This window comes from Acomys russatus, chromosome 5 (assembly GCF_903995435.1).
Source record: "Acomys russatus chromosome 5, mAcoRus1.1, whole genome shotgun sequence".
NCBI lineage: Eukaryota > Metazoa > Chordata > Mammalia > Rodentia > Muridae > Acomys > Acomys russatus.
Genome location: NC_067141.1, coordinates 24,784,182 through 24,920,634, shown reverse-complemented (window position 1 = coordinate 24,920,634; position 136,453 = coordinate 24,784,182). Strand labels below are relative to the sequence as shown.

General features: G+C 51.4%; 2 protein-coding genes across 5 annotated transcripts; both read left to right on the top strand.

Moving 5' to 3' along the window:
- Positions 1–14,864: 14,864 nt before the first annotated feature.
- Ano1 (anoctamin 1) lies at positions 14,865–109,908 on the top strand. Of its 4 annotated transcripts, XM_051145747.1 has the most exons (27): positions 14,865–15,010; positions 23,833–24,165; positions 36,448–36,546; positions 38,835–38,986; positions 40,353–40,407; positions 44,000–44,051; positions 45,787–45,852; positions 46,362–46,417; positions 49,682–49,723; positions 55,302–55,366; positions 56,730–56,864; positions 60,138–60,298; positions 72,592–72,674; positions 75,079–75,090; positions 75,636–75,707; positions 78,667–78,744; positions 79,651–79,725; positions 82,860–83,061; positions 83,223–83,334; positions 83,797–83,854; positions 88,504–88,604; positions 89,332–89,477; positions 93,938–94,090; positions 100,057–100,109; positions 101,602–101,786; positions 106,250–106,355; positions 108,905–109,908. In XM_051145747.1, exons 1-27 carry the CDS (start codon positions 14,903–14,905, stop codon positions 109,169–109,171), a joined length of 3,027 nt encoding a protein of 1,008 aa, XP_051001704.1. In that variant the 5' UTR covers positions 14,865–14,902; the 3' UTR covers positions 109,172–109,908. The 4 variants fall into 4 exon arrangements, with proteins under 4 accessions (XP_051001704.1, XP_051001706.1, XP_051001707.1 ...); XM_051145749.1 differs by lacking the exon at positions 45,787–45,852; XM_051145750.1 differs by lacking the exon at positions 78,667–78,744.
- A 6,973-nt stretch (positions 109,909–116,881) lies between these two features.
- Fadd (Fas associated via death domain) lies at positions 116,882–119,305 on the top strand. Its single transcript, XM_051145746.1, has 2 exons — positions 116,882–117,233; positions 118,905–119,305. Exons 1-2 carry the CDS (start codon positions 116,948–116,950, stop codon positions 119,246–119,248), a joined length of 630 nt encoding a protein of 209 aa, XP_051001703.1. The 5' UTR covers positions 116,882–116,947; the 3' UTR covers positions 119,249–119,305.
- Positions 119,306–136,453: the final 17,148 nt, after the last annotated feature.

Here is a 136,453-nt window from a genome sequence, read left to right as displayed (position 1 = left end):
AGACAGATAGACATCCCGCCTTGCTGGTTTCCTCAACTTGCCTCCTGTTGGCCTGATGTGGCTTTCAATGCTAGCATTCTCTCCTGAGCCATCTTTCTGGTCAGTGGCTTCTCCCTGTCTGTCCAGTTTGCCTTCCGCTCTGTCTCTCCCAACCTTACTTTTGGCTTAAGAAGTTGCATTTGGTTCTGTTTGTTGAGTCCAGTCTATTACGGGGTGGACAATGCCCACACTCCACACTGGGCTCTACACTTGGTCTCTTTTGATTGTTCTTACAATTGTTCGTCTTGATTCTTTTACTATTTGGTGTGGTTTTTCTGACATTTTAGTGATTGTCTGACTTTGAGACAGGTTCTCACTGTTCAGCCCTGGCTGGAATGGAACTTGCTGTGTAGACCAGGCTGACCTCGAACTCATAGAGATCCTCTGCCTCTGGAATGCTGGGGAGATTAAAAGGCATTCACCGTCATGTCAGGTGTGTTGTTTTTATTTATTTTTTAATTGTATCTCATCACATAAAGAAAGGATGGAGAAGCATGGAGTGATGCTGGGCCCGACACTATGTCTGCGTTAAATGTATAAGCAGTATAGGATGAGGCTTCCTTCCTGGGCCCAGTGCCCAGCGGCCTTGCAGCCAGAGTGATTTTTTTTGCTGCCTTAAAGATAAGCTCAAATTCATGTTAATGGAGCTCTTAGCAGGGGGTTGGGACCCTGTGCTGGGAAGGGAGCCATGTGTCCAGTCCTCTGGGTGTCCCCATCAGTGATAAGGGGACGCTGGGTCCTAAGGAAGACGGTGCTCTTCAGAATAAGGTCTTGGCCCCCACCCACCCACGTCTTCACAGCCTTTGTTCAGGAGAAATACAGCCTGGCTGTGCCTGCCACTCTGTCTTTGTCCTTTTTGGTTATTTTCCTATGGTCTTGTCCCAGTCCCCATCAGCACCAGGTGACACAAGAGGGTTCTCACTCTCAGAACTGCATGCGCTGTCTTCTCTGAACCCTGCACTCTTCTTCATAACTTTTCCTTCCCTTCTTTGATTCTTTTTTATTTTCCTGTTTTGATCTGACGTGATCTCTCAGTGCTCTGGGAGTAAGCAGGGGCGGGCTCAGGGATCCTCCCACGGCATTCCCTGCAGCAGCACAGCACACTCTGGCTGTTTTGTGTTCAAAGCTGAGCCTGGCTGCAGGGAGTCTCTGGCCTTCCCCAGCAGGGGTGAACTTACCCTTCCCTGCCCTTCAGCTCAACCTAGGGCTCATTGAAGAGTCCAGTTCGAAGTATCCAGGTCTGTCTGTGGGAGGGGGTCTGGAGGACTTTGCCCCTGGGCCATGGGCCAGCACCCTGCCTCTGCACAGCACGTACCAGGAAGAGTCTGGTACTCACTCCCCCACTCTCCTTCTGCTGGTTCCCTAGGGACCAGATTCTTATCTGAAAAGCTGCCTTCTCAGGGCCCCCAGCCACTGCTGGTGGAGCTCAGCCTTAACTTTTCTCTTCCTCATCTCTCTCAGATTAAGGCGAACATTAAGATGGCTCCTCAGTCAGGCAGGTGTTACACCCCCCACCCCACCTCCCCACCCCGCTCCGGCATGGCTGCCTCCAGGGTCAGGGCAGTGGGCAGGGAAGGGCTGGGGTAGGCTAGGGCAGACCAGCAAGACAGAAAGGACTTCTTTGTTCCTATTCTCCAAACTTCTTCCTTCTTCCCTTTCCCTTTACCGTGGGAATTTCTTCCTTTTCATTACTTCCTCCATCCCAAGATATCTGTGGACCTGATGTGGCAACATAGTTGAGGAAAAGAAAAGTCATTTACACTTGAGTATAAATTACATCAAGACTGCCCATTCTCAGAACATTCATTATTTAAGTCTCAGTGGAGGAATGAAAAACTCTGGGCTACATTACAGATGTTCCAGGGCATAACAGGAAGAGATGGAGGAGGCTGATCTTGGGAAGGAACTTCCAGAGCCCTGGCAGTCGTGCATACAAGCTGCCCCAAGTCCTGGCTTGGCTTGCTCACAGTTCATGTTCCAGCACAAGGATTTTGAAAACACATGGCTGAGACTAATTTGGAACGGCCATGTGGAGGGAGCTGGGCTGGACAAGGTAAAGGAGCATTCTAGGAGACCACACTAAATCCTCCCATTGCTCTTTTTCTTCCTCCTGAGGGAGGAATTCATGCAGCCCCAAGCGTTTGTGGAGAGTTTGTGTGAAACAGGCAGAGCTGTCTCTTGACTCTGTGAAGCCATGAGGAGGTAGGAAGTGCTGTCTGACCCCCCCCCCCCCGCCGTCATCACAGAGGGGCCCCTGCACAAGGGTGGCCTTTCCCAGGCCAAGCACTGTCCTTTCTCCATTCTGTCTCAACGCCGACCCTGCCCCATCCTTGACTGCTGTCTGTCTACACCTCCTGAGGCCCTCTGCAGTGCAAGACCCCTCTGAAGCCTCCTCACACCCAGGACTGAGCCAGCCACTTCTAGCCAGCCGACTTTCCTCTCCAGCCTCACTCACCCTCACTAGTCTATTGGCCAGTGTCTCCATCACATACTGCCCCCAGCCTCTAGCCTCCACCTGATGTGGCATCTGCAGGGGGTAGCTCATCCCACTGACTCCTGGATTAAATCTCTAAAACCCCATGTCCTTGTCTTAAAACAAAACAAGACAAAAACAAAAACAAAAAACAAAAACAAAAAAAAACCTAGGAGCTACTCCAGGATCTGCTACAGGAGGATGGCAAGTCATGACTTAGCCCAGGGAACTTAGTGAGACCTCATCTCAGAATAAAAAATAAAAAGATGTCTCGGGCACAGCTCAGTGGTAAAGCCTGTGCCTAGTATGTGCAGGACCTTGGATCCCATGCCTGGTACCACACACAGAGGAAAGGAGAAAGGGGAGTGAGAGATTAGAAACATGAACAGGTAAAGGAAGGTGGATGTTAACAGTTTGGCCAAACCAGGGAGAGCAACACTCTCCTTTCTCTTTGCCATCGATCGCGCAGCAGGGTGCAGTTCTATAGAAGCAAATGGTGCAAAGCCGGGGATAAACATGTGCTGATCTACCTGGGAGGCATGCTGTCACACCGTGTGGCAGCTCGTAGACACTAAGTTCCCCTTTGGCTAGCACCAGAGATTCCAAAGGATGTTTTTTTAAAAATATGTTTTATTAATTTATTCATATTAGATCTAAATTGTTATCCCATCCCTTGTATCCTCCCATTCCTCCCTCCCTCCCACTTTCTCCCTACTCCCCTCCCCTATGACTGTGACTGAGGGGGACCTCCTCGCCCCATGTATATGCTCATAGGGTATCAAGTCTCTTCTTGGTAGCCTGTTATCCTTCCTCTGAGTGCCACCAGGCCTCCCCATCCAGGGGACGTGGTCAAATATGGGGGACCAGTGTTCGTGTGAAAGTCAGTCCCCACTCTCCACTCAACTGTGAAGAACATCCTGTCCATTGGCTAGAGCTGGGTAGGGGTTTGAAGTTTACTGCATGTATTGTCCTTGGCTGGTGCCATAGTTTGAGCAGGACCCCTGGGCCCAGGATGTTTTCTTTTCTTGGGTCCACTGTTTGGGGCTCACTGTTTGGAGTCCACTGTTTTGAGGCCCTTGTTTCAATTGGAGATCACTGCTGAGCAGTCCCTTGTCAGCGACCCACATCATGTCCCCTCGCATTTGCCATCTCTGTCCTGGGTTCCACGGTGGCCACCACTGGCTACTGTTCCTTCCTGTGCCTTCTGGGGTTGTTTATTTGGTCTGATCCCCGGCAGTGTTGGGTTGGACACCCTAGTCCCGGCTCTGTGCCTTACACAGAAGAGTAGCACAAACACCAGATGTCCACTGTGTGGGGCCTGCGCAGATCCTAGCCCAGATGACCGGGTGGCAGTTGCGGCTACCCAGCAATGCAGCCATGTTGAATCAACCTCAGCTCTCAGACTCACAGTGTGAGGACCTCACCTCCTCACTGCTATCCTACTGCCCCCGGGGAGCTAAAATCAAGGGTCCCAGAACCCACATACCCTGTCCAAAGTTATCCTGCAGCAATTTGAGACTGGGAAGGAGGAGGTTGTACCCAGCTCTGGAACATTCCACACCCACAGACAGAGCCTTGTGGTTGCACTTAATGGTCCCCTGGCCCTTTCTATAAACACTTGCTGAGCACCTACTGTGTTCATGACAGCTCACATTTGGTTTCCTCTCCCTCCTTCCTTGGTAACTCCTCTGGGACTTCCCACATACTGACACACATGGAGCTCCACGCATGCACAGGTGCAGAATCCTGGCTCAGCCACTGTACCTGTGGTATGCCGGGTACTGTGCCACTCCCAGGTGGCTCAAAAAATCCCAGAGGCCACTCAGCACAGCCTTTTAATGACAGCTGGCAGGGAGCACCAGGCTGGCCAGCCAGCCCAGCCAGATGGGGTCACCATGCCTCAGGCCCAGATGCTGCCAGCCAGACTGCTGTTGCAGCCATCCCAGACAGGCACAGCCCACTTGCCCTGTGCAGTAAAAACACACAGCCAGAGAACAGGGTTGCTGGTATCAGGGGAAACTCTGGGCACCGTGGCAGGGAGGGGGCTGCCGACATAGGTGGGCTGTGGCTATTCCCAGGCCCTCTCACTTTCACTCTCCACCAAAAGAAAGCTCTGCCTCTAATCTCTGACAGACCTTGTTTGGCCACTGCTGGCCAAAGCTGCTGGTAACCCCAGCTGCCACCCAGTCATCTGGGCATATGCAATTGTGTGTGCATATATTTGCATGTGAGAGCATGCATGCATACTCCTGAACATGAAAGGCACAGGTCAACCTTGGCTGTCATTTCTCAAGAGCCACCCCTCCCTTGTTTTTTCATGCCAGTCTCTCACAGAGACCCAGTCCTAGGCTGGCTGGCCAGCAAGCCCAGGGATCCCCCTGTCTCCACCTCCTGTGATTACAAGATCAAATCACCATGCCTACTTTTTTATGTGGTGCTGGGAATCAAACTCAGCTCCTGCCTTTACCAGCTGAGCCATCTCCCCCAGTCCTACAGACAGTCTTTGAGCTCATGCAAAAAACAGCCTACCCTTGTTTCTCCATACCCACTGTACCATGAGCCTATGAAGAACCCTTGACAGCGAGTCAGCGTGGGAAACTGCCGTTTCCACCTTGCAGGCTGTGTGACTCGCTCTTAGGTGCTGTCTGTCTGCTCTGCACCGAGGTCAGTGCTGCAGGGCAAGGGTGATGTGTGGCTAGCTCACTGTGGGTCCTGGAATCTTGGAAGGTTGCTTAGCGACAGCTGGCAAATGTTTGCTCACCTGGTCCCCACTGCCTTGGCCCTGACAATCCCCACAACTCTGACCCTAGTCCCCATCACTCTACTGCCCGTGTCCACACTGTCTGTTCTGGTCCATGCCTCCCTAGTCCACACACTGTCTGTTCTGGTCCACACTGCTCTGGTCTCCATCCTTCTACCTGCCCTGTACTTGCCTCCTGTAGGTCTTGCCCCACAAAGCATGAGTGTCTGAATATCCATTTTCCTGATTCCCAATGGCCCTTTAAGGCTCCACTGAGAAGCCCTGTGCAAGCTCCCAGAACCATGGTGACCTTTCCTTCTCTTCCCTGCGCACTGCCCAGCCTGTCCCTCAGTCTTGCAGCTGCCTGGGCTCCTGTGGGCTCCCTGTAAACTTCTCTTTTCCTCTATTCACAATGGCTGCATACAGTAAGGCTTTAATAGGTGCACTGACTACCCCCTCAGAGGACTCCACTTCTTCCTTCAGAAAGGGCAGGCCACTCTCTCCGGAGCTGGGCTGGCTGACCGCGGCCTGGCTATGGCAGCTGCCACCAGCAGCCTCCATGGCTCTCTGGAAATGTCAAGACAACAAGCTGTCCTGCCTTGGGGAGAATTCCACTGGCTTGGAGCTGTTGCGTGGCCTGTGGACAGATGGCAATCCGCAGCTGGGCTCTGAGCAGGAAGCACCGGGACTTGTGTTTTCCTCCATCCTTGCTTGGTTTACTTTAAGACAGGGTCTCCGTCAGTTGCCCAGGCTAGCCTCTAACTTACTGGGAAGCACAGGCAGGCCTAGTGCTCTCTGTTCTCAGCCTCAGCACTTGAGGCTGAGGTCACAGGTCTGTGCAGCATGCCTGGCCATCTTCCCACAGACATTTTACACGGCGTAAGGCCAGACCCAGCTGGAACCTGCGTGTAAGTTCCAGGGAAGAAGATAAAGGGCCTTGCTTCCCTCAACCTGAGAGGACACCGGCAGCCTGGCAATATGTTTTGAGCTTGAAAAGGGGACCAGGAGGGCTCCATGTGACACAGTGGGGCCGAAGCCTCAGACATGAGGTTAGTGGGGAGTTATATGGCTTCCCAGGTCCGTTTATAAAGCAGATGGGATTTTGACTTCTAGCCTTGAGACCCCTGAGTGAGTCTATGAAAGAGAGAGTGCATAAGTGAATGAACAGATGAACAGTGTCTGAGTCAGCCCCTCAGCCACGGATTATTTTGGTTAAGGCACAATGAGTGTCAGTTGTCCATGGAATGAACACCTCCGTCCCAGAGGTCTGTGACACCTTTCTGTGGGCTTCACCCTGACTCCCACCACAATTGAGTGACCTGATGAGACCTTGTAGTCCATGCTACAGCAGCCCCCACCCAAATATGGAAGGGAAACAGGTGGTGCTGTGTGCACTGGAGCCACCTGGAGGCTCCTACATCCTATGTGGGCCTTGAACTTTTGCCACAAGCCCTGTGGCAACTGGGCCGATGGGTAGGCTTTGCAACAAAAGAGCTCTCCGTCCACAGATGTCAGGGACACTCCTGCAGCCTTTAGGCAAAGGCTGCTTTCTCTAAATTCGAGTGGCCTACATAAAGATCTGATTAGCTAATGAGAGGTCCCCAAACATGCGCCTACAGGCCACACAACAGGGCAGTTCTGAATCAGACGCCCTCTCCCTGATGAGCCAACAACCTCGGTCAAGTTCACAGCAGAAACCTTAGAAAACCCAGGACCACACAGAACAGACTAGAAAACCACACACCTAGTCTCCCTTGAGCACTCAGGAAAGGCTAGCAGCTGAGGTGGTTTCTGCCCATATGTGCCTGGCAGCCTGAGAAACTTGGCTTTTCTTAAACCAAGTTTTTAAAACTGAGAGTGTAAGACAGCCATCTCATTTCCAATACATAGGAAAACAGAAAACAAAACAACAACAACAGAAAAACAACAACAAACCCATTCTGTTAATGAGCACTCGTCAATGACAGGTTGAAATTTATTTCTTTATTTCTTTAAATCTAATGGTCTACATGAACTGTGTTGTTCCTTTGATCTGGTTATTTTTACTCCACTAATGTGACTGTCAGAGTATCTGAAAACTGAACGGGACTCGTCGTGATTCTGTTAGGCAGCGCAGGCCCAGCAGCTAACTCTTCCCATGTTCCAGAAAGTTCTGTCAGAGAATGAAATCCTAGCTGGGTGTGGTGGTGGCGCACACCTTTAATCCCAGTACTTGGGAGGCAGAGACAGATGGATCTCTGTGAGTTTGAGGCCAGCCTGGTCTACAAAGCAAGTCCAGGACAGACAGGGCTGTCTGGAAAAACAAAGAAAGAGAGGAGGGGGGAGGGGGAAGGGAGCTCCTTGGTGCTTAGTGGTTCTGATACCCTGGCATTGGGTGAGTGGGAAGGGCTCATGGCCTTGTTCATTTGTCCCTCCATCCCTGCAGTCTCCTTGGATTGCCCTGGACACCTCCTCGGGGAGGGTAAGGACGGTGTCAGCGGAAGGGTAGGGCATGCTGGAGAGCGTTTGTTCTTTTGATCTGCGGAGGAAGCCTGGAATCCATCAGTGAGGGTAACCTGGCTGGAGTCTGGGGCACCTGTGTTCGTCCTGAGGAGGGTGGTGTAGTGCACCCCAGCAGGGCTACTGGTGTCATTGTGTCCCCACGATAGAGATCAGCCTGATTCCCACCTTATCTGTCATGGAGAGAGGGTGATTCTAGCCCCGAAACTTTTGTGGCCCCAGGAGGGGCAGGGGCGTGGATCTATCCCCAGACAGGGTAAGGCCAGAGTCAGAGTTAGACCATGAGTTAATATTTGTAAAGAGCTTAGCTTAGGGCCAGCTCGAATAAGACAGCTTGTTAAATAAATAAGCACAAATGGAGAAATTGCACAGGGTGCCAAACACTAGAGCGCAGAATGCCTGTGGCTGGGAGAAGGAGCCTCCTGGGGCAGCAGCCAGTCCAGGCGCCTGGGATGAGAGAACCAGGGCTGGTGGAACTGAGCTGAGTCAGTGTCCCCAGCCCCACAAGAAAGGCTTCCGGGAGGAGGCGACAGGAGGCTGGAGTCCTGTCCTGGCCTAGCCTGGGCATGTTTTCAAAGGTTTTTTTTTTTTCTTTCTGGTGAGTTCTCAGGGATCAGAATGAGCCAGACACAAAGAAGAGGAGGGCCCTTCTCCTAGAACTGGCCCCACCCACGCACCCCCATCGACTCTGTAGGAACCACACAATCCCCTCACACTGAGCACCCCGCTTTGGCTGTGTTCCAGGGCTGGCAGTTCCTAGTAGCAGCAGCTGGGCAGCTCTGCTGGACGCTGATGTAATGGGAGGGAAGGAAATGATTGACATCCCATCTCCCGCTAGCTCAGGACCGACTCCCAGCAACCGCCTCCTCCAGCTCTTACACACCCAAGTCGCCTTTAGTAGACCATGTCATCTACTTTGTTTGTATCTGTTTGGTCCTTCATGAGATACCTCCAGCCCTGACTCATGAGTGGCTCACTTTCCCCTTGTTCCTGTCCCTACCCTACTGCTGTGAGTCACCAACAGTTCTTAAGACCCACCTCCCCCTTTTCTCTCTTTCTTTCTTTTGTCTATTTATTTGTTTATTTAGTACAGTGGTTCTCAACCTGTGGATCAAGACCCCTTTGGAAGTTGAAAGACCCTTCCACAGGGGACATGCACATCAGATCTGCATGTCAGATTTTTTTACATTACTATTCATAATAGTAGCAAAATGATAGTCATAAAGTAGCAATGAAAATAATTTTCTGGTTGGAGGTCACCACAACATACATGAGGAACTGTATTAAAGGGTTTCTGCATTAGGAAGGTTGAGAACCACTGATTCAGTGTGAGTGTGTATGAGTGTGTGTGTGAGTGTGTGTGTGTGTGTCTGTGTGCACGCACGCACGTGCATGTACATGTGATGTGTGGAGGCCAGAGGACGACTTCTTCCATCATGTGGGTCTCTGGGATTGAACTTAGATCAGGGGGCCTGGCTGCAAGTGAATTTACCTGCCTAGTCATCTGCAGGTCCAGAGAATTTCCTTTGGTAAACAGAATTGTAAGGTAGATTTCTTTTTTTTCTTTTCTTTCTTTCTTTCTTTCTTTCTTTCTTTCTTTCTTTCGGTGCAGAGGTCTAGGTTTAAGGATGTGGGCTAGAGAGATTGCTCAGTAGTTACCTCTCCCTGCTCTTATAGAAGACCTGAGTAGGCAGCTCACGGCCTCTGGATGCAGATTGATCCAATGCCCTTTTCTGGACGCAATGGACATGTGCACTCATGTGCACACACTTACACCTAGACACCCACAAACATATAATTAAAAATAAAATAAGTCTTCAGATTAAGCATGAAAAGGAAGCTTAAACTCAAGGCCACACACATGCTGCTGAGTTTTTGTTGTTCTGAAACAGATTCTCATGTAGCCCAGGCTGCCCTCCAATTCCCTGTACATAACCTTGAACCCCTGATCCTCTGCCTCAACCTCCTGAGTGTTGAGATGACAGCATGTACCATGGTGTCTATCTGTCTATCTGTCTGCCTGCCTCCCTCCCTCCCTTCTTTTCTTCTTTCCTTCCTTCCTGTCTGTCTTTCTGTCTTTTAATGCAGTTCTGGGTTCTGGAACTCAGGACTTTGCTCATGCTAGGTAAACACTCTATAACGCAGCCATATTCCCTGCATTTAGGCGCCTCTTACTCTACAGGGCAGAGCTGCTGTCTGCCCATCCTCCAAAACCTGCACATGTGCATACATAGGATTCTTGACAGGGGGTCAGTAGACCCTGCTGGAAACCAGCTTTACTCTCCTGCCTGACCTTTAAGCCAAGTGCATTGGCTATTAGGCCAGTAACATGTGACCAGCCCAGCAAGAGTGATTTCAGAATGCTGGCCAGCCTGAGGGCACCTCGGGGGTGTCTGACAAGGTCTTGAGACAGTTCTCAGTTGTCACAGAGGAGCCAGCAGGAGAAGGTGCTACTAGTTTCTAAGGTTAGAGGTGACTAAGGACATAAGATGGCCCTGGGGCCAAAGAATGTCATGGGATCTTTTGGTTACCTTTCTATCCTTGCTACCAAAATACCTGAGGACAATTTAAAGGGACAGATTATTTACTTGGGCTAACCACGTTAGAGGTGGTCATCTTGCCCAGCAGGGAGTTTGAGCAGAAGAGCTCACATCAGAGCAGACAGGAAGCAAAGAAAGAGTCTGTGAGGGGCTAAGCAAGGTCCAGCCCCAAGGACACCGCCCCCCATGACCTACTTCTTCCATCTAGGTCCCGCCTCCTACCGATCACCATCTCCACGTCACACCATCAGATTATGAACCCATCAAGCCATGATTATTGGGTCTAAATCTTCAGGATCCAACCATGTCTGGAAATGTTTTTGTGTAACTTTTCCTGGGGAGATGTGAGCAGATGACCATCTACCCTAGATAGAACACTGGCAACAGACCAAAGAAACCACTCTACCAAAGTCTAGCTCAGTGGACCAGTGAGCTTATTGGGGTTACATGGAGGACTGTATGTAAGGAGGTACTTAAATAGCAGCATGGTGGCTGCATCACTGGAAAAAAAAAAAACCATCCCAGCATGAATGACAGCTCAGGAAAGCAGCATCCCTGGAGCTCCCTGCATGACTTGCATGTAAATACCTAGGTCAGTGGTGAAGGCTACTCTCCCAGCCACTGTTCCGCTTCTATAACTCTGGACAGGAGCCCCACGAGGCATGTAAGTTTTAGGATCTTCCTAAGTCTTGTGAGTTTCCTTTACTTTCTGAGTCTTAAGGAGCTTCTGAAGAAGGAATGTTTCAGTTGAGGAAACATAGCTGTATTAGAACCAGCTCACAGAGACATCCAAAAGTACATTCTACCAATCTTCCAGGTGATGATCTACTGCAATTGATCATCCCTACACACCCATGTAGGAAGAGACCTCTGCTGGAAAAGCCCTTGACCCAGGCCTCACTGTGGTCAAAAGCAGACACTTAAGCATGGTGAGCCCGGAGTCTTTGCGACCAGACGTTGCCTTTCTCTGGTACAGAAGCCCTCTTGGTGTCGGACTTTGTAAACCACTCATTTGCTCCTCCTTCTGAGCTGCAGGTGGCTATGTGCTCAGACCTGAGGTGCAGGGCAGCGCAGAGGGCAAGAGGCTCTTTCCGTGTGGGCAAAGCCAAAGAGGCCAAGACAAAGGCCATGGGAAAGAGCTCCCTCCAAGCCTTGCACAAGGCAAGTCCTCTCCTCCCTCCTATCACTTCCTGCTCACCCCCCCCCCCCCGCCACACACACACACACACCCAGGACTAAGGAATGTCAGCAAAGACACAGGTGTCTGTTGGTTCCTGGCATCAAACACCATTCAAGGGTGATTCGAGAAGGCAAGATGTGCATCGAGGGCCGGAAGTTCCCATCATAAAGAGCACCCTGTGGCCAGCCAGGAAGGCCATGATAACTAATTAATGAGGGGGTGAGTTTGATGACAGAAGCTGGCCCCTGGGGTATGATGTGATGAAACAGCTGCGGTTTGCAATGGACAAGACCACTCTGAGGGGTGACAGTCCTTAACAGCGTGGACACTGGGACAAGCAGGCAGTGATCTATAAAAGTGACTCACACCGCCCCCCAAAGGCTCCCAGAGCCTGGCTTGACTTGAGAAGCAGTGTCCTCTTTCTCCTAGAAATAGGTCTGGAAGCCTTTGGTTTATTTTTGTGGGGAGTTGTTGGTGTTGGTGTTGGTGGTGGTGGTGGTGGTGGTCTTTAAGATTTCAAGACCCAAGAACTCTGGCCCTGGGCTGTGGGAGACCTGGAAAGAGCATGTGTACTGTCGGAGCCCCTTGTCTCGTTGCTCCCATAAAACACATTCTGAGGGAGGAAGTGTTTATCTGGTTCAGTCTGAGGCAGGTCTGTTGTGGAGGGAAGCCAAGGTGTTAGGGACATGTGAATGGCCATGTTATATCCACAGTCAGGGGGAGAGAGAGAGAGAGAGAGAGAGAGAGAGAGAGAGAGAGAGAGAGAGAGAGAGAGAGAGAGAGAGAGAGAGGAGAGAGAGAGAGAGAGAGAGAGAGGAGAGGAGAGAGAGAGAGAGAGAGAGAGAAACACTAGGGTTCTGCTCGCTTTCTCCTTTTATTCATTTTGAGGCCCCAGCCCATGGGATGGTGTCACCCACGTTTAAAGCCAGTTTTCCCATCTCAATGAACACAACCTAATCTCCCCCATAGGCATGCTCAGTGGTTTATCTTCTGGGTGATTCTAGAACTATCAAATTGACATCCAGCATCAAGCCATCACAGGAATCTTTCCAGCCCATCCATCCCCAACCTCTCTCTTGTGTAGAGGCCACTCCACATCCCCTTTACCCTTGCTGGGCCATCCCTGAACTGTGCACTCAGAAGCCTTGGAGGTGGGGTAACCAGAGGAAACAGGGCGTGGACAAGGAGAAAGTGGAGTCTTCTAAGCAAGCACGAGTCAGCCTCCAGCTGAGGCAGGCACAGAACCAGGATAAACCCTGAAGGAACCTCAGCTCAGCTTCCTCCACCGTTGTAGGGTTTTACCTGAGGAGAAGCCACCATGTCTAGAGATGGTTCCCAAGCTGGCAGCTTCCAGGGCCTTCGAGAACAAGGCCAGGAGGGCCACTCCTGCCCTAGAACCCCCTCAGCGTTAGAGGAACATTGCCACTTCCCAAACACATGGGTACACCAGAACTTCTGGTACTGCCGAGCTATACACAGTCATACATGCACATACACACATGCACACACACGTACTCACACATGCACATACACACGTGCATATACATATGTGCACATTTTATTCTCAACAGAGCGTTAAAGTTCCACCCAGTAAATCACACACACCAAGCATTCTACAACTGGGTTACTTCCCTGGCCCTGACCAATTATATTTTTTCTCTTAAAAAAAAAAAAAAAAAGTATATCTTGTTGGTTTCCCTGACACCTGAACATAAATTTAGGAGTAGGGTGTGCTCTAGTTACACAATGCCAGTTGTTTATCGACAGTATGAAGTTACATAATCCTGTGTGTGACTGTAGGTCTTTCCAGCCCAGTCTCCCCCTCACTCCACCCCCACAGTGGAGGCCTGCAGGGAAGGGGAGCTATTTGCAACTGGGACTTGGTCAGCTTAAGGCATTTCTTAAATCCCACTTTAAAGCCACTTGGCACCTATGGGAGTGGCTAGTTCAAGGGCCCAGTAGCTTTTTCAAAACCTCTCCAAGTTCAAAGACTTAGACCTAAATGGGGTCATGTGATTGTCAGAGAAGGGCAGTCAAGGCAGTCATAGGATGGCAGCCACCATAGCTAAGCACACAGCGAGGAAAGGTCTTGGTGGCCACGAGGAGAGCAGTCTATGGCCCCTGGCTTGGAAATGCGGAGCTGCAGCGGGGACACCACCTGTCTCTCCCACCCATTCTGCCTCCCTAGATACCACCTGGGAGTCACCAGAGGCTGTGCTGATGTTGGTGACTTTTTGGGTTACTTCTGAGAGCCCTGGATGTTCCCACAAATCTGCAGAACAAGCTAGTGGGAGTGTCCACTGTGGGAAGCTGGTAGCCCGCTAAAAGTGCTGAGTGGAAGAAGTACTGTGGATAAGGTTCAGACAGGGTCTGGGGACAGTGAGCTACCAGAGCCTGGATGCTTGCAGGCTGGAGAGCCTGGAAGGCTGTCCTAGGGGCCAAGGTCTCCGATGCTCACCAGGGAGGTAGAGGGAAGAGAAGGCATCCTACAGCTCAATCAAGACCGCAGCTGCCCTTGGAGCCTCCCTCTTCTTCCTCCTCCTGCCTCCTTCCCCCTCCTACGCCCCCCCCCCCTCCTCCTCCTCCTCCCTCCTCCTCCTCCCCTCCTCCTCCTCCTCCGGAAGGGAGACTTAAAGACACCTACTGTGTGCAGGAACCCTGCTAGGTCCTAGGGTGAGAAAGCTCAAAGTACCAATTTACAGCCACTCTGTGGCAGTTGCAGCCTGCCTTGGAGGGTCAAGTCAGGGTGCTCTGTAGCCTCCTTAAGTCCTCCGAAAAACAAAACAAAACTAAACAAACAAAATCCCACAGGGCAGCATTTTCCTCGGGTACACAGGGATTCATTAGCTGACACCCACTCTCTCCCCTGTGGAAGAGATTGTCTAAAATTTCACAGGTGGGGGCTGCAGTACTTTGGAGACTATGGTGGGGGAGGAGTCTACATAGGGCCTAGCACTTGGGGAGGCTCAGGGCAAGAGAGGTCCCAGGTGAGGGCGGTGTGGTTGATCTGTCACTTCCTTGGAGTAGAGACAGCAAAGTTAGCTCCCGGGCCTTTTATTTAAGGTGTGGTCTGGGACACTTTCCCTCCGAGTAAGAATCCTTTCCACTCACAAAATTTAAAAAAAAAAAAAAATTCTAAAGGGGCTCTGACCCCGGATAAAAATAAAACTCGGAATCCTTTCTTCCTGTGTTTAAATTTCTACGGAAAATCTGACCCGCGTGGCCGCCGCCCCTGCGCTTATATCTTTAAGGCGGAGCCGGCGCGCGGCCAAGTTCACGGCGCGCGGGCGCCCTCGGGACGGGCCAGGTGGCGGCAGCGCCCGGGAGGTCGCGAGGGAGGAGGGAGCGGCCACGTCCCGTCCGCGCCAGGCCAGCACCGCCTCTCCGTTGCAGACACCACCGAGGCCGTGGATGGGGAGCGCGCGGCCACCATGAGGGTCCCCGAGAAGTACTCGACGCTCCCGGCTGAGGACCGCAGCGTCCACATCGTGAACATCTGCGCCATCGAGGACCTGGGCTACCTGCCGTCCGAGGGCACGGTGAGTTCGGGTGCGGTCAGGGGAGACCTCTCGACACTTAGCAAGGCAGTGGGGACTCCCACCCACGCACGTGCGGCCCGGGGACGAGCTGGTGCCCGTGGCCAAGTGCGCGCGACCAGCTGTACTCCGCGCGTCCTCCTACCCGCGGAATGCAGCGCTTGGGGTCCCCAGAGTGTTCCTGGGGTCGCCACAGAGCCCGACCCAGGGTTTGCAGTGTCCCTGGGTACCCCAATGCTCGCCCGGATCCCCTAGAGTGTTCCAGGGGTCTCTTCAGCGCATTGCCAGGGCTCTTCAGAGTGTCCTGAGGTGTCTAGAGTGTCCTCCAAGTCTCTCCACCACCGGACCCAGGGTTTGCAGAGTGCCCCTAAGGCTTCCAAAGTGTCCCTGAGGTCTTCGAAGCACACTCTCTGGGGTTCCCAGAGCCCAGCCTGGGCTTTGCAGTGGCCCCAAAAATGTCCCTTGAGGTCTTTGCTGCTCCTGGGGTCTCAAGAGTGTCCTGGGGTCCCTGCAGAAACCGGCCCGTGGTTCCCAGTGTCTTGAGCATACAGCTCAGCTCGGATGGGACCCTATTTTCCAGGCCCTTGGTCAGAGACGCCCCAAGAGCAGCAGGGTGGGTGGGAGTCAAGGATAGGGGCCAGGTGGCCACTAGGGTGAATGAGACTACTGCCTACCGCCACCCCACCGGGTGGGGCTTGAGTCCTGAGACTTCACCTGCAAGAAATGCAGTTGCCCTCAGGGCACAAGCCCAGGGCAGCTGGTGGGTGCTACCAAGATGCTACCAAGATTGTCTATCCTGAGTTGGTCCTTTGTCCCCTCCTAGCGCCCTAGGCATGGGCAGGGTGGAGTCAGTCACCTGGTTGGAGAACCCAGTCCAGAGGTCCTCTCCACCAAAGTATTGTCCCTGGAGCCAGATCCAGCAGGTCATAGGGATCCCTGGTGGCATGATGTGTGTGTGTGTGTGTGTGTGTGTGTGTGTGTGTGTGTGTGTGTGTGTGTGTGTGTGTGTGTCGGGGGATCCACCCCTGATGAGTTTGGTTTAATGAACAAAGTTTCCCAGGGCTCTGGTTGGGGCGGGGCACTCCCAGCAGAGACCAAAGACCAAAAACCAAAGAGCTTCTTTCTCTTCCTGCCTCCCGCACCCCCACCCCCAAGGTCCCTTCCTAGGCTGGAGGGAGCCTAGCTGTCCAATGCCTGGGGCTCTTGCCTGAGGCTGAAGGAGAGGAGAGCCCAGCTTGAGGGATTGCCCTGGCCTGTCCTAGCCTGGGGCTGGAAGCCAGAGTGCTCCTGGTGGATACACCCACAGAGGCCTGATGGGAGCTCTGGCTCAGCAGTACAGTCTCAGGCTGTGGAACAGACTTGGCAGTGCTGGGGTCTCAGCTGAGGGGCAGGTAGGCCTCTACAGGATGGTACCCAGAGTCCTGGGGAGCCTGGACCAGGAGCAGTTGTTGATGGACAGGTACCTTCAGGATGAGAAACATCCTTGGGAACTCAGGGGGCACATTTGAAGAGCTGTGGGCTGGCCCTTCCTGAGCCTTACTGACCCCTGCTGGCCCCTGGGCACCCAGAGAGAGCTAGAGACAGGGAGAGCTCCTCCCTTCCGGAGCTTAAGGCCTTCTGATGGAATGCTCCCCTGTTACCCGTGACAGGAACAAAGGACAGTTACACAAAGTTGGCCAACTGTGTGTCTTAGCTTGTTTAACTCAAAACAAGGGGTGTGTGGTGTGTGTGGTGGGGTGGGGGTGGGGTGCAGTTAATACAAATTAGGAAATCGAGGCCCAGAGAGACAGATGGCTCCCTCCAAGTCATCCATCAGTGGAAAGACAGCCAAAGGAGACCACAGCAAACCTGCCTATAAATGGACACGGGGTGGGGGTGGGTGATTCGGGTAGCATCACCGTGTGGGACCCAGAGGTGGGGACATGAGGACTCAGGTTGGAGGCACTGGAGAACAGTAGTTGCCAAGGTAATAAAGAGGTGTTATTGTAGAGGTGGCACCCATGGGAGGGGACTTGAATATGAACAAACAGAGTCTGAACAAATGGCCCTGGGCACCGGCATTCCCATCCAGAGGCCTGTTATGTGTCCACACCTAGCAGCTACCAGTGTCCCCTCAAACCAAAGAGGTCACTGAGGTCTTCATCTCATTCAAAGTCTTCACAGTCCAGAAATGGGGGGGGGGCGGGGGGTTGGCGAGCCCTGAAGAGGTTGGTGGCCCTGACTTTGCACACAACTTTTTCCTAGATGCTTTATACAGTTTTGCAGGCTGGGAGGGCTGTGGCTCTGGGTGCACGGGCAGGAGAGACGGGTCATACTCAGGGACCATGGCTGCAACTGTAGCTCTGAAACCTGAGGTTCTGAGCATCGTCACACACTCCCGCCACCACTGTTAGTCATCGCAGAGTCACCCAGAGGAAGCCCAGTGCTCTCGAAAGCCAGAGGGTGTGGACTGCACCTCCCTTCTCTAGAGGAGCAGCCTTAGGGGAGGGGGGGGGGGAACAACCCTCTGCCCAGACTGCAGGTCCCAGGCTGTCCTCCTTGCCTCATCCATTTCTAGGGAAAGAGGGCAGGTCACCCCATTGGTCCAGTCACAGAGGATCATCCAGGAAGCCAGAGGCTAGGTGAACTGGGCCTAGTTTTGTTAAGTTTTCTCTGTGCAGATCTTTGAGTGCTTTTGCCTCTAACTCAGTTTCTCCATGGCCAGGGATACTCATACCCAGAAATACCTGCTGTGTGGGTTCCAGCCCACCTGCTGGGACAAGGGCAATAGGCTCCTTATCAGCCAGCCGTTGGAGACTTCTGTTTGTAAATTGCTGAGCAAACCCAGTGATCGGACACGGATAGCTTGTGCTTATGAGTCAGGCAAAAGAAAAAAAACGTCTGGAATAAAACTGAAGTTTTACATTGATGTTCCCTGGAGCTGGGCATGGTGGCATAAGGTTTTAATCCAAGAGCCAGAGAATCTGAGGCAGGAGATTTGCTGAGAGTTTGAGGCCAGCCAGGGCTACAGAGTGAAACCCTATCTCAAAATCGACGAGAACACCCCAGTGTTCTCACCAGTCCGCAACCCAAGTCTCCAAACTGGAAACAAATTCTTAGGTCTCTAATTTCATCTTTCCCATTTTTAAAGAAATTCTGAGATTTTTTAGGTTCCTTCAAAAGCATTGGTATTTTGTCACAGGCTGTTTGAATTCAGCCTGCGCTCCAGGAAGCAGAGGTGGACGGACAAACTTGGTCTCAGCACGCTTAGGGTGTGAACATGGGGCCCTGCCACTGCCTCCCGCTCTGTCCAGCATCTTGGAGGCAGCTGGCACCCCTTTTCCCTGTTTGTGGTACTGGGACAGGAACTGCTGTCCATCTTTCTCTACAGACTCCCCTGAGGAAGCTCTTTCTGGGAACACTCCCCCCAAATACACAGGAGACGGCCCCATCACATTCAAGCCCTGCAAACCGTCCCTCCCATTCTCCATGACCACAGCACATAACGGTACCTAGATACAAGCTTCTGTGGTCCATCTGTACATGAAAACACACACACACACTCATCCCACAACCACCCATTAAAAGACCACTGAGAAGCCCCTTACCTTCCGCCCAGGTGCCCCCTTTCTTAACCATAGACAGTGAGAACATTTGGAAGTGACACATGAAGTCCCACTTGCATCCTTTCTGCTGCAGTTTACATAGTGGCCTTTTTGTCCTCTTTTGTCCAGGGGAGGGGATATTCAGAGTCACCTGGTGCCTCTACAGCTTCTGTGGGACTTACCATGTCATGTCTTCCTCTCTGGCCCCAGGCCCACCTCAGAACAGTCCTGCAGACCCTGGGGGTCCCAGGCTGGTGAAAAAAAAGAGTGAGCAGGGAGCCTGCATTGCCTGTCTAGAAGTTGCTTCCCACTAACACTGCACAAAGACGGCTTTCCCCCACTTCAGAAAGCAGTGCCACCTCTCTCTTTTGGTCCCCTCTGACATTAAGGTTCTATTTCCCTGCCCCACCTCTGTGTGTGTGTAAGTGCACGCATGTGTGTGGGGTGTGTATGACGCGTGTATGTGGATATGTGGTGTGTGTGCATACATGCAAGAGTGCATGAGCATGTGAGTGCATATGTGTGTATATATGGTTGTGTAGCATGTATATGGTGTGTGGTGTGTTTGTGTGTGCTGCATGTGTGTATATGTGTATGTGTGTGTGTGTTGTATATGTGTATGTGTGTGTATGGCCTGTGTGTGGTGTATGTGGTATGTGTGAGTGTATGTACATGTGTATGGTGTGTGTATGTATGTGTGGTGTATATGTGTGTGTGTGTGGTATGTATCTATATGTGTGTATGTGTGTATGATGTGTGTATGTGCACATGCACTCACATACTGTGGAGTCCAGAGGCTGGCATTGGCTGTCTTCCTCTCTCATCCTCCACTTTACTTTTTGAGAGTCTCTCTTTGAGCCTGGAACTGGCCAGCTCCACTAGAGTGGCTGGCCAGGGAGCCCCTCTCTGCCTCCTCAGTACTGTGGTTGTGTGCATGCTGCACCCAGACATTTACATGAGTGCTGGGGAGCCCAACCTAAGTCCTCATTCCTGTGCCAAGAGTTTTAGGGACACCCACCCCCTTCTACTTTGTGTTCCTTCATGCACTGAGCTCCCAGTAAGAGTGAGCATCCTGGTTGCACACAGTCTGCTGGGGCCAGTGGTAGATGCCTTATGCTGAGGACACTGAATCCTTCCAACAACACTGCCAGTGAAGTCCTGTGAGATGAGGGAGGCCTTAGTGACATGTGCCTCAGGGAGCTGGAGCCGTGTTCCAGAGGCCACCCATCAAACCACACGGCTGAGCAGCTGGACTCTGAGCACAGGCAAGATGAAGCCCATTTGGCCCCCTGTGCCTTCCCCTAGGACTGACAGACCCCTTTGGGGAGGCCTAATAGGGCCATGCAGACAGGTGGTGATCACTCATGTTGAATCCGACCCCTGCCTCATCTTGCAGTCCTTGGTAGCTCACAGAAAGCTCTGACTGCCCTTTTCTCTAAGTCTTTACTGTCTGTCTTTTCAATGGTAGCTGTTGTTCTGGCTCTGGGTGCAGGTATGTTAGGGCCATCCTGGTCTAGCCTCAGGGCCCACGCTGAGGAGAGTTAGGGCATCTTGGAGGTGGTCCACAGGAGACCAGCATGACACCTTGGATCCTAGACAAAGAAGCCCGAAAAGGCTAATGAAAATTGAAGAGAGGGACAGAGAGAAGAGGAGAGGGAAGACAGTGTGCATGGCAAGGGAAAAGGCAGGTGGGAGGGGAAGGATGGAGGTTCAAAAGGTCCCAGAGGCAGGAATTACCAGGACCCCTGCCCAGCCTGCTAGGATCCCAAGACTGTCTTTGGAAGTGATGTTGATACCTCCCAGACTCTGGGGTGCCAGCAAAAGTGTCCTCAGCTCCCACTCCCAGTATATGCCTGTCTTGGCTCAGCATGGCCACAGTGCCCAGCCTGGCTCAGCTTCCCCTTTAAGGCTCCTCTAGCAGCCAGTACCCTGTGACTTTGCACTTCTCTCCCCTTCCTGGGCTTCTGAGAAGGGCCTGCACTTAGCCCCCTGGGATGGAGCCAGGGTGACAGGCATGCCCCCCAGGCACCTGGCCCAGCATGTTCTGAGCCTGCTTCTACTGAGCCAGAACCCTAGTCAACCTGGCTAATCCTCCTGGCAGGAGGCGGCCCTACTGGCCTTCCAGTGTTCCCAGGCTTGGACCCGGCCTGGCCAGCTTCAGGGCCTGCAAGAAGACACTGCTGTTTCCAGACCTCCTAGGCAAGCTTCAGCTTACCAAACTGCCTGCCTGGTGGCTCAGGACCTTCATGGCAGGATGGAGGCACATTCCTGCTTGTGTCCCTCAGTCCTGAGTCAGAGCTGGGATCCTAGGGTAGTGAGTTGGGATTTGGTATTCAGGGCATGGAGCTAGACACCTGCGGCCTACCCGCTCTCCCATGTGTCACTCTCAATTTCTTCCAGGCTGAGTGGACCTAGCAGCAGTGCTCCCTCCATGTGTGGGACATTTGACAACAAGGTGTTGCATTCTCAGAAAGAGTGTCACTATTTCTGTGAAGGGCAGAAGTGCCTTGGGTATATGGACAGGATCCAAGGTTAGGCCCAGCCCCATGCCTGCCCCTGACATGGGGCCTCTGTCCCTCTACACAGACATACTTCCCTTGGTGGCTGAGGACAGATGTTCAGATTCCCATAATTTTAGCTCTTTACTGGACCAGAGTGTCATGGCCCTGATCTGGGGCTGTGGCTCAGTAGCTAAGGAATACATGAAGCCCTGAGTACTAGGCCCTGCTCTGCATAAGCAGCATCAGGAAGGCAGAGGCAGGAAAATCTGAAGTTTAAGGCCATCCCTGGCTACACAACAAGTTCCAGGCCAGCCTGGGGCTACAGGAAACCTTGCCTCAAAAGGAACAAACCAAAAACAAACAAACAAACAAACAAACAAACAAAAACAATCAACAACAGCAACAAAACACAACCACCCTTAGCCCTCCTGAGGCCACACAGATATGGGTGTGTCCCTGGCCTATAGGCACCCAGATGGTGTCACTCACAGAGAACAGGAAAGAAACCCTTTAGGAGCACTTTGGGTGGAACATCCACACTGTCCAGGGCCCCGTGGAGGTCACCAGGATGGAGAAAGTAGGCGGAACCTTTCTAGTCTCCCGCAGCTATGGGTGCTGGGGGCACCATAGGCCATGCTATCTCAGGGATGTGGTCCTGGGGTAAGGACGCTGAGATGAAAGGTCAGCTCAAGAGGCCTTCTTCCCCTCCCTCCATTGCTCTGGACTAGACACAGCTTCACTCTGCATCCCCACTCCCTTGTCCCCCTTCACAGCCTCTTGTCCCTCAGAGGAGGATGTTGCCCTGCTGTACCTGTGGAAATACATGGTCCTTCAGAGTCATGAAGTAGCTGGGACATCCTGAGGTTCTGGGTGGCCACACTAGGGAAGGTGGGCAGCTTCCTGGCTGCTGGTGTGTCAGGGTCAAAGTTAGAGCAAGGTCAGGACCCTGGGTATCGGTGGAGCCTGAGCCTCTGGCATGGGGAGGGCGGGATAGGGTAGGTTAGGGGGACAAGAGACACTATAGAGGGACAGAGGGGATATGGAGGAAGTGGAAGATCCTGTGACTGGGCCTGTCATAGCAGGTGACAGGCGAAAGGAGAATCCTGCAGGCTAATACTGGGGTGCTATGCAGGGGAAACTGAGGCCAGAGCTGCAGCTGGTGTGGAAGAGAGGGTTGGATCCCCATGCAGCTTAGGCATCCTGGCTGTGGTGCAAAGGGGCATGTAGATAGCTGTAGTTGCTGGCCGTTGTATTGGGCCTCACATGCCACCCGGGAGGACCTAGCTGGTGATGTCTTCCTCACCACTCTGCTTAAGACCAAGAGCTGGCACAGGGGGGAAGGGTGGCGTCTCTGTGTGGCTGCTAAACTCTGAGAAAGAAACTACCGGAAGCAGGTGTCCAGCTAGGTTGAAGCCAGCTATGGGGACAGCTGGCAGTTCTAGGCTGCTCCTCAGCCTGTGTCCTGGAATGGGTCATACCTAGGTCTCAGTCCTCACTCCTCCATGCCGGAGCCCAACACGGGCATTGGGTCTCTGGAGGATCCAGGCTGAGTAAACAATGGACTCACACATGTGAGCTCTGAACATTCAGCTACCTGGGTGGCCCTGAAGCCATCACCGTGCTGCCTGGATGCTGGCTGCCAGAGGGTGACATTGTGCCCGCAGATACTAAATTCAGTTCTGCCCTGCCTCAGGCCCTCCCCTACCTACGCTCCTTCCTAGGGCTTTCACTTTGTGGCTTTTACAGCAGATTTTTGCCAGGGGTCAGACTGGCCCTTCCCATCCTAATGTCAGGAGGCCCCTCTTGGTGACCAGGCATGGCTTGGCATCCTCAAGGGAGACAAAGGCCTCCTGGAGCATGGGCCCCAAGAAGGCCATTCCATCTTCTACATATTTCAGCTGACTGGCCTGGGTCTGGCTGACAGTGGCCATCTGTAGGGGTAGCTGTCCCGTCTATGGCACAGGAATGGTTCCAGACTGCTCAGATACTGAAACCCATAGATGCTCAAGTCTCATATAATGGCACAGTGGGGCTGGGAGTGGCTTGCCACACAAGCATGGGTACCCAAGCTTGGATTCTCAGCACCTACATTTAAAAGCTGGACATGATGGCATACCTATAATCCCGGCACGGGGAGGTCTAGGGATGCTGGGCTCACTGGCCAACCAGCCTAATGGGAGAGCTCCAGGTTCAGTGAGAGACCCTGTCTCGCAAAACAAGGAAGATGGGCTGGAGAGATGGCTCAGTAGTTAGAGCCCTGTGGGTTCTGTTCCCAGCATTCACGTGAAGGATCACAACCATCTGTAGCCCCAGTTTTAGGGGATCTAGTGCCCTCTTCTGGCCTCCATGGGCACTGCACACTCACGGTACACACATACACCTGCAGGCAAACACTCATACACACAAAAATAAATATTGAAAAAAAGAGATGACGCCAAGGAAGACTCTTGCTGTCAACGTACAGCATCTGCACATGCGTGCAAGTCCAGGAATGTATGTGCACACACGAAAAGGGAAAATAATGTGCTGGGGGCTTTGCATAGACCCTGTGCACTAAAGTGGTGGCTTTCGTGAGGAGGAAGTGCAGTATCCGTGCCTGCAGCAAGTGGGGCTATGAAGCCCAGTGTGTTTGTTGAGTGACTGAGTGAATGGATGAGTACGGTACCCAGCTTGGAGCATGTTACCAGAAGACCCCTCAAGAGCCACTCCACACTGATCTCGTCTCTTTGTTGCCTCACAGCTGCTAAACTCTCTGTCCGTGGACCCTGATGCCGAATGCAAGTACGGCCTATACTTCAGGGACGGGAAGCGCAAGGTGGACTACATCTTGGTGTACCATCACAAGAGAGCCTCAGGTAGCAAGACTCTGGCCAGGAGGGGACTCCACAATGACATGGTCCTGGGGGCTCGCAGTGTCAGGCAGGACCAGCCCCTTCCTGGGAAGGGGAGCCCCGTGGATGTGGGTTCACCCGAAGCCCCCATGGATTACCATGAAGATGACAAGCGCTTCCGACGGGAGGAGTACGAGGGCAACCTGTTGGAGGCAGGCCTGGAGCTGGAGCGTGACGAGGATGTGAGTGTGGCTTCATGTTGGCTGGGGACACCAGGGGCATATGGGCTGGACAGGACTGTTTTCAGGAGGCAGTGGGGGCAGGTCACCTTTAGCTCTGCTCTTGCGGCCATTTCTAGTGGGCTAGAAATGGCTTCTAAACAGCTCTGGGAAGTCCCAAGCCAGCCTCCTCCTCCTCCAGCAACCAAATCTGCCTGGGGCAGAGTTGGCCAGTGACTGTGACCTTGAGGTCAGAGCATTTCCTGCCTCTGACCAGCTAGTGCCCAGCATGGGAAGAGCTGCTGGGTCAGAGAGGCAGGCTGTGGAGCTGTTCTGGGGGGGTTTCTCCAGGGTGTTGTCAGCTTTTACTGAGCCTCGGTTTCTCAACTCATAAAGAGGAGATTGGATTAGTCTGTAGGTTCTTGGGGTCCCCACTCTGAAACACACATCTCTATAGCACCATGTTCAGGAAGTCCAGAAGTTTCGCTAAGAGAAGTTTCTGGAAAGAACAAAGGATCCACTGTCTCTTAGGCCTGCCGGCTGTGGAGACAGAAGAGAATGCTTCAAATCATTGCAGCTTTCAACCATTCAGCCAATTGCTATGTGCTTCCTGGTTGCTATCTTACCCTCTCACTAGGCGTGGGTGGGGGGGGGGGGAAGGCCCCTGATCTGCAAGTGAATGGACAAGTGTAATCTCAGTACTCGGGAGACGGGCAGGAGGAGGATTGAGAGTTCAAAGCCAGCCTAGGCTATATAGCAAGAAACTATAGAAAAGAGAGAGTGTTCGTTGCTAAGGAGCTTGCCTCGCAAGCACAAGGACGTGAATTTGGTCCCCAGAAGCCATGTAAAAAACCAGGCACAGTGGACACACTTGTAATCCTAGACTTGGGGATGGACACTACCTGAGAAATGACAGCTGAATTTGTCCTGTGACCTACACACACACACACACACACACACACACACACACACACACTCACGCGCGCACGTGCACACATGCACCTGCACACACCCACTGAGGATACTGTCCAGTGTGACCCAGTCTCGGGGTGCTGTCCATCTCTCTGCATGTTTCCTGTGGCAATTCCTCAGGTGCATGGGGAAGCTGAGGGATCCGGCAAGGACTCGGGTGGGGGCTGCTCGACTCTAAGGCTGGCCGTACTGATCCCTCTCACTTCTGTCACTTGGAGCAGGGCTGTGTCTGGCTTTCTCCTTCTCCACTCGGACCACCCCGAGGCTTTAGCAAGAAGCTTGCTGTGCAGCTTGTTTTAGTCCTGGAGAAAGGAGAGGGTCTCTCAAAGGCCTCGGGCCTCCAGCCAGCTGCGGCATCCAGTGCGTGTGCTGACCTCCGCAGCCGTATCTCTCATGTGTTCCTCTCTATATCTGTGAGCTTCTTCCCTGGAACAGCCTGAAACTCCCAGGTGTGGGCCTTCAGAAGTGGGGTGACTCAGAGTGACCTGTCAGACCTCAAACTCTGACCTAGCCTTTCTGAACTGAAGGCCTTAGTCTCCCCATCTGGAAGATGGAGATAGCAGCAGCCTTCCTGCAGTGCTGGGCATGGAACACATCGTTGGTGGCCGGGTTCCCTGCTATGTCCAAGCCGGGCATGAGAGTGCACACCTGAGCCTCAACACCCGAGAGAGGCTGAGATGGAAGAGGATGGTGAAGCTAAGGGTAGCTTGGGGTTAAAAAAAATACAAAAACAAAAAAAACAAAAAACAAACAAACAAAAAAATACAAAAACAAAAAAACAAAAAGTAAGGAGGGGAAAGAGAGAGAGGGAAACTGGGAGGGAGGGAAGGAGGAGGGAAGGAAGAGGTATAAGTATGTGATGGCTTCTCTCTTTGCAGTGAAAATCAAACAAGGGTTTTGGTGAGCGTTGTCAAAACAGAACTAGTTTTGTCCCCAAATGACCCCAATTTTCATAGACAGTTTGGGTCTAGAGTGGAATAAGGCTTTGCAACAGTTGGTTTGGTCCTTTTAAAAAACAAAATATGAGGCACTGAGCAGATGTCTCAGATGGTTGGGAGCACTGGCTGCTCTTGCAGAGGACCCAGGTTCAGTTCCCAGCACCCACATGGCCGCTCACAACCATCTATATCTCCAGTTCCAGGGGATCTGACATCCTCTTCTGGCCTCCACAGGTACTGCACACACGAAGTGCACAGACATACATCCAAGCAAAGCTACACATTAAATTTAGAAAATAAAAAATAAAAGTGAAAAATAAAATCTTGGACCGGGGTGGAGCTCAGCTTTAGAGAACTTGCTTGGTATGCCTGAGAGCTGAACCCAGTCCCTGTGTAAAAAGAAAAGGGGAGGGTGGATATGACCGTAATGGGCACAAGTAGAGGAGACAGTCCAAGTTTTCTGGTGTGTGTGTGTGTGTGTGTGTGTGTGTGTGTGTGTACATGCATGTGTATGTGCATTGTGTGTATGTGTGTGCACAGGTATGCATATGGGTGTGTGCGTAAGTGGGTGTATAGGTGTGTGCATTTGTGTGTGCATGGGTGGGTGTGCATGAGTGTGTGCATAGGTGGGTGTGCATGAGTGTGTGCATAGGTGTGTATCTGGATGTGTGCATGAGTGTGTGCATGTAAGTGTGTGTGTATGGGTATGTGCATGGGCTGGGTGTGCATGAGCGGGTGTGCATAGGTGTATGTGTGAGTGTGTGCATGTGGGTGGGTGTGTATGCATGAGTGGGTGTTCCTAAGTGTGTGCATGGGTGTGTGTATGTGTGGTGTTTGAGGAGGAGCCTTTTTGTTGTTCTCCACGGTCCCGCATAGCACAGGCTTTCTTGTGTCTCTCTGCTACTGTCTTGCTGTAAGAATGCCTGGATTCCAGATGCATGACACTGTGCCCACCTTTACATGGGTTCCGGGGACTTGAACTCAGGCCCTCATATAGCAAGGGCTTTATGCACTGAGCTGTCTCCCAGCTCCCAAACCGCCCCCTCCCACCTATTTTTGAGAACAGGGTTTCCTCTCTGAACCTGGGCTTGCCATTTCAGCTAGGCTGGCAAGCCAGCAAAGCCCCAGGCCCACAGACCCACCTATGCCAGGGGTTACAGGTACAGGCCATCACACCCGGTTTCTGTGAACTGAGCCTGAGTCCTTCCAGGTTCCAGTTTGAGCTTCCTAGGCAACGACAGTGAGCGGTCTCCCTGCTGAGCCTTGAAGTCATCCCCTGGTCTCGCCAGCCTGCTAAAAGCAGCAAGACCACAGGGCTGGCAGGGCCACAGTTGGCGCCTGATGTTCACTGTCCCCTCCCCCACCCCACCCCAGGGCAGAGCAGAAGCTGGGCCTGGATGGGCTGTTTGGGCACATGGCAAGTAGAGGTGTGAGTGGGCTCTGCCTGCTGAGATTAGCAGGCACGGCCAGCCCAGCAAGGTCAGGCTTGTTTGGGGGTGAAGAACTAATGAGCCATTCCTGGGATGTGCTCAGATTACAGGGAGCAGCAGCAGGGCTGGCAGATTTTGAAGTAAGAAAGCCTCAAGCAGGATCCCCAATTGCACTCTTTGTCAATTGGAGGCAAACTTTCAAGTGTGTCTCCTGTGAGTAGAACATTCCCAGATCCTAGTGGGCACCACCATGCTCTGTGCCCCCTCGTACGCTATACTATTACTTGCACCATCGAAGCTGGTCTCCTAACCTGAGCTCACTGGCGTCTGACCTTTAGCCGCATCTCCGGCCTCGCCTGGGCTGACGGTAACTCTCAAGTCCTGGGAACTAAAACTGTCTGTCCATATGATGCTGCTACTGAACGTGCCTGGGACCCTAAATCTCCACCAGCTGAGGGAACCCCGTTTCCAAGGCTGGATGGGGAGATGAATAATGGCCTTGAAGGAGATGAGGTGTCCTGTGCAGTGACACCAGCCTCTTGAGCTGTCACTGGCCATGAGGCAACATTGCAGAGCTCTTCAGGCCAGCTTCCTACAGGCAGCTGATGAGCGGGTGTATGCTACGCTGCCTGCGGTGTTATCAAAGATGGGGTTGTAGTCTGTGCACCCCCAAAATGACCAATGTGGCCACATTAGATGACTTTCTCTTTCTCTCTGAGTGTGTGTGTTGTGGGGGGGGGCGTGTCTCACTCTAGCTCTGGCTGTTCTAGAACTGGCTATGTATAGCAAGATGGCTTCCAACTCCCAGAGAGCCTCCTGCCTCTGCCTCCTCATGCTGGGATAAAGGACATAAGGCTAGGATCCTGCTGTTTCAGATTGGCTTCTTGAGTATGGCTGGTAGAATTTGACCAGGACCCAGAGGCCTTGGAGCCTCATGCAGACCAGAGCCCCCAAAATGCTTGCTTTCTCACTGAGGCCAACCTACTATCCCAAGGTACTAGGAGTGGCATGTGGCCTGTGACACTGCTAGCGGACAGGGAGCAGCAGCTCTTAACCACCAGGTGACAAGTGAGCACAGATGGGTGGGTGACTTAAGACAGCACAAGATTGCATCTCTTGCATTCTGGAAGCCACAGGTCGGAGGTCAAGACATGGGCAGAGCTGTACTCCGGCCTCTTCTGTTGTAGCTCATATGTCCCGTCCTTGTCTTCCTGTCTGTTTGGGGGCCCACCCTATCTCATTTTGGCTTTATCTCAGCCTGCTTACATCTGCAAAGACCCTCTTTCCAAATAAGGGCACACCCCAAGTGGCATTGGAGCAGCTGCTGAGGGGACAGAGCCCTTAGAATCACCTTATGAATGAAGCGCCACCCTGATGTGGGGAAAGCAGGGGGGTGAGTGGACCAGCAGAGGCTTTGGTGCCTGTGGTAGAGAAGCAGAGCTCACACTCTGCCTTGGCCTCACCTGCCTCCCCATGGGGCCAAAATGTACCCCGTGCATCCACAGGTTTATGCAAACACAGGCTCCAACTCAGTAGTCCTGGGGTCCTAGACTGCTTGAGCGGTAAATGGGGGTACTAGTCTCCCTGGATGCATCCCCAGAAAAATGGCTCCCAACATCCAGGAATGCACTGTGTTTACTGCTCTCTTCCCCAAAGGTGGCCCCAGGATGACTGCAGAACCCATAGAATGACAGCCCACCCCCCACCCAGAGAAATTCAAGATGCTTCATAGAGAGAGCCTGGGTGGGAGGGAGGGCACAATGCTTTGCCCCACAGGCGTCTTTCGCCTCCTGCTGCCTTTGAGGAGTCAGGGACCCCTGGGTGAACTGTGTGGTGGAGAACAGCCAGAGCCTTGTCTTGAGGTGGAGGTCTTAAGGACCCTTCCTGTTCCTCTCTGTGTCAATATCTTGCTTTCTCTCACCTCTTCTCTCTTTCTGCTTTTCTTTTTGTCTTCTCTCTCTCTCTCTCTCTCTCTCTCTCTCTCTCTCTCTCTCTCTCTCTCTCTCTCTCTCTCTGTTTCTTCCTAGCTCCCTCTTAGTCTACTTCTTCTCTCCCTCTTCCTCTTCCCCCACTTCCCTCTCCTTAGTCCTCCTTCTTCCTCTCCCCCCTCTCTGTCTCTTTCTGTCTCTCTGTCTCTGTGTGTCTCTCTCTCCCTCTCTCTCTCTCTCTCTGTGTCTCTCTCTGTGTGTGTCTCTGTCTGTCTGTCTGTCTGTCTGTCTGTCTCTCTCTCTCTCTCTCTCTCTCTCTCTCTCTCTCTCTCTCTCTCACACACACACACACACACACACACACACACACACACACACACTCCACCTCTCTCTCTCCCTGTGGGATCAGCTTCCAGAGTTCCCATTAAAGAGACAAGAGAAATTTGTGACCGATGTGTTTTCCTCCAAGAAAATCCATTAGCATTTTTGAAGCGGAGCCTTAAAGCCTGCTGGGTGTTATTTATGTCTTTGGGGTCATTGCTAAGAACACCACAGGCTTAAGCCCTGGCTGTGTCTACCGGGGGTGGCTGGGGCCCTCACTGCCCTGACGCTGTACTTGACCCTGGCTTTGGCAGATTCCCCTAAGTCTATGGACACAGAACCCCACCAAGGCTTGTTTGATCTCATGCCACTGCACTCAAGCCAAGCTGGGGGACACAGAGCCTCGGGGAGCAGGGTGGGGTGGGGTGGGGTGGACACAGCCTCTGAACTGTGGGATGGAGTTAGAACTAGCCATTTCTTGGATCAAGCCATTTCTAGGCCTCAGTTTGCCCATCTATTAAGTGGGAGTGATAGTGAATTTGCTCATGAGTGTGAGTGGGGCTAGGAGAGGAATTCTGGGCCTGGCACACAGTAAGACAGGCAACAGCAGCCTGACCCTGTCACCATCTGGCAGACTCAGAACTGTCCATGAAGAGAAGGGTTGAGAAAGGGTCTCTTTGCCTGTAGACATCCTCTCCTGCCCTCTGACAGGTGACTGGGGAATTTGGAGAGCAGGGTGGCCATGGTCCCACGGTGTGGCAGGGGCAGGAACATCCCTTTTCTGCCATCTCCGGTGGTTTCAGATGGATCTGGAGCTCAGCACTGTCGGGGAACGGTGCAGGCTTGCAGCCCTGGGCTCCTTCATGAAATGAGACTGCTGGCCCTGAACTTAAGGAGTCTCGTGTCTCCTCCTGTCCCTTCCAAACCAGGAAACGAGAAACCAGTTCCTGGGACTCATAGGCCTGGAAGCAAGCTGCCCCCCACCCCACCCCTGTGGGCTTCCTGGCAAAGTGTGAGAGGACAGGTCAGTCCAACTCATTTCTGATCCTAACCTGAGCCCCACGGTGTAGCACTGTCTAGAAAGCCAACCAAGACCCCTGGCTTTGAGTTGTTCACCCTAATATGTGCATCACTTCCCCACGGTTTCCCCCAAAGGAGAACTGGCCTCTTGTATGCTGCGATGCTGAGGTCCAGGCTGAATAGAGTCCTAACTCCCAATTCTACTTCCACATGTCCCTCTCTTTGGTCCCTGAAGGCCTGTGCCCCCTGGGGCTACTCTGAATCTCAAAGCAACATGGACTGTTGTTCCTCTAGCCTGCTCTGTTATGTAGAAACATGCTTCTTTGGCTATAAGTGTGTGTGTGTGTGTGTGTGTGTGTGTGTATGTGTGTGTGTGTGTGTATTCATGTGTGTGCATAGCTTCAGGTATGTTTGCATGCATGCATATGAAGGCCAGAAGACAACTTTAACTGTCATTCCTCATGTGCTGTTCCTCTTGCTCTTTGATGCAGGGTCTCCCATTGGCTAGTTGATTAAGTTAGACCAGCTGGTCAACCCGCAGGGATCCTACTGCCCCTGCCTCCCCACTGATGGGATTATTAACGGTCAAGCTACCATGCTTCATGATATGGGTTCCAAGGATCAAACCCAGGTTCCCCAACTTGCCTGTTTGCACTTTCCTGAGTCTCCCCGGCCCTTCCCACCCCACCCTGGCCTGGGCAGGTGGCTTCAAGTGAACCCTGTCCCACTGCGGCTGCCATCTGAGGCCCTCTCTGTGGCCAGACCTGTGAAGGTCTGCCAGGAGCTCTGCCAGCAGCGGTTAGTTGGAAAGCTTGAGGTAGGCCACAGCCCATCAGCACCCCATGGGAGTAAGCAAATGTCTCCAAGCCATCTGGGATACCCCCGGCCCTCACCTGTCCTCTAATCCTGTTTTCTTTGGGAGCTCGATTTGCCAACACTATGTCAAGATTGTAGTTCTCAGTACGCGTCTTTTTACTTTCTAGAAGTTCTGTTTGGTTCTTTCCCAAGTTGGCTATGTCACTTTTTAATAGTTTCCTGTCCTTCGTAGGCCTTCCTGTCTTGAAGTTTATGTCTTTAATTGAGGTGAGCAGGGCTGACCTGCCTGTCATCCATCTAATGAGAGCTCACACTCTCTGGCCAAGAGTACTGGCTTCTGTCTCTGTCACTTGTCGGTTCTCCCTGGCCATGTCCGTGGGTTGTTTAAACCCAATGGGCTCATCTGTCTTTGGGCTCCTCAAGGACCTGTTGAAACCCTGTAGCATTCCCAGAGCTTGAACTGACAGCCTCCAAGGCCACAGTCCCAGGCGAAGCCATCACACCTTCACGGGTCTTTTTATTCTTTCTTCTGTTTTGTTTTGTTTTGTTTTTTCGAGACAGGGTTTCTCTGTGTAGCCTTGGCTGTCCTGGGCTCACTTTGTAGACCAGGCTGGCCTCGAACTCAGAGGGATCCACCTGCCTCTGCCTCCCAAGTGCTGGGATTACAGGCATGCGCCGCCACTGCCCAGCGGTGGACATCAACTTTCCTTCTCCATGCTCCTCAGGGTAACTCAGAGTAGCAGGCATGCTCGCGGGAGGTGGGGGGTTGTTCGGTGGTATCTGCCCATTCCCGGGGTGTAAATACTTCTGCACTCTCAAGCTCTCCAGCAGCTACCAACCTACTACTGAGTGGTCAGAGGAAGGCAACCATTCCTTTGTGGGGCCCATGAAAGGGGATCTAGTCCTCATGGGAGAGTCTCTAGCCTGTTTCTTCCCACCTCTCTGTGTCTGCATTTGCTGTTGTGTCATGACTTGCAACTCCCTGGCCTGGTCCCAGCTGTGCAGGATCTTAAAGGCAGTGCACTGATTTTTTTTTCCTCTCTCATTCTAGCCAGCATTTTTTTTCCTACCCCATGGGGGGTTGCCCCAGGGAGATCGCTCCACCTTCAGTGGCAGCAGAGGTGTGACTTGATCTACCCACTGATTTCTCTGCCATCCAGCAGGCCTCAGGCCCAGGACTGGGGAGAAACACATGCAGGGCCCATCCCTGCCATATTATTGGCAAACGGCGACTAAGTCTGGTCCACCCACTGAGACCCACGAATCCATGGCTCTCCAGTGCCCAAGGCTTGAATCTGAGGGTAGAGCCAAGAGGGCATTCCGCTAAGGGTAGATCGGCACTCCTGATCCCATACCTGCCCTTGCCACGGACTCCAGGTCTCCCTCACACTGTGAGCACGCCAGTTAGTGGGCAACGCTTCCCCACCCAGGCTCTACACTAGTGACAACATATCCCAGCCCCGAGGGCCATGCCTCGCCCTCTGGGAGCTGTGTGGGTGGAAGAGCGCTATGAGTGTGACAAGTGAACACCAGGTTGAGTTCCCATGCCACACCTGCTGCTCCCACATCTGGATCCAGTGTCTACAGGCCCTGCCAGCCCCTCCTCACCTATAATGGATACACTGAGGCAGGCCAGGAGGTCTGAGAGAAAGTGGGACCAGGGCCAGATGCTGAGGCTGACCCCATGTGGTACACAGTAGGTACTTACTAAAGACTGGCTCCTCCCTTTTCCTCTCTCACTCACTCACTCATGGAATAAATTCTCTGTGCCTTGTGCCGTCAGCCGGCTTAGGGGTGCACCGAAGCAGAGCCAGCTGTCTCAAGCTCGCATCTGTGTTGGCAGCCACTGACAGTGGGGAAAGGCAGGTGGGATTCAGGGCAGGTGGGAATCAGGGCATCTGGCTGGTTGTAGGTGTTGGTCTCCATTACCTTGTCTGACTGGAAAGGATGAGGTGGTGACTTGGTGCCCTTAGCCATACAAACTCTTCAAGGGACCTCCATATCTTTGTCTCCCTGCCCCCTTTCCTTTCCTTCTTCTTCTTCTTTCTTAAAAAAAATATTTATTTATTTATTTATTTTGAGATGGACTGTCATGGTTAGCTTTGACCTTGCTATGTAGTTGAAACTGGCTTTGAACTCCTCGACCTCCTGCCTTGCTGGGGTTAAAGACTTGTGCCACCTGCCTGGTCAAAGGTCTAGTTCAGTTTTCTTTTGTTTTGTTTTTTGTTTTTCTTTGTTCATTTATTTTTGAGGCAGTCTCACACTGCAGCCCCGGTTGGCCTGGAAGTTACTATGTAGCGCAGGCTGGCATCATGAGACATTCCTTGAACTCACAGGACTCCTTCTGCACCAGTCTCTCAAGTGCTAGGATGACAGGAATGAGCCACCACACCTGGCTTCTTCTGTAAAGAAGGTTCTAGAACCAATTCTAGTGACTTCAGAGTCCTTTCATCTGGAGATCAGGAAAGAAGCCTGTAACTCCTCTGCTGCACTCTAAATGGAACTAAAGTGGCATCAGGTTACATTAGGACATAACCCTAACCCATGTGGATAGGGGCTTCTCGGGGTCCTGTCCCTCCACAGATCCCTGTGGCCTAGCTATGTTGTACATTCCTTGCCTTATGCCTCTGAGTTTGTGGTTTCAAATGTCACAGCTGAGGGCTTAGGAGGAGGGATAGAACTTGGTCCTTTGAAGCCTTTGGCTGTAGCTGAAGGGACCTGGCCATGCCCCAGGCTCCTCCTACTGTGGGCGTGGTGTGGTCAGGCTGGGTACCACGGTTTTTTTTTTTAAAAACATCTTAGTGTGTTTTTGCTAAACGGGTCCCACGACCCCATTCACCAGCCAGATGTTTCCTTGGGAGAGACCCGAGCACTCACGTCAACAGGGCCCACTTTCCCAGGGATGCTGGGACTACAAAGAATATTTTGGGTCTTTGCGTGCAGGCGAACACTACACAGAGATGAATCTTGGTCTGTAGTGGAAAAACTAGCCTCCACCGCACGTGGTCACAGCTGGCCTCTACCACTTGTGGGCCATGACAGACAACTTCCCTGACTCAGGGGTGTCCCATGACATTAGCACGTGAGTCACCAGGGCTGGGGATTCTGTGATGGGAATGGCCAAAACAGGCATGGCCTCCCCTGCCTCAGAACCAGGCTGAAGCTGTACTTAGCTCCTTCACTGCCTTGAATTGACTTTGCCTGCAGGCCCAAGGCTGAGGCTTGATTGCTAAGATAGGGCACCTGCTGATGTGAATGCTCAGGTCTCTCTCAAGGAAACCTCTGTCTTCAAACCAGACTTCATATCACCTGCTTTATATGTGAGGGAGCAGGTTGTGGAGAGGTCTATTGGCCATAGACCGTTCAGGCTGAGCAGGATTCTGAGTCTGGCCTCCTAAGCGCATCCCCGCAGGCAGGAGGACCGGGGCTTTCCATCTTAAGACTCTGGGTGCCTTCTCTATCCTGGGATGAGATGTGCCTCCTCATGGAGGAAGACCAAGACTGTGGCCAAAGCCCTCCATCCCCTGGCTCTGGCCTGAACTAGAGCGTGTTTGTTTGGGACAGAGTCTCAAGGAGCCCAGGCTGGCCTGGCATTCCCCGTGAGGCTAAGGATGACTTTGAACTTCTGATCTCCTGCCTCCACCTCTAGAGTGTTGAGATTACAGACCTACAGCACTCCACCCAGTTTATCAGGTACTGGAGCTTGAACCCAGGGCCTCACACGTGCCAGGCAAGCACTCCAAATTTGCCACATCTCCATCGTGATGTGCCTTTTTCTGCCAGGTGGGAGCTCTACCCGGCTATGCCAGCTCCCAGAGGCACCGACTTTGTGCCTTTAGCTCTGGGCATGCGTGTTTACTTCCTCCCTTAAGATGATTGGTTAATCTGGTTGTTTCGTTGAAACTCACTATGTAGCCCAGGATAACAGATGAGCCTCAGACACAATCCTGTTTTGGCATCCCAGATGGTTTTTTCCTATAGGTCATCCTCAGATGACACTGGCCCTTTTGCTTTTGCAGCCCAGTAGCCTGGCACACACCTGTGGGCTGGGCCACCCGCTCCACCTGTGGTCCTGAGAAGGGCAGGCTCTGTATCCCATGGCAGAGCTCCTTCAGGTCTCAAAACTGAAGACCCTGTAGACCCTCAGGCATAGTGCCAGGCTTCCATAAGAGGTCTTGTGAAAGATCTGGGCAATGTCCTAGATCTTTGTGTGACTGTGTAGACACCTGTCCCTTGATAAAGGACCTTTTCCAAGGGACACATGTCTACAGAGAACTGGAGGCCAGGTGTGGCACTTCTGCCTTTGGGAATGCACAGCTTGGGTTTGAATTGGGTGGACCCTGCTAGCCAAGAGATGGCAGATAAAGGGGACTTCTCCACAAGTGTACATGTCCCTCCCTTCCGTAAGGAGATAGGCAGCCATGCTCTTTCTCTCCCAGCTGGTGGTAGCAATCAGTTCTTAGGAAGCCACGAACTTGGCTGCCAGTTAATAGCCTTGGTTCCTTCCTGTCACTCAACAGAGAAACATGGCTTGTGGTGACAAAATAGCCTTGCAAAGGCTTATGGGTTTATTTGGCCAGCAATTCCAGGTTACAGTTCATCATTCCAGGCTTGGGGTGAGGGTAGGGCTCTCACTTAACCACTGAAAAACTTCCCAAGTGTTTTATACCCTCAAGATCCCTCTCGGCTATGACCTGGGGACCCCTGGGTTCTTGCATAAAGTGTGATATGTAAGGAAGGTCCCTACCCATGTTGGGTACTGGTGTGGGGCTGGTGCCAGGCAAAGGCAGCCACACTTCCTCAGTCACGGCTGGTTACCAAGGTGGAAAGGGGTTCCAGCTGCCAAGCACTCTTGACCAATGGCCCCCTCTTTCTCTCTAGACCAAAATCCACGGTGTCGGATTCGTGAAGATCCACGCGCCCTGGCATGTGCTCTGCAGGGAGGCTGAGTTTTTGAAGCTGAAGATGCCCACGAAAAAGGTGGGTGGGAAGGTTTATGTCACAAAACACTGCTCTTTGCATGCAGACACCCGGAAACAGAAGCATCACTGCAATCCCCTAATCACATGGACAAGGCATGAGGGACAGAGGACACAAGGGGACAGTTCCTATCCACTGTGAAGCATTGACGCTGCCCGGGTGGTCTTTAGAGACTCTAGGCCAGGGCTAGACAGACACCTTAGCAGTTACACTGCTCAGATCTCAGGGTCTCAGGACTGCCTGTAAAATCAGCTCCAGGGCATTCAGCGCCCTCTTCTGGTCTTTTCAGGTACCTGTACACAAATGTGCACGCACACACACACACACACACACACACACACACACACAGAGAGAGAGAGAGAGAGAGAGAGAGAGAGAGAGAGAGAGGGAGGAGAGAGAGGAGAATGGGAGAGAGAGAGAGAGAGAGAAGGGGGAGACATACACACAAAATCTTTTCTTTCATGTTTTTTTTTTCAAGACTCTAGGTAAGAGATATATAGGAGATGGGAAAATAGAAGGATCCAGAGGATCTTAGAAACCTACAAAAGAACATCGTAACGGGTGGATCAGGGCCTAGGGGTCTCTGCTCAAACTATTGCACTAACCAAGGACAATACAAGTAGTAAACACTGAACCCCCTACTCTGATCTAGCCAATGGACAGGGCATCCTCCACAGTTATGTGGAGAGCAGGGACTAACTCTGACATGAGCGCCGGTACCCTATATTTGACAACCTCCCCTTTGTTGGGGAGCCCTGGTGGCACTCAAAGAAAGATTAGGCAGACTACCAAGATGAGACTTGTTAGCCTGCGACCATAAAGTGGGGGAGGAGATCCCCCTCGTACATGGACCTAAGAGAGGATAATAGGGTCGAGGTGGGAGGGTAGGAAGAATGGAAGGATACAAGTGATGGGAGAACAATTGAGTTGTAATCTGAATAAATTAATAAAAATAAATAAATAAAAGACAGGGTTTCTTTCCCTGGCTGTCCTGAATCTTGCTTTGTAGACAAGGCTGCTCTTAAACTCAGAGGTCCACCTGCCTCTGCCTCTGCCTCTGCCTCTGCCTCTGCCTCTGCCTCTGCCTTCCAAGTGCTGGGACAAAAGCTACGAAAATATTTTTAAAAAAGAAAGAGATGGAGCTGGAGAGATAGCTCAGGGGTTAAGAGTACTGACTGCTCTTCCAGAGGTCCTGAGTTCAATTCCCAGCAACCACATGGTGGCTCACATCCATCTATAATGTGATCTGATGTCCTCTTCTGGCCTGCAGTTGTACAAACAGGCAGAGCACTGTATACAGGATAAATAAATAAATAGATAACTCTTTAAAAAATTTTAAACTGACAAATTTTTTAAAAAATAGAAAGAAAGAAAGAGACCTAAGACCACACCCAGTCAGGACACCAAGAGAAGGGCAGGGCAGAAAAGCTGCCTGCTCTGCTTCAGAAAGTTGACCTGAACAAATATAGCTTAGCTTGAGGCCCTGCTTCTTTGATGCTTGTGGGGTCTCGGATAATTTATCAGATTCAATTTAATTACATTTTCTAGCTTGCTGGGATTTTTCCTTTTAATCTCTGAAAACTTTATGGCTGAAGAGCAGCCTGCCAGGGAAGCTGGGCTGAGAGTTCGTCTTTAGTGTGTGGGTGGAAGGGAGAGCTAGAAATGTGGCTTCTCAGATCCACTGAAGCCGCTTGGATTACAGCACTGGAAACAGAAGAGACGTTTGGGGCAAATGTTTTCTAGAATGTGTTATAATTGAGCTCTTGGCCCACCTCTCCTAAAATGCTGAGCTCTTTGGGTAAGCTCGAAACAGCAGATAGGGGGGCACACTGGCTACCCAGGTGCTCTATACTCAGGAAGGACTGACTGTGTTTTTCTGACCATCTGAGAATATACATTCTGCCTTAGTCAGTCACTTTACACAGTGCCCTGAAAAAAAGAAAAAGGATTTATTTGCCTCACAGTTTATGGAGCTACAGCCATAGTGGTGTGGACGGCATGGCGGCAGGATGGTAAGACAGCTGGTCACGTTGCGTACATACTCAGGAAGCAGAGAGATGGACGATGCTGGTGCTCAGCTCGCTTTTTTATTCTGTCTGGGACACCAGCCCACAGATGCTGCCATCCACAGGCGTCTTCCGCCTCAGTTAACCCAATCTAGGAACTTCCTCATAGACACGCCCAGGGGTTCGTTTCCATGGTGATTCTAAATCCCATCGAGGCGACAATCGATAGTAACCAACCGTCACAGTAGCGCGGCTCACGTCTCCACCTGGTCTTGCCCACAGGTGTACCACATCAGTGAGACCCGAGGCCTCCTGAAAACCATCAACTCAGTGCTACAGAAGATCACAGACCCTATCCAGCCCAAGGTGGCTGAGCACAGACCACAGACCACAAAGAGGCTCTCCTACCCCTTCTCCCGGGAGAAGCAGCACCTGTGAGTGAGAAACCCATCCTCCCATCCCCATGTTCTAATAAGTACCATGTAATTGGTGAGCCCAAGAGAGGCTGAGGAAGCAACTTCTAAGGGCCCTTAGTGACAAAGCAAAGAGGGATTGCGGAGTCTCGCCCAGCTTGCTAAAAGTGCTTAGGGAAAATTACCTGGGCCCTGGCTAGAGCTAAGGTCTAGGCCACCCAGCCCTAGCTGAGTACTCTGAGCACTGGTTCCTTGTCATGAAATCTCAGCAGCCCCAAGTGGAGCAGCTGGTGAGGCAGCAATCGAGTGAGCAAGAAGCCTCCCCTCAAGGGAGTTCCAAGGCTCTGGGGATCTGCAGCCAGCAGCGGTGTTGCCTGGCAGTGCCGAGCCTGTCCTGGACCCTTCTATCCTCCCCGTTCCCAGGGGGACAATGGGACATAGCCACCTGGCTCTGCAGCAGCAGTTGCAAGGCCTCCAAAGGCCTGGCCTTGCTGGCAGAAGTGGGAGAAAAGATGTGGGTACCAAGAACTCAGGTAGTTTGGATGGCAAGGCCCAGGGGCAGGAGGCTTTGGGGTGCTTTGGCCTCAGGGATGGGGGTGGGGCAAGGAGCATGCCCCCACACAGAGGCCTCTGCTCTGCAAAGATAGTGGTAAATGAGAGGACGCCATGTGCTGCTCTGACTACACTGACCAGTCTTGGGAGGACTGAACATGCTACCCAGAGACCTCTGCCAATCCAGGGGCATGAGAGGGCCACACCCATTATCCAGACCCAGCTCACTTCCACCCTCTGCTTCTCCACTAAGCAGCCCAGAGGATGGTGACTTTAGAGCTATTCCTATGCCCCAGAAACCTCAGCAAGCTGTGTGGTCCAGGACTCCCAAATGCAGACCATTTCCAGGGAGAGCATCCTCAAAGCTGAAAACATCACGTGGAGGGATGACACCGTCCTTGTCAGTGAAATAGGGCCTTGAAAGACTGCCTTCCAGGGATGTCATCAAAACAAGGCTTGGCCGAGCATGGTCACATGTGCCTGTCATTCCAGTACTAAGGAGGTGGAGGCAGGAGGATGAGGCATTCAAGGCTATCCTCAGTTTATACAGCTAGCGATCATGGGCTGCATAAGACATTGTCTCAAGCAAAACAAAACAAAAATTCAGAGCTGGAGGGTACTCTCAGTTCCCTTCCTAGCAATGGGAGATGTCAGAGCCTCCCACGCAAGGCTGATGAGATCTGCTAACTCTATACCCAGGGACAGGGGGACTTGTGCCTGCTGTGAGGATAGTTAGGCCCCTAGTGGTCACTATTATTGGAGAGAGGACAAGTCCTGCAGGCTTGGCGCCCCCTCAGGCCTACAGCAGTCACCTTATCTCTTTCTGTTTCTGCAGATTCGACCTGACTGACAGGGACTCCTTTTTCGACAGCAAAACCCGGAGCACAATAGTGAGTAGGCGTCCTGGAATTGCCTCATCAGAGGGTGCCCCCGGGGACCCCGGTGATCATTTCATTTCTCTGAAACTCCTCGGGGTGGAAGCGGCTCTAATTGCCTGTGACAAAAATAATTAGACTAATGAATCAGGAGGGCAGTGGGTGGCCCAGGGGAGGGAGGCCCTGGCTGCTCAGCTTGGAGGAGGAGCGTGAGAAAGAGCTAAACTGCAGGAAGCTTGGGGGGGTGGGGGGGAGGGGACCTCCAGGCACAGCTCCAGCTAGGCCTGCAGAGCCCCCTTGTCACTCTGAAGATGTCAGAGCAGGCCAGGCAACCCAGCCCAAGAACATGTATTAGGGATAACATCCCAAGGCGTTTGCCAGTGCAGCCAGCCGAGGTTGCAAACTGAGTATGCAGGCCACCCTGCCCTACTCAGGGCACTGGCCTAGTGTTTATCCTTCAGCTGCCAATTTGACCGCCAGCCAAGCTGGGACTGTGCATGGCACAGGACCCAATTTCTATCTAAACAAGAAATTTGCCCAGTGGTTAAGGCCTCCTCTGTTCTCTTCTCCTGCCTAGAGCATCCAGCCTGGCTGGGTCACACAGGAAGGGCAGAGGGGGAGCCTGCCAGTTTGCCTGGCACAGGGAACTCTTCTTGCAGCCACCACCCTGCAGGAGGGTGACACGGTCCTGTTGGTGAGAAAGACACAGACCCAGAGATGCTTGCCTCTCTTGCCTCTCCCCTTACCTGTGCCTGCAGGAGAGTTCCCAAACCTGTGTCAGAACAAGACTGATTCTGGTTTGTCCCCAATCAGGGCAGGTGGCATTCCCCCATCAAAGCAGTCCCACAGGCACAGTGTGGTCCTGTTATCATTGGTGTTGTTAACTTAATTGTTCACGTGTCTATTAACTTACTCAGTGTGGGTGGTGAGGCACATGTACCACAGTGTATATGTAGAGGTCAGGGAACAACCCAAGGGAATTGTTTCTCTCCTTCTGGAGGTTAATTCAGATTGGCAAATTTGGCCAGCCCACTATTGGTTAATTTTTACAATTAGACTTCATGATAGCAGGCAACAAGGAACTTGAGCTAAGACACAGACTCTGGTGGAATTGGGACTGATGTGTTTGAGGGGCAGCTATACCCCCCACCCTTGGCCTCCAAAAGGAGCTAGGGCTGGCATGTCTAAGAGACATGCCTCTTGGGTGACTGCCTCTTGGGAGAACCCCTACAGTATGACCCACACGGTCTCTTCCATGTCACTGTAAGAGCTGTGTGTCCTTCCTTCAGTATGTGCAAACCTTGGCTTTACACACTTTCCAGGGTGTCAGATGCCTCCAGAAGAACACATTTTGGCTGTGGAGAGGTGATGAGCAGAAGGGGCTGTGAGCATGTCTGATACCTCTTCCTGGAGATTAGCTGTTGAGGCTATTCAGTCTGAGGTTCCCCCGAGTGAACGTGAATGTTCCTGTTTCCAGAGAGAGAGAGAGAGAGAGAGAGAGAGAGAGCCGTTGCACTGGGGACAGCAGATATAGAGAGCCACGACTCAGTTTGCCACTAGAGGAAGGAAGGCGGAGCACCGCCTCCAAGAGTCCCTGGAGGCTTGTGTGTAGACCACATCTGCGCTCCAAAGGCATCTGCTGGTTCACAGATCTGTGCATGGCCAGTCAGGGCTCATGGTTTAGACCCAGGTGTGACAGTCTCTCCCTCCACTCTGGCCACTTCTCTCCTGGCGTTGGGGTGGCTCCATGTACACATTATTTGGAGTCAGAGACCAGCAGGTTCCAAGACACAAGGGCCCATTGTGCTCACTGGGTTCTTAGGCAGTGGGCCTGTAGGCAGTGGGCAGCCATAAAAGGTTGCTGGGCAAGGTTATTTTTATGTAACCAGCTATTTTCACTCCCACAGGTTGACTGTGGGGAGTAGGCAAAAGGAGTGTGTGTGTGTATGTGTGTGTGTGTGTGTGTGTGTGTGTGTGTGTGTGTGTGTGTGTGGTCACACAGTGCAGATGGATGGACATGGGTCGTGTGGTGGTAGAAGTGGATGGATGTGGGGGTCACATGGTAGAGGTGGATGGATGTGGGGGTCACATGGTAGAGAAGAATGGATATAGGGTCGCATGATGGAGGTGGATGGATGTGGCGTCCCTTGTCGGCGATGGATGGATGTGAGGGAAGGTGCATGCATCTGAGAGTCACATGGTGGTGGACGTGGTTGGATGCGGGGTCCCTTGTTGGTGATGAATGGATGTTGGGTCCCTTGGTAGTGCTGGCTAGATGTGGGGTCACATGGTGGAGGCGGGTCATGGTGGTTGTCATGACTGCCTGAGTGGAAACGGGGAGGAGGTGGTCGTGGAATAAGCAGAAAGTCAGGACAAGTTAACAGATGTGGAGGGTTCTGGAGAGCAGGGATTTACTGAGCACCTGCAGTATGCTCTCTCCTGGAGGGAGGGGAGATGTGTTGAGAGCATTGGTTGCAGGGCAGATGGCTCAGGGAAAGTGGGATGACAATACAGGAAGGAGACAGACCTGTGAATGTGACCCTTGAGCCATTTAGAATTGCAGAGACAGGTGCGTCTTATAGAGGCTGTGGCAGCAGGGGTGGGGTGGGGTGGGGTGGGGGGGGGGCGGGGGAGAGTCAGAGCAAGAGAGAAGCAGCAAGAGGCTGGGGCAGCCAACAGAGGAGACCAGGATGTAATGGCAGAGTGAGATGATGGAGGCCTAGTAGATTATGGGCAGAGCTAGGGTCTGTGGCTCAGTTGGGAGAGTACTCACCTAGGTCACAGGAGGCCCCAGGTTTGATCCCCAGAGCAACATAAACCAGGTTTAATGGCACATACCTGCAATCCCGGTGCTTAAGAAGTGACAGCAGGAGGATCAGAAGTTTAAAGTTAACCTTGACAATATGCTTGGGGCCAGCCTGGGCTATGTGAGCCCATGTCTCAAAAATAAAACTAATTAGATCATGGCTGTTTATTCCAGGCCCATTTTTTTCCCAAAGGGTTAAACTGAGGCACGGGGGCGGAAGGGAACAGTGTGCAATTTGTACAAGATCTCCTAACTTAGCCCCAGGCAAACAAGACTCCTCAGCCAGGGGTCCTGAGGCCACCAAGCAAAATATCTCATTAGTCAGAGAGGTGGAGAGGGATAGGATCCCTTCGTGGGGCTTCTTTCCTGGTGCCCAGTGTGGTAGGAGCCTCGAGATCCGTTCCCCACCCCCTTTGTCCTCCTCCTCCAGTCTTCTAAGCCACACAGAGATGCATTTAGGAGGACTCTCCACTCCTGCTCTTGTCTCCACAAAAGGGGCGGCGAGCAGCTGCAGGGCACCAGGACAACTATTATGTCCCTCTCCACCTCCATCCCCTTGGTTCCTATGGAGGTGGCTGGCACCTCGTGAGGCCAGCAGGATCAGTCATGCTCCAGGCAGTGAAGGATGAGGGGTTCTCTGTGACAGCACCCCCCCCCCGGCCCACTACTGTACTTACCCACGGGAATCACCTGCTGGTGTCTCAAGCCCAGGACCCTCCTGGTACCTTGTGACTATAAAGCCTTTGCCTGGCAGAGCAGCAGAGTAATGGCTCCCCTTCTCTGTCCTTCCCTCTGCACTAGGTGTATGAAATCCTGAAGAGAACAACTTGCACAAAGGCCAAGTACAGCATGGGTAAGGACACTGGGGACTCGAGGTCAGCGACAGTTTCTCGGTGGCCATCTTGCCTCCGGGGGCCCTCTCAGTGGGAGGTGGGGGCCTGGCTTGGGGCTTCCTCAAAGAGATTTGATTTAAGCCTGTCTTGGTTCAGAACAGAGGGCCGGGGAAACCGGCAGAAAAGCCGTGTGACAGCCCTGTTCCTAGTGGATTTATAGCCAGGTGTTTTACACACAGAAGTGTTGTTCCCTTGGCTGAAGGTATTTGTGGGTATAAGATCAGGGTCCTTCAGACAGACCCTAAACCATGGAAAAGAAACAGACAAGGGGTCACAACCCCTCTTTGACTATAAGTTCATCAGGAAGGAATGACAGGGGTGTCCCTTGGGGACCACAGCCCAGTTCTGGACCATTGGAAATGACAGTCCAAGGAGAAGAGTGGCCAAACCTTTGTGTGATCTGGCTGGGACTGGTTGCTGCAGGGAAGGTTCTGCGGGACTCAGAGACTACGTGTGGCCTCACTAGTGTGGCCCACAGGGGGCCATGGATGGGGACCCTTTGAAATGCCGAAGCCCATATTGGGAGTTGGGGTCCCAGCCAGGAACCCCGGAGTTCTGTCCCCACTGGCCTGGTCCCTTCAGACAGTGGGGCCTCCAGAACGTACATGTCTTACACTCCTGGTGAGTGGAGGAGGAAGCAAACTCAGGGGCTCGCTCAGGTCACCACTGCCCGAGCACAGCTGCGACAAGACCGCCAGAAGTCGCAAGGGTCCATGACTCAAATCTGGGCGCTATTGGGTCCCACCCCTAAAAAGGAATGTGGCTTCCCTGAAGGTCGGCAGAGGCATGGCTAGACTGGAGCTCACCCCTATTCTAGCTTGACCTTGGGGTAGAGGGGCCTGGGTTGCTTCCTACCCGTTATTTCTGCTTCTCTAGCCCCTTGCCCCTGGGTGGAAGAGAGAGATCAGGGTGCCTTTGAAATCCCACTTCGTGTTGGCACCTGGCCGGGGAGCTCTGCTCTCCTACTGAGTCACTTACCCTCCACTGAGTGGTGAAGGGCTCCTGCGGGACCTATGTCTCCCAGGGCCTGCCATCAGGTACTTGTGTCCTAGAGTAAAGAAACAAATAACCAGAATGCAGATTCATAGCAGGGGGCTGAGTTGTTAGGAGCTGTGGTCAGAGGAAGCCTCTCAGCTGAGGGCAGAGGCTTGAAGAAAGGGGTTCGTGAGCCCAAGTGAGGGCCCTGTGGAGAGTCCATACTTGTTGCACCCTAGTTAAGGGTGAGGAGGCCATAGGCCAGGATCCAGCCCCACATGTATTCCTGATATGAGGTGAACTTTCCACTTGAGAGTGTGGCCTCAGCCATGTGTCCCAGCCACCTCTGGTTTTGATCTCTAAGTATCCCTCAGGGCCTCTGGCTATTCCAGGTCACATCCAGGGAGGTGGGCCTTATTTAGATTAGTTTTCAAATGTTACCCAGAGAATCAGCCTGCAGGCTGCTGAGAAAAGTTGACCCAGAAGAGGTCAGCCCGGCATCTATTCTCTTTCCCCTCTTCGGGAGCAGGCTTCAGAGCCAGGCACAACATCTGTGCCGGTCGACAGGTTGTAGATTTGTATTTCTCCTATGCCAGTGTGGGCTCTGGGCCCAGCCATCTTCCTTCTGCCGCCTTGCCACCACCAGCTCTGTCTCCCCCCAAAATGTAGCTTTGGCCCTTCCAGGCCCTTCTGTGTAACTAATAGCCAATGTGTAAACAGGGCAAGGAGAGGGAAGAAGGAAGGACTCTGCCCTTCTAAGTAAACGGCGGAAGTGTGGGAAATACGGTAAGAGCGGGGGCCTCTTCTTCCACTTCTCCCATCAACTTACAAGCTAATTCCAAATTGTATGTGTGTCTCCTGACACCATCAATTTCCCATCAGTTCATCTTCTCATGATCAGCTTCTCTGACCACTTGGAGGCCGCCTTTCTTTCCATCTGCAGGCTCTCCCTCAGGCCGGTGGGGGTAGCTGGCGAATCCGAGGTTTGGGGGTGACTGAACTACTCCTGCCTCCTTCCTCAGGGACAGAACTTCCTCTTGGGGTGTGCTCTGCGTCTTCTTAACCCTGCCAATCAAGCATGTTGAAATCATCTCTAGTGGATAGCTAACTCGCCCTGCTGCATTCTGCCCGGGGAAGAACCCCAAGATGGTGACCGGGCTCTGAGTAGCCCGGTGCGTCTGGCTTCGAGCAGCATCCCTGTGAGCAGGAATGCCCTGTGATGGTTCTGACTTCCAGATGCGATGCTGGGCAGCAGGCCTGCTGGTCCTTAACTTCTCTCTACCTCTGTTTTTAAGGCATCACCAGCCTTCTGGCCAATGGCGTATACTCGGCCGCATACCCTCTGCACGATGTAAGTAACCTTTACACGTAGTTAATTTCTGAGTCACTTGACCCCGCCCCCACCCCCAAATCTTCAAGGGCCACCCCCTTTGGGAGCTACAATTATCCTGTGGTTACAGCTTCCTGCTTGGCCTCCTCTGTTCCCCCCTCCAGTAGAAGCTGGAAAAATCACACACAGAGACTTCTTGGCTGGTAGAACAATCCCATGAAGACAGGGGCGGCTGTGGGAGACGCCAGGGCCAGGCTGGCTTCCTCCACACCTTGCAGCCAGCTGATCCACAGGGTGTTTGCCCTGGCTCCGGCTCTGCACCCCCAGGCTCTGGCAGTCACCAGGGTTCTGTATACAGCGAATGGCCGGCTTCCTGGGCTGAGTATTCAAGTCCAGCTGGCCTCTCCTTGACAAATTTAGCTTTTGCTGTGGCAGGGGTGAAGAGAGAGAACCAGAGCAGAATTGTCTCCTTATTGTCTTTATGGAAACAGAGATCAGGCTGTGGGGCCTAAGCGTCAGACAGAGACCCCCGGGAACCTGCCAATGGGAACTATATATAGCATAGACCAGGAAACCAGAGCAGGAGGGACAGAGGACAGGGCTGGGGGTCAGCAGATGCAGAGCCCATGCTGGTGTCTGGCTTCCACTGGCCTTGAGCAGCCTGCTCAGACACTTGATGTCCTGGTAGAACTCATGCCTGTCTGATGGCGGGGCAGATGTGGTATCAGAGCAAGTACAGGCAAGAAGCCTCTTTCAGAAGGAGGCAGGATTGCTGAAAAAGCACAAGGGGGACGTTGGGAGAGAGGCCATGGAGGCTTAGCTGTCACCTCCTCTTCCTTTCCCACCCCCAACTGGAACCTTTGCCAGCTGTACAGCCAGGGATTTGGGGTCGGTTGGCCCAGCTTCCCTACTTCGTGCCTTCGCAAATGCTGTTCCACTTGCCTACCAGAGATGCTGTTTCCTGCCTCTTCTCTTCAGCTGTTTCTTTCTTCCTTTGCTGTCCTGACAATGTCGCTTATCCCATAGGGAGATGTCTGTCTGGCCACTGTGTGTGTGGGATAGTGGTGGTAATGGGACTCTGGCTCTCTGACCTCTCTTCCTCAGGGGATATGTTGTCTTGTAAACGTTTCTAGGGTAGGATCCTGACCCCTCAGGTTCTGACAGCACTCCTAGTCAGCCCCTGTTCCACTGTTGACCCCCTTCTCTGTAGAATGCCACTGGGCTCCAGGATATAGCCTTGCCCAGAGCAGGCAGCCCAGAGCTGGAACCCAAAAAGCTGAAGTGCCTGGTGTGCTTTAAGCTGGCCCTTTAAATCTTAAAGGGAAAGGATTGGGAAAGTCTCTGAGAACCTACTAGATTCCAAGCACTGCATACAATAGAAGCTTTATCTTTAATCTGATGCAGACCCAATCCCAGAGGGGTTTAGTAATTTATGTGAAGTCACAGAATCCCTGTGAGGAAGTGGGGACAGAGACCACTCATGCTTGGCACCTCGCTGTGTATCTCCAATGGTACCATATGTCTTCCTTCACCAAAGGTCTTTGCTAAGCAAGCCTGCATGAAAGCCTGTGTGGTGGCCGCACTTCCCACGTTAAACATGGGGAAACAGAGGCTTGGGGGATCTCAGGCAATTTGCCCAGGAACACACAGCCCGGAAGCAGAGCTCAGAACCTGTGGACAATAAGGATCTTCCCACCCACAAACTCTGCACACAGCCAAGAGCACCCTCCCATTAAGTACCAAATCTCACACTGAATCAGCTAGGGAAGCCAGGAGGCTGAGGCAGGGGGATGGTGAGTTTGAGGCTAATCTGAGCCACACACTAAGACCTCATTGTCAAGTCTAGGGAAAATAGCTCACTCTGAAGGGAGCCAGGTATGCCCCGCGTCCTTAAACAGAGGGCACAGATGAGGATCGTTCAGACTGGACCAGCTCGGTGGCTGTGCTTACTGTACTCTGCTGGATGCTTGTTTGCATTGTCTGCATTCATCTTTGAAGTTGTCCTCCATCCATGCTTCTGTCTTCTGTCTTCTTCCTGGCTTGGAGCACCCTCACTCTCTTCCTATCCCTGTGGACTGCTCATTCTTTTACCTTGTCCTTAGGCAGATGCGGGGCACTGTGGCCAGCTGCATAGCCATGGCAGATGTAGGGCACCGTGGCCAGCTGGGTAGCCATGGCAGATGTGGGGCACCGTGGCCAGCTGGGTAGCCATGGCAGATGTGGGGCACTGTGGCTAACTGGTTAGCCAGCATTTGTCCTGTGTGCTGACCAAGAGTCACCTGTTCTGAGTGAGACCCTATGGAGATCTCCAATAATTAAAGGTATCACTTGCACAGAAAGGCTGGTGACATTTATATTGGCTGCTTGGTGGCTTCCTAGCTTCCTTCCGGGTTGGCATCTGCCTGCCTTCAGGTCACGCCACGAGCAAGCCTCTGGTATGACTGAGTCCATAGCAGAACCATGAGACTCATTCATGAAAACACCCAAAGGATCTGATCTGAGCTTGGGTGGGAGAGGCGCCCAGGAGTCCAGAAGGAAACTGGCCCTACTGCCCTAAGATGGATGCCAGCAATGGGCCACTTGCTTAGGGGCATGGATGGGTCTTCTCCCATCTGGTAGGGGGTGGCAGAAGCTGAGAATGTTGCTGACCAATGGAGGGGAGCCCTAGACTGATTCTAAGAGGCCAGAGCTGTATCTTCTGCCTAATGATTAGCAGAAGCAGGTAACTGGCCTAGGCCAGCTGTATGTGGTGGTGACTACTGTAGAGAGCCACTCTCTTGCTGTTCTCCTGTAGTGCTTTGGGGGCTTACTTTCAACTTTGGTATCCTCTCTTCCTGTGACTTTAGAGATCTGGTCGTGAGTTCCAGGTCTAACCAAACTTAGCTGTGTGTCCTTCAGAGCGTCAGGCTGAATCTCTGAGCCTCTGGGGATATTGAGCTCAGGGATCTAGAGATGCAGAAACTGTATAACTTAGGGTGGGACACCTGACAGTGGAAGCCTAGGCAGGGCTCTGGGGACATCGCAGTGTACACCATTGTGTTCTTCTTACTGGAAGAGTTTCTTTCTCCTCCAAGCCCCCTTTCTTTGGCCCTGCTAACTTCACAGCAATGTCATGGGTCTCCTCTTGGATCCCCACTCTGTTTCAAGGGGAGACAACACTTGAGGAGTCTGGTGTCAGAGGCTAAGTGGCCAACAGGACTCATAGCCCTGACTACGGAGGAGGGGCACCTGGTCAACCTCACACTCTGTGGCATGGTCAGGACTTACTTTTGCTTTCATTCACAGGGAGACTATGAGGGTGACAACGCTGAGTTCAATGACAGGAAGGTAAGTGTGCAAGAGCAGAGTGGGAAGCAGGGCTGTGGGGGGCGGGGAGAGTGCCTGGGGGCTCTTGGGTTCCTTCCTAGGTCACTTCATCCAGCCCTTGACAAGTACCTGACCATGCAAAGGAAAAATGCTTCTTCAGATCCCGCCCCTTCCTCTCCACCCTCTTCACACTAGCTCCTGGAGAGCCCCTCTCTTAAGGGGTCACCCTATACCATGTCTCTAGCTCCCTTGTTTGTTGAAGGTACCTGGCCTCACTCTCCCAGCTCTCGGATCAGTAAACATGAACTCACACCAGTTGCCCAGAGAGCCACAGTCCCCACAGCACCCTGGGCAACTGGTTTTATGGTGTTCAAACTTACTCGGACCCTTTTGAATAGGGAAGTCACCAAGCAGGAGTTCAGTGGAACTCTGGGAAATGCTAGGTGTCATTCTTTGCTGGCCTTCCTCATTTCTCCAGCAGTCCAGAATACTTGCTCTGCACAGGGGATCCCCAAGACACTGACCCATGTGAGTGTTCCCCCCCTAACCCTGGCTGCCCATTCCATACTCAGGAATGCCCTTACTCCTTGCTAGCCTTCCATGGTTACAGCCAAGCAAGCCTGTCTGTTAACCAAACCCAGGCCTCCTTCCTGGAGAGGAAACTCTCCTCGAACCTCTACCCCTCCTCTATCCCTCAGCAAGTGGTATTTAAGGTGCTCCCTTGTGAGCCTTACAATAGAGGCCTTGTCCCAACATCCCAGGCCCGGGGACCTCTGTGTGGCATGTCCTTCCCTCTCAGACTCCTCCAGCCCCAGGCTTGTTTTTAAGTGGCTAGTACTTGATGCAACTCGCCTGCCCGGGAATCTAGCTGAAGATTCTATCTGATTTAGCATAAAAATGACATATTTGGTTATTTTTAGTGTCCCATCTGGCATTCGTCTGAGACCCCGTGACCCACGGAACTCCCCTATCCAATCCCACTGGAGAAGCATGGTCCACTCCGTGTCCTAGCCAGCTCTGGACTCAGAATCCACCCCCTCACCCATTGTGGACCTCTTGGCTGAAGCCCAGCAGCCACTTCATTCCACCCCGCACCACCCTAGCCCCCTGCTCTCCCAAGATCTGCAGCCACACCAGTCATCATGCTGGCGTGGTAATGCAGCTGACAGCCACACCATGCCAGGAGTAGCTATTCCTTATTCAGATAACCTCCTGGCTCTGCTGAGTGCCAGGTCCAGCAACACAGCTCTGGGTTGTCCAGGCCCAGCTATTATCTCTACTGGGACCATCCCACACTCTAGTGAATTGTATGTCCCAGTAAAGAGTACAAGGCCTGGCCAAAAACTGATGGTTAATTGAGTTGGGTAAATGGTCATAAGTTAGATGGGTAGATGAGTGGATGGGTGTGTGGATACAGAGACGCATGGTTAGCTAAATAGATGAATGGGGATACATAAGGCTAGTTGAGTGAAGAGATGGATAGATGAAAAGTGAGTGGATGGATGGATGGATGGATGGCTGAAGGGATAGATGGATGAATAAGTGAATGAATGGATGAGTGGATAAGTAGATGTAAATAAGGATGGATATATTGATGTGTAGGTAGGTAGAAAGAAAGATGAGTGAATAGGTGGGTGGGTAGATGGATGGTTGGATGGATGAGTGGATGGATAAATGGTGGGGCGGGCAGATGTGTCAGTGAGTAGATATGATGGATGGAAGGAAGAGGGAACAGGTCTGGTAAGTATTTTGGTCCTATCACGGAACCTGTGTTTCCATGATGGTTCCATTTTAAGTGACTTGGCTTGAATGAAAAAAATTTCCCTTTTCTGTGACAAAATCTTTTGGCTTCTTCCTTGCTATTCCTATCATATCTGTTGATAACTAGATGGATGACTGGGTGGGTGGGTGGTTATAAAGATGGATTGGTAGATGAATGGATGAATGGGGGGCCTAACAGGCCCAAAGAAACAAAGTATAGCAAGGACATCTTCCTGGGCTAAGCACTGTAGCAGTGAGGTTTCTGCCAGATTCGGGTGTGAGCAGGGCTCGGCACAGACTTACTGCCTGGATCATAGTCACTGGGGGCCTCAAGCCAACCTCCTCCAGGGTCACAGGCAACTTCTGATCTACACCAAAGCAAATGTTAGTCAAACCCAGAACATACACCTGAGCAGAGGTAGTGCCATAGGCAGCTGCTGGATCCTCCTGAGTCTAGTGAGGGTCCCACGGATAAGGGGACAGCCAGACCTGTAAAGAGGCATCGTGGGAGATGTACAGAGGTGGCTGGAGTGAGTCTGCCCCACCCCTGTCTTAGACGAAGAGGCCCAAACTCATTCTTTTTCTGTTCAGCAGCTAGTGAAAAAAAAAAAAATGGGCCCTAGCCTGAGCACGGTCTGCTGCAGTTCATAGCCGCCCACCCTGAGACCTGTTCCTCCTCCTAAGCTGACAGAGGCTAAAGGGGCCCCAGGGGCAAGCGGATCTCCCTGTGAGCTGTTTGCCTGACAGCAAGGGTGAGGGAGGTTACCTGAGAACAGGAAGAGTTCACAGTGAGGTGCTCATGTCGAAAACTAAGTGTTGTCTCCCAACCTCCATCAGGATGATGAGGAGCCTGCAGAGAAGCCACACAGGCCAGCCAGACCCCATGACAGTAGGTAGTTACAGGAAGTGGTCGAATCCTCCTGAGGTGGTTTTGAACACTTCGTTTCCAAGAAGCTTGTGAATTCTCACCCTTGTCTGTCTCTTTCTCCCTACCTCCTTCTCCCCTTCCCATCAGTATCTCCCTGTTTTCCCTCCTCCCCCTCTGTCAGTCTCTCACTCTTCCATTCTTCCCTCTCTTTTATCCTCCTCCCCTCAACTGCATTTCCTTGGCTTCACTCTCTTCCTCCTCCCTCTCCTACCCCAAGTCTCTTTCCCTGGTCTATAGCTTTCTCCACTGATGAGTGTCTCCACGCCCCCACCACACCCCCACCCCTTCCCTCCTGCCATCGGCTCATGGTACAGAATAGTGTGTAGTCAAGGTGAGCTAGAGATTGCCGGCTGCTCACTCATCAGGGAGAAAGCTATAGCTTTCTCCTATGTCTGCATCCCCTGTGCAGATCATGTGACACGCACGCACAAGCCATCAGGCTCTCCCAGTGACCCAGGAGGAGAGAGTGCCCCTTAGCCTTTAGTGCAGAGGAGGGACAGAGGCAGGTTTGCCTAGGGCTCCCCAGTCTGCACTGGCTCAGCAACGCTGACATTTTCTCCCGGCTTCCTACTGGGAACCCTCTCTGACAGTGTGGGGGTGCTCGTGCTGTGTGACCCTCATCTGCGACCTTCGCGCCAGAGAAAGCCACACTGGTAGGGACCTGGCAGACAAGCCAGGCTCCTTGCTCCTCACAGGTACCTCTAGCTCCCATGTGCTTGCTTCCCTGCTTCCTGGAGGTGTGTGAAGCGCCTGTGAGTGAAACACACAATTAGGAATTCACAGAGCCGCAGAAAGAGTGTCAGGAAGGAGCTGGGCAGGCAGCTCCATTGGCAGAGTGCGTGCATAGCGTCCACAAGGCCCTGCGTTCACTCCCAAGTGCTGCACAAACAGGCATGGTGGCTACACCTGAACTCCTAATTACTGTCAAGAATTAAAGGCAGGAAGATCAGGAGTTCAGGGTTATTCTCAACTATACAGCAAAGTCATGGCCAGCCTGCAATACATGAGACTCTGTCTCAAAAAGATAGATAGATAGATAGATAGATAGATAGATAGATAGATAGATAGATAGATAGATGACAGCTTGACATTTGATTGAGATGGATGATGGAATAGAAGACAGATAAATAGATAGAATATAGATAGGTGATAGATAGACTATAGAGACAGATTATAGATAGATAGATAGATAGATAGATAGATAGATAGATAGATAGATAGATAGGCTCCTCCAAGTGGAGACCCTCTCTTGGGCCCTTCATGTGGGTCATGCTGCCTGCCTGTCTTTCATCTTCAAAGAGTGACATCCACCTTGCCCCTCTGCTCTGGACCTTTGGGAGAGCATCTTAGGCAGCGTGGAAACATTGCCATGGGAAGCTGAACAGACAAGGGCATTCAGGTAGCCAGGAAATGACCAGCTAGGTTCCCTGCCTGCATCTAGCACTGTCCTGCCCCATCTAAAAGATCCTTCATGTCTGCAGTCAGGAACCCACACCCTGTGCGGAGAGGGGGTGGAGACAGAGGCATTTAAATAAGTAAATGTAGTTACAGAATAAATTAGCTACAGAAAAAAGGCACATGACAAGCAACCAAGTAAGAGGCAGGGACCCAGGCTGGAGAAATGGCTCAGAGGTTAAGAACACTCTCTGTTCTTCCAAAGGTCCTGAGTTCAATTCCCAGCAAACCACATGGTGACTCACAACCATCTGTAATGAAATCTGGTGCCCTCTCCTGGTGTGCAGGTGCACATTTGGGCAGAATATTGTATACATACATAATAAAAGAGGCAGGGACCCATGGGAGTCCACACAGCCATCCCTACCCAGTCTCTTCCCGACAGAGAAGGGATGACTGAGGGTCCTGTCCCACTGAAGACTGGCAGAAGATTTTTAACCTGGGACCCCCTTGAGACCCTCAGTTCTTGGGTACCGAGTCCATTGCCTGGTAATCCCTTGCCAGTATAGGCATGGAGGGTGTGTGCCAAGGAGGGACTCTGGGCCCCCTTAGCACTCAGTCCATATATAGTAGCAATGAGAGTACATAGACAGCTGTTCTGGGGTTTGGGCCACTTTGTCCCATCGTGAGAGACCCTGCAGCTGGGCAGTGTGACATAGGATCTGGATGTGAAGGGAACTTAGTAATGTATGACCTGTTCATACACGTGGGGTTGTTAAAAACAACCAGTGGTTCCCCCCCCTTCCCCCATACTGTGTGCGTGAGTGCGTGCGTGCGTGCGCGCGTGTGTGCGTGCGTGCGTGCGTGTGTGCGTGCGTGTGTATGTGTGTGTGCGTGCGTGCGAGTGTGTGTGTGCGTGCGTGCGTGCGTGTGCACATGTGCGTGTGTGTATGTAGATAAGAAGATGACCTATAGAAACCAGTTCCCTTATACCATGTCCTGGGGACTGAATTCAGGTTGCCAAGCTTGGTGGCAAGCTCCTTTATATGCTGAGCCATCTGGCTGGCCCTGGTCTCTTTTCTGTCACGGCAGGTGTTACGCAGGCAGCCTGTCTCCCAAGATGAACCTTGTGCTATCTCTGTGTGCCAGGAGATTTTCTTTCAATTTTACCATCTGTGTCTCTCTGCTTGAACACCACTGGTTTGACGCACTTTGAATAATAAACAATTGGTATCTGATCTGAGTGACCTCTTGATGTCAGCTGTCATAGATGAATTCCCAATCCAGTCGTGAAAAGCTGAGATTCCATAACCTTCTAGAAGCATCTTTCCCACCCCAACCAGCACTGAGAGTACCAATCCCCTCCCTGGCATTTCCCAAGCATTTATTGAATGAATGAATGAATGAATGAATGAATGAATGAAGATGGTTGACTGAAATGCTGAGGCTCTTCCAGGGCTCAGCATCAGTGTGTGACCCTCCACCAACTCCTTTCCCATTCCTTCATCTCTCCAGCTCCTCTATGACGAATGGGCAAGCTACGGGGTCTTCTACAAGTACCAGCCCATTGACCTGGTCAGGTGAGTGGGGGTACCTGGCCTCTTGGGCTGCAGCTGCATGAATCAAGACTCGAGGCCATGTCAGGATGGTAAAGTCTCCAAGCATGCCAACTGCTCCAAATATTCAGCCACCTGAAAACCTGCTTGTACTTGAAGGCTGTGTGGGATCCTGGGTCTCCCTGAAGCAAGGCGGCTCAGGCAGGGTTGGGGACACTGCCTAGTCATGTGTACTGGAGGACCAGCTTTTGGCCCTGCCCACTGACTCCCCTTGAGTCCTCCTCAGCCTGGCCAGCAGGGCAGCTGCCGAGGTCACCAGCTTTGGGGTGTCAAGGGGAAGAAGTGTCTGCCTCAATGCGTGAGAATTTGTAGCCAGGTCTGAGAAGGCCATTAGGCCTGTAGGACAGCCTGAGAGGCCATTATGATGGGCAGCCAGCTGGGCTCCACATCCTGTGGGGCCTTGTAAAAGAGGGTCTGTATAGATACAATGAATGTCAGCCAAGGATGGCCAACAGACTCTGTGGCGGGGGTGGGGCGGGTCTGGGTATAGTTTTACTTGATGCCTCTGACCATGTTTCATTTGGTGCTTACATTGAATGGGGCTTGGGATGGAACCCACAGGCATGGGGACACACCTGGACCACCAATGAGGCCTTTACAAACAGAAGTGCACCCTTCCCCAGGGCACAGATTAGAGACAGAGTCCAACCTGATGGCACGCATGTGTGATCCCAGTACTGAGGAGGCTGAGGCAGGAAGGTCGGGAGTTTAAGGCCAATCTGGGCTATATAGTGAAGTGAAATCCAACCTGAGCTATAGAGAAAAGCCCAGTCTCCAAAAGAGAGTGGAGGCTGGGCGGTCAGCTCAGCTAGCAGAGTGCCTGTCTAGCGCACCTGCAGCCCTTGGCTCCATGCTCAGCATGATGTAAGCCAGGCATGGCAATGGGACCTGTAATCCCAGTGCTTGGAAAGTGTAGAAAGGAGAATCACAAGTTCAAGGTCATCCTCAGCTATATAACAAACTTGGGGCTAACCTGGGCTATGAGAGAGGTGGGAAGAGGTAGGACAAGAGAGAGGATAAATATATTTAGGATTATAGTTTAGTGGTAGAGCGCTTGCCTAGCATGTATGAGGACCTTGGCTCAAATTTATTACTCAAAGAAAAAGAGAAAGAAAAAAAGAAAGAAAGAAAGAAAGAAAGAAAGAAGGAACATATACAAATAATAGAGGGTACCCAAGGTCTGATAAGGTGTCCTAGAGCCTCAGTCACCACCACTCAGGCAGGAGAAAGAGTGGCCCAGTTGGAGTTCTTCTTTGCTGCGGGGGTGGAGGGGAGGGCATGATGTGGGCCTAGGGTGTGAATGCATCCCTTTGTTTTTTTGGCATAGGAAATACTTTGGCGAGAAAGTTGGCCTGTACTTTGCCTGGCTTGGAGCCTACACCCAGATGCTCATCCCAGCCTCGATCGTGGGTGTCATTGTCTTTCTCTATGGATGTGCCACTGTGGACGAAAACATCCCCAGGTAGGCAGCAATCTTGAGCTTTGTGGGAGATATGTTTCTATGGGGCCACACAGGGAATCTGAGCTGGCCGGACCCCGTGACCAGACGCAGAACCTCCTCAGAACTGTGCCTCTATGACATGGGGCTGCTGATTGGAACATCAACCCTGTTTCTAATCAGTAGAGGACCCTGTGTCTGTCAGCTGGGGAAGAGGCGGGATCTTCTCAGACCAATAAGATCATATCTGGCCAATTTTTCCTTCTGTAATGCTTTCATTTTATGCGTATGAGTGTCTTGTCTGCATGTATGTGTGTGCAGCAAGTGTGGGCACAAAGTGTGTGCAGTACCCACAGAGGCCAAAAGAGGGCAACAGATCCCCCTGAAGCTGAAGTTACAGATGGCTGTGAGCTGTTGTCCACGAAGCTGGGAGCAGTCAGTGCTCCTAACCACTGAGCCATCTCTCCAGCCCCTTCCATGATGTTTTAGCATGTAAATAAGGCATCTGCTATCCCATCCACCCGAATCCCTTCCCCAGGCTCCCTCAGTCCCAAGCTGAAGAACGCTTGTCCCTGTGTCTGCACAGATAATGCAAGGCTTTATAATGCAATGATAATGCAATGCATGTTGGGATTTGCTGATGGGACAGATGAAAATGCCGGAGACTTGGAGGTTGTAAGGCTGGTTGGCAATTGCCAGAGCTTCAAAGCTTGTGAGAAGCAGGAAGTAGAGTGGGCATGTTTCCATGATGTCCTTGAGGAGAGGGGGCTCTGCCACCTCAGGGTGTGGACTCCCAAGGGGGAGCACCAAGGCATTTGACTCTGGCAGCTCAGCCTCTTTAAGTCACGTGGTCAGAGAGGCAAACAGTAATCATCCAGGGGCACAGACAAAGCCAATGGCCAGGCCTGTCCGCCCCTGGCCTCTGCCCCAGTTGAGCTTGCACAGCAGCCAGAGGCTTGGAGTCCATCAGATCAAGCTGAGGTCTCAGGGAAGTGGTGGCCAGTGACGTACTGGCCTGTCTCCCTGCCCCACCAAGCCTCTCTAAGTACTGGACCTTCGGGCTGTGTTTCTTGATTTTGGCTGAGTTTAAGGCCCCCAGAAAAAGGGCTTTTGTCTGGCGGCTGGCATTTTTATTGGAAGCTGAGGCTGGCGGGAAGGACAATTCAGGCAAGCCAAAGAGCCTCATAGGGAGGCAGGCGGGTGGAACCGTGCCTTGGCACTCCCTGTGCCCGAGGCCACTCCTCAGGCCCTCTAGCCTTCCTCAATCTCGAGCCAAGCAGACAGCAGGGCCCTCGGATACACACTGACCCAGCAGGAACAACTTTCCATCCACCAGTTTCTAGGGAGAGGCTCTCAGACTAGACCAGTCACAACTGGGGTCGTCCTGCCCACTTGTCTGCCTCAGGGAGAGAAGTGGACCCTGAAGGACCAGCTCCCCGGGGCATCTGGTGACATTGTGCTAATTTAAGGCTTCACGAGGATGGTGATAGCAGTGACCGCATTAGGCCTAAGTTGCGCTAGCCCCTGAATGGGCCACGCACGCTTCACCTTCCCAGCAACCCAACGGCATTGTACTCTTTACACTCAGCTCAGGGAAGACTGGAAAACTGAGGCAGCAGGACTCAGCACCCTTCCCAAGACTACACACACACACACACACACACACACACACACACACACACACACACACACACCAGAGCCTCGGGCTCCATAGCAAATGGCTCCTCTCCCCGGGTACCCACCCTTCTCCCCTTTGTGCATATGTACATCACGTCTCCCCAGATAGTTCAAAACCACCGCCTGGGTTGCCATTAGCCTGCCCTTATCTTCGCATCTGTGGTGAGTGACTACCACCCTGACGCACAAAAGGAGAATGGAGCTGGTGTCCTCTGCCTTGGGCACAAAGGAGGGTTCCTGAGAGCTAGCAGGAATATATACACTCGTTCATGTGGATCCAGAAATCTGGAAAACAAAGCAAAAAGCAAAAAAAAAAAAAAAAATCACTTCAGCTTTCTCCCCGATGGCCATCTGACCCCTGGGAACAAGTTCTGCAGCATGAACATCTATTTATAGATCAGGGTCTGGTCCAAGTTCGAAGGAAGGAAAATTCAGGGTAGGCTGTGGCTAGAGGGCAGTATTCTGGCCAGAATTTTCCAGAAATGTTGAGCCTGAAGCTAGAGGACTTGAGTGTGGTCACAGAGCACAGGACAGTGACCTTGAGAGCTGTTCCAAGCACAGGGCTTTCATTCAGAGATTAGGGTTCAATTTCCACCATATTGTGTGGCCCTAAGGAATTTACTTTTCTTCTGTGGGCTCCTGCTCCCATCTATGAAGGTGGAATCATAATGTGATAGTCCCCAGGTGCCAGTCCAGGTCAGGGAACACCAAGTAGGCTAGTGATGACTCCCCCTCTTCCCCTCACACCCCCCACCCAGCCTCCCTATCTTCTGCCGATGGCTTGTAAATTTCACAAGTGTTAGCAAGAGTAGAAGAGGACCTAGGTGCCCTGGCCTCAAAGCTCCTCACCAGCTGAGCCTGTGTGCTTCGGTGACCAGGGACTGTCATCCTTGGAGCCTCCTGTGTTTCTTAGTGAGCCCCTCAGGATGTTTGGGAACCTGGGCAGCTTGGGGGCATGCTTCTTTGAGCCTAGCCACCCAAAGAGAGAAGTCCTGGGCACCCTTTCAGCTGCCCAGTGTGCCATGTAACGGTCATGGCATGATGCCCAGTGCTACCAAAGAGTCACTCAGCCTAGGTCTTGCCACAATGAGGGCCTCCCTCACTGCATCCCTCCCTTGGGCTCCTGAGCCTGGGCGTATAAAAAACTGGCTTCTGTGTGTGTAGCACAGCTTTGACAGGTCCTGGAGACAATAGGAAGGCTGCCCGGGGATCCTGGGCTAGAGAGGTATCAGGAGTGCTGGCCTTAGGTGTTACCATCCAAGGCTCACTCCATATGGGACACTCTGGTACCTCTTTCTGCCCCGAGAAGAATGTGGACATGGGTGGGTGCTTTCAGGGCTGGCTGTATTGGGGTTCTGTTCAAGGTAAAGATCTAGGACCCTTCCCCCAAAACCATAGGAGCTTAAGTGGAGGGTCCCAGGGCCCTGAAACTAATGGTCATGCCTATGAAGCTTATGTTGGGGAGTGGGGAAGGTTGTCAAGGTACAGAGTGGCCTCAGTCTACCATCATGCCTTGACATGATGAGATGACCATGACCACCCTCCATGGTCCCTGAAAAGTGGACTGGGACTTGAGGACTTGAGGCCCCTTGGGAACCTAAGGCCACCTCTGTCTTTCAGCATGGAGATGTGTGACCAGAGACACAACATTACTATGTGTCCCCTGTGTGACAAGACCTGCAGCTACTGGAAAATGAGCTCAGCCTGTGCCACAGCCCGTGCCAGTCACCTCTTTGACAACCCTGCCACCGTCTTCTTCTCTGTGTTTATGGCCCTCTGGGGTAAGTGGAGCCTTCAGTTCAGGCCACCTACATGGCAGGGACAGGAACACTCTCTTCTGAGTTTGAATCTGATGGTCCATATCAGGTCTGTATCCTGGGCATGAAGGTGAGTCACATAAGTGTGTCTCATGGCCACAGGTCTGCACCATGTACAAGATGAGCAAGGTTCTTTTAGCCTGGCTGAAAGGTGTCAGGGTAACCCATGCTCTGGGAAACCCTGCTGTGGATTGTCACCCAGGGTGTCCTGAGTTGTCTGAGGTCACCCAGCTCTGAGCAACAATGGCCAAATTAAATCCACAGTTCTCGAGCCCTGAGCCTGATCAGAGACAACTGGCTGAGCCCCACAGAGACTATAGTCCCAGACGTCACAGTCTAGGGCCGAGACGTCAGCTTGGGAGACAAGCAAGGCTGGGAAGTGTGGCTGCTGCATTGTCTACAGATGAGGATGAGGATGGTGGTAGTGATGTGGGGAGTGGGGGGGAGGTGCACATGTGTGTGCATGTATGTGAAGGCTAGAAGACAACCTCACAAATCTATCTTCAGGAGCTGCCCGCTGTCCTGTGTGTGTGTGTGGGGGGGGGGTTGATGTTTGTATTGCACTTTTTTTCATTTATTTTGTATGCATGTAGAGGGATGCACATGAGCCATGGCATGTGTATGGAGATCAGAAGACAATGCTCAGTTCTTGGTTCTGTCCTTCTACCATCTGGGTCCCAAGGGTCACTTGGACGGTCGAGATTTGACCACAAATATCTCTGCCCAGTGAGCCATCTCACCAGCCCCATCTTGTGTTTTTGGAGACCGTGTCTCTTACTGCCCTGGAACTCACCAGTTAATTCTAGACCAGCTATCCAGAGAACTCTGGAAAATACTCCTGTCTCTGTCTTCTTGGCAGTGGGATGACGAGTATGTGCCACAACACCCAGCTTTGATGTGGGTTATAGGCACTGAACTCAGGTCCTCATGCTTGCCCCCACGCCAGCTCTCTAGTCCTCCATAGGTGATTCTGATAGCAAATGAGACGGGCCCCTTCTTTGCAAACAGGACTTTGCACAGCCTTGCTAGCAGGGGATGCTGGATTCACATAGGGGCAGCCGGTCCCCACACTGGCTGCAGGTTCTGAGCATGCACCTCCGGGGCTCCCAGCTCATGGGAAATGGTATGAGAGGGAAGGGCCCAGTCACTTGGGGGAGGTAACACAAGAGGGCTGCCTGGAAGAGGTGGAAAGCTCTTGAGCTGAGCTTATGTTAACCTTGTAGGTAGCATTTGAATACAAGAGGTCCCACGTTACCCCCTTGGGACTCAATGACTGACCAGTTGCAGGGCAGGAACAAGGGCTATGGGAAGCTATAGTAGACCAAGAGGCTGATGGTTTGTGGTAATTCTGGGTTCCTTCCCTGTCTATGTGGCCTTACCCTGTGATAGTCAGACGGGCACCTGACTAACAGGGAAAAGCTGTCAAACATGTACCAGAACTTCCTGTTCACCTGGCTCTTATACAAGCCCAGTCTTCCCTCTGCCTGAAGGTCCCAGTCTGAGGCTTTCTCCTTGGTGCTGAGGTCCTGCAGCAGCAGCTCAGGGTTGGGCTGACTGCAGCAATGAAGACCTGAAATGAGTGAGAAGCAAAGTGGAGGGCCTAACAGATTATTCAGTGCCCTTTCAAACCGCTGGGTGGCCCAGTGTGTTTACACCCCTTAGGGGCTCTGACTGACTCAAAGCTGCAAGCTCAGTTTCTTCATCTCTGTAAGCTGGGAAGGTGATTTGAGGAGGCAGGCCGTGGGCACAGAATTAGACCATGTTTCACAAAGAGTTGGCCTTCAATGGATGGTTGCTGCCACTGAGCACATTGGAGTATTGGGAGATGGGGGAATTTCAAGAAAATGCCTTCAAAAGCACCCATGGAATGGGGATTGGGAGAGAGCTCAGTTGATAATAATTCCTGGTGTGCAAGCTTAAAGATCTGAGTTCAAATCCCCAGCATCCCTGTTTTTTTGGGTTTTGGTTTTTGGTTTTTAGGTTTTTGTTTTGTTTTTTGTTTTTTGTTTTTTTTTTTTTAATGAGTTGACTGTGTGTGTGCCTGCAACCTCAGAACTTTGGGGGGTAGTGACAAGATGGTGATTGGGCTTTGTGGGCTGTCTCTTGAGAGACTTATCAGTCAGCGTTTATGGGGTGCTGCCAAGTATTCATCGCCCCAGAAACCACAAGAAGCAAGCCCAGATATGTTCGGTGCCCTTAAGTCTTAACAACTAGGATTCCAAGGAAACAGGATGTGTGTGCAAAGGCCCTGGGAGTGAAGTGCAGGACACTGAAGGGGCCCTGCTGCTGCAGGAAATGGGTAGGGGCGTGTCAGGGGCTCTCAGAGAGGCCAGCAGGGGCCTGCTCTAAAGAACTTCACGTCCTTGCTAGGAGGAACCAGAAGCCAACAGTGGGTCACCATGTCATAAATGTTTTCCTGTCTTACACTTGAGTCAGAGGCCATAAATGACAGAGAAAGTTCTGCAGTGGCTGGTCAGGAGGGACTCAACTACAATGCAGGACAGTGGCCAGAGCATTCTCTGAGATGGAAATCAGCTCTCCGGGGTACCCAGGTGCACCCGATTTCACGGGGTGCACTGCTGCCAATCTTGGGAGGATGTGCCTCATGGTCGTGGGTGACAACGAAGTCTCTCCCTGGAGAATTCTAGGGAAAAAAGTGGGAGGGGAGCATTGGAGCCCCAGCCCCCCTCAATTGCCCCTAAGAGGAGGCTTCTCCAGGAGGAAAGAGGCCTCCTCTGAAGAGAAGGTGTGTGTGTGACCCCTGTACTTCATTCCTTGGGATCTCAAGAGACATGGAAATCCCAGCCTCCCACAGCAGACCCTAAATGTGTTTGTTTATTTGTTTGTTTGTTTGGTGGGCGGGCTAGGGTTGGAACTAGAGCCTCCTGCAGCCAGCTTTCTAAGAGCTAGACTTGGGAGCTATGGGTGAGCCATGCCTCATGGTCCGAAAGAGTCCCCACCCAAATTCCACCCACAAGGCCTTACCCTGAGGATAGGAAGTGTTCACCAACAGTGAATGAAGTCTCTGTCACAGGTAGTGGGTGGCACACCCACTATCATGAACTCTTCCGTGTGTACAAAGCCATTCATCTTCCCTGTGCCACCTACTCTGTCCTGTTCCAGAGCAGGCAGCATCTGGTGTCTTTTTTTTTTTTTTTTTTTTTTAATACAGGGCTTCCTGAAGCTCATGCCTGCTTCAAACTTGATACATAGCTAGTGATGACCTTTCACTCCTGGTCTTCTAGCTTCTGCTTCCTGTGCGTGAGAATCAGGGGTGCATGCTATCGCGGTCATGCAGACTGCTTATTTTTATCACTGTCTCTCTAATACTGCCCCTCATTCCTGCCCCCTTGCTGCTGCCCCAGGCTGGAGCACCCCCTACTCACCTAGGGCAGATGCACAGTGATGCCCGCCCCCAGCACCAGCATAGAACACACTGTCAGATTAGTCCTTCGATCCAACTTGATCCCTAGCTCAATTGATCTGGTGACATACATAGCAGCAGGATCCATCCCAGCTGTCCCCCCAAGCTGTATGGCAGTAGGAAGAGACGTGTGTGTGTGTGTGTGTGTGTGTGTGTGTGTGTGTGTGTGTGTGTGTGTGTTTGTGCGCGCACGCACCACGCACGCACGCTGTTTTGGTGCCACCCCAGTGAAGATGAACAGAAAGGACACTCATGCCTGTTCTCTGCAGGCAGGGGTCGTTAGCCTGTTCTCCTCCCAGCCAGAAGAAGGCTTACCATTCCCAAAATCCTTCAGGGTGCTTGCTAGGGAGCAACTTCTAGAGGCGAGGCCCGATGTCACATGCCTATGATCCCAGCACTCCAGAGGCAAGCAGGTCTCTGTGAGTTCAAAGCCAGCCTGGTCTACAGAGTGAGTTCCAGGCCAGCCAGGGCTACACAGAGAAACCCTGTCTCTCAAAAAACCAAATGAAAACAAAAGCAAGCAAACAAAGAACTCCTAGGACTGTGGTGCAGCTCAGAGATAGAGCCTGAGACTGGCCTTCAGGAAGCCCTGGGTTCAGTCCCTAGCACCAAAACCCACCAAGTCCTGGATGCCATGTCTGACCTCCTGAGCTGTCACCCAGGACCCTCGATCCGCGTGCTGAACAAGATTGGTGTGCTGCCTTGTGCCCCCAGACATCTGGGATGTGTTCTCTAATGCGGGCTTTGAAGCACAGAAAGGTTGGGTGATGTGCTGGCGATCACACAGGAGTGACGACAGCTCTGCGCCATGCCTGTCTGCCTCTGAGGAACAAGTAAGGGTTCTCGTCATACCCTGACATTCAAATGTTCTCCTAGCCCCTGCAAGGTGCCCTCCTGGGAAAGCGGATGTATGCCATAAGCTGACAGTGAGGGCACACAGGGAGGAGCTGCCTAGCATGGCTCACAGTCTGGCAATGGGGTTCTTCTCATTAAAGGCATGTATATGGTGGGACGGCCAGTGAGCCACTCTATTGAACATCTACTTTTCCAGGAGCTGTCAGGGTGAAAGCCTGGGCCCAAGTGGCCCTAGTCAGCCAGGCTCAGCCACCATCATCAATAGGCCAATCAAACAGCTAAGTAGCAGTGAAAAGCAGAAAGGAGAGCCATTTGGTGCGGCCACACTGGGAAGAGGGACAGAGAGGTCCCGTGACTCCCAAGTCTGTCTTCAGGGTCTGGACATGAGGCTCAGGCTTAAACAGAGGGCAGAGGGGTGCATTGCTAAGCAGTCCTGGTCAAGGTGTGGTCCTACCTGTCACTGACCCATCACTGCCTCAGCTCCAGTGTCTCCTGCGAGGTGGTCTGGCAAGTTCTCAGAACTCTGTGAGGTCCCTGGGAGACAAACCCCCCCCACCCTACCCCCACCCCCCGGCCCCGGCTGCCCCAGGCTTCAGCCTTTCCTCTCCCCAGCATGAGACTCGTGGGAAAATTCCAATGCTTTGGGGTCCATTGTGTGAACAGTCTGATAGCCGAAGGGAGGGCCACAGCAGTCTCTTCAGAATTTCTTTGCTCCAGCCAGAATGGTGGTCTCTCTGAGACCCGGTTACTCTGCACCTTCAAAGCACTGTCAGGCCTGAGGACCAGCAGCTAGCTGCTTTCATTCTCCTGAGGCTGGGCTCTCACCAGAGCCGGCTCCATTGTGTCCCTGTCCATCAGTAGAGCGGTAAGGACTGGCTCCCTCCACACCCACCTATTTGAAAGGAAGAAAGAAAAGGAGAAAAAAAAAAAAGGAGAGAAAAGCCAACCCCCTCCAGTGAGGCCTTGCTTCAGAGAAAGGAAGCTTAGGTCAAAAGGAAAGGAGCAAGAAGGGGCCCACAGGAGAGAGCTGTGGGAAGTAGTAAAAATCCGCAGGAAAACCTATCCGGAGGCCCTTGGCACAGCAAGCTGTCAAGGTCTATTAGGGGAGATCTCAAATCCCTCATCAATTACCCATTCATTACCCTCTGAAGGATTAGTTCTCCCTCAAATCCCTCCTTCCATTGAGGCCTTTCCTGCACTCCAGCAGTTCCCAGCTCCGCACAATGACAGGCCTGCGGTACTATTCCCCTCCGGCAGCAATGAGGAGTGAGGCTCAGTGTCTCCCAGAGCTGCTGTTGTTTTAATCTTTGCCTCACTAGCGTGGGCTCAGCAATCCTGGCTTCCGACGGCTCCTGCCTGCTATGTCTGACATCTTAAAGCTCGGAATGAAGTGTCACATTGAGCAACTTGGAGCCCATTTAGCTATTTGCCACCATCAATTTTCTGACATTATAGAATAATCACAGGCCTTGGTTGTCTGTCAGTCTTACACAGAACAAAGGACTGTGATTTCTGCCCAGTGGTAGGGTCTGGGGTTGGGGGGGTGGAACTGCTGACTGGCATGTCAGCTCTTTGAGCCTGAGATTTTTAATGGTGTTGTCCCAGACTGGGCCCCATCACCTCAAGTTACAAAGTGACTGTTTGCTGGGATCAAAAGGCTGGTGGTGGGTCCTGGGCTGAACTTTTATGGTGAGGTGGGTAGGGTCCCAGTGATCCATGTAAAAACTGCAGGAGCGCCATTGCCTGCACGGAAGGTTCAGCAGTGGGGAGACCCAGACTCTGTAGCTCTCTGAGAACCCAGCTCTGAGGCCTAACTGAGCAAATATCTCCTCTGCTGAGAATAACAGTTCCACAGGCACCCCTCTAGGGAGCACACCTCCATTTCCTTGCATGGCCTGAAGGCCAGACATCCCAGAATCAGATCCTATGGGGACACCAGGTCCTGGTGCATAGCTGCGCCCCCACCCCCACCCCCGTCTGCATCCTCACACAATAAGGATGCCTTCAATAAGGCCACTCATTCTACCCTCAAGGGTCCCAGTACCCCTACTTCCCACCCCATCACTCTGCGGGGTGGTGACCTCAACATAGAAATGTAGGATTTACATGAGCAGAAGCCCATTAGGGAGCTAATTCATGAAAGACTAACTGTGACACATGCCAGCACATGCTGACACTCAGCTCAGCCGGTATTAAAAAAATAAATTTAAAAAAAAAAAAAAAAGGCTAAGGACAGGAAGGTGGCCAGCTTGGCAGGAGTACTTGTATAAGCTTGAGGACCTCAGTTCAAACCCAGAGGCCAAGTAAAGATTTGTGATAAATGTTTTTAGATGTTTTCATGTTTGGGGCCACCAGAACTCTACTACATCATTGTGTCGGGCTGACTGATCCAGGTGTTGTCCTTCGGAGTAGCTGGATAGTAAGAGCAGGCCCCACCTGAGGACTGCGGGGTGCATGCAGGACCCCACAAGATGCACACCCAGCCCAGGGAGACTGAGGCTGGTGGGGGCCACTCATGTGTTGAGTTCATGCCCAGGTCTGATCCAAGAAGGTGCAGAGACTCGCTCACCAAAACAGTGCAGGATCCTCCTTGGGAAGACGATTGTGGAACATGCTGTAGGCAAAGCAAATGCTTTAAGGAAGCAGAACTGTGGCTCCGTGCTGTTGCAGCCCTGGCCTGGATTGTCCTCCCGAGCTGCCTTGTGCCTGCCCAGCCTCTATACACCAAGCCAGGGTGGTAATCTTGCTATTTTGAACTCCATGAATGGCTCAGCCCTGTGTGGTGATGTCTTCTCCTCCACAACCACGCTGATGTCACAATACGAGGGTACAGCCTCACCATTTATGGAGAAGACCCGGGTGTACCCCTGCCTCGGTTTGAGTCTGTGAAGTACCGCGTGTAATCCCAACTTCCATGGCCCTGGAGATTGGGTAGAAGGGGGTCCATGTGGGAAGATGCTGTGTGTCTTGGAATGCTGAGGTTTCCAGACCTCTTAAGCATCACTGTCTCTGTGCTGAGGAAATCCACAGTCCTGACTTCCAGCTTTCAGAGTCAAATGATACAAGGACGTTGACTGTAATCATCGATCCACTTGTCATGGGACACCAGACCTGTTCTGCATGCCTGTTCAGTGAACACTGCGTCTTAGCTGCCCTGAAAAGCACTGCCCTATACATGTGTGCAGAAAATTTCCCTCAAGGCTGCTGGCACTGCCCTTGCATAGACACCTGGTAGCAGGATGGCTGATGCTGTGGTGGTCCCAACCCTAGGTTTCTGAGGCCTCTTGGGCTTTGCACAATGGCTGAGATGGTGTATTTCTTTCCCATCAGACATAAGCAAATGATCCCCTTTCTTCATGACTTGACCAGCATTTGTCTTGTTGTTCTGATGAGGGAGGATTTTCTCTTCTGTTCTGTTTATCCTTGAGTCATCGTGGTTGTGGTTTTTGGTCTCCTTGGTGGAGATCAAGACTGAGACCCTCTATAAACCTGTTGTTCATTTGCATGTCTCCTTTCCAGAATTCTCTTCACACCGGTTGCCCATTTTGTTTGGGTTGGTTTTTGTTTTTTTTGGTTAATTCATTTATTTGCATGTGTGTGCTATGTGCTTGTGTGAGTTTTGAGTTTATGTGTGCTATGTACATGTGTGAGCCCTTGGAGCAGAAGATAAATTATAGATGTCAATGAGGCATCATATGGATGCTAGGAATTGAACTCAGGCCATATGAGAGAGTAGAAAGTGCTTTAACCACTGAGCCATTGCTCTAGCCCCCAGGTTTTGTTGGTTTTACTGTGTGTCTGTGTGTGGTGGTGGTGGTGTTTTCTTTTTTTGAGATTAGAACTCACACTGAAGCACTGGTTGTCCTAGAATTTGTGGTGAACCTCCTGCCTCATCCTTGCAAGTACTGGGCTGACAGACATGAGTCACTATGCCTGTCCACCCACTTCAGGCTCGCAAGCCCAGGCTGGCCTCAAACTCACTGTACAGAAGGGATGACCTTAAACTCCTGATTCTCCTACCTCCACCTCCCGAGCTCTGGGATCACAGGCACGCAGCCCTGTACCCGGTTTGTACAGTCCTGGGGATCGAATTCAGCCTCCTGAACGCTAGGCAAGCTCTTCGCAGGCTGAACTCATCCGCAGCCTGTAATATGTCTATTTTTAAACAGAGTTTTCCTTTGAGCCAGCATCTGAATTCACTTTGGATGAACAGCCTGCGGCCTGTGCAGGCTGACATTCTGTCAGCCATCTCTTCACTCAGTGGTTTCTTTAGCTGTATGGAAATTCTTCAATTTGATGTGTCCCCTGCCCTTGTCTGGTTATTTGTTTTGTTTTGTTTCACTTGTTTTTCTTGCATTGACTTTTAAATTCTTGCTCTCTAGTCCCTAAAAGTCCTTGTCCAGAGATCTGTCCAGGCTGCTCTCTGAATAATATCCCCTCCCTGCCTCTCTGCTCCTGAGGTACCGCATTTCCCAGGCTCCCTTGCCTTCCCACTTCTAGAAGGCTCAGCTTTGTATCTCCTCTAGAAATAGGATATAGATTACCGTTATTTTGTGTGTATAAAATGGCTTGCCTGCACATATGTCTGTGCACCACATGTGTGTCTGGTACCCACAGAGGCCAGGACAGGGCATCAGGTCCCCTGGAACTGAGGTTATAGATGGTTGTGAGCTGCCATGTGGATGCTGAGAATTTAACCTGGGTCTTCTGCAAGAGCAGCCTGTGCTCTCACCTCCAGTGTGACTTGAAGGCAGTAAGAAAGAAATTAGGATGTTTCTCCCTTTGTCCTGGTACAGCAGTGGCTGCGGCCCTGTTCTCATGGCTCTGACTTCCTCCAGGAAGCTGCCAGCAGGATTCCCATCTGGGACATCTTATTTCTATCTTGACGTCCCCACTTATCAGATGAGCAGTTTTGTGGCCTGTGAGCCTGCGTTTCCTCCTCCATAGAACAGTGGAGATCAACTCTGGCACACACTACATGACAGTTCTTGGCACAGCATGTCGCATGTGGCAGCCTGAGAATCTAAAGCCCCGATGGCCTTGTGACACTGTCAGCCCCCTGCCTCTGCTGGTGGCTCTCTGAGAGCAGTGCTCACAGCAGACATTCAGCTGCCGTGTCTGCCTTTGCAAGCTGTGTGTTCATAAAATCACGCGTCTGTCCGTGGACACTGTAGAGAGACTGTCACCAGGTACCCGCTGAGGACTCTGAACAGAGAAGCTGCTGGGCTTTTCCTGACCCAGATACCTAGAAAAGCCACACACATGGACAGGCAATGTCCTAGGAGGTGGCAGGAACAGCACTGATGCAGTCTGGGCTTGGTCCTGTATTGGTTTGTTTTCATACAACAATGAAATATCTGAGATCAGTTAACTTTCTGGAGCAAAGAGGTTCGTTTTGACTCATGGTACTGGAGGCTCAAGGTCAAGAGCCCACATCTGGGGATGACCTTGTTGCTGGCAACATCACGGGGCAGTTCAGAGACTTACTTGGCAATGTCTCCTCTTCTTTTCACAAAGCTCCATCCTGGGGTATCTATCAGAACTAGTTGCTACCTGAAGGCCCCACCCCTCACAGCACAGTGGGATTAGCTTCCATTGTCTTCATAGCTCACAGTGACGATCAGTCTTGGGAGATGCTCCAGCCATATCTGCACCATAGCATCCTGTGAGGGGTTGCCTGGTGTGTTGTCTTTTAAGATGTGTTTATTTATTTATTTTATGGGTATATGTGCACACTGGAGTGTATGTATGTGTATCACTTGAGTGTAGTACTGTCAGAGGTCAGAAGAGGGCAACAGATCTCCTGGGACTGGAGTTACTGATAGTTGTGAGCACCATGTGGGTGCTGGGACCTGAATCTGGATGCTCTGCAAGATTAGCCAGGGCTCGTAATCACTGAACAACCTCTCCAGCCCTTGGCTGGTGCGTTCTGACACTGGATGTGTGTGGCAAGGGCAGTTGTCAGCATCTCCTAGAGTGTCATTCAGCATCTGTCAGCAAGTGTCCAACATCCCACATCCCTCGGGTTGGTCCAGGAACTGCTTACCTCAGGACAAGAACTGATGGACCTCAAGATCAAAGGTCCCAAAGTCCCATTTCTCTCAATCAGCGGCAGATTAGATTGCTCAGGGTGAGGCTTCTGGCCTTGGGGGGGGGGGGCGCTAGCTAAGACTGCAAGTCTCAGAAGGCAGTGGAGACTCAGGAGTCCCCCAAGCCCGTGATGATCCCAAAGTGTCACAGCTCCTTGTCTGAGCTGCTGTGCTAAGATCCAGTGAGCTGCAGGCCTGGCGGTGCTTCACCAGGGGTCAGCACTGAGCTAGCGGCAGTGGTGGAGCAGGCCCCAGTGGCTGCAAAAGCAGTTCTGCCATTGCTGCCTGACCACCGGGCTTCCAGCTGTGGTCCCCCACCCCCACCCCACTAAATAAATGGAGTCTCAGATGGTCAAGGTGGAGGAATGGCGAGCACCCCAGAATGCTGTCCAGCCTTTATTTATAAACCATGGGCAGTGAGGAGGGGTTTGAGGGTGAATGTGTCTGATTCACTAGGGCTAAGGGTGCCAGGATACTTAATCTACACAGTGGTACAGTAGCTCATTTACATGCAGTAACACGGGGTTCTATCACAAGAAAAACACAGTATTTAATTATCCTATAGGTGAGGGGATAACTTCTAAGTATGATTAAAGGTCATTTGCTGGAGGCTAGGATCTTCTCAGCATAGGGTGGGGTACTTCCAGGAATTCCTTGTGTTTATTGAACAAGTTCCTTATCAGGAAAGGATTGGGCCGGTAATCTTCCTTGAGGGCTTTATGACACTCCTTACAGATCTGGGGTTACTAGATCAGGTGGAGTAGGAACCCTGCTGAGAAAAGGGAGCCCACCAACATAGATCGAGCACAAACCGATATCAGAGTCCAGCCTTATCCAGCAGAGCCCCACGCTAGAGGAGGCAGCATTCAAACCTTTGGTCTTTCAGAAATAGAACACCAATCATGGTGTGATGAGCCATATCGGTGCACTCTGTAAGGGGAGGCAGGAAAATAGGGGTTCAAGGCCGGCCTAGAATACTACTCTAGTTTTCTGTCTGTTGTTGTGATGAAACACTCTGATATAAGCAACTTAGGGAGGAAAGGATTATTTGTCTTAAACTTCCAGGTTACACCCGGGGAAGCCACAGAGGCAGGAATTGGAGACAGCAGTCACGGGGCCCCCATGCCGCAGCATGCTGGCTGCTTTCCCTGAGGCTCCCTCTCAGCTGGCTTTCTTCCCTCACACATTTGAAGGTCCAGCCCATGGCTTGGTGTTGTCCACTCAGGGTAGCTCTTTGACAAGTAAGACAATCCCCTAAAGACATACCCATGGGCCAACCTGATCTACACAGTTGCTGGACTGAGACTCCTTTCTTAAACAATTCTAGATCATGGCAAGTTGACAAGTAAAACCAACCATCTTCATCCAGCATAGGGACATGCAGCAAGTTCACTGGCAGCCTCGGGTACACTGGACCCTGCCTCTAAATGTGTGTGTGTGTGTGTGTACTGAGTGTGCGCACGCATACACACACACAACACATACAACACAGGACACAGTGGCCAGTGATGCAATCAATGGACAGAGATACAGGGCTTGATTCTAGTGTGAGTGCCTAACTAACCTTTACCTTTTCTGACTTTGAGACCTGCCCCCTCCGAACACGTGTGCCTCAGGGTCCCTGAAAGCAATGAGCAATATTACTAGAGACCCAGGGTCAGAGGCTAGCAAGCCCACCTCTCTCTGCCTTTGCTTAGTAACCTTGACCAGAGCTTGTACCTGCCTCAGTTTCCTCACCTGCAAAGTGAGAAAACAATGGCCAGGCAGGGTCGGTGAGAGGGCTGAACCTGTTCACTTGTGTGCCCTTGGCCTCCGCTCAGCATGGAAGGAACAGGTTCTACAGCTCCCAGAGTACTCAGTGGCCCTGATCCCTTCCCACCATCCTACAGCTGCCACTTTCATGGAGCACTGGAAACGGAAGCAGATGCGACTCAACTACCGCTGGGACCTCACAGGCTTCGAGGAGGAGGAGGTGAGTGGCTGTGTCCGCCTTCCCTTCCCCGAGGCTCCCTCTGCCACCTCCTCCAGCTCACGTCAACACCCCAGGTCCTAACTGGCCCCTGGTCCCAGGCATGGCTCCTGTGGCTCCTCCACTCACTGCCCTGGTATTCCTCGGTTGCCGGGGCAACTGTTTTCCGTCTGCCAGTGTTTTCTGTCTCCATGTTCCCAAAGACACAACACCCACGAGTGTGGGCTCGGGTGCTGGCCAGGGCTCCCCCACGCTGACCTCATCACATCTGGAGCTGTGGGGTGTGGGCAGGGTGTCGCCGCCGCCGTCGTCCATAGGCTGCCTTCCTCACTGTGCTGCGTCCAAACCATCTGTCAGTCTGCAGGCAGGGGATGTTGAGAAACCGGCAGACCCTTTACTAAGTAATTAAATGCAAACCTGACCGGGTTCCAAAAAGATGCTCAGTGATAGATGGCCCCGGGGTCAGGCAGAATGAGTCTCCCCAGAGTCCCCTGACTGCCATCTCCAGAAGGAAAAGCCCTGTTGGAGTCATTAGGGAATACTGTCCCACTGCACCCCCAAGAAGAGCCTCAATACAGAGCAGGCAGTTCCCTGCATGTGCTGAGGTACAACCATGGCCTGGTACAGCACACTGCCTCTCTCTTTCTGTAGCCCAGGCTGGTCTCACACTTTCTACAGAACAGTCTTCAGGACCCAGGCTCCCCAGAGCTGGGGCTGCAGGGCTGAAGCACACCTAGTGGCATGTATCCGGGTTTTTTTTTCCCCCTTTCTTTTCTCTCCAGCACCCCCCCCCCCAACTTCCCCCCCCACCCCCACCACTTTGAGATGGTCTCATGTAGCTCAGGCTGCCTCTAACTTGCTGCAGAGTCAAAGCTGATCCTGAGCACCCCACCTTCCAGGCTCTGCCTCTGGAGCTGCAGGCAAGTGGGCACTGCCACATCTGGTTTCTTCGATGCTAGGGATCTAACTTCTGGCCTTGTGCACGCAAACGCTCTCCCATCTCAGCTGCATTGCCTGGGTTCCTCTTGTGCTTACGTTTTATATATAAGGCCCCTTTTATGTTTTTGATGTGTTGCAAATCATCATCCTCCTCCTCTCCTCCCTCCTCCTCCCTCCCTCCCTCCCTCTCTCCCTTTCTCTTTCCCCCCTCCCTTCTTCCTTCTCTTTCTCCCTTTCTCTCTCCCTTCCTCCCTCTCTCCCCCATCTCTCTTTCTCTCTCTCCTCCCTTCCTCCTTCCTTCCTTCCCTTTCTCCCCCTCTCTCCTCCCCCTCCCTCCCTCCCTTCCTCTCTCCCTCCCTCCCTCCCTCCATTCCCCCCTCAGCTTGAATCCAGGCCTTCACCACACTAGACAAGTGCTGCTACTGAACCCCAGCTCTGTGCCCTTATAAAACTCGGACAGCTCACACTCTCCTGAGCACCAGTCTGCCGGTCACTCTTGGCCATGTGCGCCTTTCAGAATGCCATGGTGGTTTCTGCTCTGTGCCGACAGCAGCTTGGCAGCCAGGTTATGGTTCTAAGCTGGGCCTCTGGGACCACAGTACAGAACTTCATCCGATCTGACAGCACCATTGCTGTGTGGCCTGGGGTGTATTGATTGATTGACATCTCTGTGCCCCGTGCCCTATCCTGCCCCATAGACACTGAGGAGTAAGCTTCACTTGACCATACTGGGGAGGTCTCTGCTGGGTCATTTTGTGCCCAGGGGCACAGAAGGCTTCCTAGGGAGTTACTTGGCTAGCCATAGTAGGGCCCAACTTAGCACCCACCAGTGTAACAGAGTCTATCCTCTCCTGCAGTAAGTCCATTTCACAAATGACCAATGCTCTTGGCCTGGGTGGGCCCCCGACCCCCAGGTGGCCTCTCTCATTGGTCCTGTTTCCATGTTGATAATTCCAATAGAAGGAACAGCTGGGTCTTACTGTCCTGATGGACACGCTTCTGTGGTATCCTGAAAGCTGCGGGGAAACAACTCGCCACTCCCCGTCGTCACCTCCTCACTCCAAGATCCCTAGGGCTTGACTTCTGAGAGGGCTCCCTGAGGCCACTGGGCATACAACCCCAATGGGCCTGAGTGAGCCCCCCCAAAGTGAGGTGAGCCATTTATGCCCTGTGGCTGACCCCAGTCCTGGGGGAGTGGATGGCCTCGGTGAAGGGGCTGCCTCCGCCTTCCTATCCCCACCCCGTGGTCTGCAGCCCAGGCTGGACAGAAGCAGGAAGAAGCCAGATCATTGTTCCCTGTGCTTCTCCAATGAGTATGAGAATGGCGGGGATCTCGCAAAACTGGCGTCTGGGAGCGGCCAATGTCCAGACCCCTGTTCTGCCAGAAATTACCATCATCCTGGCTCTATGAGTGACAACATCAGTAACAATTCTTTCTGTTTTTGTCTTCATTTCCGGTTCCCCGCAGGAAGCTGTCAAGGTTTGGAATTATTTTTTTGGTCGCTCTGCCTTCCTCTAGCCTGTCTCTGGGGAGAGGGACCTTCACACACATGCTCCTGTCTTTCCACCAGGTCTCCTCGTGCCTCTCACCTGGGCTCTGCTTTCTCCCCGTCTCACCTAACCTGATCTTTCCTTCCAGCGCCTTCTGCTGAACTGCTCTGGGCTCCCCGAGGCCTGGCACCTCCAGTCTGCCTGCGCTTGCTGCCTCTCGCTACGTGTCTTTTGACCCCCGTAGCTACTCCACAGAATGTTCCCAAGGGTCAGTTCACAGCTGGGTGTTCACTGAAGCCTGGCATAGCCAAGACCACAGAACATAGAGGCCAGACCCTCTGGTCATTCCATTGAGCTGGGGTTCCTAACAAGAGGGAGAGACCAGGGCTGAGATTCAGGCCAACTATAAGCATTGGAGATGTGACAGCCAGCTGTGAACTGGTCCCCAGGGTGCCTGAGGCAAATAATGGACTCATGCGGAGGGATATGGACTCAACACTGATCCATCCTTTCTTGACTTGCTGTCTTTCTCAGGATCATCCCAGAGCAGAGTATGAAGCCAGAGTCTTAGAGAAGTCACTGAGAAAAGAATCCAGAAACAAAGAGGTACAGGCTCTTCTGCTTGCTTTCCACAGTGAGATACTGTGTGTCTGGAGTGTGATCAGGGGGGTCATAAAACACTATTTGTTTGAAGTGTGATCAGGGGTCAGCAAACACTATGTGTCTGAGGTGTGAGCAGGGATCAGCAAACACTATGTGTCTGAGGTGTGAGCAGGGATCAGCAAACACTATGTGTCTGAGGTGTGAGCAGGGATCAGTAAACACTATGTGTCTGAGGTGTGAGCAGGGGTCAGCAAACACTATGTGTCTGAGGTGTGAGCAGGGGTCAGCAAACACTGAGTCTGAGGTGTGAGCAGGGGTCAGCAAACACTTGTTTATCAGGTATGACCAGGAATCAGCAAAAACTATGTGTTTCCAGGTGTAGACGGGTGTCAACAAATACTGTGTGCTCTCTGCAGACCAGGGCTCAGCTCAGAGAGTAAATATTTAAGTTATGTAAGCCTGCACCACAGCTACTCAGCTCTGCCGCTGTAGCATGAACAGGGCTGTTGACAAAAGGTAAACAAATATGCACAACTGTGTTCCCATAAAACTTTATTTACAAAAACAGACCGGGGCAAATTGGACCAAAGGGCCAGAATTAGCCTAGCTCTGCTTTAGACTGCCCCCTGATGTGTTGTGACAGTGACCTCAACTTCAGCAAACATGTCACACTAGGATCTAGTTACTGGGAAGGCCCTGCCCCACCCTGTACAACCTGTGCTCTGTGTTGGACAGTGAATTGGGAACCAGGTAGACCCAGGTCCCTGAGCATCTCGTTTCTCTAGGTTCTAGAGTCTAAGACACAGGGATAGGGGGAGGAAGTGGGTGTTGTTATGTGCTTTGGACTACTATCTTTTTTATAATAAACTGTCCCCAAAGCCCCTTGTTCTGATTGGCAGCTTGTATATGCAGCTTGCATTCTTGCACACCTCTGAAGGCACTGGCCTGTTTGTTATTCATGATATGGTGGGAGAGGCCAGGGATACCAGGCTGCTGGGTCATGTTGGTACTGGCAGTTCTGAGCAGATAGAAGGTAATCTTCCTGGCTGTGGTTTTGCTGATGCGTTGCACCCACAGCCTCTAGAGTGACCACGACAAACCCTGGGCTCTTACCTTGTCATGTGTCCCACGCACAGAGCTTTCAGTACCAAGGGGCCTCTGGGTGTAGTTGTTACAATTACATGGAGGTGGGTACAGTAGAAGCTTCAGGGAAGCCAGCTGCAAGGTCCCATTCTTGTAGCCAGGAGGGGGATGCATCTACCAGAACACCCCAAAGGGACTGAACAAGACATAAAGATGCAAAAAATAATCACAGCCAGATGTGGGAGTGTACACACCTTTGATGCCAGCACTCCAGGAGGCAGAGGCAGGTAGATCTCTGACAGCCTGGTCTACACAGTGAGTTCTAGAACAACCAGTGCCGTGTCTCAAAAAGAGAAAGAAATAATATATGCAATCATGTCACTCTTAAGTGTGTCCAGCATTCTGACACAGAGGCACAACATTGTCATCTGTAGAGCTAAGACAACCTTAGAATCAAATTACAAACAAAATAGGGGAAAACGATGTTTGACGTTTACAATTTTATGTTGGGTCACATCCATAGCTGTGGCAGGCCACATGCAGCCCATGGACTGGACACACCAGCTAGACACTGTCTGTCTGACTTAACAGATGAGCCAGGCAGTCCCATCTGTACAGGGCCTGGTGCCCCACTCCTACTGCTCCCCATGAGACTCTACAAGCCTCCATCATGCCTTTAGGGTTCCTTCCTTCCTGGCTCTAACTCTGGGTGGAGAAATCTCAGAAGTCAGCCTGAGCCCCCCAGTACTGTGGGCCTAGTGGCTTTCTGGCCACATATGTCAGGTTGGAATGAGTACAGAGAAATGTCTCACTCATACCTAAAACAGCAGAGGCTGGCAGCCCCCACTTACCACACCACACCCACCACAGCAAGCAACTTCAGAGAACAGGAGCTGCCTCACCCCAGCTCAGTTTCAGCCCCAGCTCTAGGATCATGAGACAGCCATAAAGATGTTAGGTGGTTTCAAGGGAGAAGTGGGGTGGGGAAGGGCCACAGACTTCTGGGAGCATGGTGGCCCTGAGCCTGTGGCCTTCATATGGCCACATTTTCTCTCCTATCTCATGTGGCTCCCAGTGACTGCTTTGCAATGATTTCCCCCCGAGTATGGAACAAAGTTACTTCATGTGGTTTTGTTCTTTTTTATTATTACATTATTTGTACATGCATGACACAGCACGCGTGGAGATCAGAAGACAACCATAGGGATGTTCTCCACTTCCACAGCGTGGGTCCTAAGGTCCTGAAGCAGGTCATCTAGCTGGCCATAAGTGCTTTCACTGCCTAAGCCTTCTTGCTGGCCCATGGTTATGGGGCCCAGGCTGGCCTCCAATGAGCTGGGTAACTGAGGTGGACCTTAAACTTCTAATCCTCCCACCACCATCTTCTAGAGTGCTGTGGTTGCAGGCGTGTGACATCACAGTGTGTTTGCGTGGCACTGGTGAGCCATCCTGCCAACCGAGCTACAGTCCCGACCCCATGAAATTAGCTTATTAAAACAGACCAACCACCAATTGGCATGCCAACCTGTGCTTCTGGATGGGGCCCCATTTCTGTTGTCTCAGGATGGTAATGGCAACAGACCCTTGTTTCCTATGCTCCAAACTACTGACATCATAGCCTGGTATGTTGCTGAAGGACCCTATGGGGACCATATGTTGGATTCTTTATCCTGGGAACTTCTAGTTCCCCTTGTCCTGACCTCAAATTGAATCTCTGTTGTATGTTAACTCGTTTAAAATGCCCAGAGCCTAGGTCAGCCTTGGCAGATGGTGCTCACAGAGAGAGTGAGCCATTGCCTAGATCTGCATCCCTGTCCAAGATCAACAGTACCCCAACCCATTCTGCCACCAAGAGTTCTTTTTCCGCACCCACCCTCAGAAACGCCGGAATGTTCCAGAAGAACCGACCAACAAATGGAAGCAGAGGGTTAGGACAGCCATGGCAGGGGTGAAATTGGTACTTCTTTGTTTGGGGCAACTTGAACCTTGACACTATTTTGCAGGCCTTCTTGGCCACTGTGTCTGTCCCTGGCCACCTCTGTGATGTGTTCTCGGAACATTCCCATTTGTGTCCCTTTCCCCACCTCCCACCTGCGGCCTGCCATGGGTTGCAATGTCACTGCATGGCTGTCAGGGATCCACAGGGAGCAGGTGCAGCTTCAAGTGGGGTTCTGGAGACATGCTTGTCACGAGTGTCCGTGATTGCTTCTTGTTTTCTTGTGAGCATGCATGCTGACACTGCTGGAAGGAGTGGTCTCCCATGTGACATCCATGCTGGCATGCTGGGCGCCAGTGTGTGTGTTTGTCTTTGAAAGCCCCTCCCCCATACACTTGAAACTGGCCAGGTTAGTGACTAACTGCTCCCCAAAGTCCCTCCAGGCCAGCCAGCTCAAGGCCCAAGAGAGCCTATGAGCTATGAAGTCCCATGTATGGCCTTACAGTGCTCTGAGCTCTAGCCACTTGTTCCGACCTGCTCAGCAAAGGGAGGAAAAACTATTATGGTCTGGGTGGCAAATGGACTGACAGCTAAGGACCGGCAGCTCTGGACAGCTTAGGACCTGTAGCCCTTACAGAGAAAGAAGAGCTCTCAGATGTGGGCAGCTCCCTTTCAGGCCATGCAGTTCTTAGGGCGCAGTGGGCGATGCTATGCTCATGCACAGAGGAAGCCTAGCCTCTGAGGCCATTCCCTTCTCTGTCACATTGTGACCCTGTTCACAGGAGACTAGGCCCTATGTGCTTCCTCTCTCACTGGGCTGTCATGTTTGCACAGCACTGTCTGGAGGTTTCTCTGAGTTTTTGTGCTTCCTCCTGTCCACCCAGTGGGGAGGTTCCCAGTGAGTGACCAGATGCTTTCATGTTGCAGACTGACAAAGTGAAGCTGACCTGGAGGGATCGATTCCCAGCTTATTTCACCAACCTTGTCTCCATCATCTTCATGGTAAGTTCTAGAAGGTTGGAGGGGCTGGTATCAGAGGTGCCCTGCACTCATCTTGGGACTCAGTGGCCCTGACTCCTGGGATAGAGAGAGCGTCAGGGACCCCCCTCTTCTATCCCTAAGATGGGAAAGGCTGGGGTTTGTGATGGTCCTGGAGTATGTGATCTGACTGCAGTGACACACAGTTTTCCCTAAGTGGGGAGTGGCACACACTGGGATCTCCTCTGTACCCTTAAAACCAAACCAGCATTGAAATTTCACAAGACAGTCAGGTATGGCAGTGCACTCTTGTAATCCCAGCACCCAAGAAGCTGAAGCAGGAGGATTGCTACAAGTTCAAGGTCAGGCTGAGCTACATAGCATGGCTGTGTCTCAAAACAAAACCTAAGGGAAAAAAATTAAAGAGGAGAAGCAGGACAAGTGGCTCTGAGTTGATTCAAATGACCAAGCAAATGTCCCCGTGGCCCTCAGGGCACTCCCATCCCCATTGGCCCCAAAAGGTGTCTGTACCTTTCTGAACCTTCATGTAGCCAGGGCCACTTGTCACCTTTTGTCTAGCCTAGAAGGTTTGATGAGATCCTGGCACAGACACCTGGTCTCTAGAATCCCCAGACTCCCATCAGCCACCTGGCTCGGGGCCTCCCAGGGAGTGACCCATTCAGTCTCCACAGCTGTCCAGGCCCAACTGGCTGCTGTCGAGGGATCAGGATCCAAAGGCTGATCCTTGGAATGCTAAGCCAGGAGGGGCAAAGCTAGGAGCCTGTTTCTTCGCCTGCCCCGCCCCCCGGGGGGCCCCTCATTCCATATGAGGTGGACAGACAGCCTTGAGCCAGGATGGGCTTCCTGGGCAGGGTGCCCTTCTCCCGGAAGACAGTGTAGGCCTCAACTTCACCCACCTGACCTCATACACTATTGCACACAACTGGGGAGCCTCAACTGACTTAGAGGATTCAGAAAGGGGGAGCCTCCACAGTGGGGGTCCTCAGTTCATTTCCTTTTTCCTGGAGAAGCCAGGGACTCACCCGGAAGACAAGCTCAGCTTCATTTGCTTTGGTTCAGTGTGATGAAGTCTCCTCTGCTCAGGTTATTCCTGACCTTCTGAACCTTGACCTCTCAAGTAGCTGGGACCACAGACCAAAATAAATAAATAAATAAAAATTTTAAAAAGCCTTACTTTGAGGGTGGCACTAAAGCATGACCAGAGAATGATACCTCCAGCCCTCAGTAAGTGAAGGGCAAAGCTGGGGAACCAAGAGACTCCAGCACCCCCACAGTCCAGCTGCTCCTAGCAAAAGCACCAGTGGCCATTAGGAAAAGGGTGAGTGGCCTAGGGCTTCGTGTGACCAGAGGCATTGGCTTCCCTGGACTTGTGATCACTCATCCTATTTGCAATATAAATTACCCCACCTCCAATATCACTTCTACATTCCAGGTAAGAAAAAAAAGGAAGGCTGAGAGTAGGCCAGAAGGTGAGAAGCCTGTCTGTGAAAGGGTCTTTCTCAGAAAACCCTCCCACAATGTGTCTCATTGGCCAGAACACTTTTTCCTGCCTACCTGCCCTGTAGAAAGGCTTAATACAGAATACATGGTGATCTAGCACAGTTAGGTGAGTAGGGCCAGGGTAGACAGACATTGGACATTGGTAAGAAACCAGCTGGCTGACTTTTCCCAGAGGAGAGCCCTGTCACAAATGAGGCAGGCTTGTGGTCCATTCAGGCACAGGTGTAGATGCCCCACGCATGCTGGTCCTGAAGACATTAGTGAGTGTGGCCAGCCAGAGGGGCAGGGCACGTGACTTGCGGCTCCCTTGGAAGAAGAGAGTGAAGGGCTGGCTCTGCTGAGTCACCACAGTCCTAGAGCCGTCCCCACCTCTGCATGCTGGCACAAGAGACGTCCTTATGGCCGGGAGTGGCCTCTTGGCAGGCCTGAGGGGTGTTCCAAGGAAAGCCCTCTCTCCTTGGCACTGCTCAGGGCGTGGTATCCATGCCTTGTGCTTGCAGGGCGTAGTAGGGGCTGCAGATGGTTTCCTGGCCAGGGTGCTCCTCTGCTTAGTCACTAACAGATGTCTGAAAAGGCCTTGTTGGGGCCCATAGTGTGCTTGGCAAGTCTTCTGTAGAGATTCCAAAGGCTATGTTCCCTGAGTGGGCAACCTAGGTCAGCAGGGGCTGTGCCAGGAGCCATGAGGGACCATGCCAGCAAGAACCAGGCCTGCCTTCCACCCAGGACACAGGGACATAAGGGCCAGAGCCTGCCTAGAGCAGCCAAAATAAATAAATAAATAAATAAAAAATAAGTGTCTGGAGCCTAGCTAAGCTCTGCTTTTCAAGCCTCAGACATGCCCACCCTCGCCCAGTGAGTTCTAGGGTGGGGTGTTCACACCCTTGCGCTGGCCAGAGACTGGGTCTTACCCATGGATCTATGCCATAAGGAAAAGGAACCCAGACAGACAGAGGCGGAACGAGCCTGTCACTAGCTTCCCACCCATCTCTCAGGCACCACCAGTCTGGCTTCCATGGAATGTCCTAGCCTGAGATGGGTTTGGCTAGCCTTGGGGCCTGCTGTCATAGAAGGGCTAGAAGGTAGTTCCAAGAAAGCTCTGAGGAGGGGACCCTGGCCATGTCCTAGCAGGGATGCAGAGTGCCACCCTCTGCCTGAGCACAGTGGCTGTGAGGGTGCCTGGCTGAGCCCCGCACACAGTCTAGGAAGTCCACCCTCAGCTACCCCTAGTTGGGCAAAAAGTATCCCAGTCTCAGCCAGCCTGCTCTAACATCCGCCAAAACAGCCACTGGGGTGTAGCTAACAGTGCCCCAGGCTCTACGTGGGGGACAATAAGGGAGGATCATATATAGACCTGGTAAACTTAAGGCTTGGAAGGACCAGTTGGTGAAACCGGGTCCCAGAGCTGGGTGCCCCAACCTAGCCATACAACCTTGCCGATCCTTGGAGTCCTCTAGCTTTTCCCCCTTGCTCTGTGGGCTGACGCCTGCAGAGCACTTGGCATCTCCAGTAACTTCGCTTTAGTTCTGACGCAGAAAAATTGGGGGTTAGGAGCAGATGGGCAGGTTCAGGGGAGCTCTTCATCTTGCCCCAACCTCCCCTTACCATCACCACTGAGCGTGCCCATGCCTGCCCTGCAGATCGCAGTGACGTTTGCCATCGTGCTGGGAGTTATCATCTATAGAATCTCCACAGCCGCAGCCTTGGCCATGAACTCCTCCCCCTCCGTGCGGTCCAACATCCGGGTTACAGTCACGGCCACCGCTGTCATCATCAACCTTGTAGTCATCATTCTGCTGGATGAAGTGTATGGCTGCATCGCCAGGTGGCTCACCAAGATTGGTGAGTGCCGTTGCGGAGGATAGCATGAGCGGCGTGGCCCAGGTGCAGCGCCCAAACTTTGAGGGAGGCAGCCTGGCCAGTCCCGACCACCCCTGGCCTGGCCTGGCCTGTCTGTGAGTGGCTAGGAGCCAGCACAGTCAGCTCCATGTGTCTCTCCTCAGAGGTCCCGAAGACTGAGAAGAGCTTTGAGGATAGGCTAACCTTCAAGGCCTTCCTACTCAAGTTCGTGAACTCTTACACACCCATCTTTTACGTCGCCTTCTTCAAAGGCCGGTAGGAATTCCTCAACCCGGTTCTTCTGTGCCCTCTACCCTGCTGGGAAGCTCTGTCCTACCCTTGTCCCTCCAGATGGTGGGAGACCCCCCACAGCCCAGGGAAGACAGGAAATCCAGCTTCCACAGTCATGATGTTCTGGGGAGGGCTGGATTCAGCTGGGGTGAACGAGCAGAGGGAGCCCCTAGCAATATAGAGCCCAGGCAGTGGGGATCTCTGCCAATAGACCCCAGACAACAGCCAAGACAGCAACCTCTGATAGTGCCTCAGCAGGCCAGGTGTCAGCAAGTGAGTGAAAGTGGCATATAGATTGCATACTGAAGGCCAGCCAGGGAAGGAGGGAGCCTGTGCCAATCCCTTGCTGGCTCTGACTGAGGATTCACAGAAGCATAGGCCTTTTGGGTGGCATCTCCTAAGGGTCTGAGTCCAGCTCCTCCCTAACCACTACCCCAACTGCCCCAGGTTTGTTGGACGGCCCGGCGACTATGTGTACATCTTCCGCTCTTTCCGGATGGAGGAGGTAAGATGTTCCACCCCGCTTCCCAACAGCCTTTTGCTTAGCTTCCTGTCCTCTGAGCTTCTACACTCCAGGCATGATACTTTCTTGCATCTTCATGTGTCCACATAGATTTATACTGTCTTAGTTTCTCACCCTGTCACTGTGATGAAAAGCCTGACAAAAGCAACTTAAGGGAGAAAGGGTTTGCTTCAGCTCACGATGCGAGAGTGTGGCTCATCCTGGCTGAAAGTCAAAGCAGCAGGTTCCTGAAGCGGCTGGTCACATCGTGTACATGGTCAGGAAGCAGAGAGCCACAAAGGCTCTTACTCAGTTCCTATTCTCCATTTACACAGTCCAGGATCCCAGGGGAAACTGTTAGCTGAGCTTCATAGTCCGCACTTAGAATCCCAGCTAGGACCAGCCTGAGCCACACAAATGAGACGCTGTCTCAAAGGAGGACAGAATGGAGACGGAGAGGTGGAAAGGGGGTCATGCCTGGTTTTTGTTGATACTTTTTTTGGTTCAAATTTTTGCTTTTTTAATTTTATGAAAATTCATCGATTTATTAATTGTTTATATGTATGCATGCATGCATGCATGCATGCCTTCTTTTTGAATTTATTTGTTATTTATTTTATGTACAGTAATGTTTTTGTCTGCATATAAGTCTGTGTGAGGGTGTCAGGTCCTCTGCAGTGGGTGCTGGTATTCTGGAAGAGCAGCCACTGCTCTGGGCCATCTCTCTAGTCCCATGTGTGTGCTTTCTTGAGTCTGTGTGCAGCACATACATGGAGGTGCCTGTGGAGGCCAAAAGGCATCAGATCCCCTGAAACTGTAGTTACAGCTGGTTGTGAGGCACCTGACACAGGGGCTGAGAACCCAGCTCCTCTGGAAGAACAGTTAAGCGCCCTTAATAGCTCAGTCATCTCTCACCAGACTTCCTTTTCAGTTTTACTTTTACTACATTTACTTATTTGTTGTGTGTGTGTGCACGTGTGCATGCTGTGACACACATGTACAGGCCCGAGGACAAAGTTTCAGGAGTCAGTTTTCTCCTTCTACCTCATGGGTCTCCAGGATTGAACTCAGGTCTTCAGGCTCAGTGACAAGCACCTTTACCCACGGGGCCATCTACCTGCCTGGCTTTTATCAGTACATAGTAATTACATATAATGAATCTCATTACATGTTCCTACATATATGTAACATTTTGATGTATGTAATATTTTGTAATGTGTGTAATAATGTATGTAATATATGTAATATTTTTCTCATATCCACCTGTTTGCTTCCTCTGCTGCCCCCTACTTAACCCCCCCTTCCCCCTTTCACCTTTATGTCTTTCTCTGTGTGTGTATGTGTGTCTGTCTGTCTGTCTGTCTGTCTCTGCTTCTGTTTCTCACTCCCTCTCTTTATTGACTCAGTTAGCTTCAGTGGGACTATTGTCCATTTTGTTAGCTTTTGACTATTTCCCTCTCTGGTTAAGGTGGATTAAGAGGGATAAGCAGGCTGGGAGTGGTGGCACATGCCTTTAATCCCAGCACTCCAGAGGCAGAGGCAGGAGGATCACTGTGAGTTCAAGGCCAGCCTGGTCTATCTACAAAGTGAGTCCAGGACAGCCAAGGCTACACAGAGAAACCCTATCTTGAAAAACCAAAAGGAAAAAAAAAGGGGAGGGGATAAGCAGACCTTGGCTGCATTCTCTTTAACTCCAGCATGGCAGCGCCCACCTCTGTATCCTTAGACCCAGTGCTGCGGGGACATTTGGCTTCTGGCCCTAGAGTGTCATCTTCTGACATTGAGCCCTGGCCTGTAGGCTTATTCCATTGCATCTGGGCTATCATTGGTCCAGGTCTCCAGGTAGCCAGTCAACATTTCCAGCCCAGTAGAAACTCAGCTTATCAGAAAACAAGAGGACAAGGCTGGAGAGTGGCTCAGTGTTTGCTGTACAGGCCTGCAGACCTGAGTTTGGGCCTTAGCACTCATGCAAAAGGCCAGGCACAGAGGCTGGAGGGGCAGCTCAGTGGTCAAAGGCACTTGCTGCTCTTGTAGAGGACCTAGGTTTGATTCCTAGCACCTACGCTGTGGCTCATAACCACCTATTACTCCAGTCCTAGGGCATCTGATGCCGTGTTCTAGCTTCCATGGGCACCAGGCACATACATGGTTCACAGACATACATGCAGGCAAAACACTCATACACTTAAGTTAAAAAATAATTCTTTAAGCCGGGTGGTGGTGGCACGCAACTTTAATTCCAGAACTCTGGAGGCAGAGGCAGGCAGATCGCTGTGAGTTTGAGGCCAGCCTGGTCTACAGAGCAAGTTCAAGGACAACCAGGGCTACACAGAGAAACCCTGTCTCGTAAAAAATGTTTTTCTTTAAAAACAAAAAAACAAAACCAACCACCATGGCTCCTAAGAAATGACTGCCTTCTGTCCTCTACATGCATGCACATGTACATATCACACACACATGCACACGCACACACACACACATGCACACGCACACACACACACACACACACACTCTCACACACACACCCCAGTAGAGACAGGAGGGGACCTTCCTGATAAGGAAATAGTGAAATGAGATACAGAGGAATGGGTATCGGGCACAGGCACAGGATAATCTCATAGTTGAGGGCAGCCTAGTTCAGTTAACTGGCCACAGGCCCAGACACCTCAGGGCTTCCGCTACAGATGTCAGGTTTTCAGAAAGTCTGAAGCTGTCTTTGCTTCTCACCCGGCACCCTCTCTGCGTCCTCTGTGGGGTTAAAGAAGTATCTGTGTAAAACGTGCGGACCAAGTGGTTTTCAATGGAGTCATTAGCTCTGCAGGACAAAGGTTTTAGTGACTGTACAGGGAGTTCTGCTCAGGACTCTGGCAATCACTGTGCCCAGGCCTTACCTTTGTGCTTGAGTCAGTTCGGTTTCACACATCTCACCAGCCCCTGCCTGCCAGCCTCAGCCAACAGAGGGACAGTGGGGTGCTGGACCTCAGCCAGGTGGCCACCACCATACCGTGAGGCTCCCCAATGTCATGATCCCACCTGCTGTGGCTATGCCAGCTTATGCAGGGTGGTCAGGGCATAGAAGAAGGCAAGCCTTGACAGGGGAGGGGGAGGAGCCTGAGGTCCGGCTACCCACCATCACCCACCCACTTGCTGGCTCACCTATCTCTGAGCCCTGATTGCTCCTGGGTGGCTTGAAGAGATGAAGCATAGAAGGGTGCTGTGGGGACCATTTCCTCTGAAGGCTCTTGCGCGAGTCCCCCACCTCTCCCAGCATCTGGGATTATAGAGTCCCTCTCTCCCTCCCTCCCTCCCCCTCACTTTTTCTTCAGTTCGTGCATGTGTGTTTCTTTCTGTTGTGCATGTGTTCGTGTGTATACGGTGTGTGCACATGGAAGCCAGAGGTCAACCTTGGGTGTCATTTCTCTGTCGCTCTCCACCTTTTACTTTGAGACAGGGTCTTTCACTGGAACCTGGAGCTCACCAAGTAGGCTAAACTGATTGGCAGGCAAGCCAGGAATCCAGGGAAATCCACCTGCCTCTGCCTCCACAGCACTAAGAATACAGACACAAGCCACCCCCTGCTGGGGACGGGATTCAGGCTCTCCTGCTTTGAGGCAGGCACTTCGCTGACTGAGCCATCTCCATCTATTTATTTATTTACTTTTAGACAAGATCTAATGTAGCCTAGGCTGGCCTCCTACCTCCACTTCCACAGTGCTGGGGTTTTAGGTGTGTAGCACCATGCCTGGCTTCTTGGTGGCCCTTTCTGCATCACTCCAGATGCCACCTCCCTCTGGGTCTTTGTGTTCTCCTGAGAATACTGGGCACTGAAGCAGGGCCTGGTGCTGCCTCCCGTGGCTAATCACATCAGCAATGACTTCTTTCCCAAATGAGGTCTTGTTCTCAAGGTTTCAGAAGGTGGGGATGTGAACCCCCCCCCGTGTGTGTGTGTGTATGTGTGTGTGTGCATGCGTGTGTGTATATGCATGTGTGTGTATGTGTGTGTACATGCATGTGTGTATGTGTGTGCGCGCATGCGTGTGTATGCGTGTGTATGTGTGTGTGAATGCGTGTGTGTGCATGTGTGTGTGCATGTGTGTGTGCATGCATGTGTGTATGTGTGTGTGCACATGCGTGTGTATGCGTGTGTATGTGTGTGTGAATGCGTGTGTGTGCGTGTGTGTGCATGTGTGTGTGCATGCGTGTGTGTATGTGTGTGTGCATGCGTGTGTGTGTGTGTGTGTGTGCATGCGTGTGTGTGTGTGTGTGTGTGTGTGTGCATGCATGTGTTGGGGGGGCTAAAGGAGAATGTCAAGTGTCTTCTTCTATCACTTTCTTCCTTATGCCTTGAGGCATGGTCTGTCACTGAATTGGAAACTCACTATTACAACTAGCGTGGCTGGCCAGAGAGGTCTTGGTGTCCATATGCCTCTGCCTCCACCCCCACCATGCTGAGATGCCATGCAACCATGCTTAGCTTGGGGCCTTAAAACTCAGGTGCCCATGCTTGTTCAGCAAATGCTCTTACCCACCCACCGCCTCCCTCGCTCGGAACCTAACTTTTAAGAGGCCATGAGTCACCCCGCAGGTTGAAGGCCGGCCTCACCCCCTACCCAGAGGCAGGCTAGATCTGACTTGCCCTTCTTGTCCCACAGTGTGCCCCGGGCGGCTGCCTCATGGAGCTCTGCATCCAACTAAGCATCATCATGCTGGGCAAGCAGCTGATCCAGAACAATCTCTTCGAGATCGGCATCCCGTGAGTGGTACCTGCCATGGGTGGGGATGTAGCAAGGTGGACGGGTGACTATGGTGGACTCAAAATAGCCTCTGTGACAGGTGAGGCATCAGAAACCAGGAGGTCAGGAGGGTGGGGCAGGAACATGGAGCAAAAGATGCTCTGTTGTAGACAAAGCCATATGGACTCCCACTTGTAGGGTGCCACACAGCCCCTGGCTGCATACTGCTTCCTGAGTGACAGACTGTCTAGCCAGGGGCTAATCCCCTTATCTTGCCCCTCAGCAGTACAGGTGCCCTAGGGCCAGGACCTCAGTGTACTAAGGAGAGGCCACAGGGGCATGGTACAGCCCACACTTCCCAGGTCCCTCCAGGAGCCTCCCATGGTGATAGGTGGCCTGTCACTCACCCTGCCCCTCCGCATCTTAGGAAGCCAGCAGAGCTGTGCTGCTTCCAGGACAAGGTCAGAGCTATCATTCCCTTTCCGGCCATGGTGGCACATGCCTTTGCTCCCAGCACTAGGGAAGAAGAGGAAAGTGGATGAGGCCAGCCTGGTCTACATAGCAAATTCAAGGCCAGCCAGTGCTAATAATAGTGAGACTGTGACTCAAAGCAAAACAAAACAAAACAGCCTGTTTCACTATACTAACCAGCGGTACAGGCTCAGAACATACATGTCAGTGGAACTCAAAGTGCGGTGGGTGCAGCCCCACACCCCTGGCCACCTGCTGACACAGCGCCCCCTGCAGGAAGATGAAAAAGTTCATCCGCTACCTGAAGCTGCGCCGGCAGAGCCCCTCGGACCGTGAGGAGTATGTGAAGCGGAAGCAGAGATACGAGGTGGACTTCAACCTCGAACCCTTCGCCGGCCTCACGCCCGAGTACATGGAGATGAGTGAGTGGTATCCCGGGCAGGGTGGTGGGCACAGGCCGTGGGGGATGCAGAGCAAACAAAAAATGATGGATCTGGGCATGGTGATTGAAGCCTGCCTGCGTTCCCAGCACTTGGCGGCTGAGACAGGAGGCTCGCTCTTGAGTTTGAGGCCAGCCTGGTCTACATAGCGAGACCCAGTCTCAAAAATCAAAGCAAAACACAAAAGAAAACTAGATCTAGGTAGATGGATCACTTGGTAAAGTACTTTTTAAGTAATAGGATTTTAGTTCAATCACTAAACCCACATTTAAAAGAGAGAAAGAGAGAGACAGAGATAGAGAGAGAGAGAGAGACAGAGACAGAGAAGGTGGACACTTGGTAAAGCACATGATGATGATGGTGGTGATGATGATGATAATAATGATGATGTATACAGTATTCTGCCTGCATGTACACCTGCAGGCCAGAAGAGGGCACCAGATCTCATTATAGATGGTTGTGAGCCACCATGTGGTTGCTGGGAATTGAACTCAGGACCTTTGGAAGAGCAGGCAGTGCTCTTAACCACTGAGCCATCTCTCCAGCCCCAGTAAAGCACTTTTTAAGCAATAGGTTCAATCCCTGAACTCACATTTAAAAAAACAAAAAACAAAACAAAACAAAAAAATATGTAGTGATATGTGCCTACAATCCCAGCATGAATGAAGAGACAAGAGGATCCCTGGAGCTCAGTTGCCAGGCAGCCTAGCCTAGCTTCCTTGGTGAGTACCACGCCAGTGAGAGATCAGGGCCCAAAACATGAAATAAAATGGGCCACACCTGAGGAATGACACAGGAAGCTGACCTCTGTCCTTTACATATACCTGTGCGCTTGCGTGCACGCACACACACACACACACACACACACACACACACACACCAGGCTACCAGGGTAGAGACAGAGAAGGGGCTGTGGGGCTGGCATGTGCATGACCTGACCCTCAGTGCCCCTCAGCCTTCCAGCAGTGTCAGGCATGACCTGACCCTCAGTGCCCCTCAGCCTTCCAGCAGTGTCAGGCAGGGGTAGGAGCAGGAGATCCCCAACCTAGGCTCTTGGCTCTCAGCTCTGTTCCCCTCTCAGGGCTGTAAACACACTGTCCTTTCCAACCTCATCTTCCAAAGGCCCAGGAAAGGCAACACACAATCACCTGCTGCACAGTGTGACACATAAGGCCAAGAAACAATCTCTTTCCCTCACCAGCAAGGCCAGCTCCATTGGAGGCCCCCAGTACTTGGGGTATCATAGACACATTCCTTTAGAGTCCTCTTTTGGGTCTGTGACTCCTCCCATTTTCCTGAGCACTATGGTACTTGACTCTACCTGGGATGCTGTGACCCCAGCATAAAGCTCATAGAGAAACCTGGGTAACCTCAGCAGCAGCAAGTGTCCGGGCATGCTGAGAAGTGGCCAAGGAGAGATGAGAAAGGCCAGCTGTGGCCTTGGGGCCTCCCAGGCTTTCTCCTCTCCATCCGGCCCCTATGCTCTGCTCACATTGGACCCCGCACTCTTCTGTAAGCATGCAGCTCAGGCCTGTCATGGGACCTTTGCCTTTACTGTAGCTTTGCTGGAATGTTCTCCCTCAAACTCCTACATGGGTCCTCTCTCTTCCTTCCTCCAGGACTCTGCTCTAAGTGTCCCCCAATAAAGGTTTCTCTGACCACAGTGGCTAAAAACGTTAGTCCTCCCCCAGGCCTAGGACCCAACTCATCCTCTGGCCCCATTTTAAATCCAGCTGACACATCAGTTGCTCTTCCCTCCTTATCTGTCTGTCTCACGGAAAGCTGAAGCCCTGTGGAGGGAAAACCTTTCATTCCCACTCTTTTTTATTTTAACCTGTTATAATTTATTCAGATTACATCATTCCCACTCTTGACTGTCATCCTCTGGCCCTAAAATGGACCCAAGTATACAGCAGATGCTCAGTGCATGTCCAAGTATACAGCAGATGCTCAGTGTATGTCCGAGTATGCAGCAGATGTTCAGAGCATGTCCGAGTATACAGCAGATGCTCAGTGCATGTCCGAGCATACAGCAGATGCTTAGTGCATGTCAGAGTATACAGCAGATGTTTAGTGCATGTCCAAGTATACAGCAGATGCTCAGAGCATGTCCAAGTGTACAGCAGGTGCTCAGAGCATGTCCAAGTGTACAGCAGATGCTCAGTGCATGTTCACTGACCGTATGGATGAGTGACCGCAATCAGGAAGACTGAAGCACAGGGAGCTTATTATGGACAAGGCTCAAGCCTGCCCTAGGTCCTGGCAGGGGAAGACCTGCTCTAGACGCTGCATTTCCCACAGTGCTGAAAAGCAAGGCAGGCTTGGTATGTGTCCCCAGCGCTCTTCGGCCTTGGCTTGGAGGGCAGTGATGAGCAGGTGACCTTCAGGATGCAGTACATTGACCAGGGCATTCTGGCCCCACAAACACCTCCCAACTGCCCTCATGGCTGGCAGGAATTATGCCACCCTGAGCTTCAGGAGAGCATGGGGTGGGGGCAAACAGAACTCCAGGCTCCTTTCTTCCCCTGTTCATCCCCAGAGTCAGGTCCCCCTGTCTCCAGAGTCAGGCCTCTGTCCTCTGAGGAGGCTCTAGGAGACCAGATACCACAGAGAAATACCCTGTAGCTGACTGAGGCGTGGTCATTTCTCTCAACTACTGAACTCTCACTTCCTCCGGCTACCACGATCTTCCAGGGCTTAGCAATAAGGAGATCTCAGGGACAGAGGTCTGTTATGTGTCTAGTAGCCCACTCCAGGCCACCACTAGGGTGCGTTCCTCACGTGGCTTTCTCTCTGTCACATCGGCTACCATATCCTCCTCCAGGGAATCTAAGGCTGGGCACAGGAGCACACAGATACAGATGGGAGGACGGCCCACACCAGCTTGAGCCCCAGAGTCTCTCCCACTTCCCCCCTGTTCTCTCTTTCTCATCTGCCTCAAGCTGGATTGAGGCAGTGACATCACTCAGAAGTGGAAAAACCAAGGCTGGGACTGTAGCTCCTTTGGTAGAGTGTAGCACACACCTTGCTTAGCAGGCACAAGGCCCTGGATTCAATCCCCAGCATAAACCATGCAGGCCTGAACTGTAATTCCAGCACCTGGGAAATGGGGGTAGGAGGATCAGAAGTTCGAGGCCAGGTTTGGCTGTGTAGTAAATTGGAGGCCCATGCACACAACCATGTCACACACTGGTCCTCCCTCTTCACCATAACTCCCCAGCACCTCCAGGCCTCTACAGAAGCAGCCTGCTCTGCTGCCCCACACTTCAAGGCCAATGAGAGGTCACCAAGACATCTGGGAGATGGTTCCCACAGCCTCCTGCCCTGCTCACCCTGGTAACAATAGCCACACTCAGCCTGCTGAGCACACGGTGACATTCTGCAGCTTCCTTGTTTACCCCCTGGCATGGAGCACCCTTGGACCAGGTCCTGCCATACAGCTCCTGGACCAGCTTTCTGACTCTCGTTCCTCTGGTGACCTTTTCCTGACCTGTTGCAACTCATGTTGACTGCAGCTTTTAGGGCCCGAAAAGCCCAGAGCTGTGAAGAGCAACATGAGGCCTGGAGGGAGATTCGGGCAGGGGGGGGGGGGGGACGGGCTAGGCCAGGCCATGAGCTCACTTTGATCTGAGCAGAGATGTCATAAACTCAGACCTGTGAGCCCCAAGCATGCCTGGGACTTGAGAGTCACACCAGGGTGAACATGACCAGAACACATTTATAGATGGGTGTAAAAGCTACACCGTGTAGAGCTGGGGAGATGTCTCGGCGTGTGAAGTGCTTTCTACACAAACGTGAAGGCATGAGTTCAGTCCCCAGACCCCTTGTAAAGAGCCAAGTGTGGAAGTGTGTGTGTAATCCTAGCAGGGAGGAAATGGAAACAGAAGGATCTCTGGGGTTCCCTGGGAAGTCAGCCTAACCTACTCTGAGTCCCAAGTCCCAGAGAGAGAGACTCTACTTTAAAAACGAACAAACACGGCGGGCGGCACCTGAGGACAGACATTCCACAATGTCTTCTTCAGGTCTCTACACACACACACACATCATGCAAACATGCACAGACACACATCAAACGAACGAACGAACAGGCCAGCCGTGATGGCACACTGCTGTAAGACCTGGGAAGCTGGGGCAGGAGGATTGCCACAAGTTCAAGGCCAGCCGTGTTGAATTGCAGATACTGTGACTTCTTCTGTCTTTGGTTTCCTGGGCCTGGACATTGACATTTCCCAAGATGGTAGTGGCTCTCTCCAGAGAGATCCTCATGAGCCTGCAGGCAGGTCCATGTAGGCGGATTCATGCAGGCAATTTCATGCAGGTGGGTCCATGCAGGTGGGTCCATGTAGGTGGGCTCCTTCCAGGCAGGGTACCAGACAGCCGTGGTCTGAGTCATGCTGGATGCAGGATGGTCCATAGCGCTGATGTGCCTGCTCTCCCTACAGTCATTCAGTTCGGCTTTGTCACCCTGTTTGTCGCATCCTTTCCTCTGGCTCCACTGTTCGCCCTGCTAAACAACATCATTGAGATCCGCCTGGATGCCAAAAAGTTTGTCACTGAGCTACGGAGGCCAGTAGCCATCAGAGCCAAAGACATTGGTAAGTGAGCTGGGAGACGGGCTCAGAGTGCATGGGCAGGGGACTGCTGCTCTTGATAAGCCAGTGGGACCCAAACCAGTGTTCCCTGTAAGGGCTTTCCCACCACCTTCCCAAGTGATGCAAGATCTTGAATGTGGCCCACTGGTCCCCCAACCTCCAAGATGTGTCAGCTACCAATGATGTGGCACTATTTGTCAGCTGTCTATTTGTCTCAGGTGTCCACTGATGTAGGTCTCTCAGGCATGTCCAATCTTTTGGTGTTGTGACATGACACCGTCGTCCACAAAGTTTGTGCTCCAGAACAGTACAACTGAGTTAATAAAAAAAAAAAAAAGAATCACATACAACCACATGCTCATGCACACTCATGCATACACACACACACACACACACACACACACACACACCCCACACACACACAAACCAAAATTCATGTTTTAAGTAAGTTTGTGATGGCTCTCCTGGAGTGCATCAGGCACACATGAGAGAATGATTTTCCTCTGTACTTATTCTCAATACCCCATCCTCCAACACTGGGGTGGCCCTAGAACACTGAGGATAGAATGTTAGCTGCTCACCAAGCACCCCCTGCTTCCTGTAGCACTACAGTACTCAGTGCTCATGGAAAACAGAGTTGTTGGGGCTGGAGAGAGTGTGCGGCAGGTAAGAGTACTGGCTAGTCTTGCAGATGCCTCAGCTTCCATTTTTAGCCCTCATATTGGGAGTCTCACAACCGTCTATAACTCCAGCTCCAGGGCATCCAATGCCTTCCTCTGGCCTGCAAGGGCACCTGCACACACACACACACACACACACACACACACACACACACACAAAACCTTAAAAAACGTTTTTTTTTTTTTTTTAAGAGAAAGGGTACCTCCTGTAGCTGAGGAAATATAGTCTTGTCATTGGATGACCTGCCCGTGACGTTCACGGCCTGGATGAAAGTCAGTGTGTGGCTGTGAACCCTGAGTCTCCTGGCCGTGTATTGTGCATGGAGAACAGAGGTATGGGGAGTGGGCTACATAGCACTGCAATAGTCCACAGCATCCAAAGAACATGCATCCCCCTGGGGGTGAGTGCTCCCTCGTAAGAGGCAGTTAAGGGTAGACCCTGAGCATATCCAGAAAGAGGAGAGGACACAGAAGATGGAGTCGACAGAGCTCCAGGTGCCATGCGTACCAGAGCCAGTAAGGATGGTGTCTTTACTCTAAAGTGAGACCTACTGTCCTTTAACCCACCTCTTTTTGAACAGTCTTAGTGAGAAAGTCACCTCTGTGCTGAAAACTTGTAATAAACAAAGACTGAATCACATGAAGGAAGCCATTGGTCACCTATCTATATAGATTATATTCCTTAATGATAGGGGATCTTTGGTTTGGGTTCTGTGGCCCAGACAGGAGTTTTCAAGAGCATTAAGGGTTTGCAAGACCATTCCCGGCCTCCTAGACATCCAGGCCATTCCGTGGGGAATCCTTGAGTAGTACCACCGGCCCCTGTGAGAACCCCCAGACTGCACCATCCACACCATATTCTCTCTGGCTTTTGTTAGTGACTCTGACAGGCTGGATGGCTCTTTGAGCCATCCCTTGTCTTCTGGTGGCATGGGCAGCCCCTGCCAGGGAATGCCACATCCTCCAGTCTTCCATCTACCTCTGAGAGAAAGGGGACTGGGTTTCTCTGTCCCCTTGTGATCTTTTACACCAAGCTGGATGGTCAAGTGCAGCAGCTGTGGTGACATCATCTGTTTGGTCTTCTAACCTACCTCCCCCATCTCTGCTGCAAGCCTGTAGAGACATGCACCCTGCCCCCTCCTCCAGCCTTTAGAGTGGCCTGGAAACATGGAAGCTGGGTGAGGAAGAGATTGGAGCCAGGGCTCATGTGTGAGACCCTCATGCTGAGACTGGACACTGTGGCCTCTTAATGCCACCTGGTACCCAGCAGGCAACCCAGACAATGGAAACAAATACCCAAGTGGGCCTCCCTGGATTCTACCCACATACTTAAAAGCACAGCAAGTCTCAGACAAACTGACCCTCCCAGGCCTCAGTGTCCCCTAACATTCCCCATTGTGGTCATCAGGTTAGCCATACCCAGGTATGGCCAGGCTGCTGGCCTCGGGACCTTCCAGGGGCTCTTGGCTCGCCACAGCTTTGGGAGCACAACTGTTCTCAGTGGAAGGGCAAATCCAGGCACTCTCCCCTTTGCTCTTCGAAACACAAAAGCCATTCCCTAGAGAGCTGATGTAGAAGCAGCCCTGGGCCACATCTGGGTCACTTCTGAGATGCAGGATGGGCACCCTATATCATCCTCTAAGACAAGCTCAGAGATGAGCCCAGTGCAAACTTCTCCTGGAACTTTCTTTCCACCTGCTGAGCCCTTGGAGGAAGCCTGGGAGAGGCTAGGTCCCCACTGTCTAGAAAACCAGAGCCCTCCATCTCCTAATGAACAGAGGGTCAACTTCGCAAACGCTGCACTGAATGCTGGAGGCCGAGAGAGAACTGGATTCTCTGAGGTAACTTTCAGAAGCTCTTTAGTTCACTGTTTCATGGCTGGAAAAGAAGAAAAGGACATGGTCACACTGTTCCCTGTTGGTTCCTCACAAATGACCCAGTGGAGTCCCCAGGGGATGTGTCACTGTTTGGTGAATTCTGCCTCAGGACAGAGCTTGCTACTATCCTTAGATGGTAACCTCTGAAAACCTAGAAACCCACCAGGTGACCAGGGTAGCGTGGGTGGCCTCCTAGCTTCTGCTATCCTCCCCACCCCCACGGGCTCCTGGTGTGTCCTCAGAGTCCTCGCTCCAGGCTCCTTGCTTTTTCCCAGGCCTCACGGATCAGCGGCTGCTTCCTGGTTCCTGCCTAGTTGATTGGAGGCGTGACTTGCCTTTCACATGCTTGTTTGTGGCCTTCTGAGCTGTAACCTTTTGCTCAAAGGGGCTTTTGTCTTCCTCCTCTGATCCGTGCAGAGCCTCTGAGGCCAACGTTCCCAGGGGACAGGAGACCCAGTGGCGCCAGTGTCCTGCACCCCCACAGACCCTGGATAGTGGCAGCTGTGCTCCCAACTGCAGGAGCCTTTATCACATGACCTCTTAGGTGGAATTCTCTGTTGGAGGGACCAACACAATGTGTGTAGGGGACCCCAGAATCTAGGTCTTCTTCAGACAGTAATGACTCGCTGTGCTATTCTGCATGCAGTGAGGAGCTCTAGCTTCTGGTCTCAGCGCTGAGGTGAGTGGGTGCCATGCTCTCATGGAGCACCTGGCCTGCCCAGCACGCCTCCTTGTCAAGTTAGTGGAAATGAGGTTTAGAGCCCACTGGAATGGTAGAGAAGGAGGAGAAGGAGAAGGAGAAAAGGATCTATGTGTGATAGCACACACCGGTAACCCCAGCACTCAGGCGGTGGAAGCAAGAGGATCAGAAGTTCAAGGTCATCCTGGGATCCTCATCTCAAGGTCAAGCCTGGGCTACGTGAGATCCTGTCTCCAAAAATAATAAATAAAGTAAAAATAGGCTTTAGCCAGTCATTCTGCCACATGCTTTTGATTCCAACAGGAAACAGAGGCAGGTGGATCTCTGTGAGTTCCGGGCCAGCTAAGGCCACACAGTGAGACCCTGTTTAAAACAACCAAATAATGAGAAGGGAGGGGAGGAACTTTCCCTTCACATTCTAACTGGAATTCTGAGATTGAAGTACATTGCAAAATTATCAGTCACCCAGCAATTCTATTCCTGGTTTATACCCTGGAAAAACAGAAAACAAATGTTGAAATAAAAAAGCCAGGAGGATCGCTAGTGAGATGGTCAGCCTGGGCTACATAGTGAGTTCCAGACCAGAATCTTGGCTATGGAGTATGACCCTATGGATAAGATGAAGTAAGTTGAGGCCACCCTGAACTGTATCTTTGCTTGGCTAGGGCTTTGGCCTCGGTAGAATACTTGCCTGCCCTGCACAAAGGCCTGGGTTAGGTTCCCTGCATCTCATAACACAGACATGACATCACATGCCAAGCGTAGTCCTAGCACTTGGGAGGCGAAAGCAGGAAGATCAGGAGTGCAAAACTGTCTTTGGCTCACGGTGAATTTGAAGTTAGCCTGGGCCGCATGAGACCCTGTTTCAAAAAAAGAAATAGAGGAAGGAAGGAAGGAAGGAAGGAAGGAAGGAAGGAAGGAAGGAAGGAAGGAAAGAAAATAAAGCAAAGAGCTAAAGCAGTAAGAAGTGTCTGCTGGCTCCAAGAGGTGGCATCAAGGACTCCCCTGAGTGTGGGGAACAGGTATGGTCAGCTGACCTGCAGGGAGTGTGGGTATCAGCCACAGCATCACTGTAGGAAGCCTGCCTTACAGGAGCAGGTTCTGCCTGCCACTGTGGTTCAGGAGATGGAACTCTGGTCACCAAGACTGAGCAAAAGGAGCTCTTACCTGTGGGACCATCTCAGTAGCCCAAGGGTTTCCAAGAGTCTGTAGCCCGCAGGCCTGCCTCTTTGTGGCCTCTGCCTTTTCCTCTCTGAAAAGGCTTTGCGAACTCCTGCAGCCAGTCACCAAACAGCTAATGGGTAAATGCCATAGGGCTCAGGAAACACAGGGGTGTCTAAGCCACAGCCTGCTCTGAGTCTACAGAAGAGTTCTTAGCTCTGGGGGATGGGCGGGTGGGGGGGGTGCAAATGACGCAAGAGGACATGCATGAAGCGCTCCCACCTGTGACTGAAATATGTTTGCGATGACCTAACAAGGATACCCTCCCCTTTTAGGGAGGGAGGCTGGCTCCCTTATGCCTCTGGGATTTTCAGCATACAGGATCTATCTGCTTGCCTACCACTTCTGCTAGCAGGAAGTTAGAACCACCAAGATAGGAAGCACCAGGTGGATGTGTGTGAACACCTCGTCTCCGAAGAAGGCTGTCCAGGAGGCAGGGGTGTGGGGTGGCTCTTTTCTAGACTTCCCAGCTGTTGGCTACGCATGGATGTTGCTGATGTGATGGAGATTGTTTTGAGCTGGAATCGTCTCTGGCTGGGGCAGGAGGACAGACCTAACACGTGCACACTGCTATAGCCATGGCTGCTAGGATGCCCAGGGCCGGACACCTGCTAGCCTCCTGGGCCACCAGTGTGAAACTCAAAACTGAGATCTTGGAAGGTGTCCCACTGCTCCTCCATAGAGAGGACAGCATGCAGCACTGGGCCATACACGACACCTGAAACAAAGCACCTGCCATGCTTTCCCCAAGGTGACTTCTGAGAAGAGCTGTCACACAGACCTGGCCCAGGGCTGCGAGCCAAATACCAACGGGACACTCTCTTGGCCTGATAGAAAACAGTTCAGGACAGGACCCCTGGGCACACAGCCAGCCCCACGGGTGAAGCTGGCAATAGGACATGCAGGCTATAGGGCTCTCTACAGGAGTCTCAGCCTGGAGGCCCTAACCATTACCTCACCTCCTTCCTGGACCTTGTTCCTTCTCTTTTCCAGTGGAAGATGGCTGAGGAGCAGGGTCCCACCACAGTGGGTATAGGTCTTCTGCCCATTTGGGATCATAGTAGTGGAAGTGAGGTCAGATCTAAGCATTGTAATTGGCTGAACGCTTCTGAGCATCACCCCCAAGGCAAGATCCCAGCCTCACAAGTCAGGATGCCCTAGCCCCAGATGTTCAAGCACTGGGGTTGAGGCCAGGTTACTAGCTGTAGGAAAGGGATCTTCCTGCGCTAAGCACCTATAGACAGATTCACAGGGAAGGTCGGGGCCACTAAAGACCAAAGTGTCTAAGCCTTGGTACTCATAGATAGCCCATAAGGTGCCAAAGCAACACAGTGCAGCCAGGGACACTGGCATTCTCTGGGCTCCTTCTGTGTCTTCCCCAGTACTGCTGAAGGTGGCTCTTTAACTGCCCCAGTGCCTCTAAGATTGGGCCCACCGGGCACCACAAAGCAAAGTCCTAACCACAGGAGCTCTTGTCTGCTTCTCCCCTAGGCATCTGGTACAACATTCTCAGAGGCGTCGGGAAGCTGGCTGTCATCATTAATGTAAGTGAAGGGAGTGGGAATCCTGGCTGGGCAGTGAGGCCACCCAGGCTGTTGGGATGTCGCTTGTTAGAAACTTCCCTTGAAGACTAGGGCTGTGCTTATCTACCGTGTGTGGCTCGGTAGGCAGCACATACGAGGCCCGAGTTTCAGCCCCAGCATTGAATAAATCAGTGGAGTACACCTGTTCTTCCAGTACTTGGGGTTGGTGGGAGGGGGGAGGATTTGAAGTTCAAGGTCATCCTCAGCCTCAGAGAGAGTTCAAGGCCAGCCTGGGATATATAAAACCTTGTCTCTAAACAAACAAAAATTCTGTTCAGAACATAGCTGAAAAGGGAGAGGCGAGCTAGCACCCCTGTTTCTCGCAAGCCCAGCACCATACTCCCAGCTTCCTTCTCAGCCTCCCATGTCTTCTCAGCTCATGGTATGGCCCCTACTAGCCTTTCTTAGCCTCAAGACAGGAGTAGCATAGCTCTTGGCCCCTGGGGTCCCCACAGGCTCCATATTGTTACAGCAAAGCCCAAGGCTGGCTCCGAATCACGAAAACCACGTGTGGACCTGCAGCATCCACAGCAGTGTTCCTATAACCTTCTGCCTCTTTACCCACTGACCGAGCCCCCATATGCAGACCCCGTGCACGTGGGAAGCAGGAGTGGCTCCCAGAACAGCACCAGGTGCAGAGTGACCAATGCAGGGACACCTGGAATCTGGTCCTCACCAGGCATCGGGGTCATAGGCAAGCTACTAAGAGCCTCCAAACTCCACACTGTGCTTCCCTCCTGCCAAGTCCCCTCTTTTCCACACAAGGCCTTAAAGCCCCTTCTTAAAGGGACTGGGACAGGCTGAAACACAGCTGAAGATCTATGCCTCAGCCTGGAGGAGCAACAATAGAGTCCAGAATGAGGGGGCCCCAGAGTGTAGCCCGGGTGAAACCAGGCCGCACATCAGGCATGTTATGAGGACACCAGCAACAATGTTAGGAGCTCCCAGAGTATTCTAAACCTTCTGTGTTCTTGCCATTACCGTGAACGCTGGTGGTGGAGGTGTGGCCTGGCAAGTCCCATGGTGCAGCTAGCTAAGGCACAGAGAAGGCAAGTGACATACAAGGCCATAAAGCCATCAGAGGCTACTGGGCTTCAGGTCCCTGCATGAAGTCACTGTAGAGACAATTCTGTCATAGAGGTAGGCAAAAACTTTACAGCTTGAAGATTCCTTCTTTGGGCTCTTGAATTTCTCCAGCAAACCCAGGAGGTGAGTCTGTGCTCAATGGGCACAAGCAACCTGTTGAATAAGAGCAGAAGGGTGGCACAGAGAGCTTGGGACCCCAACCAGAGCCATACAGCTTGTGAAAGGCAGCCCACCGTCCCTGCTGTCCCTACTTAAGGACCAATGCCATAGCCATTCAGGCTCCTGCAAGCTACATCCTCACTGGTCACCCATGCGGCTGCCCTGCCCCACCCCGGATGCACACTCACCCCATCTCCCACCCCCGCAGGCCTTTGTGATCTCCTTCACGTCAGACTTCATCCCTCGCCTGGTGTACCTCTACATGTACAGTCAGAACGGGACCATGCATGGCTTCGTCAACCACACGCTCTCCTCCTTCAACGTCAGTGACTTCCAGAATGGCACGGCTCCCAATGACCCACTGGACCTGGGCTACGAGGTTCAGATCTGCAGGTACTGCCTTCATGTCTCTCTCTGAAGAGGGCTCCTTGCAGAGGCTGCTGGGAAGGGCTAAGGAGGAGCCAGGCTTCTTCAGGGGTAGGACTCAGGGAGTAGTTGCGTGCAGTTCGTAAAATGACTGCAGGGGTGGCACATGCCTGTCACCCCACACTCAGAGCCTGAGGTAAGGGTATTGTTGTGAGTTTGAGGCCAACCTGGACTATACAACCTGAAACCATGTCTCAAATGTAGTATACTGGGAAGTGGAAACAAAAGTTCAGAAGTTCAAGGCCATCCTTAGCTAAATATTGAGATTGAGGCCAACCTGTGCTATATCAGGTCTTGTCTCAAACAAACAAACAAACAAACAAACAACAAACAAACAAAGCCATGGACTGGAGAGATGGCTTAGGAGTTAATGGCACTTATTCTTGCAGAGGACCTGTGTTCAATTCCCAGAACCTGCAAAGTGGTTCATAACTATCTATAACTCCACCAATTAGGGATCTGAAGCCTCTTCTGGCCTCCATGGGCACTAGGCATGCATGTGGTGCACCAAATACATGTCTGCAGGCAAAACATGCAAGTACATAAAATAAGTAAAAATGGTTTTGGTTTTGGTTTTTACTTCTTTTGAAACGGAGTCTCTCACTGTGTAGCTCTGGCTGGCCTGGAACTCACTATGTAGACCAGGTGGCCCGAAACTCACAGAGATCCTCTCACTTCTAAGTCCCAGATCTAAGTCCAGACTGCGGGACTTAAAGCGGCACGGCTGGTATTAAAGGGGCACACTGCCCAGCTGAGGCCCTGTCTTTATTTATTTTTTTTTTTTAAGATTTATTTATTTATTTATGTATACAGCATTCTGCCAGCAGGCCAGAAGAAATGGTTGTGAGCCACCATGTGGTTGCTGGGAATTGAACTCATGACCTTTGGAAGAGCAGTCAATGCTCTTAACCTCTGAGCCATCTCTCCAGCCCCCAGGCCCTGTGTTTATTAATAAATAAACACAATATGGTAGACTGGCAGGAAGGGGCAGAGAGCTTTTCACTGTTCCTGGAGCTCTGGTTTTGCATAGGATCTGTTCCCAAGAAGCCAACATGATACCTTAGCTCATGCCCCCACATAAATGTGGGTTATCCCTGAAGATTTCCATGTGGGAAGCTCCTCCTCAGCATGGCAGAGGAGAGGTACCTCTTAGAGGTGGGGCCTGGAGCCAGGTGGTGGTGGTGGTGGTGGTTGTGGTGGTGGCTCTCAGAGGCAAGTAGATCTCCATGAGTTCAAGGCCAGCCTGGTCTACCAAATGAGTTCCAGAACATCCAGGGCCACATAGAGAAACACTATCTCAAAAAATAAAACAAACAAACAAAAAAAGAGGGGCCTGACACTGTTATTCCAATACTGAGGAGATGAAAGCAGGAGGATCAGGAGTTCAAGGCTATAATATTGAGTTTGAGGCACCTACGCAAATGAGACCCTATCTCAAATAAGTAAATAAATAAATTTATATATTTATAAATGTATTATATATTATATCATATTTATACATGAATAAATAAGTTATAAATAATGCTTATTTACTTATTTATTCAGGTGGCTTCACCCTGCTACAAGGAAAAAAAGAAGGGAAAGGACAGGAAATACCATTTCTATGTGTTTTGTGCTGGGGCATGGAGCTTGCAGCTATCCTGGGACCCTGTTCAGAGGGGAGAGAGAGAGAGACAGAAACAGAGACAGACAGAGACAAAGAGAAGAGGTGGAGGGTAGAAGGGCAAGTTTTGAAAGGAGACGGCCCAGCATGATTTCCATGTATGAAAGCTCTCTCCGTACACAGCCCTGGACAGAAATCCTCCAGCCCAGGGAACTCTCCCAATTTGAAAATCCAAGTCACTTCAGAGGATGTTGCTTCCCCCAGTACCCCCTGCCCAACATCTCTGCAGAGTATCTACCCGCATTTGCCCCAGGGTATCAGAGTACCCAATCTGGAGAGAAAGGCTCAGCGCCCCCTCCCCTATCCCCCCTTCCATTAACCAAGGAAAGGTCCACGTTCTGGAATGGATTTCCTCTGGTTGTTGGTCCCTTTTGCCCCCTGGAGAGTCAAGATTTTGTTCGTGGAGCTGTGGGTTGGTTGGGGCCCTATGTGTGCACCAGCAGCGGTGCTGGTCACACCTGAGGAAAGCAATGATGGGGGGGGGGCTCCTGCATTGGGGAGAAGAGGGGCCGATGATCTGCCACTCTGTGGTGTTAAGGTACACCTCAAAATCCAACCTCACATTGCGCAGCCAGACTGCAGACACCGCAATGTTGAAAGCACCCTCCCTCTGGGAACCATCAGGCACCACAGAGTTCAGAGAAAGTCAGTAAGTAAAAACAGAAACTCCTGGCCAAGTGGTGACTATGCTGAGGGTGAGATGTACCGATGGCAGGGAGGACATAGCTGGAGGATCCCAAGCCAAGCCAGGGAAGCAGACCTCCAAGAAGACAAGGTCAAAGCCCCATGATCCTGATGCTTTAGCCCTGTGAGAACAGAGGCCCTGGTCCCCAACTCCAGTTCCAGCCAGATTTCCCACCATCAGAACCACAATCTTGTACCTTGGCCACTTGAGCTCCCCGTGTACACCAGACGCACCCACCACAGCCACCTCCTAACCCTGGAGCCCAGGCCAGTCCAGACTGTGGCAGAAGCAGTAGCTAAGAGCTGGGGTCCCTGCAGGCCCCTGTTTATTTCTACACTAAAGCAGGCATGGCCTAGGTCAGCCCCATCTGCCCTGAGAGACCACACTCTCTCTTCTCCCTGTGGGAGCTGGAGGAGGGCTGATTAATAAAGCTAAGTAAGTGAAGAAAGCAAACCACCTAGAGATCAGCATGGCTAGTGGGAGATGGTAAGATTCATAGAGTGGACTCTCAGGGATGCATAGGAGATTTCCAGGGGTACCAAGGTTTTGATGGAAAAGGAGGAACAGCCACTTGTGGTAACACTGGGAACACAGGCTGATTGTTCCTGGTAGAGTGACTGTGTAACTTCTGCTCAGCACCTGCCTCTGTCCCCAGCCAGCGCCATCTGTTTGACACAGGCCCTAGAGACTCCTGCCCAACTCCCTCCCTGAACAGAAGGCCCCATCTGCTGTGTTCTCACCTAAGTGTCCTCTGGGATAGAGTTGGGCACTCAGTAGCTGCTGACAAATGCTTAGGACATAAACAAGTGAGGGAATGCTCAGCTGAGGCCTAGAGAAGCCAAGCAAGCGATCAAGGACACACAGTAAGTCTATGGTAAATGCGAACTAAACATCAGGACTGTGCTTCTGAAGGGGCCCAGGGCCTCCTCCTGATGTCCCCTCTCTGGGCTTCAGGCATTCCTGACCAGCCTGGGACATACCACCTGCTCTAGAGACCCTGTCCCTGATGTTGGGAATTGTATTATATTAGTTATGTACCTCACCACTGTGACAAAACCCCTGACAAAAATCAACCTAAGGAGCCAAAGGTCAAGTGTGCCTCACAGTTTGAAGGTACAAGTCCATCCTGAGGGAAATGAAGGCAGCAGGAGCGTGGGGCAGCTGGTCACGTTGCATCCCCAGTCAGGAAGCAGAGAGACACAAACACTGGTGCTCAGCTTGCTTTTTCCTTTGTATTCGGCGCAGGGCCCCAGCCCATGTGAGGGCCCCGCCGACACTCACAGTGGGTCTTCCCACCTCAGTTAACCCTCTTTGGAAACACCTTCCCAGAGGTCCAGGGTGATTCTATTAAAGTTTTTCAAGGGGCAGGGGTGCGTGCTCGAATGTACCACGGTGCACATGTGGAGGGCAGAGGGCAAATTCCAAGACTCGGTTCTCTCTTGTTACCGTGTGGGTCCCAGGAATCAAACCCAGATAGTCAAGCTTGGTGCCATGACCTTTACCCGGTGAACCATCCCCCAGCCCTCCATGCTGAGGCTAAATCTAGTCAAGTAGGCAGCGAAGATCAACTATGTGGGCCGGGAGGTTAAGAGCACTGGCCGCTCTTCCCGAGGACCCACGTTCAGATTCCATGACCCACATCTAGCCCCTCACACCACCTGGAACACCAACTCCAGGGTGACCTGCCACTCCCTTCTAGCCTCTGGGGACACCAAATGCACGTTCTCAGACACACAGACACACATAATTAAATTTAGGAGAAGAAAATTAGCCATCCTCTCTTAACGTCATACCAAACGCATCTCTTTAAATCGGGTTGTCCCACCCCTGGCCCTAAAGGCTCAAAGTTCATTTCATAACACACACTGAATCTAGTCTGTCCCCAAAGATCCTCAGAGTTGCAACACTTCTAACACTGTTCAAAGTTCCTGGTGTGTCTGTCTTATGGCAAGACTCTGGGCCCTGACCACCCCATCCAGCACAGAGAGAATTTCTAGGCAAAGAGCAGGCTTCAAGCCTGAAGCTTCTCGCCAGGGCCCAAGCTCCACTTGACCCGCCCTTGACTCCCCATACCCTTTGCAGGTACAAAGATTACCGTGAGCCCCCATGGTCAGAACACAAGTACGACATTTCCAAAGACTTCTGGGCTGTCCTGGCCGCCCGGCTGGCATTTGTCATTGTCTTCCAGGTATGTGTGTGTTGCGGATGACTGTCTTCAGATAGCAGAGGGACGGCACTTGGGAAGTATAGACAGGGAGGGCATGGGGAGCTGATAGTGGCAGGAGGCGGGGACCTTGAGACATCTTTGGGGACTCTGAGGAGGACACTGACTGATCTGAACCTGAGCAGTGACCACAGAGAATGTCGTGGAACAGGCAAAAACAGGGTGAGCTGGTGAGAGCCATAAGATCCATTGAGCAGACATGCAGGAAGGAGAAGCCAGTCTCTGTTCCCACTTGTCTCTCTCTGGGTCTCTGTACCAGGGCCAGGGCAAGTTCAGACTGGAGGCAGCCGGCAGCAGTATCTTTGGTGAACTGAACTACAAACACACACACACACACACACACACACACACACACACACACACACACACACACACACACACACACACTACTGAAGGGCCAGAGAGGAGTTAGTGGGGGCCATGCTGCCCGGGCCATGTCCCAGCCAGGATCAATGCCAGCAAGACAGCCAACCGAGCACTCAGAGCAGGGAAAGCCTAACACTAGGTCCTCCGGGCTGTGCTCCTCACATGCCCTCACCGGGCACTCTTTCCTCCATCAGCTTTCCACTGCAGTGGGTACAGAAGGCATTGGGCTAGGACTGGGGCAATGTCCTAGTTTTCTTTTCTGTTGCTGTGATAAATACCATGACCAAAACCAACTTGGGGAGAAGTTTGTTACACTTCATCCCTGAGGGAAGTCAGGGCAGGAACCTGGAGGCAGGAGCTGATGCAGAGGCCATGGGGGGCTGCTGCTTACTGGCTTGCTTCCCATGTTTTGCTGGGCTTGGTTTTTCTACAACCTAGGACCACCTGCTCAGGGATGGCTCCTCCCACAGTGGGCTGGGCCCTTTCACATCTCCCACTCTCTGACAAGAAAATGCCTCATATGAAAAGATGACTCAGCCGTTAAGAGCACTAGCTGTTCTTCCACGGGACCTGGGTTTGATTCCCAGCAACCATCTGGAAGCTTACAACCATCTATAACGCCAGGCTTAGGGGATCCTCTTCTGGCTGCCCTGAGCATCATGTTACACAGGCATGTTACACAGACAAGTTGCACAGACATACAATCAAGAACAACGCTTAAATACATTAGATAAAATAATTTTTAAAAGTTTTTTCAAAGGCTGGCAGATCACTGTGAATTCAAGACCACCCTGGTCTACAGATTGAGTCTAGGACAGCCAAGGCTATACAGAGAAACCCTGTATCACAAAAAAAAAAAAAATTTTTTTTGTTTTTTACAAAAAAAGAAAATGTCCCCCAGGCTTGCCTACAGGCCAATCTGATGGAGATATTTTCCTCAATTGAGGTTCCTTCTTACCAGATGACTGTAGCATTTTTTTTTTAATTGACTGAAAACTACCTAACACAAATAAGGGCTACTGAGGGCAGTGGCTCTCAACCTTCCTGGTGCTGTGACTCTTCAATATAGTTTCTCATGTTCTGGTGACCCCCAACCATAAAATTATTCCATTGCTACTTGGTAACTGTAATTTTGCTATGTTATGAATTATAATGTGAATGTCTGATCTACAAGATATCTGATATGTGACCCCCAATGGGGTTGTGACCCTGCTGCTCTAGGGTAAGGGGTGGTGAGCAGGGTTTCCACTGAGGACAGCTCTGCCCATCTCAGCGGGCACACACTGCCCCAGCCACGGAACATAACAGGCCTTGATCCTCTTACATGGCTGGTCACTAACTCCTGGCAGGCTGGGACCAGGGAGGCGAGAGGGCAGAGGGCTCCTAGCTGTGCCATGCTGTCGTCATTCAAACTGAGAGCACAGCGAGGAGAGTCACATTTGAACAAAGGCAAATCACCCATGCTCAGGTGCCAACACATGCGCCTCAAAGGCATTCAATGAACAAGAATTTTGGTCTTACTCTCCAACTTACCTTTGTCTTGTCCCTGAAACATCTCCATTGGGATGTCCAGCACCATGGGACCTAGCAGGCCTCAGGCTTTACCAGCCCTCGGCTCTCTCCTGGCACTGCAGGCCGTTTCTTGCAGCCTTGCAGCCTTGGTGGTCATGGCTCTTTGGTAGCCCGGGCAGTTGGTCACTTCTGAAGACCCTAGCAAAGAATCAGTCTCTCAGAGCATTTTCTTGACAACTCAGTACAGACTGCTCAAGAAAGCCAACCTGGGACAGTGGAGGACAAGACCCTGCTCCATTCCCAGATCCCCACCCCCCCCCAAAAAAAACCCAGGTCCCATTTATACCGTCTGGGAAGCTGAGGCTCAGAAGAATGAAGGCATGCGCAGGGACAGAGAGTGAAGGGGCAGGCTTTGCCACACGGAGCAGATAGACAGGAGGTGGGGCACACAGGTAGGGATGTGCAAATGGGGTGCGCAGGTGGGATGCATAGGTGGACACATGCAGGTGGGATGCACGGGTGCCTAGGTGGGAATACACTTCAAATGGGCTGGGCAGGTGCTGTGGACACTAGGCAGAGGCTGGGGTGTTCCCCAGGCCCCTCCGGCCCCATCCCCATCACTGTTCTCCCTGCAGAACCTGGTGATGTTCATGAGTGACTTTGTGGACTGGGTGATCCCCGACATCCCCAAAGACATCAGCCAGCAGATCCACAAGGAGAAGGTTCTCATGGTGGAGCTGTTCATGCGTGAGGAGCAGGGCAAGCAGCAGCTACTGGACACGTGGATGGAGAAGGAGAAGCCGAGGGACATGCCTTGTAACAACCACAGCCCCACCACCCACCCAGAGGCAGGTGACGACAGCCCTGTCCCCAGCTACGAGTACCATGGGGGCGCGCTGTAGCCATGATGGCAGGCCAGCAGGCCAGCAGGCTTCTGACCATTACCAGGTGACCACTTGGTTTCCTCCAGAGCCAGCACTTTTAGCCCTACTAGGGCCTGTGGCTCTTGTGCCGTCTGCACTCATGGAGGGCCACTCCGATGTGACAATGGTCTTTTCTTCTTTCTGTTTCTTCTCATTTTTGCACAAGGCCATTATGCAGGGACGGTTTTTTGTTTTGTTTTGTTTTTTATCTTTAGTATTCAATGCCAAGGATGGTTGGTGACGGGGATGAACGGAGCAAGTGCTGTTCCACAGATCCATGGCGGGGGACATAGAGGTGCCCCCCAGCCCCTGCAGTGGTAAGGGGCCAAGGCCCTGAGTCAGCATCCTTAGTCTGAAGGATACCTTGAGATAGGTGCAGAGTGGTGTCCAGGAACCTGGGGACATTTTGCAGAAGGACGAACAACTTAGACACGGGTTCCCAAAGATGTCACCTGCTCTAGTTGGACAAGGTGGATGACGCCACTGTCTTTTCTTCTGGGAGCTCAGAAGTTCAGACCCAAAGTCAGAAGCAGAAGGTGCCTGGCTACCAGAACAGCACACACATGGTGGCGGCTTATTGTGCTCCAGTAACTGGGAGGTACAGGAGTCCCCAGTTGACCAGCGCCCTCAGCATCCCTGGCAGACTCCACACCAGCCACTTGAGGGCCCCTCACACTTAGCTGACATCCTCCTTGTGTGGCAAGCTGAGGTGACAGTCAGGGCATCTCTTAAAAGGCTGAAGGGCCTTACAAAGCCCCAGGGCCTCCATGGGTTCATTTGTCGCTTTTTAGAACATCTATTGGTTTTTGTCTAAAAATCAATAATGTGGTGTATTTGAGGGATTTTCTTTCTGTAGCTCAAGGTGGAAGGAGTTTATTTCATTAGTTAACCAAATACTGAGAGGAAATTAAAATATCATTACTACCAAAGATTTTTCTCAATAAAGGCTTCTATTTTGGTAACACGCCTATATTTTCACTCACGGGGATATGAGATCCTCGGCACTTAACTGTTGTAATAGCTTCTCTGACACAAGCCTCGTGGGCCAGCTCCATTTGGTGTGCTAGCCAGCTGTGCGCGGTCTCTCAGCACTGCTGCCTGAAGTGTCCCGCCTACACTGGAAGAGGCAACTCCCTGCACTCACCTCAGAGCAAGGTGGGTGGTCCTGGAGCTGGGCTCCGAGTCACGGGCTTCAAAGGTTTTTACTGTTTGCTAAAATCATGAGACCTGATGCTTCTGTTTTCTCTTGTGCAGTGAGGTGGTTTCCAGTGATGTTTTGTATATAGCTACCGTATCCAAAATTAGGTAATTACCGAAAATTCTTTTACAGAAACCGTTTTTTAAAAAAGAACAAGACTGAATGTATACACCCACCCACAGGAGACTGTGGCTGAGCGTTTGTCAAAATAAATTTGAATACACAACCCTGGCCTCTCCTGAGTGCTCTTGTCCCAGCCTGTTCCTGTCCCCAAGGTCATCTCTGATGAGCCCTGTGGTTGATACTACAGATTTGAAAATGACTGACCTGAGAACACTAGCAGACACTTATTTCTTTGGTGGCAGATGTCTGAGTTGTTCTAGATGGTCCCAAGATGGCATCTTCCTGTGCTGGGTGTATGACTGTGCAAGTGTTTGTGTGTGCCTCTGTACACGGTACATGCATGTGTATCCTCATGTTGTTCACGTGTGCCTGCATGTGTTTGTGTCTGCATGTTCATGTCTGCATGCACACATGTATATGCATACCTGTGCATGCACATATGCATGTATATGTATACTGTTATGCTTTGTAAGTGCGTTGTGTGCTTATGTTTCACTCTACACAGGCATGCATGTGTTTGCATTTACATGTGGGTGTGCATATTTGTATTCACATGTCTGTGTGCAGATGCACTTGTGTGTTTGTGTGGGGACTTGTGCACTTGGTCCTGCTAGGCATGAGACGATGCTTCAGTGGCGATTATAGTCATCCCTCAGGCACCTGTCACAGCTTCATGGATAGGGCACCATCCACAACCCAGTGCACTAGAATCAGCATCACACATTGTCCCAAAATCCCATGGGGAACTACTTTGTGGCACCAGTGTTTTCGTGTGGGCAAATGGGGACATTTATTTAAAGATGTCACCCATATTCACCATAATATGCTTTGGTAAAACAAAAGCTCTGTCTAACACCCAAAATGCCAGTAAAGCAGTCAGTCACTTAGCTGTGGAGTCTACACACCACCTGGCCCGGACAGCATCGGCCTCTGGTGCCCTCTAGTGTTGGCATCCACATGCACACCTTGTAGAGGACTGCAGCTCTTGATGTAACTCCGCTGTAGCCAGTGGCTCCAGAACTGTTCTGGCTGGACATGGTGGTAGGCACACTTGAATCCCAGCACGCAGGAAGCTGATTGATCTCTTTGATTGATTGATGAGTCAGGTTGATCTCTGTGAGTTCAAGGACATGCAGAGCTACATTGTGAGACCCAGTCTCAAAAGAAAGAAAGAAAGAAAGAAAGAAAGAAAGTAAGAAAGAAAGTGCAAGGCGAGGGTCTAGAGCCACACTTCATGCTTGAGGTCCCAGAAGCCCTAGACCCCTCATTAGCTCTAGACAGAGGTCTCCTAACAGACACATGGACACACGGACACACACACACACGCACGCACATAAACAGAGAGAAAGGGGGAGCTGAGGAAGCACTTGCAAGGACAGAATGGACATGTGCCTTCCCTCTGGATGGCCCTACCTACAGGAGGTGCTGGTCACTGACCCCAGAAGGTGACCCTCACAGCCATATAATCCCACAAGGAAGAAAATGATGCTGGCAACTTCATAAGCAGAGTGAGGCTGCCTCAATTTTCTTCACTGGGTCTGGAGGGAGGCTGGACAGGAAGAGCATGTGCAAAGGTCCTGAGGTGGCAGTGTGCTTGGTGAGCTCTGAGAAGGGAGAGGCAAGGAGGTGGCAAGACAGCAGGGAGAACAGATCAGGGCTGACCCGGGCAGGGCTCTCTGGCTTCATGGGGACTGAACCTGGTGGCCTGGGCTGTAGGAAGGGGAGGAGATAGCAAGCACATAAATGGGATTTGGTTGACATTGTGGATTCATGAGATGGTTAAGGGAAAGCTAGTGAATCGGGACACCATAGAGATGGTTGCAGGCAGGCACACAGTAAGCCTGGCGTGAGGTGGATGGAGAGTGGTTAATATTGACACAAATGCCTGGGGCCTGGCGACAAGAAAGCCAGACAGCCAGGGGTGTTATTTTAGGTGAGATTGCAGCACGCCAGCTGGAAAAGCATCTCTTCAAACCAGAACTAGGCGCCCATCATTGGACTTCTCTACCATTTCAGGGACTCTGTGGATGGAGCAGAGCAGGGAGGGTCTTGGGTCTGTTTGTGTTGTTTTGTTTTTGTTTCTCAAGACATTGTTTCTCTGTGTAACAGTCCTAGCTGACCTGGAACTCACTCTGCTCTGCAGACCAGGGTAGCCTTGAACTCACAGAAATCCTCCTGCCTCTGCCTCCCAAGTGCTGGGATTAAAGGCATGCACCACTACCACCTGGCTTCTTTTATTTTTAATTGCCCGTATATGAGCCTATCCAAATGTGGGTACATGCACCTTAGTGCAGATCATCTCAGAGGCCAGAAGAGGGTGTTAGGCACCTGAAGCTGGAGTTAGGAGCTACTGTGAGCCTCCTGGTGTGAGTACTGTGGGTTGATCTCAGGTCCCCTGGAAGAGCAGCAAGTGCTCCTAACCACTGAGCCATCTCCACAAGCCCCGAATTCTGCGACTTGTACTAGGTACATAACAAGTCATGTCAGGCCACAGGGATGGAGTTTGCTGCCTGTTGCTTCCAAAGGTGGGTCCTGTCCTGATTATAAGGCAGCTCCAGTTGATTTGCTCCATGAGCTCATTTCTTGCTCAGTTTAAAATTTTTCCTACATAAAAGCCCTGGAAATCTGCATTTAAATATCCAGGTATGTCCAGGCCTAGTGGTTCATGCCTGTAAACCCAGCACTCAGCGGGCACATGCTAAGTCTCTGAAGCCGAACACTATGGCTCCTCTGAAGCCTCTGTCCTTTCATGTCCCTTACCAGATGTCCTCTTCACTGATTGCAAGACAGGCACTGCTGTCCGCTTTCTGTTGGTGGCTGCTGCCATCTGCTGGCAATCTGGGAGTCTGCACCCAGGGAGCATAAACCTAGATCCTGGGTGCAAATGCTGCTGCAAGCAGAAACCACATTCCCTGAAGCTCTGTGGGCCATCACTCCCAAGAGAACCCTGTAGACTGAATTGCAGGTTGGTCCAGATACCCCAAGTCCCCAAGACCCAAAGCAGAACTGCAATGCCAGTTCTGCAAAGCAGAACTTGACCTCTGCCCCTTCCTCTTCAGGGTTCTTTAGTTCCTTGGGTGCTCAGGCTGAGGCAAGCCAGGCAGATCTCCCAAGCCAGGGCCTCATCTTCACTGCACCTACAAAGTCATTTTCCCACAGCAGGCCTTCAAGGCCGCTGTCTAGGAGCCAGGACTAAGCCTGGGTGTCACAGGTCTGGGATTAAAATATAGGCGTGGAGAAGGAGACTTCTACATGCTGCTCTTCCCCTTGAGGGGAGGCACCTAAAACGAACACACACACACACACACACACACACACACACACACACACACACACACACACCCAACTGGACATGGCAGGCGCATGCCTTTGATCCCAACATTCCAGAGGCAGAGGCAGAGGCAGAGGCAGGTGGATTTTTGTAAGTACAGGCCAGCCAGAGATACATAGTGAGACCCTGTCTCAAAACAAACAAAACCTTCAACAATAACAACAACAAAACAAAACATCCCCAAGGAAAGGTCAGGAATCCTGAGAGCTGAGGAAAGCTCCCATCCCAACATTAGTGGAGCAACAACACAAGCAGAGAGAAAGAAACTTGGACACACAGACAATCCTAAAGAAAGGAAGGCAAGAGTTCTGACCATTGTGAACACAAACTAGGGGTAAGTTTACCTCCATGAAAACAGTGAGAGATGCTCAAACCGTCCCCTCCTTCCCTCTCTTCTTCCTTCTTCTCTTCTCTCCTCCCTCCCTTCCTGTATCTCCCTTTGTTTCTTGTCTTCCTTCCTTCCTCCTCCCCTCCTGCCTCCCGTCTACTCACCTTTCTTTCTCTTTGTTTCTTTTCTTTGTCTGTTTTGTTTTTTGAAACTGGGTTTCTCTGTGTTGCCCTGGCTGACTGGGAACTCACTCTGGTAGACCAGGCTGGCCTTGAACTCAGGGATCTACCTATCTCTCCCTCCCCAGTGTGCCCTCCCCAGAAGCAGCCCTCTTCCTTTCTTTTTGTGTCTATTGGGATGGCTTCCAGTTTATCTTGGCGTAGGGACCATCAGCGTTCCTTCCTCCTGAAGGACCATCTTCTGAAAGCCTTGCTCTCCCCACTGCTGGAGCAGCCAACATGGACTACCATTTGTCCATGGCCAAAGACCAAGGGTTGCATGTGCCCTGAGCATTCACAGCCATGAAGTGGGAACCAGGTCTGTTTCCTCTTCTCTTCTGGACAGGGATGAAGGATGTCCTTGAGAGGCGTGCTCTGGTCTCCACTGCCGGACAGGCTTCGTCTCCCTCTCCCCTTTATTAGTACAATGAAAAGAAAAATATATGCACTTTATTTCATCAAAATTATTAACTTTTTATTGCAAGATCTTATGAAATGAAACATAGTGCACAAAATGTGAGGGGGAGGGTCTTTACGGTGCACAAATCTAACATGAAACTGACCCACAGGAAAAATAAGCTGGGCGTGCAATCCCAGCATTTGGGAGGTGGAGGCAGGAGGACCAGAAGTTTAAGGTCTTCCTGAGATATGATGGGGAGGGAGGGAGTTCAAGACCAGCCTGAGCTGTATGAGACCTTGTCTCAAAACAAACAAGCATAGAGAGGAAACTATGGACTCAACAAACTCAATGCCACCGGTTCTCCGGGGAACCTCCGGGCTTTCCGAGACGGGTTCCAACTATCGAGGCTTCCAGCTTTCAGGATCCGGAACCTGGCTTTCTGTGTCTGCAAGGTGGATCCAGCCACTGCTAGGCTCCCAGCCCTCTCCTCTATACCAGCCCAATAAATCACCTTCTCTTCCTTCTGCTCCTCTAAGGAGCCCTCCCCACCTGTATGCACAGGAGTGCAGTCCCTTGAGGAGGCCAGCAGAGGGTCTCTGGTCCCCTGGAGCTAGAGTTACAGACAGTTGTGAGCAGCGTAGCAGGAGTGTCTGCACCAAGACCCAGGGCCTCGGGCAAAGCAACAAGCACTCTTAAGCCCCCCCTGAGCCACCTTTCCAATCCCCATTTGTCTTTCAATGGGGCTATATAGTGGGCCTCAGTGGGCTATATAGTGACACCCCATCTTTCTTTCTTTCTTTTTTTTTTTTTTTTTTTTTTTTTTTTTTTGTCTGAGACAGGGTTTCTCCATGTAGCCTTGGCTGTCCTGGTCTCATTTTGTAGACCAGCCTGAGCTGGAACTCATAGTGATGTGTCTGCCTCTGCCTCCCTGAGTGCTGGGATTAAGAGTGTCCTCCACCGTGCCTCTGGTAGTCTAGGCTGGCCTTGAACTCAGGGATCTACCTATCTCTCCCTCCCCAGTGTGCCACCAGAAACAGCCCTCTTCCTTTCTTTTTGTGCACACTTTAAAGGGGCGAATGATACATCAAATTAAAGAAATGTAAAGCAACTCTGCTGGGTATGCTGTACACAGTTGAGTCTCATTATGCCTGGAGCTCAACCATTCAGCAAGGGTGCCTGGTCAGCGAGCACCAGAAATCCACCTGTCAACACCAGAGGTGGGGTCGTCCAGCTTTTCATGTGGTCATCAGGATCTGAACTCGGGTCTCCGTGCTCATGCAGCAGACACATTGCCCGCTGAACCCCTCGAACAAGCCCCCAACTTTATTTTTAACTCATACACAATTATTGCGTGTCGCTATGGGGAATCGTTGTATTAATGAAAGCTCAAATCAGGGCAGTTAGCATCTCCACAGCCTCCGACACACATCAACTTTTTCTGATGATAATATTCCAGATCATCTCTTGTTTTGATTTTAATATATACGTTAGCGGGCCAGTGAAATGGCTCAGAAGTTCAGAGCACTTTGTTGCTCTTGCCGAAGACCTGACCCACGTGGCTGCTCAGGACTAACTGTAGGGGATCCACGTTTTCTTCTGGCCTTCATGGGGATTGCATGTATGTGGGGCACTTAAACTCCTACAAATGCTCACACACATAACAAAAACAAATGTTTCTTGAACGTTTTATTTTATATGTGTGGGTATTTTGTCTATGTGTGACTGCCAGAAGAGGGTGTCAAAGCATACAGGCCGTTGTGAATTGGGCAAGAACAGCCAGTGAGTTTAACCACTGAGCCATCTCTCCAGGCCCTAAGTGAATCACTATTGAACGTGATCTGACCTCAGCAGGCATCTCTGCGGTCTGCAGCTGCCCTCCAGCCCCCAACACACTGCACAGCTCTGCAGAAGTAAACCTGGAGCCCCAAGATCCCAGACGGCCCACTTTACATTGGCGATCGATCTGTCCGGCACAGGCGCGGGAACCGTAGCGCGTAAGCGCTGATGCCACGCCGCCACCAGCATGGGCAAGGCGGGCACAGCCACAAGCGATGCGCATGCGTGGGATTTGAAGCTCTCGCGAGACGCTAGGCGGGGAAAGTCCGCGGTGATTTCCTGTGTGGAACCTCTGAAGGGACACCCCGGCGTCTAGCTGACATGGACCCGTTCCTGGTGCTGCTGCACTCGCTGTCCGGCAGCCTGTCAAGCAACGATCTGATGGAGCTCAAGTTCCTGTGCCGCGAGCGCGTGGGCAAACGAAAGCTGGAGCGCGTGCAGAGTGGCCTGGACCTGTTCTCTGTGCTGCTGGAGCAGAACGACCTGGAGCGCTCGCACACGGGGCTGCTCCGCGAGCTGCTGACCTCGCTGCGCAGATACGACCTACTGCAACGCCTGGACGAGTTCGAGGCGGGGGTGGCGGCCGCCGCCGCGCCGGGGGAGGCAGGTGGGCTGGCGGGCGGGAGGAGGGCGGGAGGTAGATGGAGGCTCGGGGGCGGGGAATGGGTGGGGAGGCCTGGCGTTAGTGTTTCTTTGCTTGCCCCTACTCGGGAGGGCTCTAGGGCACGCCCACTTTTCGGACAGGCTACCCGGAACTTGGGAAGCTGTTCGCCTGTCTTGCCTGTTATGCCGGGCTTGAACCCAGGTGTTCTGCCGCTTGCCCAGCCACAAGTTTAAGTCACCTCCGCCCTGCAGTGCTTGGCTCCCCACTCTCCGGGTAAATTGGAAAACTCAGCTAAGAAACGGCTGTGGCTAAGGCACCCCAACCCTAATGAGGGAAGAGATGAAGAGTGAGCAGAGGTCAAGTGTGCCTGCTGCTCGTTGTCATTTCTGTGTGGGAGTGTCTTTGTCCAAGCAGTGTGCTTCCTGGCCAAAATAGAACTGTGCTGCTGCTGAGTTCCCTGGTCCAGAGGGCAGTGTCTGGATATCTGCTGTTACTTCCGTTTTGCAATAGAAAGGAGGGCACTGTGGCTTCCCATAATGTGTGTGGATAGCAGCCACAGCTGAGCCACACCAGTCTGGCCTTGGGGCGTGGGTACAAGTTAAGCAAATGTTAAACTCTTTATCACTGTGACAAATACCAGAGAAGCCATTTATAAGGGGCAAAGGTTTATTTAGTTCCTGGTTGGCTGGCTCTTAGGTCTGTAGCAAGGCAGGAAATCAACTCAGCTTGAGGGCATGATCAAGCAAAGCTAATTACCTCATGGATGCCAGGCCAGTAGCAATATGACAGGAAGGAGCTTGGGACAAAATTCATTCCCCCAGCAGTACAGCCTTAGTACTTCTGAGTAGGCTCTGCCTCTGAAGGTGTCTACCACCTCCCAGTAACACCATCAAATTAAGAATCAGTGGGCTGATCCACCACTGAGGGAGTAAGCATTCCTCATAGGAGCCTTTGGGAAGACACATTATAGCATGACTGTAAAGGTGGCTATAGTCAAAAGTTGTGAAATCTAAAATGCTGACAGAATGAGACCCCCAGTACTGCCACTACAGATTGTTACAGTTTGTTTCAGACATAGTACTATTTGAAACAGATTGTTTCCTCTGCCAGTGTGTTTAAGATACACAAGAAAATGGGTTGTGCACTCACATCTCCAGGGCATTTATTTGTTTGTTATTGCGTTGGGAATCCAATAAGGTTTCTCAGCCACTACCCAGGGCTCCCTGCACCACTTAAGTAAACTCCTTCCATCTTACCTGTGCCTGACAGGGGCTCAGTTAGGAGTGTGGCAGGGATGGTCCTTTCATGGTCCCCAATCAAACTAGCAGAGGCCACAATGTAGGATGAAACGAATGTAGCTTTGGGGACTTTGGCCAACCCACTATTTGAGGGGCTTGTTACAGCAGCCCAATTTTTTCCCCTCTGACTCTCCAGCCCCTTCTCAGTTTCCAGTGTTCTAAGATATAGCTTTCTGTGGTCCATTCTGAGGGAGGGCCTGGGCAGATTAGGAAGCCACTCTTGACTAGCGCCCGGGCTCCTGAGTGTCCACACCTGTACCGGGCCTGCCTGACTTTAGTGGTGTTGCCTTTAAACTGTTCAGGTCCACACTTGGTGGCCCATGATGAGACTTCCCCCAGCTCCTCAGTTAAGTCATGCTTCCGTTTTCCCTCCTAGATCTGCGGGTGGCATTTGACATCGTTTGTGACAATGTGGGGAGAGACTGGAAAAGACTAGCCCGCCAGCTCAAAGTGTCTGAGGCCAAGATTGATGGGATTGAGGAGAGGTACCCTCGAAGCCTGAGTGAGCAAGTAAGGGAGAGTCTGAGGGTCTGGAAGAATGCTGAGAGGGAGCAAGCCACAGTGGCTAGGCTGGTAAAAGCACTGCGGGCCTGCCAGCTGAACCTTGTGGCTGACCTAGTAGAAGAAGCAGCAGCGAAGGCTGAGGGATCTGTGAAGGAGAGCGAGGATGTATCCCGGATGCTGTGGGACTTATCTGTGTCTTCCTCAGAAGCACCCTGACCTCCTTTCAGGAGTCACTGTGGACTCAATACATACTATCATGTAGCACCATGTGCCTTTTATGCTCCGTGCCAAGAAGACCTTGCTGATCCAGCCTGGAGCCCCCCTCACACAGCTTGAACCGGCTCCTGAAGCTGTATCTCTGGAGCCCTGCTCCCTGGGCTTTGGGGCCACATGGTGTTCTCCACCACTGTTCCTTCCCCCAGAGAGGTCCCTCGCCTTGCAAGGAGGAAGTTGGAGCTAATGGCACATGCGCTGGCTACAGTTGAGAGACTTCCTGTTGTTTCTTGAGGGAAGACACCAACTAAGTTCAGAGTACTTGGCTATCCCATGGTTGGCCAAGAGGACATCTGCCCCATTTCAATGGAGGCCATCAGAGAGCAGCTTCTGACCCTTAAACAAGTGGTACATGCAGGAGCCTGGCACATCAGCTCCTGTGAGGACTGATTCTAAAGTCCACTATCTACCAAAACTGCAGCCTCTGTGAAGGACTGTGGTTTAAAGTGCAGCCTCCTGCTTCCACCATGGTCTTTAAGCAAGTACCCTGGGCCTAAATGTAGTGCCTCACTCTGAAATCACTTGAGGGTTGAGAACTGCTGTGCTTCACAGCAGCCTGGCCTAAAATGAGAGCTTCTCACAAAAGTAAGTGCCTTTACCTGGAGAGAATCTGTGTCACCAAGAATTTCCATTCTATTAAGGACCCTTCTAATCTCAGAAGTCCCACCAAGCTGACTACAGTGTCCTTACAGCCGTAGGTGCTGGTTGTGGAGGGGCGGTGGAGTTTCCTGGTTTCGCTTCACACCAGCAGGGGGCCCCAACTACCACACTTGTGGCCAGATAAACTGTTCCTTGCCCCAGCTTTCCAACCTTTGGCTGGGCATGGTTAAACGCACACCTTTGATCCTATCATGCAGGAAGGTAGAAGCAGGTGGATCTATGTGATCTGTGAGTTCGAGGACAGCCCAGCCTACATAGCAAGCTACAGGCCAGCTGAGACTAAGTAGAAAGACCCTATCTCAAATAAAAGTATATCTTGAGGAGAGAATCGTAGTCACAGGGTTCGCCTGACAGTGAAGAGCTGCCCAGGGCCTGTGCTCAAACATTGGTCAAATATTTCCTGACACTGAGGTTCTGTGCCCCTCGTTTCCTCCTCTCTGCTCTACCAACCCACCGGACAGCTGACCCCTCAGCACACTTAGTCCCTACACTCCTGCATTCCTTGGGTTGCACCCTTCTCAGCCTCAAGCCTCTCATGCTTTGTAGCCCAGCATGTGTCTATCTTCCTTTTCTGCCATGCTCATACTCTTAGCTGTTGAGGCCTCCTGACCACTCTGGGAATTTATTTTGGGGCCCCAGAATATAAGCATAGGCCTATCCAAGGTCTCTGGTTAGTGTTTGCTGTGGTCCTCTCTAGCCCCACCCCCATGTTGAGGGATTTTGGGGGGTTTTTTGTTTGCTTTTCGAGACAGGGTGTCTCTGTGTAGTCTTGGCTGTCCTAGACTCACTTTGTAGACCAGGCTGGCCTCGAACTCACAGCGATCCACCTGCCTCTGCCTCCAAGTGCTGGGATTAAAGATGTGTGCCACCACGCCCAGTGGGATTTTGTTTTGAGACAGGGTTTCATGTAACCCAAATATAACTTAGGTTGGCCTTCAACTCCTTTCTCATCATCCTGCCTCTGCTTCTCAAGTGTTGTGATCACCAGTGTGGCAGCCTCACCCACGCCCAAGTCTTTAGAGCCCACACTCTGCTCTAGGAAGCCTGGGCAGCACTACCTGAGACTCTTGCTGAGCCTTTCAAGTGTCCTGTTGGAAGTCACAGTTCGATGGACTTAGATGTCCATATATATATATATATATATATATATATATGCAGTCCAAAGTGGCTCTTCAGAGCTCAGCTTAGAAATGAGCAAGCCTCGGGAGGCAGAGGCAGGCAGATCGCTGTGAGTTCGAGGCCAACCTGGTCTACAAAGTGAGTCTAGGACAGGCAAGGCTACACAGAGAAACCCTGTCTCAGAAAAACAAAAACAAAACAAAACAAAAAAAAGAGCAAGCCTGTTTCCTTCTAGATTTAAGAGAATGTTCCATGGCCTTTGAAGCCTCTTCACTGTGCCACTTGCTGCATTCCCCTCTTCAAGTGGAGTTTAGTACTGGGTCTCAGAGGCCCTGCTACTGCAGAGCCTTTTGGCCACCAAAGGAATTTATCCTTTTGTACAGAGTCCTTTTAGCCATGTGGAAGGGTTAAAATATGTACATCATCTGGGTCAGCACCCCACAAATTTCTGCATCTCCCAAGCTTGTGTCCAGTTTTTCTCTGGACACCTCAACACAAATTCCCCATCCCTCTGCTATTAATGGCCATTGAGAACCCTGCACCTCAGGTGGCTCTCCTGTCCACCTTGCCTGTCTTTCACTCCAGCTCCCATCATAGCCTTGGATCCTGCTCATCCCCCACAAAGGGCTGGAACCACAGCAGGCCTGTTCCTAGAAGCCAGCGCCCTACATATTTTTAGCTTCCTATTTTTGAATTCCACAATCATTTCTGAGTCATTCAGCTGACTGCCCTCTGGTCACAAGGCCCTAATGTGGACTGCATTTCAAACCAGACAGTAGAACATGCTGTGATGGAATGTATGGCGTTTTCACATAGACCATGGCCCTCTAGTAGCTGTTGGAAAGGCAGTACTGGTTTGCTGAAAGATGTGGGCGAGGAAGCTCACAGGATCTTGAGTCATGTGCTGAGTGGAGGCTGGCCTGAGGGATATCTGTCCCCCACAGGACTTGTCTTCAGGGCTTTGCTGCACCAAAGCCAAGTGATAGGGCTGAAGGTTTTTCTGTTTTGTTTTTTGGTGTGGCCAGGACTGGACAGTATGGTGAGCATGCATGTGGAGGTCCATGGCTCCCAGATTCCTAAACACTGAGTTTAGGACTGTAGAGATGAGGTATAGTCCCTGTGTATCAAAATAAGATGAGCATGCTGGCTCACCGCTGTAGCCTCAACACTAGAGGCTGAGACTGGAGGACCACTGCATTTTAAAACCATCCTGGACTAAATAGACCTTATCTGAAACAAAAAGAGCCTGTAATCCCAGCAAATGTATCAGTTCAAGGCATTGTCTCAATGAGTCCAAGTCCAGTCTAAACCATGTGAGACCCTATCTCAACAAAAATGCACCAACCCCACTGCCAAAACCCCACACTACATATTCAGGACTTGTGTAGAGAGCAGAGGACAGTCCCTGTGCTAAGTGGTGGCTGCAGCAGATCAACTCCTACACCTCAAGTCCCTAAACTCAGTGATGCAGTTAGATGAGGCTGTTTGTTTCCCCAGGTAATCAATACACACCTGATTACGTTGCTAGTTTGAATTCTGTTTGGCAGGCTTCTTGTTTATTGGTGGTCACGAGGTCTAGGAGATGAATCTACCCAGTTTCACATGTGGCAGAGGCTCAATGATAGTGAAAAGATGGGGCAGTGGCACTGTTTGTAATGGTGTCCTGGTTGGAGGCATCAGGACTAAACCAGTGCCCTCAAATGAGGTCCTCATATATCTATCCCGTTCCTCTCCCCTCCTCACAGCTGAGGCCCCGTTCATACAATTGATGGCAGCTAAAACTGCCAGCAGCTTGACTAGACCCCAGGCTGACCTGTGTGTCCTTGAGGGGCCAATTCAGGCCCATCCCAGCATCTTCTAAGTCTTCTAAAGTACAGTGATAATAAGAGGCCCATGCATGTGTCCTCTGGCTTTCCCACCAAATGGGAAAGGCACATGCAAAGAGGCTGAGGTTTCTTTTCACCAGAGGGTCAATCAGCTTGGGCAGGGACAGTCATCCTCTGGGGCCAAACTCATTCATAGTTCCCCTACAGCTCTGGCCTGGGACACACTTGCCAAATTACCTCAAGCCCCCTTGGGGCAAATCAATGGCTGCTTGCGCACACTCATGCTATAACAGGCTCCAGACCTTAGCACAACTGAGGCCATGATGGAATACCATTCAGGCCATAAAACTCAGGACATAAACACTACTGCCAAAATGAAAACAAAGACCTAATCTGTTAAAGTCCATAGTTCTGGGAAAGTTTCTAAATATACTAACCTTGCTCTTTGGCTTCTGTAGTTCAGCTGACTAGCTGTTCTTGTTAACTGAAGTCTGTCAACCCAGGATAGAGTTTTTCTTGCTAAAAGCTCACCCTGAAAAAGGCTCAGTGCTACTCTGGGGTCCCAAGCACCCAGGGTAATCACTGGCTGGGTAATAAAGACTTCCTATTAGCATAAACCACTGTTTATGTAGTCTTCTCTGGTAGGTACCCCACAACAATGCTTTCCAGATGCTCTAGGCTGTGTGCTTCATTCATTCTCATGAGTGTGCTCACTGCTTAGACACTGCCTGCCCTCAAGCCTGGGACCCACCACCTAGCAGTCTCAGTTTCCTGTTGCCAAGGCCCACCCTCTCAGGACTGCTGTGTCACTGGGGAGCTGTACAGTTTAAGACTGCAGATAAGCCAATTGCAATGTGTATAATCCCAGCACTCAGGAGTCTGAAACAGAAGAATCTAGTCCAGCCTGGGGTGTGTGGTGAGATCCTGTGTGTGGCTCACACCTGGTAGGCTGAGACATGAGAACTGATACAAGTTCAAAGCCAGAAAGACACCCCTCCCCCGAAGAAAAAAGCAAACCTAAATAATATCTAGTTGCCAAGTAATTAAGGGCTTGGGTGTAGCTCTTGACTGAGCTTGCCTAGCATGCACAAAGCCCCAGGTTATAGTCCCAGCACCACATAAATCAGGCATGGCTTCTCAGTGGCCACAGACCACTTCACCTGGCAGCCTGCGTTGAGGGAGCATGCTGAGACCATGCCAGCTCCAGAGGACCACTATACAGAAGCCATGCGCCTCCTAGGAGGCCTTGCTGCAGGGACAACACCTAGTCCAAGCCTGGATGAACCCTGACTGACTGGCCGTCTTCAACCCTTGGGACTCAGTGGGAGGTCAGTAGCTGGAAACTGCTATGATTCCTGTGGATAAAATGCTTTATTTGCAATTACACCTCTCCACAGCACCCTTCTTTGCTACTCCCTGGGGTTGTAACACTAGCTCAGTAAAAGACTGCTCCCAAGCAGCAGAGGCAGGAGCAGCCACTGCTCCACAGCAGCAGTGTTAGCAGCAGGAGGCCCAGCAAGAAGCTGGTCACTGCAGGTTCCTGGGAGCTGCCAGCCCCTGAGGGATGTGGGCCCCCAGAGCTCAGGAGCTATGTAACATGGCCGCCGCCGGTGCTACTGTTGCTGGCTATAACAGCCAGCCTCTAGGAGGGGGCATATTCAACTTGCATCCACAGGGCACATGCTAAAAATCATTACTCCATATATGGGCATTTCTGCCACAGTACAGGTGGAGGTCAGGGGACAACTTGGTGGAACTGTTTTGTGGGGGGGGGGGGTGTTGTTTGTTTGTTTGTTTGTTTTTCCCCTCATCTTTTTGTACGTTCTGGGCAAAGTACTCAAGTTGCTAGGCTTGCACAGCAAGCACCTTTACCTGCTGAACCATCTCACCTGCCCTGAAGGGGTTTTTTGGTAACTTGATTACAATTCTGCAGTGAATTTTGGAGATAATGTATTCCCTGGATGTCTGCAGGTTGGACACCCCCCCCCTCCCCCCCCCCCCCCCGCCGCCCCGAGCCATGAGTCTATGTCTCTGAGTCCTGTAGTCATCTCTGTCTAGTTCCCAGGCCTTGGAGCTATAGGCCTGTGTCTGGTAGCACTGTCCTAGCCTTCTGCCCTCTGGACCCAGGACTACCAACATCAAAAGGGCTGCCCCTACCTCCTATTAACTAGCTGGTACATCTGGTGCGGAAGTTGTGTGTGTGTGTGTGTGCCTTTCAAGTACCTCTCTAATATCAAGCTGGGCTGCATGGAGCAAGAGGGGACTTAGAGTCAGTAAGAAACAGCCAGGGTGGCTATGGGGACAACGGTGGGAGGAAGGCTTGGGTAGTGCCAGTGATAGCATCAGGGAGTAATCTGGAGAGCCTTACAGGCTTGGCATAGGGAAGGGGGCACAGAAGGGATGCTGAGCAGGCTGAGCAAGCTAGTAACGAGCAGCCCCTCCATGGCCTCTGTGTCAGCTCTTGCCTCCAGGTTCCTGCCCTGCTTGAGTTCCTGTCCTGACTTCCTACAGTGGATGAACTATGATCTGGAAGTATAAGGTTAATAAATCCTTGTAGATGCTACTTTCTAACTCTATTTTATTTGAGGTTCTTTAAGCCTCTGCCTCCCTTCTAACCCCCCAACCCTAGGTAAGAGTGAAAGAAGGTTGTAGTAGACCTCTTTAGACTTAGTTCTGGCTGGTTATGGTCATCAGGCTCTTTGGGAGAATACCAATCTCAGTCATCAGGAGATCTAGCAGTCCAGCAACAGCAAGCACAGAAGGACAAATCAGCAGCCTTCTTTCTCCTCCATCTGTGTTCTTGAAACCCTCACCTTTTCTCTCTGGGCTCTAGTATTTATTCCCCTCTCCAGAGTCCTCAGAATTAAACTAACTACAGCTAGCAAAAAGCCCCTCCCAGAGCCCGCATGAGGCATATAGTTTGCTGCTGTGGACAGTCTGAATTGGCCCCATATCCCACACCTTGGATTAAAGCAAAAACATGTTTATGTAGTAAAACTGAGAAAACAAAACTTCTACTACAAACCCTTTCCTCTCCAACTTATTTTTTGGTTGTGGGGTTTCATCATAGCAATAGTAACCCTGACTAAGACACACCGTGTCTCAAGGGGAAAAAAGAAAAAGTAACTTTTTATAAGTAAGGCAAAGAGAAATGAATGACTGCTAGTGCTTAGCTCACTTTTTCCATGTTATTATTTTTTTAAGGTTGTTATTACATTTTATTTATTTGTAGGGGGCACTGATGCATGATATACGTGTGGAGGTCAGAGGACAACGTGGCAAGAGTTGGTTCTCCCCTTCCACCTTGTGGGTTCCAGGGACTGAACTTGGGGTTTCAGGTTTGGCTGCAAGTGCCCTTACCTACTAGGCCACCCCCTGGCCCTCTTTCCTGCCTTGGGAAAGTCTCACCTGCTATTAAGACAGGTCTTCCACATCCATTAATGTAATCAAGATAATTACCCACAGGCTGCTTAAAGCTCCATCTCCTGGGTGTTCTGGATTCTGTCAAGTTGACAGTTCACATTAACCATCACACTTGGGTTTCATAAGATTAGCAGAATCTCTCCAGGAGGCAAACAGTTCAGTTGTAGGAAACAGTGATGGGAAAGGCCAGGAGGAGTGAAATTAGAGGGGTGATCTGGTCTCAGGCAGGGGATTGAGAGTTGAAGACCAGCCTAGGCTACATAGTCAGACTCTGTATCCAAACTACCACCCCCATACGCATACCCCACCAAACAAGGAAGAGCTGTGTGTTAGCATACACCAATGACCAGGAGGTGAAGGCAGGAAGATCAGTGTTCAAGGCCAGCCTCAGCTAGAGAGTTCCAAGCCATCATGGACGTCAGGAGGCCTTGCCTCAAAGAAATAAAAGGAGCCAGGCATGATGGTGTATACTTTTAATCCCAGCACTCAAGAGGCAGGGGCAGGCATATCTCTAAGTTGCAGAAGGAAAGGAAAGAAGGGGAAAGGAGGAGAAGAAAGACGGCTAAACAAATTATTTCCAGAGTCCCAGCTGACTTGAGGACCACATGATGATGTCTGTCACCATTTGCGGTAGCTTGAGGTGTATATCCACAAACCACTCTGGCTTATTTTACTCTGACAAATTCTTTGTTGCCAGTGGCTCTGGGTCTCCTGATCCTGGAGGTATGGGGAGACAGGTTCCAACCTCCCTGGCAGCGGATGGGGAGAGGAAGGGCTTCAGGTTGGCTGATTAGGCCTGCATTGGAATGTCCCAGGATGAGTGGGGAGAAATGGACAGAGTCTGAGTCCTAGACAGGCTACCAGCCAGATGGAGCCAGCTTGACCACAGAACCTTTTGGTGCTCAGGCAAGCACTACTGACCCAAGAAAGTGGCAAAGTCTGTGACAGAGCAAAGATTCTTTCTCCTTGTCTCAGCTGGAGCCAACCTTATTTTAAGCAGAACACACATACAAACACAAACACACAAACCTTTTGTTTGCCTGATGTGAAAAGTCCTGTGGAAAAGTACCCAGTCCTATTCTAAAAACTGTCAAAATACCCCAGCTAACTGCATGTTTTGGCTTCTGTTAAACTGCTTGTTTATGTACTTCCTCCTGCAACTGCCAGTCTGGATGTAGTTTTTCTGTGTCCTTTGCCCTTTAAACGCTTCCTGTGCTGGGCATGGTGGCGCACACCTTTAATCCCAGCCCTCAGAGAGACAGAGACAGGTGGATCTCTGTGAGTTCCAGGTCAACCTGGTTTACAAAACTAGTCCAGGACAGCCAAGAGTACACAGAGAAATGCTGCCTCGAAAAACAAAACGAAACAAAACAAAAAAGCTTCCTGTAAAATGCATCTGAGACTGCTCTGTGGGGGGGGGGGGGTGACAAAAAAAAAAAAAAAAAAAAAACCTGTTTCTTTTTCTCCAGGCAGTTGCTGACTGGCTAAACACAGACTCTGAATTCAGGTTTTGGTCCTACTGAGTGGTTTTGGGGTCTCTACCCTTCAATATTTGGAAGCCCTGGATATCCTTTTGAGACTCTTACCAGTTAGACTAACCCTTACATCTCAGTGCAACTGTGGGCCACAGAGGATGTACACAGACTTCCTTCTAGGGGGTGCACAACCTGAGATATCCAGGGCTCTTAGAGAGAAGATCTCAGCACTTGACAGAGCCCTTCCAACACCCCAGTCTAAATTTCCTTCTACCTGTCACATCCAGCAGTAAGTCTGGCTAAGGTGCCTTCTGTTTAGACCCATGGGATTCAATGTCCAGGATCCCATGTGAGATGTTACTAGAGTTCCCCAGTCTGTTCAGGTATATGAGTGCATGGTGGTCACCCCTGGTTTATCTCCTTGTTGTTATTATTTGTTCCTGTCATGTCTTTCTGTCTCTTCTGGTTGGCCTATTGCTTGTCATTTTGAAGTGAGATCTGAGAAGTGAAACTACAGGCAGTTCTGCTTCTAAACAGCTCACTTCTTTGAACTGTTTCCTCCATCATTTTCAGGAGGCATATGAAGACAAGGAGGACACCTCCAGACCCTGTGTGATTTAGAATGGCCCTCTTTTGACATTGAATGGCCGTCTGTAGCTACAGATGATTGCCAAATGACTAGAGCCGTATGGGTGGTGGTTACAGGGCAATCGTCTCTCCTCAAGACTGTTTTCCATACCCACTACACTACTTAGTATGATCACCAACAGTTACTGGCCACCTTGTAAGGACTGCATAAAGTTAAAAGCTGAGAAAGCAGTCCTGGGTCCAGTTTGGGGATCTCTGGCTGATAACATTTTTCACATAGAGAGTGTGTTTTCATGTAACTGGCCCAATTGGGATCCTTATACCAATAAAGTAAGGGGGCTCTAGACATCTACTGCTGGACTTTCTAGAGTAGGCTCCAAGCAGCAAAGCCGAAGCCCACAAATCGTCCAAAGGTAAATGAAGTCATACAGGGGACCTCAGAGCATCCTAGAGTGCCTTCTGGAGTCTTAGTTAGTGCTCATAGGCCTAGATGCACCAGACAACAGGCAAGAGCTCAGCATTGCCTTTGTCACCCAGTCAGCCCTAGATATTAGGAAAAAGTTGCAAAATGTAAAGGGATTTAAAGACATAAATAGGTCCCAGTTGCAGAAGGTAGTTCAGAAGGTGTTTAACCCCAGAGAGCTGATGGAAAGTGAGACCTGGATGATGAGATACAGTTACAGAAACCCAGCACATTTTTCATCTCCTAAACCGGGCGTGGTGGTGCACACCTTTAATCCCAGCACTCGGGAGGCAGAGGCAGGTGGGTCTCTGTGAGTTCGAGGCCAGCCTGGTCTACAAAGTGAGTCCAGGACAGCCAGGGCTACACAGAGAAACCCTGTCGTGAAAAACCAAAAACAATTTTCATGTCCTGCCTTTTGTCAAAAGAATTCCTAGCTGAAAGGCCTGCCCCCAATCAAAGGATACAGTCAAACTATCTCTTGGACTTACAACAGAGATTCCCAGGGTGTGCACAAGAAACATCCTGGGACTGTCCCATCACCAGGTCTCTATAATCATTCAACTCTCCAGCACAGCTACCCCCATCCAGATTAAACAACACCCAATGACCCTGGAGGCAAAAAGAGGAATTGTAGTCCATACTGCCTGGCTTAGAGAGACAGGCAACCTGGTGCCCTGCCAGTGACCCTGGAATACCCTTCTCCTGCCTATGAAGAAACCTGGGACCTCTAATTATAGGCCTGTCCAAGATCTGAAGGAGGTGAATAAGAGGGTCAAGACCATCCACCCCATGGTCCTAAATCCATACACTTCATGAGTCTGGTTCCTCTTGAGTAATAGGTACACTGTCTTGGGCCTGAAAGATGCATCCTTCAGCCTCCTGTGGGCAAAGTAAGTCACCCCAACTTTTGCTTTGGACTGAAAAGATCTAGAGGGAGTTTACAGGCAGCAATTTACCTGGACCAGGTTTCCCCAAGGATTTAAAAACCCTCCAATCCTGTTCGATGAGGCGCTAAGTGCTGACCTCCTTCATACCCTTCTGTCAGAGGTTTCCATACTCTTCCAATGTGTAGATGACCTCCTCCTAGCCTCTGACATGGAAATCCGTTGTAAAAAGGCCCCCTCCGAGGGACAGCTGCAAGCATTACAGACCCTGGGCTACAGAGTTGGGCAAGAAAGCCCAACTTTGTGCATCAGAGGCTACCTACCGCGGCTATACCACCTGAGGGGAGGCAAAAGGAGCCTGTCTCAGAGTAGGATTGCTGCCATCCTTCAGATCCCAGCCTCAGAGATTAAGAGACAGGGACGAGAGTTCCTAGGTGCAGCTAGGTATTGCTGCCTCTGGATGGATGTCAGAGTTCGAAATAGCAGGGCCCTTCTATACCAGCACAAAGGGGAGCACCTAATCCGGACTAAGACTGAACAATAACAACAAAAAAGGCACTACATAGGGGTTCTAACACAAACCTGTCCAAATAATTGGACTCTGTAGGCTCGGGATCACCCATCTATCTAAGAGCTGTGATGGCTACCACTGTTCTAGTGAAAGAAGCAGACAAGTTAACTCAGGCTAAGGATCTTTTTTCCTTTGTTTTTGTTGTTGTTGTTTTGTTTTGTTTTTCGAGATAGGGTCTCTCTGTGTTAACCTTGGCTGTCCTGGACTCACTTTGTAGACCAGATTGGCCTCGAACTCAGAGCGATCCATCTGCCTCTGCGTCCCGAGATGAAAGGTGTGCGCCACCACGCCTGGCCCAGCGTAAAGATCTTACATGCACAGCACCCATGTGGTTGAGGGCCCCCTCAGAGAAACACCAGACTGCTAGCTGTCTAATGCGCGTGTGGCCCAGTGCCTACTCCTCCGTCACACTTGAATCTAGTTTAAGAACCCTACTGTTGGGGCTGAAGAGATGGCTCAGTGGTTAAAAGCAGTTCCAGAGGATGCATTCCCAGCACCCACATGGCAGCTCACACCTGTCTGTAACTCCAGGTCCCGGGCTTCTGACACTCTCAAACAGACATACATGTAGGCAAAACAACAACAAACAAACACACACACACACACACATATGAAACATACTGTCATCAGTCCTGCTACCCTCTTACTTGATGACAATCTGAAACTGCTCATCCATGACTGTCTTGAAGGTGACTATGGTGGTTCAGGGGATCCACCCAGATTTAACACGCATCCCTCTAAGAAACCCCAATGCATTGCATTACATGCATGGGAGGGAGCAGCTTCATTAAAGTCGGAACCAGGTCCACAGGAGATAGAGTAGTTACTTTAACTGAGACAGTTTGGGCTCAAGCCGTAGGGTCAGGCACCTCAGTGAGACAGCAGAACTGACCACTCTGACCCAGATTCTCACCGTATACACAGACAGTGTCTATGCTTTTGCAATCGTACATGTTCACGGTATGAAAAATAAAGAAAGAGGACTTCTCACCACTGAGACAAAGACATTAAAAACAGAGGAAGTCTTGGCCCTCCTACAGACTATTTAGCTTACTCTATGAGTTGCTATCCTCTGTTGCTGAGGACATCAAAAAGGTGACTCCCCTGAAGCAAGAGGTAACTGGGCAACTGAGCTGGCTACCAGACAAGTAGCCCTAAGACTAGTGGGGTGTACTGGTGACATACTCCAAGCCAGTGTTACCTAAGATTCTATTGTACAACCAAGAGAAAATTGAAGATGCAAAAAAATCTCAAAACCCATAGGTTTATGGAGGACTAGAGGAAAAGATCGTTCTCCTAAAAAAAAAAAAAAAAAAAAAAAAATTGGCAGGACTCTGGGAACTACCTTCACCAGGCTACTTCTCTGGAGTCCATAGCACTTCCTGAGTTGCTCAGACCAAGGGGTGTTATACCTAGTCTGGACAGCCTGGCAAAGGATGTTTCAGTCAGATGCCAGGTTTCATCTCAAATAAACCCAAAACAAGGACCTTTTACACAGGAAGGAGGTCCAAATAAAAGACCAACACTCCAGTGAACTCTGGGAAACTGACTTTCACTGAGATCCAGCCTGCCAGGGGTACTTGCTTGGTTTTGTTTGTTCAGTTGGTTGGTTTGGTTTGGTATGGCTTTTCGAGACTGGGATTCTGTGTAGCCCTCACTGTCCTGGAACTTGCTCTGTAGACCCAGGCTAGCCTTGAACTCACAGAAATCTGTCTGCCTCTGTCTCCTGAAAGCTGGTTAAATAGGTCTGTGGGTGGGTAAAAGCATTCCTTGCCTGGACTGAGATCACTCAAATAGTAGCTGAAAAGTTCTTTCATGAGCTGGAACCCTGTGAATTGGGCCCCCAATTTGGTCTCCTACTAGTAATGGGGTCCAACAGTGGCCCAGATTTTATAGGCAAAACCTCTCAATTAATAGCCAAAGCTTTAGGCATCGATTGAAAATTTTATTGAACATATAGAACTCTGAGCAGGTTGTAAAAATAAACAGGACATTAAAAGAAACCCTAACAAAACTCCCATTAAAGTCAAGCAAATAGTGGCCAGAACCTCCTTCCTTTTGCTTTGCTTCAAGCCCACTGCACCCCATATTGGGAGAGATTTTCTCCCTAGGAGATTATGTTTGGAAGGCCTCCCCCACTGCTTCCCAAGCAGAAACCAGCAGTTGACAGAACTCTTTAACCAGTCTTTTCCCAAGTCACTACAGGCCCTCCACAGTCCTCCATAAAGGCTATTCGTCAGGCTAGCCAAGAGACCCAACTGACCTCCCAGTCCATCACCAGTTTCACCTTGTTTGAGCTCAGTGCTACCATCTGGGTCAAGTGGGGAGGTAGCTAAAGGGGTATTGGAACCAACTTGGAAAGGACCCAACATGACAACTCTTTCTAATCCTACAGCCCAGAAGGTTGCTGGTCTTTACCATGGAAACAGAAGACAGAAGCCAAGGACATGGCCACCAAATGGACTGTCTCCTGAACTCATAATATTAAGGTTTCATCTGGCCTGTCTGGGCCCTTTCACTCTCTGCCCCTCTGCCTCCTGAGTCTTGTGTTTTGCCCTGTGGGTATGAGTATAGGGTCATGGTCCAACCCCTACTGCCCTCAGGCCTGGATCAGGGAACTGAGAAAGACAGATACCTGGGAGGTTTTAGCTAGCATGTCTACAGACCAGCAGCCCACACTCCACCTTGATCTTTGCTCACTGATGGCCATTTTAAGTTGAATCAGACAAAGGAAGGATTGGAAGTTTCTCTTTTGAGGGACTGTAGAGTTTACAGTTCTGTGCATGCCCTGTGGACTGGCACCCTAGTTGCCCAGAAAAAGGGAGTTTCCACTGCAAATAATAGAGTTATGAAACAGAAGCTTCCTAAAAACCGTATGAATGAATACATATGTATAGGGAGGGAGAGGCAGGCAGATCTCTGAGTTCAAGGCCAGCTTGGTCTACTGAGTAAGTTCCAGGATGGCCCAGACTGTTACACAGAGAAACCCTGACTTAAAAAACAAAACAACAGCTGGGCGGTAGTGATGCACGCCTTTAATCCCAGCACTCGGAAGGCAGAGGCAGGTGGATCGCTGTGAGTTCGAGGCCAGCCTGGTCTACAAAGCAAGTCCAGGATAGCCAAGGCTACACAGAGAAACTCTGTCTCAAAAAACAAAACAAAACAACAGCAACAAAATAAAAAAGAAAGAATGAGGATGGGGGTTGGGGGAAGCTGTCCTCATCCCATTCCTGGTCGGAGCAGGCATAGCTGTCTCAACAGCCATAGACACATCAGCCTTTATAATGGGGATAAAAGCTTTAAGGAATGAAGCAGACAGATTGATCAGGACCTAGAGGTGTCCAAAGTTTGCATTTCTGAATTAGAATAGTAGTTAGATTCCCTTGCAGAAGTGGTCCTACAAAACCAGAGGGGCTTCCACTTACTTTCGTGAAACTGAAATGGGGACTGTGTGTAGCTTTGGGAGAAACCTGCTGTGTCTATACGAATTAATCAGGAGTAATCAGAGAAAATCTTGCCATGACTGGGGAAGAGCTCAAAGAGAAAAAGACAAAGACATGAATCAGATCGTTGGTACCAGGCTCTGTTCTCTGGGTTCCCCCAGTTATCCCCTTTGCTATCAGCACTAACTGAGCCTTTAATCCTCACTCTCATTGGATTAACAGGGGGGCCCTGAATCTTTAGCTGTATGGCCAATTATGTAAAACAAAAGATCAATTCATCAAATTAATGGTCCTTAGGACGAAGGACACCTCATTAGAACAGGATGCGCCCACAATTTGACTCATCAACTAAGATCAGTAGGGAATGTGACAGGGCAAAGGTGCCTTTGTCTGGTCTCAGCTGGAGCCATCGTTGGTTAAGCTAAAACTGACACCCCTCCAACCCCCACCCCAGCGCTTCTACCCCCACTGTGAAAAGTCTCATGGGAAAGTATTCGATCCTGTCCTAGAAACTCGGGGTTAAAATGCCTCAGTTAACTACATGGTTTAGGGTACCTTGAAACTGCTTGTTTTCTTTACTTGCCCCTGAAGCTGCCAACCAGGATGTAGTTCGTTCTGTGTTCTTGGTTTTCTGTGTTTCTCTCCAGGCAGTCACTAGTGGCTTAATACACACTCTCAATTGGGACTTCTTGTCATGCTGAGTGGTCTTTGGGTCTCTACCCGCCAACAAGTCTACAGAGGAACACAGTCACCAGCAGTACACCAACCCCCAGGGAAAGGCCAACAGGCTGATATCACTAGGCACTCAAAGATGGCCAGTGTCTGGACTGAGGAAAGAGAAAGCTTGCTGGGAGGAGGGTAACATGAGACCTATGTTCCGGAAATGCTCCTAGGCTTTGGCAGCTCCACAGCTAAGCCTAAACTGGCCGGAGCCCAAGGAGGAGAGGGTGGTGACGTCTGGACAGCTTCCCAAACCCTTTCATCATAGGAAAACCAGACTTTCCCCCATGGCTACTGCCAGGAGCAGGAGAGGAAGAGAAGGCCACCTTCCCTGAGACTTTGTTGGAGGTTGGGTTCAGAGCAATGAAGGCCCTCCCATTTACTCATTTCTAATTTAAATCTATATATTTGGGGGATTGTTTTTAGATTTAATTTTTCTTTCCTGTGCATGGGTGTTTTGTGTACATGTGTGTATGGATACCACATGTGCACAGTGCCCTTGGAAATCTGAAGAGGTTGTTGGATCTTCTGGAACTTAAGTTATGAGCTGCCATGTAGGCATGGGAACTAAGCCCAGGTCCTCTGCAAGAGCAGCCAGTGCTCTTAACCACTGAGCCACCTCTCTGGCCCCTTTGATGTTTTGGAATTTGATTTTGCTTTTTCAGGTAGGATCTCATGTAGATCAGGCCGACCTCAAACTCGCTATGTAGCTGAGGATAACTTGAACTCCTAAACCTCCTGCCTCCATCTCCTGAGTGTTGGGGTTATAGGTATGTGCCACCACACCCAGATTTATGTAGGACAGGAAATGTCACCCTGGGCATCATGCGTTTTAGGCAAGCACCCAACTGAGCTACACCCCAGGCTTATTTTTGGGGTTGGCGTTTGGTTTGGTTTTGAGGGTAATGTCTCACTCTGTAGCCCAGATTGGTCTAGAAGCATGGCAAACCTCCTGCCTCAGACCCCAAGTGCTGGGATTTTAGACATGTGCTATCACCCTGGCTTCTTTCATCATTTATTTACCCTGTGTGCAGGGTGCGTGCTGTCCTCGGCATCAGGATGTATATCAGGTTTGTGCCTCAACATGCACCTACACTACTCTGGTGTCCTTCCATCCCATAAATGGAGCTGAGATGATGACAGGCTTATTAAACTGCTGGGCCACCCACACACATGTTCTAGGTTCTGGCCTGCCCAGTGCTTGTCTTAGTTACTGTTCTATTGCTGTGATAAAACATCATAACCGCCGGGTGGTGGTGGCACATGCCTTTAATCCCAGCACTCGGAGGCAGAGGCAGGTGGATCCCTGTGAGTTCGAGGCCATCCCGGTCTACAAAGTGAGTCCAGGACAGCCATGCCTACACAGGGAAACCCTGTCTCAAAAAAAAAAAAAAAAAAAAAAGACAACTTACAGAAGCAAGAGTTTATTGGTGGCTTACGTTTTTGGAGTGCGAGTCCGTGACGGGGATTCTGGCATCAGAACAGTTGCTGAGGGCTCACATTTTGAGACAAAACCACAAAGAGAGATGGGGATGGGGGGCGGCAATTGACAACAGCATGAGCTTTTAAAACCTTAAAACCCACCCCAAGTGACACAACTACTCCTGCAAGGCCACGCCCCCTAATCTTTCTCAAACAGTTCCACTGATGGGACAAAATACAAATACATGACCTCATCGGGACCATTATCATTCAAACAAACCACTGCAACAGCACTCAGTGGTCCTCCAGAAATTCCCATCTTCCCAAACTAAAACTCTGCCCTTTGTTGTTTCTGAATGCTACCATCCAGGTATAACACTTCCTTTGCTGTCTTGGGAAACTATGACATGAAACCCTCAAGATGGAGTCTGTGTAGAAGATGAGCTAAGGATGGCCATCAGAGCCTTCCTTGAGATCCCAGCCACACCCTCCTGCCCTCTCCTTTCCACTGTATGCAACCCCAGATGCAGGGAGTCAGTTTCAGGAGACCTAGA

What these genes read in the sequence shown, in the direction of transcription:
- Ano1 (XM_051145747.1), top strand. Translation starts at nt 14,903, where the DNA reads ATGAGGGTCCCCGAGAAGTACTCGACGCTCCCGGCTGAGGACCGCAGC. An exon ending in CTGAGTTCAATGACAGGAAG is followed by an intron (nt 49,724 to 55,301) that starts GTAAGTGTGCAA and finishes TCATCTCTCCAG; the next exon opens with CTCCTCTATGACGAATGGGC. An exon ending in CATTTGTCATTGTCTTCCAG is followed by an intron (nt 106,356 to 108,904) that starts GTATGTGTGTGT and finishes TTCTCCCTGCAG; the next exon opens with AACCTGGTGATGTTCATGAG.
- Fadd (XM_051145746.1), top strand. Translation starts at nt 116,948, where the DNA reads ATGGACCCGTTCCTGGTGCTGCTGCACTCGCTGTCCGGCAGCCTGTCA. An exon ending in CGCCGCGCCGGGGGAGGCAG is followed by an intron (nt 117,234 to 118,904) that starts GTGGGCTGGCGG and finishes TTTCCCTCCTAG; the next exon opens with ATCTGCGGGTGGCATTTGAC.